This window comes from Balearica regulorum, chromosome W, assembly GCF_011004875.1.
Source record: "Balearica regulorum gibbericeps isolate bBalReg1 chromosome W, bBalReg1.pri, whole genome shotgun sequence".
NCBI classification, from domain to species: Eukaryota; Metazoa; Chordata; class Aves; order Gruiformes; family Gruidae; genus Balearica; species Balearica regulorum.
This window is the reverse complement of record NC_046219.1, coordinates 10,889,269-11,033,447: the sequence shown is the minus strand read 5'-3', so window position 1 is coordinate 11,033,447 and position 144,179 is coordinate 10,889,269. Positions and strand designations below refer to the sequence as shown.

The 144,179-nt window shown below is 44.7% G+C and overlaps 1 protein-coding gene across 1 annotated transcript; it reads left to right on the top strand.

The window, feature by feature from the left end:
* Nucleotides 1-104,961: 104,961 nt before the first annotated feature.
* Nucleotides 104,962-143,403, top strand: LOC104643987 (LHFPL tetraspan subfamily member 2). The gene is made up of 2 exons (XM_010313471.2): nt 104,962-105,722; nt 143,147-143,403. Exons 1-2 carry the CDS (start codon nt 105,293-105,295, stop codon nt 143,401-143,403), a joined length of 687 nt encoding a protein of 228 aa, XP_010311773.2. The 5' UTR covers nt 104,962-105,292.
* The last annotated feature ends 776 nt before the right edge of the window (nt 143,404-144,179 follow it).

Here is a 144,179-nt window from a genome sequence, read left to right as displayed (position 1 = left end):
TGAATGCTTATAAACAAATTGTTTTAACATGCTCTTGTCAGATCTGTTGTTAACTCTTTGGGCCCCACGTTGGGTGTCTGTATTGGGTCTGGCTGAGATGGAGTTAATTTTCTCCCCTCCTTATTCCATACCACTTGCATCATGCTCAAGTCCCACATACTTTAATACATATATATAAAACTATTCCATTGTATTTAATTCTCATTAAGTACTCTCCCCAGTCAGTTAACAGATATATATTACTCTCCTGTTCCATGAGCTTCCTCTGCTCCTCCGGATGTTCATGAACAGGCTATGACTTGGGCCCAATCTATCAGGATGGGTGTTCAGGACAGGAGGAGCAGTATGTTCAATTGTTGGGCATCAACACCGGCTTGGTTTGGGTTGTTGTGGCACTTGTGTGGCTCCTTGCAAAACTCACTCTTTCTTGCATCAGGTCATTCCTGTTACATTACTTCCTACAACATGCAACTCACATTACAGATAATTTTTCCCCTAAGGTTAAATCTCCTTGACGTACACACCAGGTCTCCCCATCCTTCCACATTACCCACCAAGTACACCCAGGTCCTTGAGCGAAGACAATCCCAGGAATGGGTTTGCCTTTTCCCATGGGAGGAGCAATCCACACTGCCTTCCCCAGTCACTTCCCCATGTGCACTACAGGGACCTTACCTCCTCCCACAGTATGCAGGGGTTTTGTTTGGGCAGGACCAGCATGGTTAGCAGATCCTCTGGTATTAATCAGCCAAGTGGCTTCTGCTAAATTCATATCCCAGTGCTTCCATGCCACAATGCCCTCAACATAGTCTTTAAGAGTCCATTATATCTCTCCATCTTTCCAGAGGCTTGTGGGTGATAGGGGATGTGAGACACCCACTCAATGCCATGTTTCTTTGCCCAAGAGCTTATGAGGTTATTTCGAAAATGAGTTCTGTTTTCTGATTCAATTCTTTCTGGGGCACCATGTGGCCATAAAGTTTGTCTTTCAAGGCCTAGGATGGTGTTTCGGGCAGTGGCATGGTTTACAGGATATGTCTCTAGCCAACCAGTAGTTGCTTCCACCATGGTGAGTATGTAGCGCTTCCTTGGCGTGTTCGTGGCAGTGGCCCAATATAGTCAATCTGCCAGGCCTCGCCATATTGAAAACCCAGCCACCGCCCTCTATTGCAGGGACATTTTACTCGTGTTGCTCGCTTGATTGCAGCACATCGTGTTGGGTTTGCGTGGCAAGGTTTTGGTAGCAGGGGGGCTACAGGGGTGGCTTCTGTGAGAAGCTGCTAGAAGCTTCCCCTGTGTCTGATAGAGCCAATGCCAACCAGCTCCAAGATGGACCTGCCGCTGGCCAAGGCCAAGCCAATCAGCGCCTCTGTGATAACATATATAAGAAAGAAAAAACAGTTAGGGAGAGATTTTGCAGCCAGAAGGAGGAGGGAGAAGATGTAAGAAACTCTGCAGACACCAAGGTCAGTGAAGAAGGAGGGAGAGGAGGTGCTACAGGCGCCAGAGCAGAGATTCCCCTGCAGCCTGTGGAGAAGACCATGGTGAAGCAGGCTGTCCCCCTGCAGCCCATAGAGGAAGGATGAGGGAGTGTAGAGATTCCACCTGCAGCCCGTGGAGGACCCCACACCGGAGCAGGTGGAGACACCTGAAGGAGGCTGTGACCCCGTGGGAAGCCCACGCTGGAGCAAGCTCCTGGCAGGACCTGTGGACCCATGGAGAGAGGAGCCCACGCCAGAGCAGGTTTGCTGGAAGGACTTGTGACCCCATGGGGGACCTACGCTGGAGCAGTCTGCTCCTGAAGGTCTGCACCCCGTGGGAGAGATGCACACTGGAGCAGTTCGTGAAGGACTGTCTCCCGTGTGAGGGACCCCATGCTGGAGCAGGGGAAGCATGTGAGGAGTCCTCCCCCTGAGGATGAAGAAGCGGCAGAAACACCGCGTGATGAACTGACCGTAACCCCCATTCCCCGTCCCCCTGTGCTGCTGAGGGAGGGCGGAGGTTCAAGCCGGGAGTGAAGTTGAGCGTGGGAAGATGGGAGGGGTGGGGGGAGGTGTTTTAAGATTTGGTTTTATTTCTCATTGCTCTACTCTGTTTTGCTTAGTAATAAATTAGATGAAATTCCCTCTCTAAGTTAAGTCTGTTTTGCTCGTGATGACAAGTAGTGAGTGATGTCTCCCTGTCCTTATCTCGACCCACAAGCTTTTCGTTGTACTTTTTCTCACCTGTCTGGTGAATGAGGGGAGTGATAGAGCGGCTCTGGTGGGCACCTGGCCTCCAGCCAGGGTCAACCCACCACATACATATTTCGCATTGATGAGTGACTTGTGTGATGGCCTCCATGGTCAGGTCCAACCCTCGATCACGAGCCCATCTGTATGTTGCATCTCTCCCTAGATGTCTTGATGTTTCATGAGCCCATCGAGCTACAAATAGCTCACCCTTACACTCCCAGTCCAGGTCCACTTGAGCTACTTCAATTTTGGCAGCCTTGTCTACCTGTTCATTGTTTTGATGTTCTTCAGTGGCACGGCTTTTGGGTATGTGAGCATCTACATGATGTACCTTCACAGCCGTGTTTTCTACCCGGGCAGCGATGTCCTGCCACAATGCAGCAGCCCAGATGGGTTTACCCCTGCGCTGCCAATTGGTCTTCTTCCACTGCTGTAGCCACCCCCACAGGGCATTTGCCACCATCCAGGACTCAGTATAGAGATAGAGTACTGGCCACTTTTCTCATTCAGCAATCTCTAGGGCTAGTTGAATGGCTTTCACTTCTGCAAACTGACTTGACTCGCCTTCTCCTTCAGTGGCCTCAACGACTTGTCGTGTGGGACTCCATACAGCAGCTTTCCACTTCAGATGGTTTCCTACAACACGACAGGATCCATCAGTAAACAGAGCATAATGCCTTTCATCTTCTGATAACTCATTATATGGTGGTGCCTCTTGGGCACAAGCCACCTCCTTCAGGCAGTGCACCAAAATCTCTGCCTTCTGGCCAGTCCGTGATCTCTTCCAGGATTCCTGGGTGGTTAGGTTTCCCTAATCGTGCTTGTTGCATGATCAACCCTACCTACTCTACTCCATGTAGCGCTGGTTGTGTGATGTGTAGACGGGATGTTTCCTTTGAACATCCAGTGTAGCATGGGCAATTGAGGTGCCAAGAAGACAGATGTTTTTGTACCAACAACTTCTGAAGCAGCTCGAATCCCCTCATTGTCTGCTAGGATCTCTTTTTCTGTTGGGGTGTAGTGGGCTTCTGATCCTCGATACCCCCGGCTCCAAAACCCTAATGGTCGACATGGGGTTTCTCCTGCTGTTTTCTGCCAGAGGCTCCAGGTGAGACCATGCTCCCCAGCTGCAGTGTAGAGTACATTTTGTACAGCTGGTCCTGTCTGGACAGGTCCAAGAGCTACTGCATGAGCTATTTCCTGTTTGATCTGCTCAAAGGCTTGTTGTTGCTCAAGGCCCCATTCAATATAGTTCTTCTTTCGGGTTACTCGATAGAGAGGGCTCACAAGCTGACTATAACCTGGAATATGCATTCTCCAGAACCCTACAAGGCCCAGGAAGGCTTGTGTCTCCTTCTTGTTAGCTGGTGGAGACATAGCTGCTATCTTGTTGACCACATCCATAGGCACATGACAGCATCCATCATGCCATTTTATTCCCAAAAACTGGATCTCTTGTGCAGGTCCCTTGACCTTGCTTTTCTTTATGGCGAAACCAGCTTTCAGAAGAATCTGAATTACTCTTTTTCCCTTCTCGAATGCTTCTTCTGCCTTATTGCCCCACACAATGATGTCATCAATGTATTGCAGGTGCTCTGGGGCACCACCCTTTTCCAGTGCAGTTTGGATTAGTCCATGACAAATAGTAGGACTATGCTTCCACCCCTGGGGCAGTCGATTCCAGGTGTATTGAACACCTCTCCAAGTGAAAGCAAACTGCGGCCTGCATTCGGCTGCCAAAGGAATTGAGAAGAACTCATTGGCGATGTCATTTGTAGCATACCACTTGGCTGCTTTTGACTCCAGTTCATATTGGAGCTCTAACATGTCTGGTACAGCAGCACTCAGTGGCGGCGTCACTTCCTTCAGGCCACGATAGTCCACCGTTAACCTCCACCCTCCATCAGACTTTTGCACTGGCCATATGGGACTATGAAAAGGTGAGTGAGTCTTGCTGATGACTCCCTGGTTCTCCAGTTGATGAATCAGCTCATGGATGGGAGCCAGGGAGTCTCGATTTGTGTGATGTTGCCACTGGTGCACAGTCCTGGTAGGAATTGGCACCTGTTGTTCTTCAACTAGCAGCAGTCTTGCAATGAAGGGATCTTCTGAGAGACCAGACAGGGTAGATAACTGTTTGATCTTCTCTGCATTCACAGTGGCTACACCGAAAGCCCATCGGTACCACTTTGGGTCCTTGAAGTACCCTCTCCTGAGGTAGTCTATGCCAAGGATACAAGGGGCCTCTGGGCTGGTCAAAATGGGGTGCTTTTATCTCTTGTCCCCTGTTAAGCTCACCTCAGCCTCCAATATGGACAGTTCTTGGCATCCCCCTGTCACTCCAGAGATCCGGATGGGTTCTGTGCCCCTATACCCTGATGGCACCAGCGTACACTGTGCACCAGTGTCTACCAAAGCCTTATACTTCTGTGGGTCTGATGTGCCAGGCCATCGAATCCACACAGTCCAATATACCCGGTCATTCTTCTCCTCCTCCTGGCCAAAGGCAGGGACCCTCTATTCCTGTTCCTGGTCAGAGTATTCATTGTCTGATCCTTGCAGTGCCAGACCAGAAGTCCCCTCACCAGGATCAAGGGAGGTGATTTCGGTTCTTCTATGTCTGGGAGATCGCTGTTTGCCTTCTCGTGTCTCTGCAGCAACTACACTGACGGCCTTCTTGGGTGTCCCCTTCTTAACAGCTGTCTTCCCTCTTAGTTCATGAACACGGGCTTCCAACTTAAAGGTGGGTTCACCGTCCCACTTCCTCATGTCCTCCCCTTGGTCACGCAGGAAGAACCAGAGTGCACCATGTGGCATATGCCTGGGGCTCCCTTTCCCTCTGACCGGAGCAGGAGATGACTGATTTCTTGGGGTACCTCTGACAGCCAACGTGCTGGCCCATAGGGAGGAGGAGATACAGAGATTTTCTTCAAAGTTTTGGAGCCAAGAAGACACCTTCTCCACAGTTGGTGTGTCCATATCTGGGAAATACATTGCTGCCAAGCTATTAGAATATGATGCTGGGGCACTTTGAATCCCCTTCCTCCACGTGGCCCGTGTGCAGAGGACATCCTCTGGATTTTTGGAGACCTCCTCATCATCTAGATCACTGTAGATGACTTCCAGCACTGCTAGTTCTCTCAGGTACTGGATGCCTTCATCTGCAGTGGTCCACTTTCCTCTGGGGAGTTCACAAGATCTTCCTTGAATGGATATCTTGCCCTCACACTTGAGAGGAGCCATCTCCAGAGACTGCAAATTGTTGCCTCTTTTCCAATTCCTCTCTCAATTCCTCGGTTTCTAGCAAGGGATCCCAGCTGCTGGGCTTCCCTGCCTTCCAATTGCTGACTGTCAGCCCTGTTATCCCAGCATCGGAGCAGCCAGGCAGCAATCCGCTCACTTGGCTGGCAGCTGTAATCTTTCCGCATATCTCGAAGTTCGGATGAGGTCAGGGACCAGGTAGTTTCTGCTTCCTGTCTGATTTCTCTCACCCCTTCCTCCCACTTCTTTGCTGAAGGACCGGCTTCCTGATCAAACCTCTCCTCCTCTTCCTCCTCCCTTACTAATCAATGATATGGACCCATTTTTCTCCTTGTCCACTGTTCCTTTTTCATTACTGGGGCAATTACTGTAGCTGTTGTTGTGTGGGTCCCTATCTCAACCAGGGTGTCCTCAGATGTAGTTTGGGTCCCTTCCTCAACCACAGTCCTCTGAGAGTACTGCACTGTGGCTCAATAGGCACAAGCCAGGCCCCAGTACAGTGCTAGAAGCTGTTGGTTTTCATTGGGGTAGGCAAGGTACCATTCTATCAGGTGGCGTGTCAGTTTCCCAGGGTTGCTTGCCTGTTCAGGTGTAAAGTCCCAGATCATGGGAAGTGATAACCATCCTAGGAACCTACCCAAATCCTTCCACACACCCTGCCACCCAGGGACTGGTCTCCTCAGGGCACATTTCAGTGTTGCCTCACCCAAAAGATGCCTTCTCTTAAAACAAGACCAAATTCCTCAGAACCCATAATATGCCAACAGTATTAATTAGTAGTATTAAACAGCTCACATAAGGGTGAACAAGGACCTTGGGAGCCTGCAGAATCATAGAACAGTTTGGGTTGGAAGGGACCTCAAAGATCATCTAGTTCCAACAGACCCTGCCATGGGCAGGGACACCCTCCACTAGACCACGTTGCCCAAAGCCTCATCCAACCTGGCCTTAAACACTTCCAGAGATGGGGCCTCCACAACCTCTCTGGGCAACCTGTTCCAGTGCCTCACCACTCTAACAGTAAAGAATTTCTTTCTAACATCTCATCTAAATCGACCCTCCTTCAGCTTAAACCCATTACCCCTTGTCCTGTCACTACTTGCCCTTGTAAGCAGTCCCTCACCATCTTTCCTGGAGGCCCCATTCAGGTACTGGAAGGCCACAATTAGATCTCCCTGGAGCCTTCTTTTCTCCAGGCTGAACAACCCCAACTCTCTCAGCCTGTCCTCGTAGGAGATGTGCTCCAGCCCTCTGATCAGCTTTGTGACCCTCCTCTGGACTCCCTCCAACAGGTCCATGTCTATCTTGTACTGAGGCCCCCAGAGCTGGATGCAGTACTCCAGGTGGAGTCTCACAAGAGCGGAGTAGAGGGGCAGAATGACCTCCTTTGACCTGCTGGTCACATTTCTTTTGATGCAGCCCAGGACACGGTTGGCTTTCTGGGCTGCTAGCGCACATTCATGGCTCATGTTGAGCCCAGCCTGTAGTTGTGCTTGGGATTGCACCGACCCATGTGCAGGACCTTGCTCTTGGCCTTGTTGAAGTTCCACAATCAGTCCCGGGTAGGGAGAGAGCGATGTATTCCCCCATCCTCCCCACAAAATAGCTCCCCCAGCACAGTAAGATCATCAACACCAGGGCAAAGTACAGAGCCATATTTTGTATTAGCATGTTCCTAAACTTAGCAAAATAAAGAGATAAGCAGTGCAGCTAACAAACTCCATGACCCGCACAGGAGCTTGCCACTTAATAAATACTATAGCTGTATCACGCTTAATACAAAACTGCTGTTGTCGAGCCCCACTGCAGGGCTGCAGTATGCGTAGCGGTTGTTCTGGAAGATAAACGTAAAAAAATGAATGCCCCCACTTCCTTCCCCCTCTCTCTCAGCTTCTTATTGCTGAGTAGAAGTCATATGGTATGGAATATCCCTTTGGTCAGTTTGGGTCAGCTGTCCTGGCTGTGTATCCTCCCAAAATCTTGCCCACCCCCACCCTACTGCTGAGGGAGGGGGAGAAATGTTGGAGAGACAGCCTCGATGTGTGCCAGCCCTGCTCAGTAGCAGCCAAAACACTGGTGTGTTATCACCACCTTGCTAGCTACCAATACAAAGCACAGCACTATGAGGGCTGCTATAGGGAAAATTAACTTCATCTCAGCCAGACCCAATACATTGTCAAAAAGGACTATCATGGTTTTAACCAGAACTGGTAATTAAGCACCACGCAGCCGCTCGCTCACCCCTGCCCCCCTCAAGGTAATGGTGAGGAGAATAAAAAGAAAAAATGTTGGGTTGAGATAAGATAGTTTAATAGGATAACAAAGGAAGATAACAATAACAACAAACCAAATGATGCACAAATGCAATGGCTCAGCATATGCAGAAAGAAAAAAAAAAACAACCCCAACTCAATGCCCAGTCTGTTTCCAAGCAGAGAATCTGCCTCCCGGCTAGCTTTCCCAGTTATATACGGACCATGACGTTATATGGTAGGGAATATCCCCTTGGCCAGTCTGGGTCAGCTCTCCTGGCTATGTTCTCCCAGCTTCTTGTGCACCTGGCAGGGCGTGAGAAGCTGAAAAGTCCTTGACTTAGTGTAGACACTACAACTACCTAGCAACAGCTAAAACCATCTGTGTGTTATTGACAATATTCTCATTCTAAATCCAAAACACAGCACTATACCAGCTACTAGAGAGAGAATTAACTCTATCTCAGCTGAAACCAGGGCATTACTGGAAGTTAATTAATTTGATTTACAACCAACTCTTTTGTGGATGGGTTTAAAATCTGGAATATCTTGTAGACTGTTTTTGATTTATCCTGCATTAACTGAGAATTGTGATTCACTGTATTTAATGTGTAAGTAGTATAGTGGCCACATGAGGCTTTACTAAAACTATGAGCCCCATCAGATTTTCTCTGCAGCACCTGTAAGAGAAGTTTGACACAGAGAGAAGAGCTAGAAAGAAAAGAATTAGGTTAATTTGGCATCTGATCAGGAAAAGGAGCAGGTTTTTTCTTTCTTTCTAAGAAGGTGACTGGTTGTAGCCAGAAAAAAAAAAAAAAGAGAGAAACATTTTTCTGAGAAGGTAAGTCTTCTGTGGTTGGGTAGGAGCAAAGCAGTAGGGCTCTGCTAAAGGCACAAAGTTTGGCCTTTTCTTGAGTGCTTTTTCCCTTTTATTTGGGATGCTTGTCATCTCAAAGGAACATAGCTGAAGAATATCTTGTAACCCTGTGAACTAAAACATCCCTCTGTTTCCAATGGGATCCAATGCATTCAGGTTTTGGGAAGCTTGAAGTGGCCAAGAGTGCCACTGGACTGTTGCATGATGAGCTGTGGCCGGTGGTTCACTCATGGCATGTGCGCTGCTGGACTGAATGCTGTTATCTTACTTACACTGTTTTTGTTAAATGCCTGTTTTTCTGTGCAGTATGACTTCATACGTTTCTGTTGCTCCCAGAATTACAGGAATCTTTGTGTCATTATCTCATCTGTTACAAGAAATATTGTATTTATATTTCCAACTTTTGGTAAATTTTTGATAACTAGGTGCTGTGCTTGAAAGCTTGGAAAGTCTTTATAAAAGCGTGGGCGTTTTTGTTTGGTTTGTTTTTTGGTTTGTTTTTTGGTTTGTTTTTGTAAAATATGTGCAAGAGAAGAGAAGATCTTGCCAATGCTCTTTCTTGCGAAGAAGGATGCAAATGAAATCTTATCTGAAAAAAAATTTCTTTATCTAGATTGGGACAAGAGGTTCCTCAAGTGTCACAATTTACTTTTTTTATCACTTAAAAGGATAAAGTCCTGTTTTCCATAATGGCCAGCTCTTGATGTTTCTTAGCTTCAGAGGGTATTCACCCTTGCAGTACTGAAGCTTGGGTATCAAGTTTACCCTGATATCATCTTGGCACTCTCCTTTAAGTAGGAGTATTCAGATGGTATAAGGAAAAATTATATATTTTTTTTATTTGACCATTGAAGAACTGCTGATGTTCACAACAGTGGTAAATGGGCAGATTTTTTTAAGCGTTGTCCCTCTAGATTTAAAAATCACACAACATAAGTGCTTTATCACTTGGGGCGTACTTCAAGTAATCAGATATAAGTTCAGATATGATCAGATAAATTAGGTTGTTAACTGGTAGATAAGTTCAGGCTATTTAAATTCCTGTTCTTTAAGCCTGAAATTCTAAACTGCTATTTAAAATACATGTGGTATTCTAAGAGATCCTGGATGCTTGCATAGTGGAAGTGAAAGATGCAGGTTTATGTTTTGTTGTAACATTAAGTATTCTAAAGAAAGGTAGGTCAGTAAATTGTTAGCAGTTATTATCGCACACTTTAAACTTAGTTTTCTCAAACAAAAGAAGATAAATGGCAGGCACTAGGTTTAATATTCCATGGAAGCATCATATTTTCTAACTAAACCGTGAAACATACATTTGTCCCTGAAATGGGATATTTTTATGCACACATTTGTAAACCACATCCATTTGTTGGTTACTGCACAAAATACTGTGAATACATCTATGTTAAAATATTTAGAACATGTAATGCTAATATACCCTCATTACTTAATTTACAGATGTTTTATTTTAATGAAGTAGCGTGCTACAAACTTAACTGTGATAACTCGACAAGAAAGAGCATGGTTTTGTTAAACTGTTCTACTCTTCAGTCAGTTAAAACAAACAAGCAAGCTAATAAAAGTTTTAGGTAGATAACTCCTAAATCTGAATGAGTTTCTGTTTATCTTCTGCCGTAACTGCAGAAAGCCTTAGCATGAGCACTTACCAAGGCCATGTAGTTCATAGAATCGTAGAATGGTTTGGTTTGGAAGGGACCTCAAAGACTCGCTCCAACAGCTCAATGTCTGTCTTGTACTGAGGCCCCCAGAGCTGGACCTTGCACTTGGCCTTGTTGAACTGCATGCGGTTCGCACGGGCCCACCTCTCCAGCCTGTCAAGGTCCCTCTGGATGGCATCCCTTCCCTCCAGCGTGTCGACCACACCACACAGCTTGGTGTCGTTGGCAAACTTGCTGAGGGTGCACTCGATCCCACTGTCCATGTCGTCGACAAAGATGTTAGTGTTGGTCCCAGTACCAACCCCAGAGGAACGCCACTTGTCACTGATCTCCACTTGGACATTGAGCTGTTAACCACAACTGCTGCAGCAGTTGTTCACTACTGCAATCTTAATAGAAACAGAAAGCAGAGATGTCTAGAGTAATCAGAAAAAAATCAATGTGTGGGCCTGACTCCTGTCAAATGATACAAGAAAAAATATTACAGATGGGGCAAATTAGAGATGTTTTAAAATCCAGTAGATGAAGCAACCTTTTCAAATGGTACTTGAAGTGGGCAGTCTTGAGAGCAGCCCAGTGTATAGATCCCTTAGACCCAAGTGAGAGTGTAGCCCTGCTTGCAGGGGGAGTCTTGCCTCCCTGGCTCTGCTGCTGACCAGCCCTCATCTTCCTCTCTCCCAAACTAACTCAAGAGAAAAATATCCAAGCTTTTAAATGTAGTGTCTTATTAGGAGGGTCTGTCAACTGCTGGCGTAAGGGAAGGGAAAAGATGGGACTGAGTGGCCAGGCGCAGGGCAGTGGAAAAGGAGAGGAGGAGGGAGGAGGTCTCTTACATGTTCTCCTTTGGGTGGCAAGAAACATTCAAACTGTTTTGGCTGCTCCTGAAACCACATCCTTGGGGTTACTTGCAGGCCTCTTTCTTCTGCCAGATGCTTTCCTTTTGGGTGCAAAAGGTGCTACTCATCATTTTGATAAGAGGAGGTCAGTGGATACAGGAGACTATAAGATGTATGAGAGTTTTGGAAACAGATCTCAGTCTTGGCTGTCTGTAAAAGCCATGACATCACTGCAATCATGAAGTCAGCCTTGCTCTGCTTCAGATCAAAGCTTTGCAATCTGCTACCCATCTTATTTCTATTTCCAAATAATTGAGGAAAAGCAGAGCAGGAGACTGTTTGTCCAACATGTTTAAATAAATTATTAATGCAGAGATTCCTCTTCAAAGCATTCCCCTTTACCCTCCCCAGTGGTTGTGTTTTGCAGATGGAAGCAAGCCATTTTGTTTTCACAACATCTTTCGTTACCATTTGATTCTCCCCTGGGTATCTTTTTTTCCAGGATTACAGGAGCAGTAATGTTAGTTTTGGAAAGAGGAAAATATGCTTGTCTGTTCCTGGAAACTGCAGTAGTGCTTTATGCAACAAGGAAAACCAAGGAAAGCATGACGTGGTTTAACCCCAGCCGGCAGCTGAGTACCACGTGGCCGCTCGCTCACCCCTCCCCCGGCGGGATGGGGAGGACAATGGGAAAGACAAAGGCAAAACTCATGGGTTGGGATAAGGACAGTTTACTGGGACAGCAAAGGGAGAGGGAAAAAACAACAGGACTGATAACGGAATATTCACAATGGGTGAAAACAGAAAGCAATTTACTGATCCCAGGACAGACCAACCAGATGCTCATCCCACACTCAGACTGTCCCGGAGCTGTGCCGAACCCACCCCTCCCGGACTAGCCCCCTTTTATGGTGAGCATGATGTCACATGGTATGGAATAGCCCCCTGGCCAGCTTGGCTCACCTGTCCTGGCTCCTTGGGAAAATTAACTCTATCCTAGCCAGAACCAGGACATTATCCAGCCCTTATTCTATACCATCTACATCATGCCCATATCATAAACAGATATCATTCCATTACTCTATGGGCCATTGCTCTAAAATATCCATTGAGTTCATTTAGTCCATGGCTTTGGGTTCCATCTGCCATTACAGTACCTCAGGGCAGGAGCAATGGTGCATGCTGCTGGATTGTTGCACACTGCATCCAGAGTTTCACAACCAGAGTATCTGGCATGGTCCATGCTCGCAGTCTGGATGTCAAAGAAGTGATTTTTCAATAAAGTTTCTGGGCACCAGTTGAAGGCAGTTCTAGTTCCATCATCGTGGCACTTTGTTCAGTTTTATAAAAGTCCATCCTTCATTAATTTGGGTGATTCTTATGCTAATATCATTGATACAGTATACAGCTATTAACATCATACAATTGAATTTATTGGCTATTCGCACCCAAAATCAAATCCCCTTGAGGTACACATTGGACTTCCCCATCTTTTCTCATCACCCACCAAGTGCACCCTGGTCCCTGAGCAAAAGCAATCCCGCAGATGGGCTTGCCTTTGCCTGAAGCAGGGATAACTCAGACTGTCTTCCCCAACATATTCTTCCTGCACACTACAGGAACTTTATCCCCTTCTACTGGGCGTGGAAGTTATTATTGGGCAGGGCCAGCTCGATTGGCAGATCCCCTAGTGTTAACTAACCAGGTGGCCTTTGCTAAATGTGTGTCCCAATGTTGCTTCCACCACTGTAAGTACATGACGCTTGCCTTGGCGGGTTTGTGGGAGTGTGATGTAACGAATTTGCCATGCCTCCCCATATTTATATTTCAACCATCATCCTCCATATCACAGAGGCTTTACCCGCTTGGCCTGCTTGATTGCAGTGCATGTTTCACATTGATGGATGATCTGTGAGATGGCATCCATGCTCAAGTCCACCCCTCGATCACGAGCCCATCTATATGTCGCATCTCTTCCTTGATGACCTGAGGTGTCATGGGCCCAACGAGCTATAAATAATTCACCCTTACACTGCCAGTCCAAATACACCTGAGCCACTTGAACCTGAGCAGCCTGATCCACCTGCTGGTTGTTCTGATGTTCCTCAGTGGCCCGACTCTTGGGTACATGGGCATCTACATGACGTACCTTTACAACCAGCTTCCCTAGCTGGGCAGCAATATCTTGCCACAATGGGGCAGCCCAGATGGGTTTGCCTCTGCGTTGCCAGTTGCTCTGCTTCCACTGCTGTAACCACCCCCACAGGGCATTTCCCACCATCCATGAGTCAGTACAGAGGTAGAGCATTGGCCACTTTTCTCGTTCAGCAATATCTAAAGCCAGCTGGATGGTTTTCACCTCTGCAAACTGGCTCGATTCACCTTCTCCTTCAGCAGCTTCTGCGACTCGCCTTGTAGGACGCCATACAGCGGCCTTCCACCTCCGATGTTTTCTCACAATGCGGCAGGACCCATCAGTGAAGAGGGCGTATGGCTTCTCGTCTTCTTTTAGTTTATTATGGAATGGGGCTTCTTCAGCACGTGTCACCTCCTCCTCAGGCGATATTTGGAAATCTTTCCCTTCTGGCAAGTCCATGATCACTTCCAGAATTCCTGGGCCATTGAGGTTTCCTATTCTAGCCCATTGTGTGATCAGTGCAACCCACTTACTCCATGTAGCATCGGTCGCATGATGTGTAGAGGGGACCCTCCCTTTGAACATCCAGCCCAGCACTGGCAGTCAGGGTGCCAGGAGGAGCTCTGCTTGAGTACAAATCACTTCTGAAGCAGCTTGAACCCCTTCATAGGCTGCCAATATCTCATTTTCCGTTGGAGTGTAGCGGGCCTCGGATCCTCTGTATCCCCGACTCCAAAACCCCAGGGGTCGACCTCGAGTCTCCCCTGGTGCTTTCTGCCAGAGACTCCAGGTAGGGCCATTCTCCCCGGCTGCGGTGTACAGCACATTTTTCACATCTGGTCCTGCCCGGACTTTCCCAAGAGCTACGGCATGAACTATTTCTTGTTTAATTTGTTCAAAGGCTTGCCATTGCTCAGGGCCCCATTTGAAATCGTTCTTCTTCTGCGTTACCTGTTAGAGAGGGCTTATAAACAGACTGTAATTCGGAATGTGCATTCACCAGAAACCAACAATGCCTAAGAAGGCCTGTGTCTCCTTTTTTTGGTCGGTGGAGACATGGCTCCTATCTTGATGATAATATCCATTGGGATCTCACGACACCCATCTCGCCATCTTATTCCTAAAAACTGAATCTCCTGTGCAGGTTCCTTGACCTTACTTCGTTTTATGGTGAAACCAGCTTTCAGCAGGATTTGGATTATTTTCTTCCCTTTCTCAGAAACTTCCTCTGCTGAGTTGCCCCATACAATGATGTCATCCATGTATTGCAGGTGCTCTGGGGCTTCACCCTTTTCCAGTGCAGTCTGGATCAGTCCATGGCAGATGGTGGGGCTGTGTTTCCACCCCTGGGGCAGTCGATTCCAGGTGTACTGGACGCCCCTCCAAGTGAAGGCAAACTGTGGCCTGCACTCTGCCGCCAAAGGGATCGAGAAAAATGCATTAGCAATATCAATTGTGGCATACCACTTGGCTGCCTTTGACTCCTAGTTCATATTGAAGTTCCAGCATGTCTGGCACAGCAGCACTCATGGGCGGTGTGACTTCCTTCAGGCCACGATAGCCTACCGTCAGCCTCCACTCTCCATTGGACTTCCGCACTGGCCATATGGGACTGTTAAAGGGTGAGTGGGTTCTGCTGATCACTCCTTAACCCTCCAGCTGACAAATCATCTTCTGGATGCATACCAGGGAGTCTCGGTTGGTGCGGTATTACCGCCAGTGCACTTTTTGTGGTAGCAATTGGCACCTGTTGCTCTTCAACCCTCAGCAACCCTACAACAGAAGGGTCCTCCGAGAGACCAGGTAGAGTAGATAACGGTTCAGTTTCCTCCGTCTCCAAGGCAGCTATTCCAAAAGCCCACCGGTACCCTTCTGGGTCTTTCAGCCTCCAACAGAGTCAACTGTTGGGATCTCCTTGTCACTCCAGAAATAGAGATGGGTTCCACCCCTTCATAGCTGGATGGCATTAAAGTACACTGTGCACCAGTGTCCACTAGAGCTTTGTACTCCTGTGGATCTGACATGCCAGGCCATTGGATCCGCACAGTCCAATACACCCTATTGTCCCTCTCCTCCACCTGGCTGGAGGCAGGGCCCCTCTAATCCTGCTCATCATATTCGCTACTCACTTCTTGCAAAAAGGACTTAGAAGTCCCTTCAAGACCATCGTAATTGCCATCAGGCTTTCACTTGGTCTGGGGGGCTGCCTGGTGGAAACTGGAGCAGCGTTGTTCCTGGAAGAATCTCTTTATGACTGTCTTGCCTTGCAGCTCACGTACTCATGCCCATAGGGTTGAGGCAGGCTTCCCATCCCATTTCCTCATGTCCTCTCTATGGTGTCTTGCGTTTGCATGGCAAGGTTTTGGTGGGGGGGGTGTCTACAGGGGTGGCTTCTGTGAGAAGCTGCTAGAAGCTTCCCCTGTGTCTGATAGAGCCAATGCCAGCCAGCTCCAAGACAGACCTGCCGCTGGCCAAGGCCAAGCCAATCAGCACCTCTGTGATAACGTATTTAAGAAGGAAAAAAAAAACAGAAGGAAAAAAACCGAACCTAGAGGGAGCTTTTGCAGCCAGAGAGAGGAGTGAGAAGATGCAAGAAACTTCACAGACACCAAGGTCAGTGCAGAAGGAAGGAGAGGAGGTGCTCCAGGCGCCGGAGGTCTGCACCTCGTGGGAGAGACCCATGCTGGAGCAGTTCATGAAGGACTGTAGCCCGTGGGAAGGACTCACGTTGGAGAAGTTCATGAAGGACTGTCTCCCATGAGAGGGATTCCATGCTGGAGCAGGGGAACGATGAGAGAAGTCCTCCCCCTGAGGATGAAGAAGCGGCAGAAACAACGTGTGATGAACTGACCGTAACCCCCATTCCCCGTCCCCCTGTGCCGCTGAAGGGGGGCAGAGGTTGAAGCCGGGAGTGAAGTTGAGCCTGGGAACATGGGAGGGGTGTGGGGGAGGTGTTTTAAGATTTGGTTTTCTTTCTCATTCCTCTACTCTGTTTTGCTTAGTAATAAATCAGATGAATTCCCTCTCTAAGTTCAGTCTGTTTTGCTCGTGACGATAATTAGTGAGTGATCTCTCCCTGTCCTTATCTCGACCCATAAGCTTTTCGTTGTACTTTTTCTCTCCTGTCTGGTGAATGAGGGGAGTGATAGAGCGGCTCTGGTGGGCACCTGGGCCCCAGCCAGGGCCAACCCACCACACATGGTCACGCAGGAAAAACCACAGGATACCTCATGGTGTGTATGCTCTGTATCCCCTCTCCGGAGCAGAGGAACACTTATTCCTAACAGCTGAAATACTGGTCTGTACAGGTGGGGAGTAAGGTATATCCTCTTTGAATTGTTGGACCTCCCGGGACAGTTTCTCCACAGCCGAGATGAGGGAGGAAGAGAGATTGTGTTCATGTTGCCAGTTGGCCAGCCACTTCATCCACTGTTGGTTCCTCTTCGCTTTTCCAGTCTATTACTGCCAGTGAGTTGGTGTACGATGATGGCGCGCTCCGTACAAAATTCCACCACATGGGTCAGGTACATTGGACTCCATCAGGATCTGTGGGCAACTGCACATTGTCCGGATCATAATAAACCATCTCCCGCATGGCTAATTCCTTTAGGTACTGGATACCTCTCTCCATGGTGGTCCACTTGCCTGGCCGACATACGACATCTTCACTGAAAGGATACCTTTCCCTCACACTTGACAGGAGGCGCCTCCAGAGGCTAAGGGCCTGTGCCTTCTTCCCAATTGCCTTGTCAATGCCCCCTTCCCTAGACAAGGATCCTAGCTGCTTGGCCTCCCTGCCCTCCAGTTCCAGGCTACTGGCCCCGTTATCCCAGCAGCGGAGCAGCCAGGTAATAATATGCTCCCCTGGAAGGCGGCTGAAATCTTTCCGCATATCTCGCAGCTCACTCAGGGACAGGGATCGGGTGACTGCTTCTGGTTCTGGCTCTTCTTCTTGTTCTCGTGATGGCCCCAGTTCATCATCATCCTTCACTAAGCAAACCGATTTCCTTGTGTATTTCTTTTTGTGTATAGGGGCGACTGATACTGGTATGGGCTGGGCTTTTGGCTTGGCTGCAGTGTCTTTTGCAGAGGTTTGAATATCCGTAGTGCCTGTGGGTCTGTTCTCCCTCTCTTCCCCCTGATGGCACTGCCCAATATCGAGCAGCATTTGGTAGATAGTGGCCAGGGCCCAGCACAGTGCAGTAAGTTGTGCTTCCTTAGAATACTTGCAGCATTTTCCTTTCAAATATTCTACCACTTTATCAGGGTCCTGCAGTTGTTCGGGAGTGAAGCTCCAAGCCATTGGGGGTGAGAAGGTCTCTAGATACCCACCCATATTCTCCCACATGCCATGCCAGCCCTGACCATTCAGCCTTGGGGAAGATCCCTGGGTGGTATTCTTAAAACAATTTTTGCTAACCCTGAACAGGACTTGGAAAACATTCAGGAGACCCAGCAATAGGAATATACTGGCCTGAACATTCCAAGGGTATTCAAAATTCTCAAAAATTGTTGTAACCAACCAAAAGGGAAAAGGGGAGGTGAAAGAGTGGGAGAAGGTATCCCCCCCTGTCTTCCCCATAGATTGGGTCCAATTATTAATCAATTCTGAAAGACATTGACCGAGGTACGGGCATGACAGAAATGCTACACGCAAATACCAGCTTAGACTCATGACCGTCGATGTTATCATAAGTCGATATCACACAATACAACAACATGAGAACACGAACCCCTCTCCCAGAGGTGATAAACAGCGCCGCAGGGATTGCATAGAGTAAACACGGGTTTACAAACCAGAGCCATGTGACCAAACAGAACATCATTGTGACCAGTGACTGTTTCAGTAACATTATAAATGCTTTTAACAACTTTGTTTTAACACACTTGGGTCAGACTTGTCGTTATCACAACCCCTCGAGCCCCACGTTGGGCGCCAAAAAGGACTGACGTAGTTTAGCCCCAGCCGGCAGCTGAGCACCACGTGGCCCCTCACTCACCCCTCCCCCGGCAGGATGGGGAGGAGAATGGAAAGACAAAGGCAAAGCCTCATGGGTTGGGATAAGGACAGTTTACTGGGATGGCAAGGGAGAGGGAAACAACAACATTACTGATAATGGAATGTTCACAATGGGTGATAACAGAAAGCAATTTACCGATCCCACGACCGACCAACTGACCGGACGCTCAGCCTACACTCAGACCATCCCGGAGCCCACCGAACCTGCCCCTCCCGACTAGTCCCCTTTTATGGTGAGCATGATTTCACATGGTATGGAATAGCCCCCTGGCCAGCTTGGCTTACCTGTCCTGGCTCCTTGTGAATATTAACTCTATCCTAGCCACACCAGGACAGGTGTATATAGTACTCTGGATTGAGGAGTAACTGGAAGGCATTGCATTGGTCATCCTAAGATGAGTTCTTCTAGATAGAAGGCTATGCCCTAGAAAAACATTAATGGAAGACAGTTGTTAGCAGCAAAGAGTAAGTAATATCACAGAAACAAAGCCTAGCTCCTCCTGAGACCTATCAAAATATTTGCTGTCTTGCAGAGACATACTCAATGGTTGAGTTACTTATCCGGTGACTGTGGATGTCTCTCTTCCGTGTCCTCATCTGCTGTGGGGATCATCCACTTCATCTGTTGACAGCAGAGAGCAACTTGTGTTTGAAGGGATCTTCCTGATTTGCTTCAGGCAAAGGGCATTCAAGGGTCTGCTCCATTTACCTGCTACTCAATGAGGTGTCACACTGCTCTTGCCTACACGAATAGCAGGTGTACGATGCTGAGTATGTCAATACTTGTTACAAAAGCTGTAGTTATTCCTATCCTGCAGAGTGATTCCCCTGTACCAGGTGAATCAGTTTCCCATTTCTTCGTGAACTATCCACATACTTCTTGCATTTACGTGAAGGAAGACTGACTGGTGCTCATGTAAGGGCGCCAACGGGCAGAGCGGCTCTTGCAGTGGGGCAGAAGTACATAGCACATCATGAATCCTGCCAATGTGTTTGTGATAGATCTCTGCATCTGGAAACTGCAAATGATAATCCCATTCTGCCAGCCAGTGTGTAAGGACACACTGGGAACTGGTGGGGTATTTTTTGCCTGTTTGGGTAAGATTTTTTTTACTTCTACTCAACTTTTCAGTGGTCTCCCATAATGGAATAAAAGATAGGACTGAGAGAGTGGCCCTGATAGTGGTTATACCTTTCTGGCTGGAGAACTCATTGCTCTTTGGTTTGTTTAATGAAACACAGAGGCTTTGCAAATGCACCTTGGCAGAGGGAGTTTCCTGGTGAATAGCAGACTTCCATTTGGGTTCATGTGGATGTAAAAGGGGCGTTTGGACAATGTGGTACATTGCTGAGTGTGTTGGGTTTGCGTGGCAAAGTTTTGGAAGCGGGGGGGGGGGAGCTACAGGGGTGGCTTCTGTGAGAAGCTGCTAGAAGCTTCCCCTGTGTCTGATAGAGCCAATGCCAGCTGGCTCCAAGACGGACCTGCTGCTGGCCAAGGCCAAGCCAATCAGCACCTCTGTGATAACATATTTAAGAAGGAGAAAAAAAAAACCAGTTATAGAGACCTTTTGCAGCCGGAGAGAGGAGGGAGAAGATGTAAGAAACTCTGCAGACACCAAGGTCAGTGAAGAAGGAGGGGGAGGAGGTGCTCCAGGCACTGGAGCAGAGATTCCCCTGCAGCCCGTGGGGAAGATCATGGTGAAGCAGGCTGTCCCCCTGCAGCCCATGGAGGGAGGATGAGGGGGTGTAAAGATTCCACCTGCAGCCCGTGGAGGACCCCCATGCCGGAGCAGGTGGAGGCACCTGAAGGAGGCTGTGGCCCCGTGGGAAGCCCACGCTGGAGCAAGCTCCTGGCAGGACCTGTGGACCCATGGAGAGAGGAGCCCACGCCAGAGCAGGTTTGCTGACAGGACTTGTGACCCCATGGGGGACCCACGCTGGAGCAGTTTGCTCCTGAAGGTCTGCACCCCATGGGAGAGATGCACACTGGAGCAGTTCGTGAAGGACTGTCTCCCGTGTGAGGGACCCCATGCTGGAGCAGGGGAAGAATGAGAGGAGTCCTCCCCCTGAGGATGAAGAAGTGGCAGAAACAACGTGTGATGAACTGACCGTAACCCCCATTCCCCGTCCCCCTGTGCCGCTGAGGGAGGGCAGAGGTTGAAGCCAGGAGTGAAGTTGAGCCTGGGAAGATGGGAGGGGTGGGGGGAGGTGTTTTAAGATTTTATTTTATTTCTCATTCTTCTACTCTGTTTTGCTTAGTAATAAATTAGATGAATTTCCTCTCTAAGTTCAGTCTGTTTTGCTCGTGACGATAATTAGTGAGTGATCTCTCCCTGTCCTTATCTCGACTCACAAGCTTTTCGTTGTACTTTTTCTCCCCTGTCTGGTGAATGAGGGGAGTGATAGAGCAGCTCTGGTGGGCACCTGGCCCCCAGCCAGGGCCAACCCACCACACATGGTCACACAGGAAAAATCACAGGATACCTCGTGGTGTGTATGCTCTGTATCCCCTCTCCAGAGCAGAGGAACACTTACTCCTGGCCCCCAGCCAGGGTCAACCCACCACACTGAGCTAGCCTCCAGAAAGAAGTCAGCAAGTGGTGTACTGGTTTATGTAAAGTCCAGCAGTTAAATACCATGTTAAACATGTGAAGCATAATCTTAACGATTTTTTATGAGAGTTTTGGGCAAAAGTATGATAATATTAAGACACACAAGAAAAGTATTCTTTGCAAGGATCCCAGCATTAAATGTTTCCTTAAGGCACAAATTTTATTCCAGCCCTGCAGTTTATAGATTGTGTTTTCATTTCTCCCAACGCTATACTAAAATGTCTTGCTGTATTTTGAGATCTACCGCATCTCCACTGGGAGATTTTATTTGAATTTGAGGACTTTCCTAGGAAAAAATAATGTTTCTAAATCATAAACCATTCCTTGCAACTGTCATGCCCATTCACTCTCTTGTATTAATTTGAAAACTGTTCCTCCTTCATTTTAATATCAGTATTAATTCCTTTAGGAACTTTCTGCCTGGAAGAGTTGTACAACATTAGTAAGGATCTAGTTGTCAAGTGCTAGTTCAGTATTGTGTACTTTTCTTTTTCAGTCTTGGTCCCTTATTTACTGCAGATGTTATCAGTCTAATTTCTGGGGGAGCACATGAGAGGGAGAAAAATTGATGGGAAAAGAGCAGATGTAGGAGAATGCTTGTTTATCATGTGCTGTATTTCGACACCTGAAGACTAATTCTCTCCTCTGCTTCCCAGAGGCACAGGTCCCATTCTAATGGCTCTGTGGACCTTTATATAAGGAAAAAAGGAAAACTGTAATGTTTACCTGAAACTTTATTTTCTTTAAAGGATAAGTTTGCATAGATTCAGCTTACTTATCTTGCTAAAAAGCAGAAATTGACCTTTTAGAGTTTGAATTTGTTTTAGGTAGAACATAGCCTGTTTTGCAGAAAGAGAAATGAATTAAAGTATGCTTAAAATAACTTGCTGTTTAGGAAAGCACCTCTTATACTACATATAGCCTGTATTATCTAGTGATACAGCTTTTCCAAAAAGCGGTGAGGTACTAAGAAAATGACCAACCATATTAACAGATTAGGATACAAGTGACAAGCAGGCAATTCAGATTTAGTTTTCCTGTGTCGCAGGTTTAACTTGTTACATTGCTTAATGGTGAGGAATTGGATTCGCTGCTACCTTTTGACTTTTCCAGTTGCAATCTTATTCCTGCTCAATCTGTGCTATCTATCCATGGCTTCAGGCTATTCCAGGCTTCAATATAGATGACAAAGCAAACTTCTGCCATCCAAACACAAACTAAACCAAAGCTGCTCTAAAAGAGTTTATTATGCCTTTTTTTCCCCCCTGCTCTAACATACTCTGTCTTGGGATTTGAGATATTCTTTATTCAAGTTTATATACTGTCCCCACCCAGCAAACTTTAAAGAACTAACAATGCATGACTATTCATCTTTGCTTGTTAGGTGGGACTGAACTACATCTTTGTGGAATGTCAAAAGAAAATGAGTTTGCTTTATAGTTTCAAAAAGGAGGATGATTTTCGTAAGGAGAACTTTACATCCAGTGCTTAGAAAATTTCCAAAAATATTTGAGACACACAAATAAATTTTTGAAATGAAACCTTGGAATTCAAAGGTTGTGTGAAGTATACTTTCTATTAGTAATATGCATATACTTCCTTTCCATCTTTGTCTTTTGAACATTTTATTCTTGATCCTTCCCAGGGTTCCTTATTTTTGAGGAATTTGAAAATACAGTGTCCTGGTTTCAGCTAGGATATAGTTAATTTTCACCAGCAACTGGGATGGGACACAGCTAGGACAGGTGACCCAAACTAGCCAAAGAGGTATTCCATACCATATGATGTCATGCTTAGCATAAAAGGGGGCTAGCCAGGGAGGGGCAGCATGGTTCTGGGATGGTTGTGAATATGTGGTCATTGGGTTGTCAGATAAGAAAATTGCCTTGTGCTATCACCTGCTTTGTATGTTCTGTTACAAGTACTGCTGTTGTTATTTTCCTCTTTCTTTGCTGTCCCAGTAAACTGTCCTTATCCCAACCCATGAGTTTTACCTTTGTCTTCCGGTTCTCCTCCTCATCCAACCCAGGTTGGGGGGGAAGAGTGAATGAGTGGCTGGGGCCGAACCACGATAGGACTGCCCTCTCTTTTCCCACTGAAGCTGTGCCACCATGCAGCTGGCAATGCAGCCCTTTGTGCGGTGGGGAAAGGGAGATTGGCCCTGACCTCATTATTTAGCTTGTAGAGCTTAAGAAGGGTGTGGAGATCTCATCTCTGCTCTCTGGAGACTGTTCTTAAACAGTTAAAATGAGATCCACAGAGATGTTTTCAATTTAAATGTTGGTGGGGTTTTTTTTTATTGGGGGGGGAATAGCTGCAAGCTGACCTAGTATCACTAATTTAACCTGGTATGTGTGTGTCCCTGAAAAGGTATGCATTAGCTGCAAGTATTCTGGTTTTAAACCAGTTTTACTTTACTAGCCTAGTTTCTTAGGGCAAAGTGTACTTTTGAAATTGCTGAAGTGGGTGGTTGTGATTGGTTTTGGTGGCTGTGGTATAGGTTGTGAAAATACTAGGTGTGAGGTTAAACTGCATAGCCCATAAAACAAACCATATGCACATCAGAATGTCTCAGATGGATTTTTGTGGTTTGCAGGTCTGTGAATAGAGCTGCTGTTACTCACGTGGATGAGGGTCTGGCAAACATAACTCCTTAACAGCTTTTTACTTACCCAAAACATTTAAGAGCAGAAAGTGTGCCATTCTTTCTTTCCCTTAGGAATTAATGCTTTGCTTTAAATGGCAGTAATTTACAAAACCTATAAATGCAATAAGTAATATAAGCTATAAGGGACTAAAGTTTTAGGTTGTGTGTTTTTTGGGGTTTTTTTTCTTCTTCTTTTAAGGAGTCTTTCATCTCTTTACTGTACATAGCCTCAGTAGGAATGAGAGCTGTATTCCACTATATTCAAAAGCACTAGTAGGAATTTCATGTTTTCTTATACCTGGGCAATAGCCTTAAATATCAGTTCTTACTGTATTATTATTTATGTTAATACTGACTTTAAAGTCATACTTGATCACTGCATAAATATGACATTGAATGCTGCCTTGAAAGGTTTTTTGTTTGTTTACTTTGGTTTTGTTTTATAGGAATATTGAAAATGTATTTTTGCCTTATGGTTAGCTTCACAGCTTTGCTGCACAAATCATAGAATCATTTTGGTTGGAAAAGACCTTTAAGATCATCAAGTCCAACTGTTAAAATCTCAAAGGTTTTGGGGTTTTCTTCTGAAAGCATTAAGCATAATTATCATATTGTGCTGAGTTTTGTAACCAGAGCTTTTGTTTTTATAATGTAGACAAAAGCATTCAATGATGTGGTTTATACAGGCATTAACAAAACAGGGAATTAAAGAGAAGGATGGTTGTTCCTTTATGAGTAATTAAAGCATCTTCTCCCACCTCCATTGCTGTTTGCTTCCCACTTTATGTTTTTTAATAATTTGTCTAAATATTAACTTATGTTTCCACTTCAGATCATCTATGCCACAAAGTAAAAAATATTAGTCTAAAGGTAATGGTTAAAACAAGTTTTGAATAAGGTTGTCCAAAAATGGGAGTTGCATCACTAACAGTATAAGACAAGATTCCTGAAGGAATGGAGGTTTTTCAGAAAGCTGAAAGGAAAAAAAAATAATTGCTGTCTGTGGCCAGACTGCTGATGTGGGGGTGAGGAGCTGTTTGGCCACAGGCTCTTTAGTACTGCAACATAGATATTTAACTGCCTGAAAGGCCTTTTTTCCTTTGCCTCCAGCCAGCTCTTTGCTATCGAGAAGCTCTTTGGCTTCTGTCCTAGTCCATGTAGTGTTGGATCACTGTCCAGGTGTGAAGATCCAGAATAGCTTCCAGGTTAAATGTGTTCTGTGATTAGAGGATATGCTTTACCTTTATCTTTAAACAGTGCCTATTGGGCTGTTAATCTTTTTCACTCTTCAGCAGTTTCTTGTCTCAGCATTCAGCTCTTTGAATGTGAGAGGACGTTCAACAAAACTCTGAAATGTTCTCAGTAACCAGGACTTTGCCTTTCAACCAATAAGACCTTGGTGCTGGAATAAAGTTTTTGACCAAAAAAAGGCAGACCTGGAGTAGTAAGTTTCTTGAATGTTAGCAATTTAATTGTTCAGTGCTATGTAGTTGATAAGATTAGATAAGTTAAAGCTTTAAATGAACTAAAAGCAATTCACTAATAAGAATTTTGCTACTATAATGCTATGATAAACCTGAAAGTCATAAATACTAATTTTAATGAACTTTTTGTAGCATAACATTCAATTTTGGTTTTAAATAAATGTAAATTTCCCCAAAGCTCTACAGAACTTCTGATTTTGAAGATGCAGAAAAAGAAGCTTTCTATTTTCTTTGTTTGACAGCAGCAGCTGCCTCTGAATTTCACTCCTGCTAGCTGTTACTTGTAGGCAACACATTTTCACAAGGCAAATGTGATATGCATCTTAATATTACTCAATAAAAATGTGAAGAGAAAAAAACAATCAATCAAGTGTGACTAAAGGGTATGTGAAACTAAGTCCCTGGCCTCACAGGTTCCTGATCGCTGCTCTATGTAATCCTTAATATTGTCAAAAGGAATGATTGAGTATCCTGGTTTTCAGCCAGGATAGAGTTAATTTTCACAAGAAGGTGGAAGGGGACACAGCCAGGATAGCTCCGCCCACCGGGGGGATGGGGGGGTGAGTGAGCAGTGCTTAGCTGACCTGGGGCTAAACCACAACAGTCTTTTTTGGTACCCAAGTGGGGCACAAAGGGTTGAGATAATGACAGATCTGACCAGAGCATGTGTATAACAAATTTGTTATATTGCATTTATTATATATTACGTAGTCACTTGTCACAATGGCATTTTGTTTGGTTGTATTATATAAATGCTTACTTGCTGTATGTATTCCCTGTGGTGCTGTTTATCACCTCTGGGAGAGGGGTCAGGATTCTCATTTTGCTGTATTGTGTTGTGGTCGTTTAGCCCCAGCTGGCAGCTAAGCACCACAGGGCCCCTCTCTCAGTCCTCCTCCCTTCAGAAGACAAAAGTAAAACTCCTGGGTTGGGATAAGGACAGTTTACTGGGACAACAAAGGGAGAGGAAAATAACAACAGTACTTAGAATAAACAAAGTGGATGATACACAATGCAACTTGCTCATCTGAGGACCAGACACTCAGACCTGTCCAGGACCCTAGCCCCCCTTCCCAACTAGCCCCTTTTCTACTGAGCATGATGTCATAGGGTATGGAATACCCCTTTGGCTAGTTTGGGTCACCTGTCCTGGCTGTGTCCCATCCCAGTTGCTGGTGAAAATTAACTCTATCCTAGCTGAAAACCAGGACGTGTAATATCGACTTATGATATGATAACATCACTGGTCATGAGGTTAAGCTGGTATTTGTATGTGGCATTGCTGTCATGCCTGTACCTCAGATGACATCTCTTTGGATTGACATCTATGGGGAAGACAAGGAGGGATACCTTCTCCCACTCTTTCACCTCCCCTTGAAAGGAAAATGCTGTGGCTATTCCAGAGACATACCTTAAGGCACTGTGCTGGGCCTGGGCCATTATTTACCAAATACTGCTCCATAGTAGGCAGCACCCTCAGGGGGAAGAGAGGGAGAAGAGAGTGACAGGCACTGTGGATACTCCAACTCCTGTGACAGGCACTGTGGCTATTCAAACCCTCGTGACAGACATTGCAGCTGAACCAAAAAAACAGTCCGTTCTGGTATCAGTTGTCCCTATATACAAGAAGAAATACACAAAAAAATTAATCAGTTCGCTTAGTAAGGAATGATGATGAACCTGGACCATCACGAGAACAGGAGGAAGAGCCAGAACCAGAGGTAATCACCCAATCCCTATCCCTGAGGGAGCTGCGAGATATGCGAAAGGATTTCAGCCATCGTCCAGGCAAGCACATCAATAATTGGCTGCTCTGATCCTGGGATAATGGGGCCAGTAGCCTGGAATTAAAAGGTAGGGAGGCCAAGCAACTGGGATCTCTGTCTAGGGAAGGGGGCATTGACAAGGCGATGGGGAAAAAGACACAAGCCCTCCGCCTCTGGAGGTGACTCCTGTCAAGCATGAAGGAAAGGTATCCCTTCAGTGAAGATGTCGTATGTCGGCCAGGCAAGTGGCCCACCATGGAGAGAGGTATCCAGTACCTGAGGGAATTAGTCATGTGGGAGATGGTTTATTATGACCCAGAAAATGCACAGTTACCCACGTATCCTGACGAAGTCCAGTGCACATGACCCATGTGGCAGAAATCTGTACGGAGTGCACCATCGTTGTATGCCAACTCATTGGCAGTAATGGGCTGGAAAGGTGAAGAGGCACCAGTGGTGGATGAAGTGACTGACAAACTCTGGCAATATGAAGAGAGTCTCTCTTCCTCCCTCATCTCAACTGTGGAGAAACTGTCCCGGGAGTTGCAGCAATTCAGAGAGGATATGTCCTACTCCGCACCTGTACATACCAGTATCTCAGCTATTAGGAGTAAGCGTTCCTCTGCTCAAGAGAGAGGATATAGAGGGTACGCATCACGAGGCACCCTGTGGTTTTCCCTGCGTGACCACGGACAGGACATGAGGAAATGGGATGGAAAACCTACCTCGTTTCTACAGGCATGAGTACATGAGTTGCAAGGAAAAAACATCACAAAAGGGAATTCTTCCAGGAAAAATGCTGCTCCAGTTTCCAGTGGGCTCTGGGTTCCCCAGAGTGACTGGAAGGCCTGATTGTACTTATGATCCTCTTGAAGGGACTTCGAAGTCCTTTTTGCAAGAAGCGAGTAGCAAATACGATGACCACAGTGTATCTTAATTCCATCAAGCTATGAAGGGGCAGAACCCATCTGTATTTCTGGAGTGACAGGGGAATCCCAACAGCTTACTGGAGGCCGAAGTGAGTGTAACTGGGAATTAGTGGCAAAAGCACTCCACTGTGATTGGCTCAGAGGATCCATGCATCCTTGGCATAGACTACCTCAGGAGAAGAAATTTCAAGTACCCAAAAGGGTACCGGTGGACTTTTGGCATAGCTGTCTTTGAGATCAGGAAAGTAGACAGATGTTTCATTTCCTCCATCTCCTGGAGGACCCTTGTGTTGTGGGGTTGCTGAGGATCAAAGAACAACAGGTGCCAATTCCTACTGCAACAGTGGACAGGTGGAGATCCTGTTTTTAGGAATCAAATCCAAGATGGACATCATCAGATCCCGATGAATGTGATCAGTAAATAGCAGCTATGTCTCCACTGACTAGTAAAAATTACAAGCTTTCTTAGGCATTGTGGGTTTTTTGAGGATGCATATTCCAAATTACACTCTAATTGTATGCCCTCTCTATCTAGTGACCCGGAATAAGAATGATTTCAAATGGAGCAGGATAAGCTTTTAACAATGATGTGCTCTACACTGTAGCCAGTGAGAATGGCCCTACCTGCAGTCTCTGGGAGAAAGCACCAGGGGAGATTTGAGGTTGACCCCTGGGGTTTTGGAGTCAAGGATACAGAGGATCCAAGGTCTGCTATGCTCTAACTGAAAAAGAGATATTGGCAGCTGTCGCGTGAAAGGGTACAAGTCTGATATGTGGCTGAGGGAGGCCCTCCCGTTGAGTCACGAGGTTCAGAAAGGACCCCCTTGCTTTCTAAACTCCTTCTCAGAGAGGAGCCTAGGTGCGGCTAGGTCCAGTCTTAGTCCCAGACTTAGTCCCAGACTTGGTCAACGGTTTATGTCTAAAGGATTATGTGTGTAGCCACTTATCAGAGTCAACGTTTGCCTGTCAGAGCCCCACTAAGGACTTTCACTGAAACAGTTTCGCAAAGTTGAAAAGAAAAATAGGTAATTTATTGAGGCGACAGATATAAAAGTTCAGAATTGCCGTTGATAAATGCACTAACTGCAACAATTTTGAGCTCAAGTTAATAGTTCAGCGCTTTTGTTAATGATAGTTTTCCCAGGGTAACATCCGACATAATCGGCGGCGCAAGTCTTACCAAAGAGGCATCCCTGCTTGGGGAGGAGAGAGGTCCAGGCCCGTCGACCCGTCCAGATAGTTGGCGTTCTCATCCTCAAAAAAGAGGATTCTAAATGCCAGATTTATACTTTTGGCGAGGTGGGACTAAGTCAGGTATTGTGTGTCGATTGGCCCTTAACAAGGCTTGTTGTGCAGTTGATCGGGGCTGGTGGGGGGGAGTGGCAGAGAACAAAGGCGTTCAGTACAGAGGGGCGGTGGTCTGTTTAGTTTTACCAAAGTAAACATCAAGCTGTGAAGGCTCCCCCTCACCCCAGGCATCACTTAGTTGATTAAGGAGCAGACCCGTCAGGTGCCGCATCTTGTTAAGATGAACAAATTGCTCATCTCCTGCCCCTGTTTGGGTCCAGTGCTTATCAGTGCAAGATAAGCAAGTTGCTCAATCCCTGCTCTCGCCCAAGCTGGACTCCCCCAGGGCCCCTTCTGCTGGGTCATAATGGCCCTGTATTCGGCACCAGCAAGCCTGGAAAAGTCCGGCATCCCACAGCAGCATATGGAGTTCAAGCTGCTTCAGAAGTGGTTGGTACAAAGGCACAGCTCCTCCTGGTACCCCAACTGCTGGTGCTGGGTTTGATGTTCAAAGGGAGGGTCTCCTCTACACATCATGCAACTGATGCTACGTGGAGTAAGTGGATGACACTGATATTGCTGAATGAGAAAAGTAGCCAGTACTTTATCTCTATACTGACTCATGGATGGTGGCAAATGCCCTGTGGGAGTGGTTACAGCAATGGAAGCAGAGCAACTGGCAGCACAGAGGCAAATCCATCTGGGTTGCCAAATTATGGCAAGATATTGCTGCCCAGCTGGAGAATCTGGTTGTAAAAGTACGTCATGTAGATGCCCACGTACCCAAGAGTCGGGCCACTGAAGAACATCACAACAACCAGCAGGTGGATCAGGCTGCCAAGATTCAAGTGGCTCAGGTGGATCTGGACTGGCAACGTAAGGGTGAATTATTTATAGCTCATTGGGCCCATGACACCTCAGGCCATCAAGGAAGAGATGCAACATATAGATAGGTTCATGATCGAGGGGTGGATTTAACCATGGATGCTATCTCACAGGTCATCCATCAATGTGAAACATTCGCTGGGATGAAATAAGCCAAGCAGTTAAAACCTCTGTGATATGGAGGACGATGGCTGAAACATAAATATGGGGAGGCTTGGCAGATTAATTGCATCACACTCCCACAAACCTGCCAAAGCAAGCGCTACGTATTTACAATGGTGGAAGCAACCACTGGATGGCTGGAAACATATCCTGTGCCCCATGCCACTGCCCGGAACACTATTCTGGGTCTTGAAAAGCAAGTCCTGTGGTGACATGGCACCCCAGAAAGAACTGAGTCAGACAACGGGACTCATTTTCGGAACAACCTCATAGACAGCTGGGCCAAAGAACATGGCATTGAGTGGGTGTATCACATCCCCTACCATGCACCAGCCTCTGGGAAAACTGAACGATATAATGGACTGTTAAAGACTACCCTAAGAGCAATGGGTGTTGGGACCTTCAAACACTGGGACACACATTTGGCAAAGGCCACCTGGTTAGTTAACACTAGGTGATCTGCCAATCGAGCTGGCCCTGCCTAATCAAAACTTTTACATACAGTAGAAGGGGATAAAGTCCCTGTAGTGCACATGAAGAATATGTTAGGGAAGACAGTCTGGGTTAGCCCTGCTTCAGACAAAAGCAAACCCATCTGCGGGATTGCTTTTGCTCAAGGACCAGGGTGCACTTCGTGAGTAATGAGAAAGGATGGGGAAGTTTGGTCTGTACCTCAAGGGGATTTGATTTTGGGTGAGAATAGACAAAAAAAATAAATTGTATGATGTTAATTGCTAAATAACCCTGCCATTGTATGTCATCACTACTATAATTGCTGTATGCCTTATAAATGGTGTTAAAGTATCACCCAATTAATGAACTATGAACTTTGATGAAACCAAGCATCTTGCAGCAATGATGGAACTAGAACTGGCTTCAGCAACCGGCACCCATTGACTTCCTTGAAATCAGCATCTTCAGTCTGCACACCATGGGCATGGGCTGCGCCAGATACATGAGTCACAAACTCTGGATGCAGGACGCAACAATCCAACAGCAAACACTATCTCTCCTGCCCTGAGAGACTGTTATGACAGATGGAGCCCAAAGTCATGGATTAAATGAACTCAGCAGACATTTTAGAGGGATGGCTCATAGACTAAGGGAATAATATATGCATATATATATCAAAGACAGGAAAAGTTGTTGTGATTAGTTGGAAAGTGTAGGATCTGGGCATGATATAGTTGGTATAGAATAAGGGTGGATAATGTCCTAGTTTTTGGCTGGGATAGAGTTAATTTTCACAAGAAGCTAGGAGGTGACACAGCCAGGACAGGTGACCCAAACTAGCTAAAGGGATATTCCGTACCATATGACATCATGCTCAGTATATAATGCGGAGAGCTTGCCAGGGAGGAGGAATCGCTACTCAGGGATGGGCTGGGCATCAGGTTCCAGGTAGTGAGCAAGTTGCATTGTGTATCAGCCGCTTTCTATATTCTTTTATTAGTATTGTTATTTTCCTCTTTCTTTGCTGTCCTATTAAACTGTCCTTATCCCAGCCCACAAGTTTTACCTTTTCCTTCCGATTCTCTTCCCCACCGGGGAGGGGAGGAGTGAGCGAGCAGCCGCATGGTACTTAATTTCCAGCTGAGAATAAACCATGACATTGAGGCAACCAACTGTCAAGGAAAAAGCTTCCCTGATCAGGCTTTTAAAACCACATAGTAGTATTTTTGGAGTTTGGTTGTAGTGTTGTCATGGAAACCTTAAATGTTATTTAGGAAGAAAATAATGTTGATGATTAGAGAAATTTAAGTAGTGTTTAGTTAATTGATATATGATTCTAGTCATTAGAAAAATATTTGTTTTGGGAGCAAGATGCTTATAATTGACTCAGTGGGAAGCCATTATGTTAGGCACGAAGCTTTGAGAGCCAAGCTTAATAGCCACATATGCCATCATGCAAACCTGTTTGTCTTTCAGGTTGGTAATAAGTACTTAGAAAACATATGGATAATTTTGCTAAGATTTTGTCCTTACAAATGAGTCTGGAAAGATTTTTCCAGTACTGAGTGTCCTGGTTTTGGCTGAGATAGAGTTAATTCTCTTCCTAGTAGCTGGTATAGTGCTGTGTTTTGAATTTAATATGAGAATGATGTTGATAACACACTGATGGTTTTAGTTGTTACTAGGTAGTTGTTGTGTCTACACTAAGTCAATGACTTTTCAGCTTCCTCATGCTCTGCCAGATGTACAAGAAGCTGGGAGAGCATAGCCAGGAGAGCTGACCTAGAGTGGCTAAGGGGACATTCCCTACCATATAATGTCATGCTCCATATATAACTGAGTAAACTTGCTGGGAGATGGGATCACTGCTTGGAATGGTGTGGTCGACACACTGGAGGGAAGGGATGCCATCCAGAGGGACCTTGACAGGCTGGAGAGGTGGGCCCGTGCGAACTGCATGAAGTTCAACAAGGCCAAGTGCAAGGTCCTGCACGTGGGTCGGCGCAGTCCCAAGCACGACTATAGGCTGGGTGAGGAATGGATTGAAAGCAGCCCTGAGGAGAAGGACTTGGGGGTATTGATTGATGAGAAGCTCAATATGAACTGGCAGTGTGCACTTGCACCCCAGAAAGCCAACCGTGTCCTGGGCTGCATCAAAAGAGGTGTGACCAGCAGGTCAAGGGAGGTGATCCTGCCCCTCTACTCTGCTCTGGTGAGACCCCACTTGGAGTACTGCATCCAGCTCTGGGGGCCCCAGTATACGAAAGACATGGAGCTGTTGGAGTGAGTCCAGAGGAGGGCCACAAAGATGATCAGAGGGCTGGAGCACCTCTCCTATGAGGACAGGCTGAGAGAGTTGGGATTGTTCAGCCTGGAGAAAAGAACGCTCCGGGGAGATCTAATTGCAGCTTACCAGTTTCTGAAGGGAGCCTCCAGGAAAGCTGGTGAGGGACTGTTTATCAGGGAATGTAGTGACAGGACAAGGGGTAATGGGTTCAAGCTGAAGGATGGTCGATTTAGATTAGATGTTAGGAAGAAATTCTTTACTGTGAGAGTGGTGAGGCACTGGAACAGGTTGCCCAGGGAGGTTGTGGAGGCCCCCTCCCTGGAAGTGTTTAAGGCCAGGTTGGATGAGGCTTTGGGCAACGTGGTCTAGTGGAGGGTGTCCCTGCCCATGGCAGGGAGCTTAGAACTAGATGATCTTTAAGGTCCCTTCCCACCCAAACCATTCTATGATTCCATGATTCTAAACAAGCTGGGCATCAGGTTGTTTTTTTTCCACAGGTACTGAGCAATTGCATTTGTCCATCACTTTTTTTTTATGTTATTATTATTCTCTTCCTTTGTCATCCTATTAAATGTCTTTATCTCAACCCATGAGGTTTTTTTCCATTCTTCTCCACATTCCCTTGTCTAGGGGAGGGGTGAGTGAGCAGCTGCATGGTGCTTATTTGTCAGCTCGGCTTAAACCATGACAACCAGTTAAATATTAAATGACCAAATACTTGAAAACAAGGTGAAGGAAAGGTCTAAAACACATACTTGTTCAGCACATTAGGTTCTGGAAAGGGGAATCTCTGCATTCGTGACTTAGGCAAGACAGTGTTTAAACTTTCATAGCTTGTTTAATGTCTGAGCTGTTTTTGAATAGCAGTAAAAAAATGCTAAAATAAGTAGGATCTATATAACAGATTAGTCCTGGAGTCTCTGCAGCACTGTTAAGTGTGATTTAGAGAAAACATTAGCCATTTCATATAGCATCTAACTGTGCATGAGATTAGGACCCATTCTCTCAAAGGTATCTTGCCTATCAATTTGTACGGATGGTTTGTTACCAACCTGCTTATGTGAGGAAGTATGGGGGAGCTCAGTGAGTCCCCACCCTGAGCCCTGAGGGCAGTGGTCTCTGACTGCTGGTGGCTGTTTTTACCAGGTGGTCTGTTCTAGCTGTGCATTCATTGTGTACACGGTGTTAATAAATACAAAAGAAAAATAGTTAGAAGTTAGCATTTTTACTATTAGGTAACTAAATTCCTCTGTATATGTGATAAAATAGGATTTCCTTCTGTATTAAGTACGTCTTGTTGTTTAGTTATGAAAAGGGAGACCTGTTCAACTTTGCACGTGAATGCTCCTTTGATCCGAAGCCTCCTTTCATTTTTTTTCCTTGTTATCCAGGGTATTGGTGTGGAGTAAGATTTGTTTCCAAGCCACTTTCCTCATGTAAAGTAAAAACCAGGCACTCTTCATGTTTCTTGATTTTCCTTTTGTTTTATTTCCTGCTTAATTTGCTGTCTGTTGCTTGGTGTTCATCCTTCCTTGTTTCATAGGAGGCATTAAATAGCTGCTGTGATATTTTAAAGGTATGAAGGGACTCTAATAGGGATTTCTTTTCTGTCTCAGCATGTTAAAATCAATTCAGTGGCTGCATGTTACAGTGCTCTTCCTCCCTCCCCCACTGCTGGAAATGTGGGTGGATTAATCTAGCACCAAATTGCTGTAAGGAAACCCTATGCTCTTCAGTAAAAAAAAAAAAAAAAAAAATCATTGCAAGTCTGTGAATCATTTTATAAAAATACTGGATTGAGTTTCAGGCATCAAGTCCCTGCTGATGCATTAAATTCTTCATGATATTGGCAGGGGAGAAGCAAGGGACCTTTCTTTAGCTGGATAAATAGAAGTGTCAACTCCAGATGCCTTGAGAGAGAGACTCCAGACAAACTTTTAGTACAATTACAGAAGGAGAAAGCAGAAGAGACCCGTGGGACTCCTATGTGTATTGAATTTCGTTTAGCCTTTTGGTCACACTAACAGAAAAAAAAACCTATAGGAGTCTTTAAAGTGTATATGTTTGTAGTCTTTTGGGTATAAACATGGGGGTGTTGCTTTTTTTTAATATGTATATATGTGCATATGCATGCTGTATTTTTTTTTAGGAAATGGTATTGGCAGAGGATACTCAAACTAAAAAAAAAATAGAAGTACATCTCTTCCAGTGCTCATAGCACATGGAAGAAAAGTCAGGGCTCTTCCTTGGGGCACTTCTCAACATTCAAAGGATATGGACTCGCATGGGACTGGCACATAACTCGTCAGTGTGGACGCTTAGCTTCGGTGCTGTCCTGGCATCAGCGGGGTTGGAGGTGTGAGAAGGAATTTTGTTCATTCACCTAATCTTTCTCTGCAGACAGTTAATGACTCTCTAGTCTTCCCTTACCAGCAGGGAGCCTTCAGTGATTATTTACATTAAATCATTTTAAATGAAAGAATAAAACTCAAAGTCATCAGTTTACAGTTTGTTGATGGGTATGATATAGTTTCTTTTTAAATAAATTATAAGCATTCTGATAGTTGAATTTGATTTCTTCTACACCTTTTTTCCTTTTTCCTTTAAGGAAGTCTCTCTGGTTCTCATTCATGTTCTTCATCTATTTCATCTGAGGTGACGCAGTGTTTCAGCACTGGCCACGTATGGGAATTCTCAGGTTTAACCTGTTGACAGTACCAGTTGGAGCGGGAAACAGAACCAAACATAATGACTCTTTTTACAAATAAAGTTGGGATTTTTTTGTTGGGTTTGGGGTTTTTTTTGGTTGAGCTTCTGTTGTCATCCATGTTTCTAGTCCTTATGACTGTATAGAAAAGTTTGAAAACATCTTTTATAATGTGAGGTATCACTATCTCTGGCAACTGCAGTTTTAAGAAAACACCAAGTATTAGGAAGTTCACAATAACATTGTAGGAGTTGGCAGCAGTATCTGGTTTCTTTGAGTCATCATTTTTCTGTGACTGAACTGAAATTTTGGCCTTTCTTTGACATGTTCTTATAGATGACTAATTATTACTTTAAGATCAGCATTAAGTAAAATAAAGTTTTTTAAAAAGTGTCTTTCATCTATCCTGAGACCTTCCTTTGAATTTCTTCCTCAATTACTGCAGATAATATCACTCTTGCACTTGTTATATGTATAGGTCAAACAAAGGTCCAAGGTAATGTCATAAGGCCATAAATAAAATGGTAGACCAGAGGTTCATTTAGCCCAGTATCTGATGATAGCCAGTGGCCTAGAGTACAGAGCAAATTTACATTGATGCTTTCATAGTCTCTATTGCTCTGCATCTTGAGACAGTTGTTCTGTTTAATGTCTTTCAGTGGATCTTTCATTCATTAACTTGTCCAGTTATTTCTTGAGCAAATGTGGAATTTAGCATCCTCAGCTAACTACGGCAGATTTCCTCAGCATAACTGCATCTTGCGTGGAAAATGTGCTTTCTTGAACCTTACATTCCCCAGTATACTATGATGCTGTCAACACTTGGATTAGCAGATACAGTGAAGAGTTGTTCTCTCTTCTTCCTTTCTGTGCTTATAACCATTTTATAGAGATCTAAAGAAAATACATCCTTATCTCTTAAATGTGTGATCCGTACAAAAGATGCTGACTCTCATACTGTAATAGCCTGGAAAGTTGTCTCTCAAATGCAGAGCTCCGTGAAGAAACCATGTATTTTCTGTGTTGTAGTTCTGTGGGCTTTTGCCACTTCTGCATAATTTTTAAAAGTTACCCGACAGACCATAAAATGGATTTTGGCTCACAGGGTAAACTACTGGGACATGAAACAATGACTTTAAGAAGAAAAGCTGGATTTTGATAAGTTTTTTAAATTTATTTTATTTTAGCTATAGTGGGTGGCTTCTCAAGCATTTGTTTGTGATATCAACCTGAGAGCATCTTATTTTTTTAATCTTACTTAGAAAAGAAACAAAAACATTCAGGAAAAAAAACTGCTTAGACTCATTGTGTCTTCCTCTTGTGCTTTGGGATACTATTACACATGCTTGTGATTATCCACTCTGCAAACAGTTATCAAAAAAATTAATCTGTTTTCCAAGTCCCACAGAAGAACAGATGTGGAATTAAGTTTCAAACAATGTACTCTTAAACACTTACATCTGGACATATGTCACAATAATTTCACAACTGGCCCGTGCCGACTGAGGAGAGAGGCTAGGATGCTGTGGTGGGTTGACCTTGGCTGGAGGCCAGGTGCCCGCCAGAACTGCTCTATCACTCCCCCTCCTTAACTAGACAGGGGAGAAAAGGTATAACGAAAGGCTTGTGGGTCGAGATAAGAACAGGGAGAGATCACTCATTAATTATTGCCATGGGCAAAACAGACTGAACTTAAAGAAAAATTCATCTAATTTATTACCAAGCAAAACAGAACAGAGGAATGAGAAAGAAAACCAAATCTTAAAACACCTCCCCCCACCCCTCCCATCTTCCCAGGCTCAAATTTACTCCCGGTTTCAACCTACTTCCCCCTCAGCGGCACAGGGGGATGGGGAATGAGGGTTATGGTCAGTTGATCACACGTTGGTTCTGCCGTTCCTTCCCCCTCAGGGGGAGGAGTCCTCTCATTCTTCCCCTGCTCCAGCGTGGGGTCCCTCTCACGGGAGACAGTCCTTCACGAACTTCTCCAACGTGAGTCCTTCCCACAGGCTGCAGTTCTTCGCGAACTGCTCCAGCATGGGTGTCTCCCACGAGGTGCAGACCTTCAGGAGCAAAGTGCTCCAGCGTGGGTCCCCCACGGGGTCACAAGTCCTGCCAGCAAACCTGCTCTGGCATGGGCTCCTCTCTCTCTATGGGTCCACAGGTCCTGCCAGGAGCTTGCTCCAGCGCGGGCTTCCCATGGGGCCACAGCCTCCTTCAGGTGCCTCCACCTGCTCCGGCATGGGGGTCCTCCATGGGCTGCAGGTGGAATCTCTACACCCCCTCATCCTCCCTCCATGGGCTACAGGGGGACAGCCTGCTTCACCATGGTCTTCACCACAGGCTGCAGGGAGATCTCTGCTCCGGCACCTGGAGCACCTCCTCCCCCTCCTTCTTCACTGACCTTGGTGTCTGCAGAGTTTCTTGCATCTTCTCACTCCTCTCTCTGGCTGCAAAAGCTCCCTCTAACTGTTTTTTTTCCCCTTTCTTAAATATGTTATCACAGAGGTGCTGATTGGCTTGGCCTTGACCAGCGGCGGGTCCGTCTTGGATCTGGCTGGCATTGGCTCTATCAGACACAGGGGAAGCTTCTAGCAGCTTCTCGCGGAAGCCACCCCTGTAGCCCCCCCGCTACCAAAACCTTGCCACGCAAACCCATTACAGATGCAAAGCATAGAATTACAAGAGTAATACTTTATTCATGCGCGTGAAGTGTCCCATTCATATTTGGGCACCCTGAATGCAGTTTTACACATGGTTCTTGTACCTTTCAAGCATTCAGGTACAACACGATTTGACCAATCACTACTTAACGCATGCACTTAATGCAGTGGGAACTGATTGGATGCTTTGTTAGTTGAGCATGGAGTGCAGAATTTGCATTTTTCTTGGGCTTCATTCTCTGAACAGTCCTTTGAAAACAGTGCTAATAAATGAACAAGAAAAGGGGCTGTTTCAGATATTTAACTCTTTCTAGAGAGCCAAAACCTCAGGGGACCACCTGAATTGATCTGGGATATATTATGTGAAAGAGAGATTGTGTATATATGTATAATTTTCTTCCTTTATTTAAGAGCTCTTATGATGCTGTACAGGATATTGGGGAGTAAAGTAGCTGTATATCATCTGTGTGCTTTCAAAAGCAATGATTTAAACCAGCCAGCTCTGCCTGTAACAGATTTCGAGACAACATTCATTTGCTGGAACACCATAAGAAAGCAATTATGCCAGAAAACTTATTCATGTTCTGTTCTAAACCTCAGACTTCACTAGAAAATTCCCTTAAAAAGATAGTTGTCTTGGTTCTGGCAAGGATAGAGTTAATTTCCCAAGGAGCCAGGACAGGTGAGCCAAGCTGGCCGGGGGCTATTCCATACCATGTGACATCATGCTCACCATAAAAGGGGGCTAGTCAGGCAGGGGCGGGTTCGGCATGTCGGCTTGACTCCGGGACGGGTCGAGCGTCTGGTCGGTCGGTCGGTCGTCGGATCGGTAAAATCGTTCTCTGTTATCACCCATTGTTACTATCTGTTACCAGTACTGTTGTTGATTGTTTTCCCTCTCCCTTGCTGTCCCAGTAAACTGCCCTTATCCCAACCCTCGAGGCTTTGCCGTTGTTTTTTTTCGTTCTCCTCCACATCCCGCCGGGGGAGGAGTGAGCGAGCAGTGCGTGGCACTTAGCTACCGGCTGGGGCTAAACCACGTCAGTCCTTTTTGGCGCCCAACGTGGGGCCCGAGGGGTTGTGATAACGACAAGTCTGACCCAAGTGTGTTAAAACAAAGTTGTTATAAGCATTTAAAATGTTACTGAAACAGTCACTGGTCACAATGATGTTCTGTTTGGTCACATGGCTCTGGTTTGTAAACCCATGTTTACTCTATGTAATCCCTGCAGTGCTGTTTATCACCTCTGGGAGAGGGGTTTGTGTTCTCATATTGTTGTATTGTGTGATAATGACTTATGATAAGATATCATTGACAGTGATGAGTCTGAGCTGGTATGTGTATGTAGCATTTCTGTCATGCCCGTACCTCGATCAATATCTTTCAGAATTGATTAATAATTGGACCCAATCTATGGGGAAGACGGGGGGGATACCTTCTCCCACTCTTTCACCTCCCCTTTTCCCTTTTGGTTGGTTACAACAATTTTTGAGAATTTTGAATACCCTTGGAATGTTCAGGCCAGTATATTCCTATTGCTAGGTCTCCTGAATGCTTTCCCACTCCTGTTCAGGGTTAGCAAAAAGCTTTTCAAGAGTACCACCCAGGGATCTTCCCCAAGGCTGAATGGTCAGGGCTGGCATGGCATGTGGGAGAGTATGGGCGGGTATCTAGAGACCCTTTCACCCCCAATGGTTTGGAGCTTCACTCCCGAACAACTGCAAGACCATCATAAAATGGTGGAATATTTGAAAGGGAAATGCTGTGGGGATTCTAAGGAGACACAACTTACTGTGCTGTGCTGGGCCCTGGCCACAATCTATCAAACACTGCTTGATAGTAGACAGCACCATCCAGAGGGAGAGAGCGGACCCACAAGCACTGCAGCTGCCCAGGCCCCTGCAACAGGCACTGCAGCTACCCAAACCCCCGCAACAGGCACTGTAGCCAAGACAAAAGATCAACCCACACCAGTATCAGTCGCCTCTATACACAAAAAGAAATACACAAGGAAATTGGTTCGCTTAGTGAAAGATGATGATGAACCGGGGCCATCACGAGAACAAGAAGAAGAGCCAGAACCAGAAGTGATCACTCGATCCCTGTCCCTGAGTGAGCTGCGAGATATGCGGAAAGATTTCAGCCGCCTTCCAGGGGAGCATATTATTACCTGGCTGCTCCGCTGCTGGGATAACGGGGCCAGTAGCCTGGAACTGGAGGGCAGGGAGGCCAAGCAGCTAGGATCCTTGTCTAGGGAAGGGGGCATTGACAAAGCAATTGGGAAGAAGGCACAGGCCCTTAGCCTCTGGAGGCGCCTCCTGTCAAGTGTGAGGGAAAGGTATCCTTTCAGTGAAGATGTCGTATGTCAGCCAGGCAAGTGGACCACCATGGAGAGAGGTATCCAATATCTGAGGGAATTAGCTGTGCGGGAGATGGTTTATTATGATCCGGACAATGCACAGTTGCCCACAGACCCCGATGAAGTCCACTGTACCCGACCCATGTGGTGAAAATTTGTGCGAAGTGCACCATCATCGTACACCAATTCACTGGCAGTAAGTGACTGGAAGAGTGAAGAGGCACCCACGGTGGACAAAGTGGCTGGCCGACTCCAGCAGTATGAAGAGAGCCTTTCCTCCTCCCTAATCTCGGCTGTGGAGAAACTGTCCCAGGACGTCCGGCAACTCAAAGAGGATATGTCTTACTCCCCACCTGTACAGACCAGTATTTCAGCTGTGAGGAGTAAGTGTTTTTCTGCTCCAGAGAGGGGATATAGAGCATACACACCACGAGGTATCCTGTGGTTTTTCCTGCGTGACCACGGAGAAGACATGAGGAAATGGGATGGGAAGCCCACCTCAACCCTGCGGGCACGCGTACATGAGCTACAAGGCAAGACAGCTGTAAAAAGGGACTCCTCCAGAAAGAATGCTGCTCCAGTTTCCACCGGGCAGCCCCCCAGACCAAGTGAAAGGCCAGATCGCGCTTCTGATCCTCTTGAAGGGACTTCTAAGTCCTTTTTGCAAGGAGTGAGTAGTGACTATGATGAGCAGGATTAGAGGGGCCCTGCCTCCAGCCGGGTGGAGGAAAGGGACAATCGGGATTATTGGACTGTGTGGATCCGATGGCCTGGCACATCGAACCCACAAGAGTACAAGGCCCTAGTGGACACGGGTGTACAGTGTACCCTAATGCCATCGAGCTATGAAGGGGTGGAACCAATATCTATTTCTGGTGTGATGGGGGGATCCCAACAGTTGACTCTGTTGGAGGCTGAAGTAAGTCTAACTGGGAATGAGTGGGAAAAGCACCCCATTGTGACTGGCCCAGAGGCTCCATGCATCCTAGGCATAGACTACCTCCGGAAAGGGTATTTCAAAGACCCAAAAGGTTACAGGTGGGCTTTTGGAATAGCTGCCTTAGAAGCGGAGGAAATGGAACCATTGTCTAGTTTGCTTGGTCTCTCGGAGGACCCTTCTGTTGTAGGGTTGCTGAGGGTTGAAGAGCAACAGGTGCCGATTGCTACCACAACTGTGCACCGGCGGCAATACTGCACCAACAGAGACTCCCTGGTTCCCATCCACAAGCTAATTTGTGAACTGGAGAGTCAGGGAGTGATCAGCAGAACCCACTCACCCTTTAACAGTCCCATATGGCCAGTGCGGAAGTCCAATGGAGAGTGGAGGCTGACGGTAGACTGTCGTGGCCTGAATGAAGTCACACCGCCCATGAGTGCTGCCGTGCCAGACATGCTGGAACTTCAATATGAACTAGGAGTCAAAGGCAGCCAAGTGGTATGCCACAATTGATATTGCTAATGCATTTTTCTCGATTCCTTTGGCAGCAGAGTGCAGGCCACAGTTTGCCTTCACTTGGAGGGGCGTCCAGTACACCTGGAATCGACTGCCCCAGAGGTGGAAACACAGCCCCACCATCTGCCATGGACTGATCCAGACTGCACTGGAAAAGGGTGAAGCCCCAGAGCACCTGCAATACATTGATGACATCATTGTATGGGGCAACTCAGCAGAGGAAGTTTCTGAGAAAGGGAAGAAAATAATCCAAATCCTGCTGCAGGCTGGCTTTGCCATAAAGCAAAGTAAGGTGAAGGGGCCTGCGCAGGAAATCCAGTTTTTAGGAATAAGGTGGCATGATGGGCGGCGTCAGATCCCTATGGATATTATCAACAAAATAGCAGCCATGTCCCCACCAACCAACAAAAAGGAGACACAGGCCTTCTTAGGCGTTGTGGGTTTCTGGAGAATGCACATTCCGAATTACAGTTTGATAGTAAGCCCTCTCTACCATGTAACCCAGAAGAAGAATGATTTCAAATGGGGCCCTGAGCAATGACAAGCTTTCGAACAAATTAAACAAGAAATAGTTCATGCCGTAGCTCTTGGGCCAGTCCGGGCAGGGCCAGATGTAAAAAATGTGCTGTACACCGCAGCCGGGGAGAATGGCCCTACCTGGAGACTCTGGCAGAAAGCACCAGGGGAGACTCGAGGTCGACCCCTGGGGTTTTGGAGTCAGGGATACAGAGGATCCGAGGCCCGCTACACTCCAACAGAAAAGGAGATATTGGCAGCCTACGAAGGGGTTCGAGCTTCTTCAGAGGTGATTGGCACTGAAGCACAGCTCCTCCTGGCACCCCGACTGCCAGTGCTGGGCTGCATGTTCAAAGAGAGGGCTCCTTCTACACATCATGCAACCGATGCTACGTGGAGTAAGTGGGTTGCACTGATCACACAATGGGCTAGAATAGGAAGCCCCAATCGTCCAGGGATTCTGGAAGTGATCACAGACTGGCCAGAAGGGAAAGATTTCGGAATGTCGCCAGAGGAGGAGGTGACACGTGCTGAAGAAGCCCCACCGTATAATAAACTAACAGAAGATGAGAAACCATATGCCCTGTTCACTGATGGGTCCTGTTGCATCGTGGGAAAGCATCGAAGGTGGAAGGCCGCTGTATGGAGTCCTACACGACGAGTTGCAGAAGCTGCTGAAGGACAAGGTGAATTGAGCCAGTTTGCAGAGGTGAAAGCATTCCAGCTGGCTTTAGATATTGCTGAAAGAGAAAAGTGGCCAACGCTGTACCTCTACACTGACTCATGGATGGTGACCAATGCCCTGTGGGGGTGGTTACAGCAGTGGAAGCAGAGCAACTGGCAACGCAGAGGCAAACCCATCTGGGCTGCCCCATTGTGGCAAGATATTGCTGCCCGGCTAGAGAAGCTGGTTGTAAAGGTAGGTCATGTAGATGCCCACGTACCCAAGAGTCGGGCCACTGAGGAACATCAGAACAACCAGCAGGTAGATCAGGCTGCTCAGATTGAGGTGGCTCAGGTGGATTTGGACTGGCAGTGTAAGGGTGAATTATTTATAGCTCGTTGGGCCCATGACACCTCAGGTCATCAAGGAAGAGATGTGACATATAGATGGGCCCGTGATCGAGGGGTGGACTTGAGCATGGATGCCATCTCACAGGTCATCCATCAATGTGAAACGTGCGCCGCAATCAAGCAAGCCAAGCGGGTAAAGCCTCTGTGGTATGGAGGCTGATGGTTGAAATATAAATATGGGGAAGCATGGCAAATCGACTACATCACGCTCCCACAAACCCACCACGGCAAGCGTTATGTTCTTACAATGGTGGAAGGAACCACTGAATGGCTGGAAACATATCCTGTGCCCCATGCCACTGCCCGGAACACTATTCTGGGTCTTGAAAAGCAAGTCCTGTGGTGACATGGCACCCCAGAGAGAATTGAGTCAGACAATGGGACTCATTTTCGGAACAACCTCATAGACACCTGGGTCAAAGGGCATGGTATTGAGTGGGTGTATCACATCCCCTATCATGCGCCAGCCTCTGGGAAAGTTGAAAGGTGCAATGGGCTGCTAAAAACCACCCTGAGGGCAATGGGTGGTGGGACCCTCAGACACTGGGACACACATTTGGCAAAGGCCACCTGGTTAGTTAACACTAGGGGATCTGCCAATCGAGCTGGCCCTGCCCAATCAAAATTCCCACGCCCAGTAGAAGGGGATAAAGTTCCTGTAGTGCGCATGAAAAATATGTTGGGTAAACCAGTTTGGGTTATCCCTGCTTCAGGCAAAGGCAAGCCCATCTGCGGGATTGCTTTTGCTCAGGGACCAGGGTGCACTTGGTGGGTGATGAGAAAGGATGGGGAAGTCCGGTGTGTACCCCAAGGGGATTTGATTTTGGGTGAAAATAGCCAATAAATTAAATTGCATGATGTTAATAGCGATATACTGTATCAATGGTATGACCATAAGAATCACCCAAAACTAATGAAGGATGGACTTTGAAACTGAACAAAGTGCCACGATGATGGAACTAGAACTGCCTTCAACTGGTGCCCAGAAACTTTATCAAAAAATCACATCTTTGACATCCAGACTGTGAGCATGGACCATACCAGATACACCGGCTGTTAAGACTCCGGATGCAGCGTGCAACAATCCAGCAGCACGCACCATTGCTCCTGCTCTGAGAGACTGTAATGGCAGATGGAACCCAAAGCCATGGACTAAATGAACTCGACAGACATTTTAGAGCGATAGCCCATAGAGTAAGGCAATGAGATCTGTAAAATAATCTGGGCATGACGTAGATGGTATGGAATAAGGGCTGGATAATGTCCTGGTTCTGGCAAGGATGGAGTTAATTTCCCAAGGAGCCAGGACAGGTGAGCCAAGCTGGCCAGGGGGCTATTCCATAGCATGTGACATCATGCTCACCATAAAAGGGGGCTAGTTGGGCAGGGGCGGGTTCGGTGTGTCGGTGTGGCTCCGGAGCATCCGGTCCGTTGGTCCTGGGATCGGTAAATCGTTCTCTGTTATCACCCATTGTTACTATCTGTTATCAGTACTGTTGTTGATTGTTTTCCCTCTCCCTTGCTGTCCCAGTAAACTGCCCTTATCCCAACCCTTGAGGCTTTGCCGTTGTTTTTCCGTTCTCCTCCACATCCCGCCGGGGGAGGAGTGAGGAAGCGTCGCGTGGCACTTAGCTACCGGCTGGGGCTAAACCACGTCAATAGTCCATACAAACACTTAAGCAAGCTAGTTTTGAGGGAGAAAAGGTTAGTATTTAGGGACTCTGGAACTTACAGCTTCAAACTTTACAGTATTATAATTTTGAATCAGTGCATTGGACAGTCACTGAGACTTAAGCTATTGTTGGATTCTTGGTCTTGGGATGAATTTCATAATTGATAAGAAAGCTCATGGAAACTGGACTATTGATCATTTTTCCCATTATGATTACCCTCTCTCATATACATATAGGTCTTGAAAAATAGTGCCTACTAGTATGAATCTGCATTTTCAGTTGCTGCAGAATTGAAACCAGTGTTAAAATGTGTAGCTTATACGTATAAGATTATTTTCAGTTATTTGATCAAAGGTAGCCTGGAAATAATTTGCCTTCCTGAATCTGCAAAAAAGGGTAAAAAAATCCTAACAAATTTCTTGCTTCTTAAATTTTGACAGACGTGATTAAACAGACAAGAATATGTCTTGTTTCATGGATTGATAGCGGTTCCTTGCAAGCTTTTAAACCTCATTTGAAGTTTTAAAATTAGCCTTATCATATTATGTTGAAGGGTTAAGAGAGCTATGAACTCAGCTACAAATAGTTTTTCTTGGGAAAACAATGGAGTCGGCTGCCAAACCTGAAGTGGGGTGTGAGATTAGTAGTGATGCATTTTCCTGACTTCCAAGGAGTAGGAATGGAAATCTTCTATCTCACTGACTTATTGGCTGTTCCTTAACTTCTTACCTTGCACGTTCATCATTATGTTTATTCTGGTAGCAAGCAAATGGACAATGAAAATGAAAATGTTCATTGCTAATAAAACAGCAAAATAGAATGTTTTGAGAGACTGAGAGAACAGAAGGAACTTTCAGAAATGTTTGTTATGTTCCAGGAAAATGGTGTCTCTTAGCTTGACTGCTGGAGAGATCTATGAAGGTTATAGCAGAGTTTATGTATTCTTAAAAATCTTTCATATGGATTTTCTGAGGCTGTTTTGCTTGTGCTCTGTGAAGTCTTCCTTTTTTTTTGGGGGGGGGGAGGTCTGCTTGACCTTAATTTTTCAAGTTTTGTTTCAAAATAACTGTATTTCATGGTTATTGCATTGTTTATACACTTTGCAAAAGAAAAAGGAGATAATAACATTCAAAATAAACATCTTTATACCCACATGTCTTGGTTTTTATCCTTTGTCTAGAATGACATAAATGGCTAAGTATTTTATATTCTTTAAACATGACAAAATGGTGGGCACTCACCTCAGAGCTAAAACCAGTGTTCCTACACAGAACATCTCCCCTGAGATGTCTGATGCATCCACCCAGACAGAACTAGTAAGGAAGGAGACTTCAGTACAGGCAGTAGGTTGCAATGAGTGCCCAGACCCTTCTCCTGGTGAAAAGGTAAGTACCTGCACAAGGTGTGCACAGGTTCTGTTACGTCAGGTGGCCAAGTTGCAGGAAACAGTTAAAAGACTGTGCAGTATTAGAGGAGCCGAGACAGAGATAGATAGGTGGTTTCATAACCAAGTACCTGTAGTGGGCACCACAGAGAATGAGGCACCTTGGACCCTGGTGACCCACAAAAGCAGGACTCTGCTTCAGCCTCCGCCCTCCAGCTTCACAATCAAAACCAGATATGAAGCTTTAACAGCTATAGACACTCACGAGCAAGGTCTGCAAGGAGAAACCGTACCAACAGCACACAGTGGATACTGTAAAAAGAAACGATGAGTGCTCGTAGTGGGAGACTTTCTGTTAAGGGGCACCAAGGTCCCCATCTGCCAACCTGACAGGGAGTCACGAGAGATATGCTGCCTTCTGGGAGCTAAGATCTGAGACATTGTCAAGAGGGTGCCACAACTTGTCAAGAGCACAGACTACTATCCACTGCTACTCTTTCATGTGGGCATGAAGGACACCGCAAGTCAGAACCTGGGCAGAATCAAGGAAGACTATAAAGCCCTGGGGGTGCAAGTGAAAAGCATTGGTGCCCAAGCTATCTTTTCCTCCATTCTATCAGTTGGAGGAAAGGGGGCAGCCAGAAATAGACGTATAACACATATCAATTTCTGGCTTCATGACTGGTGCCATTGTGAGGGTTTTGGCTTTTATGAAAATGGGACATTCTTTGATGACCATAACCTGTTAGAGAGGGATGGGATCCACTTGTCTAGAAGAGGCAAGGGAATCTTTGGCAGCAGGCTGGCCAACTTGGTGAAGCAGGCTTTAAACTGAAGGACTCAAGGGGCAGGGTCCAAAGTGGCAATGCTCATGCCATTGCATCCAACTAGGGAATAAGCCAGACCAACCAGAGCAGCAACAAATGTTCCTTAGCTGCCTCTCAAGATGAGAACCAGAAGGCCAACCACCTCAAGGGTGTGTATGCCTATGGTGGACCCTCTTGCACCCCTCCAGGGAAACCTGCATGTTTGATTACCCCTCTGAAATGCCTGTACACCAACACACGCAGCATGGGAAATAAACAGGAAGAACCAGAGGTCTGTGTGCAGGGCAATTACAGAGACATGGTGGGATAGCTTGCATGACTGGAATGCTGTCATGGATAGCTATGTACTTTTTAGGACAGGCCAGTAAGTTGAAGGTGGTGGAGTTGTTCTTTATGTGAGAGCAACTGGAATGTATCAAGCTCTGCCTAGGGATGGATGAAGAACGAGTTGAGAGCTTATGGGTAAGGATTAAGGGGCAGGCTAATATGGGTGACACTGTTGTGGGTGTTTACTACAGGCCACCTGATCAGGAAGAGGAAGTTGATGAGGCCTTCTGCAGACAGCTGGAAGTAGCCTCACAATCGCAGGCCCTGGTTCTCATGGGGGACCTCAACCACCCTGATATTTGCTGGAAAGGCAACAGGGCCAAGCATGCACAGTCCAGGAGGTTCCTGCAGACCACTGATGAAAACTTTTTGACACAGGTGGTGGAGGAGCCCACGAGGAGAGGGATGCTGCTGGACCTTGTACTCACAAACAAAGAAGGACTGGTTGGGGATGTGAAGGATGGGGGCAGCCTTGGCTGCAGTGACCATGAGATGGTGGAGTTCGGGATCCTGCGTGGAAGGAGCAGGGCAATAACTAGGATTACAACCCTGGACTTCAGGAGAGCTAACTTTGGCCTCTTCAGAGACCTGCTTGGGAGAATCCCATGGGTTAGGGCTCCAGAAGGTAGGGGGGCCCAAGAGAGCTGGTCAATATTCGAGCACCACTTCCTCTGAGCTCAAGATCGGTGCATCCCGAAGAGTAGGAAATCAAGCAAAGGAGGCAGGAGACCTGCATGGATGAGCAAGGAGCTTCTGGAAAAACTCAAAGGGAAGAAGGAAGCTTACAGAATGTGGAAAAAGGGACTGACCACTTGGGAGGAATATAGGGATGTAGTCAGGGAATGTAGGGACGCAACAAGGAAGGCTAAGGCCCACTTGCATATAAATCTGGCAAGGGAAGTCAAGGACAACAAGGAGGGCTTTTTCAAGTATATCAATAGCAAAAGGATGACTAGGGAATATGTGGGCCTGCTGCTGAATAAGATGGGTGCCTTGGTGATGGAGGATACAGAGAAGGCGGAGTTACTGAATGCCTTCTTTGCTTCAGTCTTGACTGCTAAGGCTGGCCCTCAGGAATCCCAGACCCTGGAGGTAGGAGGGAAAGTCTGGAGAAAGGAAGACTTTTCCTTGGTCGAGGAGGATCATGTTAGAGAACATCTAGGCAAACTCAACATCCACAAATCCATGGGCCCTGATGGGATGCACCCACGAGTGCTCAGGGAGCTGGCAGATGTTATTACTAGGCCACCCTCCATCATCTTTGAAAGGTCATGGAGAACAGGAGAGGTGCCTGAGGACTGGAGGAAAGCCAATGTCACTCTGATCTTCAAAAAGGGCAAGAAGGAGGACCCAGCTAACTACAGGCCAGTCAGCCTCACCTCCATCCCTGGAAAGGTGATGGAACAGCTCATTCTGGGGGTTATCAATAAACATGCAGAGGAAAAGAAGGTTATCGGGATTGGTCAACATGGATTCACCAATAGGGAAATCATGCCTGACCAATCTGATAGCCTTCTATGATGGCATGACTGGCTGGGTGGATGAAGGGAGAGCAGTGGATGTTGTCTACCTTGACTTCAGCAAGGCTTTTGGCACTGTCTCCTGTAACATCCTCATAGGCAAGCTTAGGAAGTGTGGGTTAGATGAGTGGACAGTGAGGTGGGCTGAGAACCAGCTGAATGGCAGGGCCCAGAGGGTTGTGATAAGTGATGCAGAGTCTAGTTGGAGGCTTGTATCTAGCAGTGTGCCCCAGGGGTCAGTACTGGGTCCTGTCTTATTCAACATATTCATCAAAGACCTGGATGAAGGGACAGAGTGTACCCTCAGCAAGTTTGCTGACAATACAAGACTGGGAGGAGTGGCTGATACACCAGAAGGCTGTGCTGCCATTCAGCGAGATCTGGACAGGCTAGAGAGTTGGGCAGAGAGGAACCAAATGAAATTCAACAAGGGCAAGTGTAGGGTCCTCCACCTCGGGAGGAATAACCCCATGCACCGGTACAGGTTAGGGGTTGACCTGCTGGGAAGCAGCTCTGCAGAGGAGGACCTGAGGAGTCCTGGTGGACAACAAGCTCTCCATGAGCCAGCAGTGTGCCCTCATGGCCAGGAAGGCCAATGGTATCCTGGGGCGCATTAAGAAGAGCATGGCCAGCAGGTCGAGGGAGGTTATCCTTCCCCTCTACTCTGCCCTGGTGAGGCCACATCTGGAGTACTGTGTCCATTTCTGGGCTCCCCAGTTCAAGAAAGATAGGGAGGGCTACGAGGATGATTAGGGGACTGTAGCATCTCTCCTATGAGGAAAGGCTGAGAGAGCTGGGTTTGTTTAGCCTGGAGAAGACCAGACTGGGAGGGGATCTCATCAATGCTTATAAATATCTAAAAGGTGGATGTCAAGAGGATGGGGGCAGATTCTTTTCAGTGGTGCCCAGTGACAGGACAAGGGGCAATGGGCACAAACTGTAACACAGGAAGTTCCACCTGAATATGAGGAAAAACTTCTTCACTTTGAGAGTGACCGAGCACTGGAACAGGCTTCCCAGAGAGGTTGTGGAGTCTCCTTCTCTGGAGATATTCAAAACCCTCCTGGATACAATCCTGTGCAACCTGCTCTAGGTGATCCTGCTCTAGTAGGGGGGTTGGACTAGATGATCTCTAGCGGTCCCTTCCAACCCGTACCATTCTGTGATTCTGTGACTTCGTGAATATAGTTGATGTAGATATCTTGTGCATGATCAAGACTTTTAGTAAATGCAGTTTTCTGCTGCCTTTAATAATCAAGACCATGGGATACAGCCAGTTGTTCCATAAACTTATGGGGCTGGTAAGGTTCAAATAAGAAACTGCATTTGTGATGTTTAATACTTAAGAGTATTTTAAATGGACTTACAATGCATGTCTTTATTTTAACAGTGGGGCTTGGGGTGGCTTTAAGGTATTAAATACATATTTTCTTAGCGGTGATTGAAGGGTACACTAACATATTCTAAAAATGTACAGAACTTTCCATGAGAAGGGCCTTGTAAGGGAGTTTGTTCCCTTGGTATTGCAGGCAGATTGTATGCAATTCCTTTCCTTGTGTCATTGGGCTCTGACTTAAAACTGGGTAGGTTAAAACTAGGTTTCTTGCCTCCGCTTTTGTTGTTCAAAGGCTGTTGCAGAATCTTACTCTTTGAGATTGTTTAGAAATCATCTCTTAACCTGCATCTTAAATGTATTCACAGTCAGTTTACAGTTATTTTGTTCCCACTCCAATGTTGACTTTTAATTTAAATATCTCTTCTTTCTCCTTGCTATTTAGCCACCTACAGTAATTGTAGGAAGCAATAATACTTCATTTTTGTTACCTTCATTTTGTTAGGCTAAAGGCGGCAAGACCTCATATCTTTTCTCAGCTTTCCTTTCCCTTGATCAGTACAGTGGTCCTTCTTTGTTCCTAATCCAACTTGGATGTCTTCCCCCTGCCCCTCGCTTATGGATAATAAGAACTGTATGTAGTGTTCAAGGTAAGACCTTGCAGGAGTCTTCAGCAACTGATAATACTCCTTCTGGGCTGATGATAACTTTTCTGATATATTCTAAGATTATACTGGAATTCTTCACCCCCATATCTTGTCAGAGGTATTTCCCAGCAGTCTCAAGATCAGTCATGAGATGCTTCTGAATGTCTTCCTCTTCTCAAAATGATATATGCATATTAAACCATTCTCTCTGAGTTCAAGCTATCAGGAAACTTTAGAACTGTGTGAATATGGTGGAAAATGCCACCTGAACTGTAAGTAATATTTTTTCTAATTCATTGCTTTAATTTAGAAAATCATTTTTCAATAAGAAAATGCAGTGGGGGTTTTTTTAAGTTATGAAACGAGTCCAAGTGAACTGATTCATATTACCATCTCAGTTTCTCAATTAGAGACATTAGGAAAGCAAGGAAACTTCCTTCACTCCTGCAGTTGTTGATAAAAGTTAAAGGAGAAGACATCAAATAATTAAAAAAGTTTTTGCATCAAACTGAAAAGTTTGGGTCAGGTGAATACCCTCTCATGTGTTTCATTAAAGAATTTTAGGAGGTGATCTTATGGTTACCATAAACTTTCTTGCACATTGAATACCTACCTTTGGGAATGTAAAGTTTAAACAGTGCTAGAAGATATACAAGTAGGAAGCCCAAGGATGAATATTCGAAGACAACATGTCTGACCAAAATTTATATTCAATTATTTGTAGTTAGAATCATACAGGTTGGAAGGGACCACTGAAGACAACGGTCAACTTTACCCTCAGCTGGGAAAGAGGAGTAAAAAAAAGTTGGGTAGCCTTCTGCCCCTCACAGCCATTCTTATTTGAATTGAATCCTTCTTGGAGTATTTTGCAAGCCTGTGATTTGAGTCTGAAATTGGCTTATGACACTCCAGTTCAACCTTGCAAGTACCTTTATATAGGAAATGGTAAAGTTAATAAACAATATGTCATTTTAAAGAATTAATTTATAACAATTTTGAAAGGGAAAAGCAGAGACTGAGATCTATTTTATTTTTTATTGAATCAGGAGACCTTTTTAGATGTGATTCTCCTCTTTGTGTGCATGTCTGTATGTGGAGACAGTCTTTCACAATAGAGTATCTCCTTTTAGGTAATAAAAAGAATAGTAGAAATATAGGGAAAATAAAATGTCATCACTAGGAGTTCATAACTTGTCAAGAAGTTCTTTCTCAGTTATACTGAGAAATGCATTTTAAAGAATAATTTAAAGAATTTTTAGAGGAATTTAAAGAATATTTAGAACTTCTTACAAATTGTGTGCTATGACAGTCTTCAAAGACGATATTATTGGCTTCAGGAAAAGCTAAACCCAGAGGTTTTATTTCTTGTATTACCAGGACATTTTCTGAAACGAAGATCAATTCTAGTAGTGTTTAAGAAAATGGGCTCCAGTGAAAGCTGAATATGACAAAAATTAAAAAGGCAAAGAAAAGCTTCTTTGTGGTGAACAAAACCACAGTTGCTGTTCAGTTCCTACCATCCCCAGGGCTAGCTATTTCTTCCATCTGCAAACCGAGTATAATTTTTAACTCTTACCAAGCAGTGGCTAGCTCATTTCCCCTTCCTTGAGTTAGCATCAAATGCATGCCTCTTTGTGGGTTTGTAAGCTCCCATTGGAAAAGCAAACTGCATGGAGATGGCTCAGGACTTTTTAGAGATCTGTAGAAACTGCAGGATGTTCTCCAGGGTGGGAAAACTGGACAGATAAGACTTGAGTATGGATTTTCATTTCCATAACATGATTTTGCTGAAATACTCAAGAAAGGCACATGGAATTTTGCTCAGGGTCTCTTCTTTATTTATTTTTTCTTTATGTTGGATTTGATTTTTGGGGTTTTATGTTTTTACAAGACTAAAAATTGGTTCTGACATGAGCTGGAGAATAGCTGAAAATAAACATGTTGATGTGCTCTAAGCAGTATTTTTAGCTTTGAATTAAGGTCTTGAGTCCACGATAGACCTACTGGTTGGATAATGTTCAGATAGACTAGTTTTGGTAGAAGGAACTTTGCTTTGAGGTCAAATTGAATGGCTCTAGATTTTGTGACTTAGCGAAATCATTACATGAATCACTGAAGTGCTTTGTGATTAAAAAGCAGCTTTTCACTGGTGGAAGGTCACAGGTAGTACCTGTAGGTGCTTTAATTTTATAAGCTACTTTTTATGAGTATTTTTTATTGCATCTGTGAAAATGAAAGTTGTGAGGAAGGCATGGAAATTAGTCCAATATAGAATATATGCTTAAGGTAAACAATGTTATTTTCCTGACACCATACAGGAGTTTAAAACTGTATTTTGAGGACTCTTAACAGCTTGTTCGTGTCTTAGTAAGTCAGTCCCTAGTTCTATGCTTCATTGCTTTGTTAGATGTCTTGTCTTAAATGTAAAGGAAGTCGAATGGTAAAATGAGTCTGCTTTTCTTGGGCGGGGGGGGGGAGGATTGTGCTTTAAGCATTTTATTTCGGTTGAAATCACAAAACAGGTTCTTAATTAGATTGTGGTGCAGTACTGGAAAACACAGGAACTTTATATGTCAATTTGGACGTTTTAATGATTGATTGATTTGTAATAGTCACAGCTTGGATCACTAGGATGATACTCTGAATATAACATTGGCCTGAGAAGATGTTGGATTGAAAACCAAACCCCGCAGCTGTTTGTTAGTTTAAAGAATGTGTGTGAGCATGTGTGAGATAACGTGTCTGGTTTTGTTTTTTTTCTTCCAGGCTATCACGATAGGATAGCCATGCAGCATTCTGTGACAAGCTCATGCTGTCTACCAATTAAATAAAAGTGTGTTATTTGCTTGTGTCTTAACAAATCTCCACAGTTGCCATCTCCAGGCCTTCAGGAGAAGATAACTGAGCTGTCTCCCTTGGAGTCATTCTGTTCCACTTCTGCCAGCAGACTGTTTTATTTGTAAATTTAGTGTTTTGCAGGCCACTGTGTGTGGTAATCTGAAGGCAGTAATTCGGATGCTAATAATACTCTTCAGAAGTTGTTATTTATTAAGCCAGCTGACATTTAGAAAGAAGAATAGCCTGAGCCTGCCAAGTGATTCTAGCTCATTGCTGAGGAACATGCTACTGGTTAGAGCATTTAATTAGCAACCAACCATCAGGGCCCTGAGGGCACTAAGGGGCCTCGGCCTCCCCTGGTGGAATATGTGCCAGGAATTCAGAGGCCTTGCTTGACTTTCCAGTGCTCCCAATATGTTTTCCTCTGTCCTCAGCAACATGCTTTGTTTGGAATTCTGCACTGTTTTTTCATTGTTAAACCATCTTCTCAAAAGCCAAATTATCTCTCTTTGTTAGAGTCTACTGATCTTCTGCCTCACTTTGTTCTTCTAGATAAGAGGAGGTTCTTCATATATCATGTTCTGATATATGTATAAAAATGCAAATTTGTTTGTTATTGTGGGAAATCCTGTAGTTCGGCATCACTGAATCAACCTTTATCACCTTTATCACCTTATTTTATTATTTTTTTGGTACTGGAGATCAAAAACTGGACATGGTATTCCAGATGTGTATTCCAGGAGTGCTAGGTAAAGGCAAATAACCACTTATTAATGAGAGCTTAGCCTGTAGATATATCCCAGGATATCCTTGGCCTTCCTTGCTGCCAGGGCTAACTGCTGGCTCATGTTTAGCCCACTGTCCACCTGGAACCCCAGCTCCATTTCAGCAGAGCTGCTCCCCAGGTAGTCAGTGTCCAGTCTGTCCAAGGGATTAGCCTATCCCAGGTACAGGACTTCACATTTGTCCTTGCAGAATTTCATGAAATATATGTGTATGGGGTGGCGGAAGGAGTTTGGAGGTGTGTTTCATAAATGGGGTGAACATGCTATGTAGTTTAAGTTTTTATTCCAGTGGTTTAGGAAGTTTTGTAGTTCTTCTGAAGTCACACCTGATTTTAACACTTTAGAATCATAGAATCATTAAGGTTGGAAAAGACCTCTAAGATCATCAAGTCCAACCATCAATCCAATGCCTACTAAACCATGTCCCAAAGTGTCATGTCTACATATTTTTTTAACACCTCCAGGGATGGTGACTCCACCACCTCTCTGGGCAGCCTGTTCCAATGCCTGACCACTCTTTCAGGTCAAATTTTTCCTAATATCCAATCTAAACTTCCCCTGGTGCAACTTGAGGCCATTTCCTCTCATCCTGTTGCAAGTTACTTGGGAGAAGAGACCAACACCCACCTCACTACAACCTCCTTTCAGGTAGTTGTAGAGAGTGATGAGGTCTCCCCTCAGCCTCCTCTTCTCCAGGCTGAACAACCCCAGTTCCCTCAGCAGCTCCTCATAAGACTTGTGCTCCAGTCCCTTGACCAGCTCTGTTGCCCTTCTCTGGACAGGCTCCAGCACCTCAATGTCCTTCTTGTAGTGAGGGGCCCAAACCTGAACACAGTACTCGAGGTGCAGCCTCACCAGAGCTGAGTACAGGGGCACGATCACTTCCCTAGTCCTGCTGGCCACACTATTCCTGATAGAAGCCAGGATGCTGTTGGCCGCCTTGGCCACCTGGGCACACTGCTGGTTCGTGTTCAGCCGGCTGTCAACCAGCACCCCCAGGTCCTTTTCCAGCAGGCAGCTTTCCAGCCACTCGTCCCCAAGCCTGTAGCATTGCATGGAGTTGTTGTGACCCAAGTGCAGGACCCAGCACTTAGCCTTGTTGAATCTCATATAGTTGGCCTTGGCCCATCGATCCAGCCTGTCCAGATCCCTCTGCAAAGCCTTCCTGCCCAACTTGGTGTCATCTGCAAACTTACTGAGAGTCCACTCAATCCCCTCGTCCAGATCGTTGATAAAGATATTAAACAAGACTGGCCCCAAGACTGAGCCCTGGGGAACACTGCTTGTGACTGGCCGCCAACTGGATTTAACTCTGTTCACCACTACTCTCTGGGCTCAGCCTTCCAGCCAGTTTTTTACCCAGCAAAGAGTGCACCTGTCTAAGCCATGAACTGCCAGCTTCTCCAGGAGAATGCTGTGGGAGACAGTATCGAAGGCTTTACTAAAGTCCAGGTAGATATCATCCACAGCCTTTCCCTCATCCACTAGGCAGGTCACCTGGTCATAGAAGGAGATCAGGTTGGTCAGCAGGACCTGCCTTTCATGAACCCATGCTGGCTGGGCCTGATCCCCTGGTTGTCCTGCACATGCCTGATGAGCACACTTTCTTATAAATCAGAATAGAATATACAAATAATTTTAAATTTGTTTTCAAATCTTGGCATACATTATTAGTAAAACAGAGGAAGACAAAAATATGCAATTTTGAGCATGCTTATTGGTTTATGTGTTACTCCTTCACACGTGCATATTTTTTTAGCTCCTTGATGGTTTGGAGTAATGTCCAGAATGCTGCATTTCTAGCAAAGTATTCTGGTACTGAAATGTTACCAATGCGTGTAAAATCTCTTACAAGTGTGTAACCGTAGGATAGGGGCCGTGAAACAGAAACTATAGAATCAGGTTGAGATAATTAGTTTGTAACCAAGGTAATACGTAATGAAGCTAACTGACCATGGCAAGGTACAATGCTGCTATGTTCCATGTACAGTCCCTACCAAACTGAACAATAGGTTTGGAGATATTAATCTTATGAAGTCGTTATGGACAGGTGCATCCACAGCAACAGTACTGCACATGCCCACAAGAAGAGGGTCATCCAGCGGACACGGGGGCACGACCACTGATGACCACCAGAGACCCTTGAGGACCACCGACTCAAATCACTGAGCATGCATGATGGGGAGGAGAATAAGAAATTATTATCATAGGACTGCCTTTTCTGAGAAAGATGATGAATATGTATGTTTTGATCCTACATAACCTGTGTGTTGGTGATCACCTGGCATGCACATTGGGTGGAGCTATCCCCCGTGCATCCAGCGCTGCAATAAAGAATGCCTGCCTTTTAACACTACATTGGTGTTACGAGGTTTATTCCCGGATTTCGGTGACAAGTGGAGTTGTACCATTCCAGCTACCAATACTAATGGTAAATATTGTTTTAATGTTTTTGGTTCTGTACCTTTCTTACATTTTACATCAATTATTTGTCTAGGTGTTGCCAGATGTCTGAAGTGGTTGACCAAGACCTAAGGACTTGGAACAGTGGTGAGTAAATAAAATTAAGATTATATTATCTGATATTTTCACATGCTGTCTGACTGAAGTTTGACTGCTGTTTGAGGGATGGAAGATGTGCAGTAGGTTATTCTTTTTGAATATTTTCTTCTGAGCACCAAGTTCCTGTTCAGAGCATTCATCTGACTTTTTAAGCAGAGATTTTAAGGCGGCGAAGAGGAGGTAGTCTCAGTGACTGCTTTTGACTTAGAAAATACTGAACTTGAAGTATTTCAAGCAGAATAGTTTAATGTATACTTGTTGAAGCAGTAACATACACTGTAATCCATTGTATCAAATGAGTGATGCCTGAATCCAGACTTCTCAGAATCATGTTAGTGTATACATTAAGCAATTATAAAATCAGATATCATTCTAGAATACATGGAAACCTAAGGTAAGTTAATAAATTACTGCAAGCTGATTTTTTTCTTTCTTTAAACCCCCAAGCTTATGTCTGTGCTTCTGTGGTGGGTTGACCCTGGCTGAGGGCCAGGTGCCCACCAGAGCCACTCTATCACTCCCCTCATTCACTAGACAGGGGAGAAAAAGTATAATGAAAGGCTTGTGGGTCGAGATAAGGACAGGGAGAGATCACTCACTAATTGTCGTCACGAGCAAAACAGACTGAACTGAGAGAGAAAATTCATCTAATTTATTACCAAGCAAAACAGAGTAGAGGAATGAGAAATAAAATCAAATCTTAAAACACCTCCCCCCACCCCTCCCATCTTCCCGGGCTCAACTTCACTCTTGGCTTCAACCTCCTCCCCACTCAGTGGCACAGGGGGATGGGGAATGATAGTTACGGTCAGTTGATAACACATTACTTCATCCTCAGGGGGAGGACTCCTCTTAATCGTTCCCCTGCTCCAGCATGGGGTCCCTCACACGGGCTACAGTCCTTCATGAACTGCTCCAACGTGGGTCTCTCCCATGGGGTGCAGACCTTCAGGAGCAAACTGCTCCAGCATGGATCCCCCACGGGGTCACAAGTCCTGCCAGCAAACCTGCTCTGGCATGGGCTCCTCTCTCCATGGGTCCACAGGTCCTGCCAGGAGCTTGCTCCAGCATGGGCTTCCCACGGGGTCACAGCCTCCTTCAGGTGCCTCCACCTGCTCCGGCATGGGGTCCTCCATGGGCTGCAGGTGGAATCTCTACACCCCCTCATCCTTCCTCCATGGACTACAGGGGGACAGCCTGCTTCACCATGGTCTTCACCATGGGCTGCAGGGGGATCTCTGCTCTGGCGCCTGGAGCACCTCCTCCCCCTCCTTCTTCACTGACCTTGGTGTCTGCAGAGTTTCTTATATCTTCTCACTCCTCTCTCTGGCTGCAAAAGCTCTCTCTCACTGGTTTTTTCCCCTTTCTTAAATATGTTATCACAGAGGCGCTGATTGGCTTGGCCTTGGCCAGCAGTGGGTCCATCTTGGAGCCGGCTGGCATTGGCTCTATCAGACACAGGGGAAGCTTCTAGCAGCTTCTCGCAGAAGCCACCCCTGTAGCCCCCCCCCCCCGCTACCAAAACCTTGCCACGCAAACCCAACACAGCTTCTTAATTCCCCCTCTGCAAACTGTGGTGTCCTTTGTAAAGATTGTTTTGTCAATCCCCTATGCCCTGCTCATTGCTGATCCTTTGCATCCTGTGTGCCAATTATGTGCCTGTTGTGACTAGAGAAGAACACAGGGAGGGTCTAAGGAAGAACTTTAAAAATTTCAAATACTTTTTCAAGTGAATTTTGTTTAGTAAAGTGTTTATAAATGTCTTATTTGCACTTCCCTGGCTGTAGTTGTAGGCTGACAGAGCATGCCTTACAAATGCAGAGATAAACTCACCAACCGTTAATTGTACTTAAAAATAATAACAAATAATCTTTAAAAAACCAACTGTGTTTTCTTGCCAAGTGATAGTTATTTGGAATAACGTAATATTTCTATTTCTCTGGTTTCCATAGCTGAGACAGTTTATGTGAAATATTTTGTATTTATGGGATCTTCTTTGCTTTCAGTGCCATTGGCAGCAAATATAAGTTTTTAGCATTCATTCATTTGATTGTGCATGTTATTGACTCTGGTGACCAAAAACAGAGAAAATGCAATACAGTAAGAAACTCTTGCCTTGTTTTTGTCTTCTTTTTTGCTTTTATGACCTCCGAGAATTATGTTTGTATAGTTCTTAATTTTTAGAAATACCATTTAGTTCAAACTTTTATGAGTGTAGAACATCATTTACCTTCAGGTAATTCTATCTTTACTATCTCTTTTCTATTTCTGCCTGTATTTTATCAGAAGCAAATAAGTGAATTTTAAGTGAATATGTCAGTTAATTTTTGATTGTTCCTTTTTGTCTACTGTTTTAATATCTACCCCCATGCCCCACCCCTCACCCCCCACCAATTCTCAGGACTAAACTGCTGTATTCATGGTGTCATCAGTGCACAAGTGGAATGAATTGATAGTTCCTGTGCACTTTCCATCCACCTTATCCCTCCTCCTTAGTAAGAATGAAACTTATTCTTTCCTACTTCTGTTTGCGAGGGCATTCAGGAGTCCTCAAAAATAAGCAGTACATTTTCTGATATTGACATTAGTTCATTTAGTACTCTAGAATAAATGTTACAGGTCTATGCCCACTTTGAATGTATTCAGTTATGTAGGATATTTTTGGTCACAGTGAATATCAGAAAGACCCAAACAACATTCTAGTTCCCATAGAAAAATCCATGTTTTGCCCTTGGCCTTAAGTGTAGACTTAATAGGAGCAACATTAAATTTCAGGATTGTGAAGAACTGTGCAAGAAGGAATTCATACTACATTGAACCTCATCAATCAGTCTTGTCCTCACTGAGCTACCTACATGTATATGGATTTATGTGGCTTCCTTTACCTATGTGCCAGTGTGACACATTTATTCATGCTCTGTGTAAGCGTTCCACAACACACAAGCATGCCACTATGCTGAAATAGATGTGTTAACTCAACAGGTACCACTCCAGTGTACGTATTATGTGATCCTACAAAAAGCTGAAACTATTATAAAGTTTCTTTACGAGTGTACAAGGGACAATTCTGGTCTGTGCCTCTTCATGTGTAGGATCTGATAAAACCATATGCTCGGTGTTCAGAAGTCACTTGTCCCAAACATTCTGAAAATAAAAACTATCTTTCTGTCAAGCTAAACATACCTATAGTTTAAGGGAAACTTAAAGAAAATATACCCAGTGTTTTTAAAAGTAACTCTAAAACTTGCTTAGGACTGCTACTTGTTGGTGACTCAAGTGTGTTTAAAAGTAGTCTTATAAACAACTTAATACATGTGAAGCAACTTCTAATTTTTTACTGACATTTAATTGCGTGACTTCAAACTGAAACAATTTCCTTCTTTACCGAGTGCTGATAGTGGTTATTTTATTATTAGTAAGGTGGCCATTCTGGTGGGATGCTCTGATATGGGGCCCTGATTCATCAGAGAATCAGAGGATATGTTTAAGGGCCATTGAAATAGTTAAAATGGTATTTGTTTAGAAACTAATGAGATGTTAAACTGGAACCTTGCTCAGATTACAGATTATAGTGAGATATCATACCAAACTTTCACAGCAGTTGCTAGGAATGAAAACTGAACTGTGTACTGTATGGTACATTGTAGGCAGTTTATATGGCTTTATTTAACAATGAATATAGGTATTCATTCTTTCAAGTTTGATGCTCTTTAAGAATCTACTAGTTAAGAATTAAAGAGACTTCTTGTTAATTTAAAATTGCTTCTTGGATACTATTACAGATAATATGACTTATAGTAATGTGCCTCAGATCAGTTAAGAACCCTAGAATGCTTAACAAAACAAAAACACTAGCACATGCATTAAGAACATGAAGCTAACTTAAACAGTAGCAGTAGGTGGGAAGCCAATGTAGAGGGTTAAGTGTAGTGGTGATGGTAAAATTGCAAAGGTCAGATGCTGGACATCTCTGGAAGGCAACAGGTGTTAATGTGGTTGAGGAATGTTAGCTGAGGCACTCTGATGGTTGATAATGAGACTAGCCCTGAAAATTTGGAGGTTTGATCCCCCTTTTAATAGCTGAAGTTTCACCAGCCAATTGTCAGTATTTTTGCCACAGGTTAGGTTGATACATGGGTGTAGTTCTTAGACCATGGTCTTCTGGCATCCCAGCTACTCTGGAACCTGTCAGTCAATGTGACATATATTCTGCTATGTTACATGTAAAGATAACTGAAAATAAATGTTTTGACCAGACAGTCCGGTTCCTCTTCAGGTAATAATACTTACTTAGCTTTCCTGCTTAGGGTCCCACTTGGCACTGGAGGGTGAGGATTGTGCTTCTGGCCTTGAGAAGAACTGGGAGAAACCAAGGTGAAGGAAAGCAAGCAGAGTGCCTTTCTGAAGGTCTTTCCTCATGTCCTGATAACCTGCAGAGAAAGAAAAGCTGTGGTAAAACAAGGGCTACAATGGTAAAACCAGTGTTGCTGGTTTTGTTTTTGTTAACAGCCAGAGTAAATAGGAAGTTATATATTTGTACTGCTTTTCCTTTATGAGCAACCTCTTTTGTGTCTGTGCTTTGCCTTTTTCTTTTCTATTTCATATAACTTATCTTTGTATGTATGCTCCTTCTTCAGAGAACTTTAAGGTGATTTTAAAGCACTAACCCAAAATTGCACCCCAGTTCCATTTAATAGAAACAGAAGTAGCAGTGGACCTTTTTTCACTTTCTTTCCTTTTGTCTATCATCAGAGGGGAGAGATGACAAGTTACTGAGTCAGGAAAATATTAAGATTTGCAGTTCTTTCCCTGGGAAGGCACTAGGAACTTTCAGATGCTGCAAACCATGCTGAACTGATAATTTGTTTATGGAGCAACAAATGCAATGGCTAATTTTAATTTTGTTATTTCTGGAATCTAGTGCAGTTCTTGACGTGGAGACGCCATGCCACAAACAGTGAGTAAATAGCAATTTGAGCCACAGGAAATAGTGTCGCATAGTGGATAGGGCTGCCTGTCGTGACTCTTGCATTCGATTTCTGCCTCTGTTATTAACCTGCTAAGTGATACTAGGAAAGTTAATTCATTTCTTACTCTTTTTGTTTGTTTAGATTGCAAGGCCTTTGTTCCAAATATTACGCCTCAGTGCATCTCACTGTGCTTTGGTGCCTGTGGATTCCTTCAGTTGCTATTGTATTACCTGTCAGACTTCAAGGAGCATCTGGACAATGCTCTTAGTCTTATGGTTTAGTTTTATGTAGTCCTGCGAGGAGCAGAGATTTGGACTTGATGATCCTTATGGGTCCCTTCCAACTTGAGATATTCTATGATTCTATTTTTACTCGCAGAGTTTCTCTCATGCTGTGACATTAAATCTCAGGGACTCACTGTGTGACGTGGAATCCTGAAGACACTTGAATATTCATTCTGCAAGAAGAAAGCTAGTAATACTGAGCATGGTTTAATGTGTCATCTGATCTTGCGCAACCGCAGGCTGATGCCAAAAGGGGCAGTACCGCTTCAGCCTGTTCTTCCCCTCTCTTGCATCAGCCCCATCCCAAAGGTGAGTTCAAGGTAAGCAGTTGATTCAATAAAAAATCCCTAACTGCCTGGAGAGGAAAACTACATCAGATAACTACATTGGCCTGGCTTATCCTGCGGCTGTGAAATTACTAGATGTAACACAAGGGAAAAATAGTGAATAAGCAGCTGGAAGTAGGTGGGGAGAGCAGTACTGTTTCTTTCAGCAACAGGTAATAAATACAACAGATGAGAAATAGCATGAAAAAGTAGGCTTACTAAGTGTGGCGTTTTACAACCAGATTTTGAACATAGCAGAAGAATAGCTTGCAATGGATGTGACAGCCCAACTTCATTTCTGCTGATGTTAGTTGCTGCTGTTACATATTCTTCACTGGAAGTATTTTTTTCTAATATTGATTTATAATTGGTTTTACTGAAGTAGCAATCATCTTTGTGATCCACACTGTGTTTTCAAGGCATATTTCTGATGCCTAAATATAACTTTCATTTAATTTTAATTTAAATTGAAGTATACTTAATCTTGCAAATTGAACTGACAGAAACTGTGCTTTATGTGATATATTCTACAGATCTTGTATTAACAATTTCCCCTTTAAACTCTATCAAGAAACCTCATTCTTCTTTGAAAATGACGTCTGTAATTGGAGTTGACTCTTTGAAGAGCATTTTGCACCCACCGTCCTTGCTCTTAAAAATGTATACACCAGATTAGATTGGTTTCTTTGATCTTATTTTCTTTGTGAGCCTCATGTAATAAGATCTTGTGTTGAAGGACCTGTCTTTTCTTCCCAGCTCGCCCTAGGTGTCCATGAAATAAAGAGGGATGAGCGGGAAGGAGGAAAGGAGAAGTGAAATGTTAAAATGGTTTTGGAAAATGTAGTTACTAAATTTAATCAAAGAGCCTTTACACACAGCACACACATGTTTGCAAGGACATGAATATTTCCTGTTGATTACTGTATTGGGTTTGCATGGCAAGGTTTTGGTAGCGAGGGGGTTACAGGGGTGGCTTCTGTGAGAAGCTGCTAGAAGCTTCCCCTATGTCAGATAGAGCCAATGCCAGCCGGCTCCAAGATGGACCCACTGCTGGCCAAGGCCAAGCCAATCAGCGACGGTGGTAGCACCTCTGGGAGAACATATTTAAGAAGGGGAAAAACCTGCTGCACAACAGCAGCCAGAAGAGAGGAGTGAGAATATGTGAGAGGAACAACCCTGCAGACACCAAGGTCAGTGAAGAAGGAGGGGGAGGAGGTGCTTCAGGCGCCAGAGCAAAGATTCCCCTGCAGCCTGTGGTGAAGACCATGGTGAAGCAGGCTGTCCCCCTGCAGCCCATGGAGGTTGATGGTGGAGCAGATATCCACCTGCAGCCCGTGGAGGACCCCCACACCAGAGCAGGTGGAGGCACCTGAAGGAGGCTGTGGCCCTGTTGGAAGCCCACGCCAGAGCAGGTTTGCTGGCAGGACTTGTGACCCTGTAGGGGACCTACGCTGGAGCAGTCTGGTCCTGAAGGATTGCACGCTGTGAATGGGACCCACGCTGGAGCAGTTTGTGAAGAACTGCAGCCCGTGGGAAGGAATCATGTTGGACAAGTTCATGGAGGACTGTCTGCTGTGGGAGGGACTCCATGCTGGAGCAGGGGAACGATGAGAGGAGTCCTCCCCCTGAAGAGGAAGGAGCGACAGAGACAACTTGTGATGAGCTGACCGCAACCTCCATTTCCTGTCCCCTTGTGCCACTTGGAGGGAGTAAGTAGAGTCTTCAGGAGTAAAGTTAAGCCAAGGAAGAAGAGAGGGGTGGCTGTGATTAGGGTTACCTTATGCAGAAAGTAGAGCAGTGCACAGAGCACAACAGTGGAGCCAAGTACTTCATGTCCAAGTAGAACTGAACTGCTTGAAAGAAATAGTTCCTTTTTTATTTTTTGAGACTGACTTACCCTTTTTCTCTGTCCCATGGATGAATTCTTTTCTTATATCCTTCTGATCCTCTCTAGCTTAAGCTATTAGAGCTGTTAGATTACTTTCCAAAGCTATTAAAAGGAGGAAGGCATTAGGGCTTCTAAGCAAGCTTCCAAGTAACCTGTTGATGGCTGTTCAAACCTGTGTGTCTAAATACATTGTGGAATTGAAGCATATGAAAATGATATGGGGTTTTTTTTCAATAATTTGTGCAGGCAGATCATGGATAAAAGTATTCAATGAGAGTTATGAATTGAGTTATCCCTGCAGATTATTTGTGTGTGTGTGTGTATTGGAAAAGTTGAGGCTGAGAAGAACAAAAAGGAATTCTGTACTAGGGAGGTTAAAAACATCCATTGAAATCCAACTATTTTTCCAGATTGTGCTGAGCATATTTCTCTCTGGAAATCAGATACAGTTCATATCCCTTCCTGAAACTGTCAAATCCTTTAGGAGTATGATAATAAAGTAGTCTTGCATGCACATATATTGAGACTACATTATATTTAATGCAATTAAAGCATTTTCTAGGTCTGCCTCCCTGGCATTCTCACCAGTCCATCCTCTGATGGCTGGTTATTCAGCTGGTTTTGTTTGTTACTGAATTTTTTTTTTTGATGACTGTTTTCCTGGCAGCTGGAGGGACTCCACCTCAGAGGTACTGCTAGCATACTAATGCCTGTGAAATATAAAGGGGATGCTGCTTAGCATACAGATGTGATATCTAGGTGAACCAAAAGAATTGACCAAATGCCATGACTCTCACTTGGAAAGTCCTTATCCCATTTATTTTTCCTTCTTTCAATCACCAGTCTGTGTATACACTTTTCTTATTAAAGGAAATCAGTGAACAGTAATAGCACACTTTAATTTGTGTTACATTTCAGCAAATTATTTCAAAAATTCATTGCTTCTGGTTTAGGATCTAACAAAACAACTAACAATGATTTTTTTAATAACTTTTTCTTGGATCTGGAATTAACTGTGAAATGCAGTCTGTGATAAACAGCAGTTTCCTGATCACAAGTCTTGCATGTAGGGTACAGGAACATCAATGGAAAGGAAGAAAAAGCATACCAAAGATGAAAGAAACAAATCTACATGACACATCAGCTGTGGCAGTAACTCCTTTGTATTAAAAAGAAAGTTTGTCTTTATATTCTCAATCTGTTTTCTTAATTATATACTGACAGGTTTTGCGCAGACATATGTAGAGTACAGACCTGACTAGAGTTTGACCTATGATCTCCTTTAATAACATGTTTTAATCTTTCTCTAAAGATTGTTGTCTGCTTGTAGTAGTTTCTCTTGTCAGTACTTGTGTAATGTTAGAACCTTACAATTTGATGTAAGATCTAACAATACTATAATTTTAGTAATGTACATCATCTATATTCTGTTCCTACCTGAAGGTCTTTTGCACGGCTGCTAGAAGGAGACATGTTTGAGGGTGAAGAGGAGTTGCAAAGGCTGGAAGGAATTTCCCCTTCCCCTATTTGAGATTTTCTGCTTTATATATCACTTTCAACAGTGATACATTACTATGTTGCTCTAGGTGTGAGTGTAGCTTGTTTTCATTCATGCCTGTCCTATATTCTGATGGTCTTGTAGTGGTCGGTGTTCACTGCTGTGCCTGTTGCAGCTCACCTGTCACTTATTAATGAACCATTGCATACATATATACTGTGCGAGTGGGGAAGAAGGTATTCATGGTGAATTGAGATCTTTTTCTGTTCCACCTTGGCTATGCTATGGAAGAGTTCACTCTAGGCAGAGCAGAAATGAAAATGAGATAAGTAATAAAAGCTCAGAGGAAATAAAGTAACTTCTTAAAAAAGCATTGGAGGTACTTGAGATGATTTGCTTTATTAACCTGAAATAATATGAAATGACATTTCATTAGATGACCGTCTAGCAAGGCTAGAACTTAAAAGCTATTTATGAGCCCAAAGATGCATATAGATCCTTAGTGCTGTTTTCAAATGTGCCTGGAGGCACAGCTCAGAATTTCATACCTACAGAAAGCCTGTCAGGAGTCTTGGGGATTTCCAGATATTTGGATAGCCTTAAAAGAAAATCTGGTTACATTTGAGCACTTCCAATAATTTTACCTGTTAAAGCATCAAATAGCTCTACATACCAGTAGCAATCTTCTAATGCTGACTGAGATTGATTGATTATAAAGTGTAATTAAGATATGTTTGAAGTGTTTTTCAGTCATTGGAGAAAAGGAATTATTTGACTGATAAATTCTTGGCTGACGTTATGGAATGTAATAATAGGTGTTCATAATTGTGATGGTCTAAGGAAACATGCAGAAAAAAAAAAGGGAATTTCAGATACATATGCCTTTTTCAATGATAATCTGGAAAAGGGAAGAGTTTCTGCATTCACAAAGGCGCACAACCTTTGCTTTTCCTTTATTAAACTGCCTTTATCTTGACCCACGAGTTTTTTTCCCATCTTATTTTCTCCCCCTGCTCTCCTGCTGAGGAGGGGAGTGATAGAACGGCTTGGTAGGCACCTGGCATCCAGCCAAGGTCAACCCATAGTCCTTTTTGGTGCCCAATGTGGGGCACAAGACAATGGCAGTTTTGTATTAAGCGTGCTATAGCTATAGTAGTTATTCAGTGGCAAGCTTCTGTGCGGATCATGGAGTTTGTTGGCTGCACTGCTTATCTCTTTATTTTGCTGAGCTTGGGAACATGTTATTACAAACAATGCTATGTGCTTTGCCCTGGCATGGATGGCCTTACTGTGCGGGGGAAGATATCGGGTGGAGAGGATGAGGGAATACATCACCCTCTTCCTACTCAGGACTGATATGGGTGGTTTTATTATGCAGGCTCCTGAGGTCCCTGTTCACCCTTATATGAGCTGTTTAATACTACTAATTAATAATGTTTGCATATGTCCTGGTTTCAGCTAGGATAGAGTTAATTTTCACAAGGAGCTGGGACAGGACACACCCAGGTCAGATGACTCAAACTAGCCAAAGGGGTATTCAGTAAGTCATGCTCAGCATAAAAGGGGGCTAGTTAGGGAGAGGTGGGGAAGCTCCAGGACCATTGTGAGTGTAAGGTCCTTTTAGTCATCAGGTGAGCAAATTGCACTGTGTATCACCTGCTTTGTATATTCTAAGTACTGTTGTTATTTTCCTCTTCCCTTGCTGTTCTAGTAACCTTAACCCAACCCACAAGTTTTACCTTTGTCTTCCAATTCTCCTCCCCATCCCAACAGGGGCGTAGGAGTAAGCAAGTGGCTGCGTGGTGCTCAGCTGCCGGCTGGAGATAAACCATGACAGTCCTTTTTAGCGCCCAACGTGAGGCACAAAGGGTTGAGATAACAACAGTTCTGACAGGAGTGTGTTAAAAAAAAGTTGTTATAAGTATTTATAATATTATTTAAATGGTCACTGGTCACACTGGTGTTTTGTTTGTTCACATGATTGTGGCATGTAAACCCTTACTTGCTCTATGTATTCCCTGCAGCGCTGTTTATCACCTCTGGGAGAGGGGTCAGGATTCTCATTTTGTTGTACTGTGTGATATCGACTTATGATATGATAACATCAATGGTCATGAGGTTAAGCTGGTATTTGTATGTGGCATTGCTGTCATGCCTGTACCTCGGATGACATGTCTTTGAATTGATTAATAATTGCACCCAATCTATGGGGAAGACGGGGGGGATACTTTCTCCCACTCTTTCACCTCCTCTTTTCCCTTTTGGCTGGTTACAATAGCTTTTGAGAATTTTGAATACACTCGAGACATTCAAGCCAGCATGGTCCTATTGCTAGGTCTCCTGAATGTGTTTCAAGTCCTGTTCAGGATTACAAAAAAGTGTTTTAAGAATACCACCCAGAGATCTGATATCCATAAAGTAGAATTTTCCACTTTACAGGGACAGAAATGTGTTTGGGTTAGTGCTTAGACACTGTTTAATTTAGGGTTAAATGCACTACCTTGCTTTGCTGACGACTATATCTTTGAAGAAGAGCCAAAAGACTGATAAAAAGCATGCTTTGCTAAAGAGTATCCTTGAAGGAGAGCTGGAAAACTGATAAAGAGGAAACATCCTGCCCCAGAAGGCATCCAGAGCTGGGTGATTGCCAGAGAGGCCCCAGGTCAACAAGAATCACCAGTAACCAGGGGAAGGGAAAGGTGGCTGGGGGGGGGGCAGGTTTGCCAATTAAAGGACTATGCAAGTTACACCCCCCACACCCTCAAGGAGCATGCCTGCTAATTTAAAGATGCTTGACCAATAGTAGATGGTGCAGTAATTAATAACCAATTAGCATAAACTTAGGAGGGTTTTTCTAATCCTGTAACAAGATAAATATGTGGTAGATTCTGTGTGTAGTGTGCTAGCTTTGTGGAATTACCACCTAGCACCCATCTCTGCACAGACATGAAATAAATAAAATACCTCTGCTCTGTGTGTATATTGGTGTACTGCACACTGGGTAAATGATCCCACTTTTGAGACAACAATCTGCCCTGAGTCTGAATAGTCATGGGTGACATGGCATGTGGGAGAATATGGGCAGGTATCTAGAGGCCTTCTCACCCCCAATGGTTTGGAACTTCACTCCCCAACAAGTACAGGACTCTAATAAAATGATAGAATATTTGAAAGGAAGATGTTGTGGTTATTCTAAGGAGGCACAATTTACTGCACTGTGCTGGGCCCTTGCCAGTATCTACCAAATGCTGCTCGATAGTAGGCATCGCCATCAGGGGGAAGAGAGGGAAAACAGAGCGACAGGCACTGCATCTACCCCAACCCTGGCAACAGGCACTGTGGCTACTCAAACCTCAGTGAAAGGAAGTGTAGGGGAAGCAAAAAAACAACCTGTGCTGGTACCGATTGCCCCTATACACAAGAAGAAATACACAAAAAAATCAGTTCGCTTTGTAAGGGATGACGATGAACCTGGACCATCATGAGGAGGAAGAGGCAGAAGCAGAGGTAATCACCCAATCCCTGTTCCTGAGTGAGCCGCAAGATATGCGAAATGATTTCAGCTGCCTTCCAGGGAAGCACATCATTACCTGGCTGGTCCGCTGCTGGGATAATGGGGCCAGTAGCCTGGAATTAGAGGGCAGGGAGGCCAAGCAGCTGGGATCTCTGTCTAGGGAAGGGGGCATTCACAAGGCTATTGGGAAAAAGACACAAGCCCTCAGCCTCTTGAGGCAACTTCTTTCAAGCATGACTTCTTTCAGGTCCGGCAATATGAAGAAAAATCTCTGTTCCTCCCTACGGGCCTGTGTCTCAGCTGTGGAAAGACTGTCTGAAAAAAATCAGAAAACTTGTTTGAGGAAACTCTCCCGGGACTGTAGCAACTCAAAGAGGATAAGCATGCCTGTCCTCAAGAGAGAGAACATAGACCGTACACACCATGAGGCACCCTGTGATTTTACCTGCATGATGGAGAAGACATAAGTGGGACAGAAAAAACTACCTGGATCCTAGAGGCACGGTGTATTGGGTTTGCGTGGCAAGCTTTTGGTAGTGGGGGGGGGGGGGGGTGCTACAGGGGTGGCTTCTGTGAGAAGCTGCTAGAAGCTTCCCCTGTGTCTGATAGAGCCAATGCCAGCTGGCTCCAAGACAGGCCCGCCGCTGGCCAAGGCCAAGCCAATCAGCGCCTCTGTGATAACATATTTAAGAAGGAAAAAACCAGCTAGAGAGAGAGCTTTTTCAGCCGGAGAGAGGAGGGAGAAGATGTAAGAACATCTGCAGACACCAAGGTCAGTGCAGAAGGAGGGGGAGGGGGTGCTCCAGGCGCCGGAGCAAGATTCCCCTGCAGCCCATGGTAAAGACCATGGTGAAGCAGGCTGTCCCCCCTGCAGCCCAAGGAGGAAGGATGAGGGGGTGTAGAGATTCCACCTGCAGCCTGTGGAAGACCCCACGCCAGAGCAGGTGGAGGCACCCAAAGGAGGCTGTGGCCCCATGGGAAGCCCAGGCTGGAGCAAGCTCCTGGCAGGACCTGTGGATCCGTGGAGAGAGGAGCCCACGCCAGAGCAGGTTTGCTGGCAGGACTTGTGACCCCGTGGGGGACCCACGCTGGAGCAGTCTGCTCCTGAAGGTCTGCACCCCGTGGGAGAGACTCATGTTGGAGAAGTTCGTGAAGGACTGTCTCCCGTGAGAGGGACCCCATGCTGGAGCAGGGGAATGATGAGAGGAGTCCTCCCCCTGAGGATGAAGAAGCGGCAGAAGTAATGTGTTATCAACTGACCGTAACCATCATTCCCTATCCCCCTGTGCCCCTGAAGGGGGGAGGAGGTTGAAGCCAAGAGTGAAGTTGAGCCCGGGAAGATGGGAGGGGCGGGGGGAGGTGTTTTAAGATTTGGTTTTATTTCTCATTCCTCTACTCTGTTTTGCTTGGTAATAAATTAGATGAATTTCCTCTCTAAGTTCAGTCTGTTTTGCTCGTGACGATAATTGGTGAGTGATCTCTCCCTGTCCTTATCTCAACCCACAAGCTTTTTGTTATACTTTTTCTCCCCTGTCTAGTGAAGGAGGGGGAGTGATAGAGCGGCTCTGGTGGGCACCTGGCCTCCAGCCAGGGTCGACCCACCACACACGGGTACGTGAATTGCAATGAAAAACACTTTTAAATCAGGGTTCTACCAGGAAAATTGCTTCTCCACTCTCCAGTGGGCAGTTCCCCAGACAGAGTAGGAGGACTGATCTTACTTCTGATCTTATGGAAGGAGTTTCTGATTTGTATTTACAAGAAATGAATAACAAGGATGAGATTCAAACGTACATGCACCACATATAACCTATTTATTGGTAAAGAATACGATGATCAGTACTAGAAGCACCCTGCCTCCAGCCAGGTGGAGGAAAGGGACAACCAGGTTTACTGGACTGTGTGGATTCAATGGCCTCACACATCAGACCCCAGGAGTATAAGGCTATGGTGGACACCAGTGCACAGTGTACTTTAATGCCATCAAACTGTAAAGAAGCAGAACCCATCTGTATTTCTGGAGTGACAGGGGGATCCCAACACTTTACTGTATTGGAAGCTGAAGTAAGCCTAACTGGGAATGAGTGGCAAAAGCACCCCATTGTGACTGGCCCAGAGGCTCCATGCATCCTGGGCATAGACTACCTCTGGAGAGGGTATTTCAAGGACCCAAAAGGGTACCGGTGGGCTTTTGGTATAGATGCTTAGGAGATGGAGGAAATTAAACAGCTGTCTACGTTGCCTGGTCTCTCAGAGGACCCTTCTGTTGTGGGATTGCTCAGGGTCAAAGAACAACAGGTGCCAATCTCTACCACAATTGTGCACCGATGGTAGGATCGCACCAACTGAGACTCCTTGCTTCCCATCCACAAGATGATTTGTCGACTGGAGGGTCAGGGAGTGATCAGCAGAACTCACTCACTGTTTAACAGTCCCATATGGCCAGTGCAAAATTCTAATGGAGAGTGGAGGCTGACAGTGGACTATCATGTCCTGAATGAGGTCACACTGCCACTGAGTGCTGCCATACTGGACATGCTAGAACTTCAATATGAACTGGAGTCAAAGGCATCCAAGTGGTATGCCACAATTGATATTGTGAATGTATTTTTCTCGATCCCTTTGGCAGCAGAGTGCAGGTCACCGTTTGCTTTCACTTGGAGGGGCATACACTACAGCTGGAATCGACTGCCCCAGGGGTGGAAACAGCCCCACAATTTGCCATGGATTGATCCAGACTGCACTGCAACAGGGTGAGGCTCCAGAACATCTGCAATACATTGATGACATCATCGTATGGGGCAACACAGCACAAGAAGTCTCTGAGAAAGGAAAGAAAATAATCCAAATTCTTCTGAAAGCTGGTTTCACCATAAAACGAAGTAAGGTCAAGGGACCTGCACAGGAGATCTAGCTTTAAGGAATAAAATGGCATGATGGGCGTCGTCAGATCTCAATGGATGTGATTAACAAAATAACAGCTATGTCTCCACCAACTAAAAAAATGGAAACACAAGCTTTCTTATGTGTTTTTGGTATTTGGAGGATGCATATTCCAAAATACAGTCTGATCATAAGCCCTCTCTACCAGGTGACTATCACGTAAAATGGTATGAGTATGACGCATGGCTGAGGGAGGCTCTGCCGTTGAGTCACGAGGTTCAGAAAGGACCCCCTTGCTTTCTAAACTCCCTCTCAGAGAGGAGCCTAGGTGCGGCTAGGTCCAGTCTTAGTCCCAGACTTGGTCAACAGTTTATGTCTAAAGGAATATATATGTAGCCACTTAGCAGAGTCAATGTTTGCCTGCCAGAATCCTCTCAAGGACTTTCACTGAGACAGTTTTGCAAAGTTGGAAAAGATAGGGGATTTCTTAAGGTGACATATATAAACAGTTTGGAATTGCGGTTGATAAATACACATACTGCAAAAATTGAGCTCGAGTTAATAGTTCAGTGCTTTTTTTAATGATACTTTCCTGAGGTAACATCTGATGTAGTCGGAGACGCAAATCTTTACCAAAGAGGTGTCCCTGCTTGGGGAGGTCCTGCTTGAGTGAGTTCCAACCCCCCACGCTGCGGGCAGGGACACCCTCCACTAGACCACGTTGCCCAAAGCCTCATCCAACCTGGCCTTAAACACTTCCAGGGAGGGGGCCTCCACAACCTCTCTGGGCAACCCGTTCCAGTGCCTCACCACTCTCACAGTAAAGAATTTCTTTCTCACAGTAAAGAATTTCTTCCTAACATCTAGTCTAAATCGACCCTCTTTCAGCTTAAACCCATTACCCCTTGTCCTGTCACTACACTCCCTGATAAACAGTCCCTCTCCAGCTTTCCTGTAGGCCCCCTTCAGGTACTGGAAGGCTGCTATAAGGTCTCCCCAGAGCCTTCTTTTTCTCCAGGCTGAACAACCCCAACTCTCTCAGCCTGTCCTCATGGGAGAGGTGCTCCAGCCCTCTGATCAGCTTCGTGGCCCTCCTCTGGACTCGCTCTAACAGATCTATGTCTTTCTTGTACTGGGGCCCCCAGAGCTGGATGCAGTACTCCAGGTGGGGTCTCACAAGAGCGGAGTAGAGGGGCAGGATCACCTCCCTCGTCCTGCTGGTCATGCTGATTTTGATGCAGCCCAGGACACGGTTGGCTTTCTGGGCTGCTAGCACACATTGCCAGCTCATGTTGAACTTTTTGTGAATCTGATATTATCCCCCTCCCTCTCTGAGCCTAGTTTAAAACTCTGTCAGTGAGCCCTGCTAGCTCCTGGGCAAAGACCCTTTTTCCCTTTTGAGAAAGGTGAATCAAGCTTGGTGCTGCGTAGCCCATCCCATTGTCAAAAACCCCAAAACTGTGGCGGTGACACCAGCCACGGAGCCACGTGCTTATGGACATTGTCCATCTATTCCTCCCAACGTCGCTGCCCGCAACTGGAAGGAGGGTGGAAAAAATAACCTGCGCTCCAGATTCCTTTAGTGACTGTCCCAAGACCCTGAAGTCTCTTTTGATTGCTTTTGCATTATACGTCGCAGCTTCGTCCCCACCCACATGGAGGAGCAGTAGTGGGTAGCAGTCAGAGGGCCGTACATGGCTGGGGAATTTCCTCGTAATGTCTTTAACGCAGGCCCCAGGGAGGCAGCAGACTTCTCTGAGAGGAGGGTCTGCCCTGCATATTGGACCCTCTGTACCCCTCAGAAGGGAGTCACCTACGACTATAACCCACCTTTTCTTCTTTGTGGAGGTGGTCACGATACGGGGTGTCCAAATGCCAGATTCTGCACCTGGGACAGAGTAACGCTGCACACAAGTATAGATTGGGAGAGGAGTGGCTGGAGAGAAGTCTTGCAGAAAGGGATCTGGGGGTGCTGGTTGACAGCAGGATCACTATGAGTCAGCAATGTGCCCTGGCAGCCAAGAGGGCAAACCGCATCCTGGGGTGCATCACAGTATAACCAGCCAGTCAAAAGAGGCGATTATCCTACTGTATTCAACGGTAGTGTGGCCTCACCTTGAGTACTCTTTGCAGTTCTGGGCCCCACAATTTAAGAAGGATGTGAAGGTCCTTGAATGTGTCCAGAGGAGGGCAACAAAGCTGGTGAAAGGGCTGGAAGGAATGCCCTATGAGGAGGAGCGGCTAAGGACTGTTGGTTTGTCTAGTTTGGAGAAAAGGAGGCTCAGAGGTGATCTCATTGCTGTCTACAGCTTCCTGAGGAGGGGAAGTAGAAAGGGAGGCGCTGATCTCTTCTCCCTGATATCCAGTGACAGGACGCATGGGAATGGTTCAAAGCTGCGCCAGGGGAGGTTCAGACTGGACATTAGGAAGCATTTCTTTACCAAGTGGGTGGTCAAACACTGGAACAGGCTTCCTAGAGAGGTAGTTGATGCCCCAAGCCTGTCAGTGTTTAAGAGGCTGTCCTGGTTCTGGCTAGGATAGAGTTAATTTTCACAAGGAGCCAGGATAGGTAAGCCAAGCTGGCCAGGGGGCTATTCCATACCATGTGACGTCATGCTCACCATAAAAGGGGGCTAGTCGGGGAGGGGCGGGTTCAGCGTGGCTCCAGGACGGTCTGAGTGTGGGATGATCATCCGGTCAGTTGTCAGATGGGTAAATCACCTTGTGTTATCAACCATTGTGTATATTCGGTTATAAGTACTGTCGGTGGGTCGGTCCTGGGATCGGTAAATTGCTTTCTGTTATCACCCATTGTGAATATTCCGTTATCAGTACTGTTGTTGATTGTTTCCCTCTCCCTTGCCATCCCAGTAAACTGTCCTTATCCCAACCCACGAGGCTTTGCCTTTGTTTTTTCCCATTCTCCTCCCCATCCTGCCGGGGGGGGAGGGGTGAGCAAGCGGCCGCGTGGTGCTCAGCTGCCGGCTGGGGCTAAACCACGTCAGAGGCATTTGGATAATGCCTTTAATAACATGCTTTAACTTTTGGTCAGCCCTGAATTGGTGAGGCAGTTGGAATAGATGATCGTTGTAGGTCCCTTCTAACTGAACTATTCTATTCTATTCTTATTAAAGAGAACGAAGCTATAGGACAATAGCGGATATTCAACTGGTCTGACAAGGTTCTAGGTAGTGGACTTTTACTTCAGGACAGTCTTTTTATGTATTGGGTTGGTGAGTGTTCTTTTGAAGACTTTCACTGGCATTAATCCTTTTGAAAGCAAATACAGTCTACAAACTAGTGTAAACATAAATCTGATTGTACTATTGCCAAAAGGTGTAAAGTTCTTGATTATGACTTCCCCTTGGGAAAGGCAAATAAATGCATAGATAGACATCTATTATTTAGAAAAAGTCCCTGCATACTGCCAACTTTAAGAAAAATATGTCTGGTCTGTAAGTTTCAAACATTAATTGGATTATGAAAATTATATTTAAATATAAGATTACCTATTAGATCTCCCCGTTGCATTTCAAGCTTTATATAAATATAGAACTTCAGTGCAAAATTAAAAGTATAGTGTAGCTACACAGTACAAGACACAGTTTTATTAACTGTCCATCATGCAGCTTGCTGTTTCAAAACAATTCTGAACAGTGCACTGCATTTTGTGGAATGATAATGGCAATTATTAGCATTAGTTGGTTCTTTAAAGTACATAGTTACAAATTATAAATTTTATCTTCCATTTCTTAATGAATGCCCTCCTAGAAATCCAACTCGTTTCATCATGGACAAAATTAAGCAGATCTGAATAAATCATTAACAGCATTCGTAAAATGAAAAGAAAATAAGGTCATGCAGAACAGACGTTTATCTAAACATTTATCAGAATTTTACTCAGAATCTTTTCTCACAAATCCACAAAGGTCTTTCAGTGTCACAGCTTAAGCTGTGTACAGTGCCACCATTTGCATATATTCCTACTCACAATATTTTACTCAGTACATATCTCATTTATGTTCTGGAACAGACTTCCTAGTTCATGTAGCTGCACATTTATATCTTTGTCTCAGGTGGGCAGAACATGCTCTTCTGCGAGTCTTTGCCTATTTGGTTATGTCAGGACTGTAGAATTAATAGTTCAGATAAAGCAATCAAATAATCAAAACCATTTGAGCCTAAAATGGAATATACTGAGCTAATCAATATTTTCTGTAGTTTTTTCTTTTTCTTTTTTTCAAGATGCTTTGCCCTATGTTCTCTCAGTTGAGTAATCAAGTTATGAGATCAGTCCAAAGCATCAAGCGAGAAAAAAAAAAAATCAAAATAGACTAAGTAAACATGGAGTGGACGAAAATGTGCAGGTAGAGAGCAAAAAGCCAACACTATCATCTCTGCAGACAGTTTCCTTTGTCAGCAGGGTTTTGTTTGTTTTTTGCTTTTAATGAAGCACTGTGTAATATACTGAAATGCTTTCCAATGACTGCTATCCATTACTGAACTTCAGATCTCTGATAATACATAAAATCTTGCTATTTGCCACAGTTAAAATTTTACCTTATATATAGTACAAAAAGCTTGGAAACATTCTCTCCTTACAAAATAACTTTGTATTCTTCCTGCATAAAAGTTGAATCAGAAGATTTATCTATTTTTCATTATAGCAGAGAAAAGATTAGGGGACACTGAAGTTCTTATTTTATTTAGAGTTAACCAGTAAAAATACCTATATAAAAAGTTGAACTTCAACAATGACCATCATCTCACAGCACTAAGGAAATCTGTTACAAATTCAACCATCCACTCAATAAATCCAAATGGAAACAAAGCAGCTTGCATGCACATCCAGCACCCTGCCAGTCTCCAAGCACTATTGGATGAGTAGTGTCTCCAGCACACACAGGAGAGCATCAATTTGGCACCTCTTGCGCCAAAATGGCACAGCAGGCTCCTCTTATCTATGTGACAGGGGATTCATTTCTACATGACATTGGACATAAAATTAATTAATCTGTGTTCAGTGAATGCCATCTTTTAAAAAGGGATTATTTGTTTGGGGTTTGTTTATTTTTCTTTTCCTTTAAACTTTAATTCATTGTCTACAACAAGACTTGACAGATCATTTTGGTGTTTTGCATAGGATAAATTCAAAAAATACACTGGTTGGTGTACACTACGCTTTCTGCACTAGGGTAAGACAGAACTTTCAAAGTTAAAAAATAGAACACAAACAGGTTGAACTGACCATTTGAGTCCTTAATCCTGGAATCACTTGTGTGTGTGTGTGTGTGCGCGTGTGTGCTCTGAGCTGTCAAGATGGCACAGGAGTAACAGAAGAGAAGCTCTCCAAGCTTTTCTGTGGAGCCTGATCCATTTGCAGAACAGCCAGAACATGCCATAAGATTTAAATGGTCTGATTCGTCATTTGGATAATAATCTCATCTGAACTGAAGCCGTGAAAATACCGAGTGACTTGAGATGATATAATTGCTGTTGCAAAATCTAGATTCTTCTGCAGCTCTCCTAGAAAGAGGGCTTTGTTGGAAAACAGATGACTCTTAAAGTAGACACTCCTGGGGATGTGCCCAGAGGCCGGTTGGCACACACGCACAGCCAGGTCAGAGCTGCCGACAGTGCTGCAGGAGCCTCTCAGCAGCAGGCTGTCCTCTCCCAGCTGCTCCTCATGCCCTTGTAGGGCTGAGATCCACCTCAACTGATTGCCTTTGTTTCTGGAAAAATTTTCCACGTACCAGACTTTGGTAGCAGAGCTGTTGCCGCTGGCTTCATAGCTGATGGCATCTGCACTGTTGATGATACCTGCTTGAGTACTGAGTATTGAGCAATATTTTAAAATGCTGCCTGAGCAGGTCTGGATAGAGCACTAGAGAACACAGCTTATCTTTTACCAAAATTGACAGGCTTATCTTCTCAGGACTGGAAGAAACATTCACAGATTGCCGCAGGAGATGAATGGCAATTGTGCTCCTCCATGTTCAAGGTGTGTGTCACTGACTACAAGAACACTCACATTTCTATACTCCATGTATTTTTCCCAAGAAGGGAAAGAAACTACTTTATTCCTTTTTCACTACAATCAAAATCTGCTATCCTATTCAGGGAAGGGCATATAATAGGCAGAAGGTATTAGATGGAGAAGTCATCCTTGTTTTTCTCAGTATTGTGCTGCTAAACAGTCATTTTTGAACTGTTTCAAAACCAAGTCTTCTAAGCAATATTCATATTTGCTCATAATCATCATAAGGGCATGACTCTGCAGTGTGAGGTAAAACAACTATGAATCCTAGCAGCTGTACTGAACTCTTGAATTTCTTTAAAATACATAGTTACAAAGGAAGAACATCAGTATTCACTCCAGGGGGGGATTAACATAAAATTATCAGAAAAGTTTTAAATCATTTTAATGAGTTTGTGAAGAGTCTGCTTTTCTAGGAATTGCACAACATCATGTCTCCCAACTACGGGTTAAAATAAGAAACTGCGGGAGCTGTGCAGCAACGCTGCCGTATGCTAGAGCCAGATACTGCTTGCAACACGTGTGCAGCCCTGATTCTCTTTGCTATTCCACAGATGCTGTCTCATACATGTGAGATCTTAAAAGCAGTTGAAACTGCAATGAAATATGCTGAAAGAAGAACAAGAATGCATATAGCTCCTTTCCCCAAATGTAGAAAAACTTTGTGTAACAGATTTTGGTTTCTTTACGAGCTGTTACAATAAAGTTGTATAAAAAGGTATTTGGGAATTTGGTTTGTTGATGTGGTGGGTTGACCCTGCCTGGATGACAGATGCCCACCAAAGACGCTCTGTCACATCACTCCTCAGCTGGACAGGGGAGAGAAAATATAACAAAAGGCTCGTGGGTTGAGAAAAGGACAGGGAGAGATCATTCACCAATTACCATCATGGGAAAAACACACTCAACTCGGGAAAATTAATTTAATTTATTAACAATCAAATCAGAGTGGAGTAATGAGAAATAAAACCAAATCTTAAAAGCACCTTCCTCCCACCCCTCCATTCTTCCTGGGCTTAACTTTACTCCCAGTTTTCTCCACATCCTCCCCCTGAGCAACACAGGGGGACGGGGAATGGGGGTTGCGGTCGGTTCATCACACATTGTCTCTGCCACTCCTTCCTCCTCAGGGGGAGGACTCCTCACACTCTTCCCCTGTTCCAGCATGGGGTCTCTCCCACACAAGACAGTCCTTCACGAACTTCTCCAATGTGAGTCCTTCCCACAGGCTGCAGTTCTTCGCGAACTGCTCCAGTGTGGGTCCATTCCACAGGGTGCAGTCCTTCAGGACCACACTGCTGCAGTGTGGGTCCCCCACGGGGTCACAAGTCCTGCCAGCAAACCTGCTCCGGCATGGGCTCCTCTCTCCACGGGTCCACAGGTCGTGCCAGGAGCCTGCTCCAGCGCCGGCTTCCCATGGGGTCACAGCCTTCTTCGAGTGCATCCATCTGCTTCAGCATGGGGTCCTCCACAGGCTGCAGAGTGGATATATTCTCCACCATGGACCTCCATGGGCTGCAGGGGGACAGCCTGCCTCACCGTGGTCTTCTCCATGGGCTGCAGGGGAATCTCTGCTCCAGTGCCTGGAGCACCTCCTCCCCCTCCTTCTGCACTGACCTTGGTGTCTGCAGAGTCGTTCCTCTCACATATTCTCACTCCTCTCAGTAGCTGCAATTGCTCCTGTTGTTAGTTTTTTAGGGTTTTTTTTTCCCCCTTCTTAAATATATTAGCACAGAGGCACTACCACCATCACTGACTGGCACGGCCTTGGCCAGCGGCGGGTCCATCTTGGAGCTGGTTGGCATTGGCTCTATCGGACATGGGGGAAGTTTCTAGCAACTTCTCACAGAAACCACCCCTGTAGCCCCCCCCCCCGCTACCAAAACCTTGCCACGCAAATCCAATACAGTTGGTTTGTAGAAAAAAAACAATAAACATGTCAGGGTAGTTTAGATTAGGCATGTGAGTCTGTAATGTAAAACTAAGATGTTGGTCACAGTTGTACCTAGTAAATCAATCCTCTCCTTTGTTTCCAAACCAATATTTATGTCCCGTGAGAGGGACCCCACGCTGGAGCAGGGGAAGAATGAGAGGAGTCCTCCCCCTGAGGATGAAGAAGCGGCAGAAACAACGTGTGATGAACTGACCGTAACCCCCATTCCCTGTCCCCCTGTGCCACTGAGGGGGGGCGGAGGCTGAAGCCGGGAGTGAAGTTGAGCCCGGGAAGATGGGAGGGGTGGGGGGAGGTGTTTTAAGATTTGGTTTTATTTCTCATTCCTCTACTCTGTTTTGCCTAGTAATAAATTAGATGAATTCCCTCTTGTCGTGGTTTTACCCCAGCCGGCAGCTGAGCACCACGCAGCCGCTCGTTCACTCCCTCCCCATCAGGATGGGGGAGGGAATTGGAAGAGTTAAAGTGAGAAAACTCGTGGGTTGAGATAAAGACAGTTTAATAGGTAAAGCAAAAGCCGCGCGCACAAGCAAAGCAAAGCAAGGAATTCATTCACCACTTCCCATGGGCAGGCAGGTGTTCAGCCATCTCCAGGAAAGCAGGGCTCCGTCACGCGTAACGGTTACTTGGGAAGACAAACGCCATCGCTGCAAACGCTGCCGCCCCCCCCCTCCCTCTTCCCCCAAGCTCCTTATAAACTGAGCATGACATCATATAGTATGGAATATCCCTTTGGTCAGTTTGGGTCACCTGTCCTGTCTGTGTCTCCTCCCAACTTCTTGTCCACCCCCAGCCATCCCGCTGGCAGGGCAGTGCAAGAAGCAGAAAAGGCCTTGGCCCCGTGTAAACACTGCTCAACAACAGGTCCATAGAACAAAAACATCTCTATATTATCAATGCTGTCTCCAGCACAAATCCAAAACATATCCCCACACTAGCTACTATGAAGAAAATCAATCCTCTCAGCTGAAACCAGGACACCTCTTTAAGTTCAGCCTGTTTTGCTCGTGACGATAATTAGTGAATGATCTCTCCCTGTCCTTATCTCGACCCGTAAGCTTTTCGTTGTACTTTTTCTCCCCCGTCTAAAGAAGGAGGGGAGTGATAGAGCGGCTCTGGTGGGCACCTGGCCCTCAGCCAGGGTCAACCCACCACAAAGAGATAAGGTGAAATACTAAAAATAAATCTGGAGCAGCTGTGAGTTGGTGAGGAAGGAAAGTAATAGTAAAACATCCACGTCTTTATGCAAATACATTAAAAAAGAAAATAAAGAAATAGGAATCAGCTGGTGAGAGGAAGAGCGCAGTGGAACAAAGCACACTATGGAAATGCAAACACAGACTGTTACAATAACCTGCACAGGAAAGCTGCCTGCATAGGAAAAGTTCAAAGCACTACTACTGTACTCAAAGATGATGAAAGTTTGATAAAATATGAAAAGGAATGATAGAAATGATGGACATTCAGTTGCACCTGTGTGGAGACTGATGCATTTGTTCATGCTCCTAGAGCCTTGTTGCTGAAGATCAACTCCGAAAGCCTGCACCATTCTTCAAGGACAATCTAGCAGGGCAGCTCAGCAGCACCACTGCTTCTCAACAACAGCAGAGAAAAAAAACAAGCTCTGCCTGACCCAGGGCAGGTTTGACGTGAGCAGGTGTCCTCACTCCAGGGGCCTCAGAGCTGTGGATGCTTTAGAGCACTCACCAGTACAAAAAATTACATAACCAGAGGTTTTATAATACAAATGTTAAATGATGACCTAGGAAATGTGATATTGGATTTTATAAGAAGTTGTAGAAGAACAGCAGATAATTGAAATGTATGCAAAAGAATGGTCAGTGATGGCTTTTAAGTTTAATACAGATTACTGGAATTTATCAAACATAGCTGTAACCTTTCAACATTTAAGAATGTAGTGTTAGGGGAAAAAATAAATATATTCAACCCAGCCTAAACTAAGACCAAGAAACAGTACACCTATGAACTCTTGTAAGCAATTCCCTTAAACCCATGAAGAACAGGGATTATGGAAATAAGTCTAACCTTTTCATGGTGTGTTCCTTTAGAATGACAGGCTAAAATCCAAAGCTTAAACTATTATTTCTTTGGGAGGAAAAGATCAAGAAGGGTCTTGGGACAAGCAGGCAGTTATCCCTCCATGCATTTTAAACTACATTTTGTCTCCTGAAAATACTAGGAAGACATACACAGAAGAATACTGCTAAAGACAATTTGAGTTAGGCTAAAACTGACTACATCCCTTTCTCAGACCCCAAACAACCCAGTTTCCTAAGGGCAGACTACCATTGAAACTCTTATAACTGAGGGAATAAAGCATTCAAGAGTTTATACAGCTGCTAGGATTTTTACCGCACACTGCAGAGTCATGCCTTTATGATGATTATGAGCAAATACGAATATTGCTTAGAAGGCAGGAATTATCCTAAGCTTGGTTTTGAAACAGTTCAAAAATAACTGCTTAGCAGCACAATACTGAGAAAAACAAGGGTGACTTGCCCATTTTCTCTTCTGCTTTCTGAGACAGCAGAGAAAAAAGCATTCATTTAGGTTTGTTGGTACTGTACTTAAGTGGTAGTTAATCACTCAAGAACAAGTGATGTCTTTGTAAGACAAATGAGGCATGGAAACAATTAACACAGAAAACCTCTGTTTACCTTTTTTTCCTCCCTGCCTTGATAGACATAAGCCATATTTGCATCGATACTGGGAAAAAAGGGGATAATGTAACACTTCCACTACTGTACTTTTCTTAAAAGCTGATTTAAAAAATATACTATAACCTCAGTTCATTATGTAAGGCAGTATATAAAGAACATATCTTTCAAAAAGATCTATATTTAGCTTGGGAAAATAAAGCATTAGCATAGAGTAAATTTTTAAGTCTGACAATAATACTACATGTACATCTAAATTAATTCAAAGTTGTGTTCCGACATAGTATCTCAGGGAGGTAAGTGTTATTCCAGTTCTGATTGATAAACTGTGATGTATGCAGTCAAACAGATGCACTGTAAAAATCAGACAGAGAGAAAATAGAGAACAACCCCACACACTTTCCTTCCCCCAGCCATGATGGCAAGAAATTGAAGCCCATTTGATTCCAACAACAAAATCTAGCCAATGCTCACTGGGGAGAAGTGGTGGTGGGGTGTCTTTTGTTTTGTTTTATTTTGAAAAGATTTTCTAGATATAGTCTGCAGTAACTTGTCCTGCATAATATTATTTAGCTCCCAGTTAAAATAAAATTGTGGCTTAAAGCACAAAACAAATACAGACTATGACACTGATGTTTCACCTGGCAAAATTCTTTCATGTACCCACCAGAATATTAAGACAAAAATCCCTTTAGTTAGTGACATTGTTTGAATTTGTTTCCCAGAAGAAATTAATACACGACATCAAGGCTGTAAATATATCAGGCTTCTCAACTATAGCAAAACTTTTGACACAGTAAATATGTCTGCATAGATTGTTTTTTTCCTGGGCAGAAAGATTTCATTGGATATACTTAGAAATTATCAGTATCATTTAAAAATTCTAACTTCATCACCAACAGTTTATGAACTCATCATTTCCATAAGGCTTGCCTTGCTATTTGATCACAGAAATACAAGCTTCTTTTGAGCATTAACATGCATCTACAAATGCATTCTTAGAAACAAAACAACAAACTGACTCAGTTACTATGTTTTCACTTAGATCATCTGGTATTCAGGAAGCAAGACTCTGATTACTAATCATCTGAGAGAGCTCTTGAAATGATGAGTGACCTTTTAAAAGTTCAGAAGAATAAAAATGTATCATGAAATCACTGGGAAACAGCTTAAAGAAAACAGGTAATGGAGAAACTTTGTTGAGGGTGAATGTATCACTCTGTGTCCATCACATCCTGACTTCAATGTTTTGAACACAACAAAAGACTGAGCACCAGCCCTCTCCACAAAACAGGGATGCTTGTTTTTCCTCTTCACAATAAAAAACAATGCTTACATTATATTCACATTGCCCATATATGCTGTAACACTAGAAGACTATCTATGTCAAAAAATTCTTGTGCTGTGTTCAGATATTGTGAGCTGAGACAGTGGTTTCCACTAAGTCCACCAAGCAGCTATCAGAAGTCACAAACATTTAGGAGCTGTCCAAGACCGCATTTCAAAGAAACAGACACATCGGAAAAGACAATGAAAAAATACAGTAAGCTACAACTGATTAAATCAAAGGTAGCCCTTACAACTTCTCACTGTAAGGCAGACATGATCTTAAGTAGAAGAATTCAAGAGACATCCTCACTGAAATAGAAGTCAGTAATTGGACCTGCCTATAGGAATTACATATCATAAACGCAATGAACTTGAAGCCTTGGTACATAACAAGAACTATGAATTAACTGACACCAATGAGATTAAATGAGGGAAAGGAAAAGTGCAATGATAGAATATTGATGCATTTCGGAACAGCTTTGCTGCTTTCTCAGCCAGAAATGGTACATGAAAAGGAGATAGTCTTTTGTTGTATCTCGAGAATGTATGTATTTGCTCAGATGTCCAGAAAATTGCAGACAGACAGATTTGGAATGTCTCTGGTGGAAGAAAAAAAAGGAGTGACCAGAACAACACCTACTTCAAAAACTGTCCCATTCTCCCATTCTCAGCCAGAAGAGGGTGATGAATGAGGTTTTTGGGACCCAAAATGGCCAAAGGGATATTCTGTCGTGGTTTTGCCCAAGCTGGCAGCCTAAGCACCATGCAGCTGCTCACTCACTCCTCCCCCCACAAGAGGATGGGGAAGAGAGGAAAAAACAAACTCATGGGTTGAGATAAAGACAGTTTAATATAATAAAAAAAGAAGATAACAACAACAACAACAACAAAAATGAAATAATGACAATAATACTAAAAACAACAAAAACAACAAACAACTCACTCCCTGTCCTTATCTCGACCCATAAGCTTTTCATTGTACTTTTTCTCCCCTGTCTAGTGAATGAGGGGAGTGATAGAGTGGCTCTGGTGGGCACCTGGCCCCCAGCCAGGGTCAACCCACCACAGGCATGCTCCGTATATAACTGGGGAGGCTAGCCGGGAGGCAGATTCCCTTCTCGGATAACAGTCTGATTGTCGGATTGTTTCATTTTCCTTTCGTATGTGGTGAGCAATTGCATTTGTTCATCACTTGTATTATTATTATTGTTGTTGTTTTTGTTGTTTTTAGTATTATTGTCATTATTTCATTTTTGTTGTTGTTGTTGTTGTTATCTTCTTTTTTTATTATATTAAACTGTCTTTATCTCAACCCATGAGTTTGTTTTTTCCTCTCTTCCCCATCCTCTTGTGGGGGGAGGAGTGAGTGAGCAGCTGCATGGTGCTTAGGCTGCCAGCTTGGGCAAAACCACGACAGAATATCCCTTTGGCCATTTTGGGTCCCAAAAACCTCATTCATCACCCTCTTCTGGCTGAGAATGGGAGAATGGGACAGTTTTTGAAGTAGGTGTTGTTCTGGTCACTCCTTTTTTTTCTTCCACCAGAGACATTCCAAATCTGTCTGTCTGCAATTTTCTGGACATCTGAGCAAATACATACATTCTCGAGATACAACAAAAGACTATCTCCTTTTCATGTACCATTTCTGGCTGAGAAAGCAGCAAAGCTGTTCCGAAATGCATCAATATTCTATCATTGCACTTTTCCTTTCCCTCATTTAATCTCATTGGTGTCAGTTAATTCATAGTTCTTGTTATGTACCAAGGCTTCAAGTTCATTGCGTTTATGATATGTAATTCCTATAGGCAGGTCCAATTACTGACTTCTATTTCAGTGAGGATGTCTCTTGAATTCTTCTACTTAAGATCATGTCTGCCTTACAGTGAGAAGTTGTAAGGGCTACCTTTGATTTAATCAGTTGTAGCTTACTGTATTTTTTCATTGTCTTTTCCGATGTGTCTGTTTCTTTGAAATGCGGTCTTGGACAGCTCCTAAATGTTTGTGACTTCTGATAGCTGCTTGGTGGACTTAGTGGAAACCACTGTCTCAGCTCACAATATCTGAACACAGCACAAGAATTTTTTGACATAGATAGTCTTCTAGTGTTACAGCATATATGGGCAATGTGAATATAATGTAAGCATTGTTTTTTATTGTGAAGAGGAAAAACAAGCATCCCTGTTTTGTGGAGAGGGCTGGTGCTCAGTCTTTTGTTGTGTTCAAAACATTGAAGTCAGGATGTGATGGACACAGAGTGATACATTCACCCTCAACAAAGTTTCTCCATTACCTGTTTTCTTTAAGCTGTTTCCCAGTGATTTCATGATACATTTTTATTCTTCTGAACTTTTAAAAGGTCACTCATCATTTCAAGAGCTCTCTCAGATGATTAGTAATCAGAGTCTTGCTTCCTGAATACCAGATGATCTAAGTGAAAACATAGTAACTGAGTCAGTTTGTTGTTTTGTTTCTAAGAATGCATTTGTAGATGCATGTTAATGCTCAAAAGAAGCTTGTATTTCTGTGATCAAATAGCAAGGCAAGCCTTATGGAAATGATGAGTTCATAAACTGTTGGTGATGAAGTTAGAATTTTTAAATGATACTGATAATTTCTAAGTATATCCAATGAAATCTTTCTGCCCAGGAAAAAAACAATCTATGCAGACATATTTACTGTGTCAAAAGTTTTGCTATAGTTGAGAAGCCTGATATATTTACAGCCTTGATGTCGTGTATTAATTTCTTCTGGGAAACAAATTCAAACAATGTCACTAACTAAAGGGATTTTTGTCTTAATATTCTGGTGGGTACATGAAAGAATTTTGCCAGGTGAAACATCAGTGTCATAGTCTGTATTTGTTTTGTGCTTTAAGCCACAATTTTATTTTAACTGGGAGCTAAATAATATTATGCAGGACAAGTTACTGCAGACTATATCTAGAAAATCTTTTCAAAATAAAACAAAACAAAAGACACCCCACCACCACTTCTCCCCAGTGAGCATTGGCTAGATTTTGTTGTTGGAATCAAATGGGCTTCAATTTCTTGCCATCATGGCTGGGGGAAGGAAAGTGTGTGGGGTTGTTCTCTATTTTCTCTCTGTCTGATTTTTACAGTGCATCTGTTTGACTGCATACATCACAGTTTATCAATCAGAACTGGAATAACACTTACCTCCCTGAGATACTATGTCGGAACACAACTTTGAATTAATTTAGATGTACATGTAGTATTATTGTCAGACTTAAAAATTTACTCTATGCTAATGCTTTATTTTCCCAAGCTAAATATAGATCTTTTTGAAAGATATGTTCTTTATATACTGCCTTACATAATGAACTGAGGTTATAGTATATTTTTTAAATCAGCTTTTAAGAAAAGTACAGTAGTGGAAGTGTTACATTATCCCCTTTTTTCCCAGTATCGATGCAAATATGGCTTATGTCTATCAAGGCAGGGAGGAAAAAAAGGTAAACAGAGGTTTTCTGTGTTAATTGTTTCCATGCCTCATTTGTCTTACAAAGACATCACTTGTTCTTGAGTGATTAACTACCACTTAAGTACAGTACCAACAAACCTAAATGAATGCTTTTTTCTCTGCTGTCTCAGAAAGCAGAAGAGAAAATGGGCAAGTCACCCTTGTTTTTCTCAGTATTGTGCTGCTAAGCAGTTATTTTTGAACTGTTTCAAAACCAAGCTTAGGATAATTCCTGCCTTCTAAGCAATATTCGTATTTGCTCATAATCATCATAAAGGCATGACTCTGCAGTGTGCGGTAAAAATCCTAGCAGCTGTATAAACTCTTGAATGCTTTATTCCCTCAGTTATAAGAGTTTCAATGGTAGTCTGCCCTTAGGAAACTGGGTTGTTTGGGGTCTGAGAAAGGGATGTAGTCAGTTTTAGCCTAACTCAAATTGTCTTTAGCAGTATTCTTCTGTGTATGTCTTCCTAGTATTTTCAGGAGACAAAATGTAGTTTAAAATGCATGGAGGGATAACTGCCTGCTTGTCCCAAGACCCTTCTTGATCTTTTCCTCCCAAAGAAATAATAGTTTAAGCTTTGGATTTTAGCCTGTCATTCTAAAGGAACACACCATGAAAAGGTTAGACTTATTTCCATAATCCCTGTTCTTCATGGGTTTAAGGGAATTGCTTACAAGAGTTCATAGGTGTACTGTTTCTTGGTCTTAGTTTAGGCTGGGTTGAATATATTTATTTTTTCCCCTAACACTACATTCTTAAATGTTGAAAGGTTACAGCTATGTTTGATAAATTCCAGTAATCTGTATTAAACTTAAAAGCCATCACTGACCATTCTTTTGCATACATTTCAATTATCTGCTGTTCTTCTACAACTTCTTATAAAATCCAATATCACATTTCCTAGGTCATCATTTAACATTTGTATTATAAAACCTCTGGTTATGTAATTTTTTGTACTGGTGAGTGCTCTAAAGCATCCACAGCTCTGAGGCCCCTGGAGTGAGGACACCTGCTCACGTCAAACCTGCCCTGGGTCAGGCAGAGCTTGTTTTTTTTCTCTGCTGTTGTTGAGAAGCAGTGGTGCTGCTGAGCTGCCCTGCTAGATTGTCCTTGAAGAATGGTGCAGGCTTTCGGAGTTGATCTTCAGCAACAAGGCTCTAGGAGCATGAACAAATGCATCAGTCTCCACACAGGTGCAACTGAATGTCCATCATTTCTATCATTCCTTTTCATATTTTATCAAACTTTCATCATCTTTGAGTACAGTAGTAGTGCTTTGAACTTTTCCTATGCAGGCAGCTTTCCTGTGCAGGTTATTGTAACAGTCTGTGTTTGCATTTCCATAGTGTGCTTTGTTCCACTGCGCTCTTCCTCTCACCAGCTGATTCCTATTTCTTTATTTTCTTTTTTAATGTATTTGCATAAAGACGTGGATGTTTTACTATTACTTTCCTTCCTCACCAACTCACAGCTGCTCCAGATTTATTTTTAGTATTTCACCTTATCTCTTTGTGGTGGGTTGACCCTGGCTGAGGGCCAGGTGCCCACCAGAGCCGCTCTATCACTCCCCTCCTTCTTTAGACGGGGGAGAAAAAGTACAACGAAAAGCTTACGGGTCGAGATAAGGACAGGGAGAGATCATTCACTAATTATCGTCACGAGCAAAACAGGCTGAACTTAAAGAGGTGTCCTGGTTTCAGCTGAGAGGATTGATTTTCTTCATAGTAGCTAGTGTGGGGATATGTTTTGGATTTGTGCTGGAGACAGCATTGATAATATAGAGATGTTTTTGTTCTATGGACCTGTTGTTGAGCAGTGTTTACACGGGGCCAAGGCCTTTTCTGCTTCTTGCACTGCCCTGCCAGCGGGATGGCTGGGGGTGGACAAGAAGTTGGGAGGAGACACAGACAGGACAGGTGACCCAAACTGACCAAAGGGATATTCCATACTATATGATGTCATGCTCAGTTTATAAGGAGCTTGGGGGAAGAGGGAGGGGGGGGGCGGCAGCGTTTGCAGCGATGGCGTTTGTCTTCCCAAGTAACCGTTACGCGTGACGGAGCCCTGCTTTCCTGGAGATGGCTGAACACCTGCCTGCCCATGGGAAGTGGTGAATGAATTCCTTGCTTTGCTTTGCTTGTGCGCGCGGCTTTTGCTTTACCTATTAAACTGTCTTTATCTCAACCCACGAGTTTTCTCACTTTAACTCTTCCAATTCCCTCCCCCATCCTGATGGGGAGGGAGTGAACGAGCGGCTGCGTGGTGCTCAGCTGCCGGCTGGGGTAAAACCACGACAAGAGGGAATTCATCTAATTTATTACTAGGCAAAACAGAGTAGAGGAATGAGAAATAAAACCAAATCTTAAAACACCTCCCCCCACCCCTCCCATCTTCCCGGGCTCAACTTCACTCCCGGCTTCAGCCTCCGCCCCCCCTCAGTGGCACAGGGGGACAGGGAATGGGGGTTACGGTCAGTTCATCACACGTTGTTTCTGCCGCTTCTTCATCCTCAGGGGGAGGACTCCTCTCATTCTTCCCCTGCTCCAGCGTGGGGTCCCTCTCACGGGACATAAATATTGGTTTGGAAACAAAGGAGAGGATTGATTTACTAGGTACAACTGTGACCAACATCTTAGTTTTACATTACAGACTCACATGCCTAATCTAAACTACCCTGACATGTTTATTGTTTTTTTTCTACAAACCAACTGTATTGGATTTGCGTGGCAAGGTTTTGGTAGCGGGGGGGGGGGCTACAGGGGTGGTTTCTGTGAGAAGTTGCTAGAAACTTCCCCCATGTCCGATAGAGCCAATGCCAACCAGCTCCAAGATGGACCCGCCGCTGGCCAAGGCCGTGCCAGTCAGTGATGGTGGTAGTGCCTCTGTGCTAATATATTTAAGAAGGGGGAAAAAAAAACCCTAAAAAACTAACAACAGGAGCAATTGCAGCTACTGAGAGGAGTGAGAATATGTGAGAGGAACGACTCTGCAGACACCAAGGTCAGTGCAGAAGGAGGGGGAGGAGGTGCTCCAGGCACTGGAGCAGAGATTCCCCTGCAGCCCATGGAGAAGACCACGGTGAGGCAGGCTGTCCCCCTGCAGCCCATGGAGGTCCATGGTGGAGAATATATCCACTCTGCAGCCTGTGGAGGACCCCATGCTGAAGCAGATGGATGCACTCGAAGAAGGCTGTGACCCCATGGGAAGCCGGCGCTGGAGCAGGCTCCTGGCACGACCTGTGGACCCGTGGAGAGAGGAGCCCATGCCGGAGCAGGTTTGCTGGCAGGACTTGTGACCCCGTGGGGGACCCACACTGCAGCAGTGTGGTCCTGAAGGACTGCACCCTGTGGAATGGACCCACACTGGAGCAGTTCGCGAAGAACTGCAGCCTGTGGGAAGGACTCACATTGGAGAAGTTCGTGAAGGACTGTCTTGTGTGGGAGAGACCCCATGCTGGAACAGGGGAAGAGTGTGAGGAGTCCTCCCCCTGAGGAGGAAGGAGTGGCAGAGACAATGTGTGATGAACCGACCGCAACCCCCATTCCCCGTCCCCCTGTGTTGCTCAGGGGGAGGATGTGGAGAAAACTGGGAGTAAAGTTAAGCCCAGGAAGAATGGAGGGGTGGGAGGAAGGTGCTTTTAAGATTTGGTTTTATTTCTCATTACTCCACTCTGATTTGATTGTTAATAAATTAAATTAATTTTCCCGAGTTGAGTGTGTTTTTCCCATGATGGTAATTGGTGAATGATCTCTCCCTGTCCTTTTCTCAACCCACGAGCCTTTTGTTATATTTTCTCTCCCCTGTCCAGCTGAGGAGTGATGTGACAGAGCGTCTTTGGTGGGCATCTGTCATCCAGGCAGGGTCAACCCACCACATCAACAAACCAAATTCCCAAATACCTTTTTATACAACTTTATTGTAACAGCTCGTAAAGAAACCAAAATCTGTTACACAAAGTTTTTCTACATTTGGGGAAAGGAGCTATATGCATTCTTGTTCTTCTTTCAGCATATTTCATTGCAGTTTCAACTGCTTTTAAGATCTCACATGTATGAGACAGCATCTGTGGAATAGCAAAGAGAATCAGGGCTGCACACGTGTTGCAAGCAGTATCTGGCTCTAGCATACGGCAGCGTTGCTGCACAGCTCCCGCAGTTTCTTATTTTAACCCGTAGTTGGGAGACATGATGTTGTGCAATTCCTAGAAAAGCAGACTCTTCACAAACTCATTAAAATGATTTAAAACTTTTCTGATAATTTTATGTTAATCCCCCCCTGGAGTGAATACTGATGTTCTTCCTTTGTAACTATGTATTTTAAAGAAATTCAAGAGTTCAGTACAGCTGCTAGGATTCATAGTTGTTTTACCTCACACTGCAGAGTCATGCCCTTATGATGATTATGAGCAAATATGAATATTGCTTAGAAGACTTGGTTTTGAAACAGTTCAAAAATGACTGTTTAGCAGCACAATACTGAGAAAAACAAGGATGACTTCTCCATCTAATACCTTCTGCCTATTATATGCCCTTCCCTGAATAGGATAGCAGATTTTGATTGTAGTGAAAAAGGAATAAAGTAGTTTCTTTCCCTTCTTGGGAAAAATACATGGAGTATAGAAATGTGAGTGTTCTTGTAGTCAGTGACACACACCTTGAACATGGAGGAGCACAATTGCCATTCATCTCCTGCGGCAATCTGTGAATGTTTCTTCCAGTCCTGAGAAGATAAGCCTGTCAATTTTGGTAAAAGATAAGCTGTGTTCTCTAGTGCTCTATCCAGACCTGCTCAGGCAGCATTTTAAAATATTGCTCAATACTCAGTACTCAAGCAGGTATCATCAACAGTGCAGATGCCATCAGCTATGAAGCCAGCGGCAACAGCTCTGCTACCAAAGTCTGGTACGTGGAAAATTTTTCCAGAAACAAAGGCAATCAGTTGAGGTGGATCTCAGCCCTACAAGGGCATGAGGAGCAGCTGGGAGAGGACAGCCTGCTGCTGAGAGGCTCCTGCAGCACTGTCGGCAGCTCTGACCTGGCTGTGCGTGTGTGCCAACCGGCCTCTGGGCACATCCCCAGGAGTGTCTACTTTAAGAGTCATCTGTTTTCCAACAAAGCCCTCTTTCTAGGAGAGCTGCAGAAGAATCTAGATTTTGCAACAGCAATTATATCATCTCAAGTCACTCGGTATTTTCACGGCTTCAGTTCAGATGAGATTATTATCCAAATGACGAATCAGACCATTTAAATCTTATGGCATGTTCTGGCTGTTCTGCAAATGGATCAGGCTCCACAGAAAAGCTTGGAGAGCTTCTCTTCTGTTACTCCTGTGCCATCTTGACAGCTCAGAGCACACACGCGCACACACACACACACACAAGTGATTCCAGGATTAAGGACTCAAATGGTCAGTTCAACCTGTTTGTGTTCTATTTTTTAACTTTGAAAGTTCTGTCTTACCCTAGTGCAGAAAGCGTAGTGTACACCAACCAGTGTATTTTTTGAATTTATCCTATGCAAAACACCAAAATGATCTGTCAAGTCTTGTTGTAGACAATGAATTAAAGTTTAAAGGAAAAGAAAAATAAACAAACCCCAAACAAATAATCCCTTTTTAAAAGATGGCATTCACTGAACACAGATTAATTAATTTTATGTCCAATGTCATGTAGAAATGAATCCCCTGTCACATAGATAAGAGGAGCCTGCTGTGCCATTTTGGCGCAAGAGGTGCCAAATTGATGCTCTCCTGTGTGTGCTGGAGACACTACTCATCCAATAGTGCTTGGAGACTGGCAGGGTGCTGGATGTGCATGCAAGCTGCTTTGTTTCCATTTGGATTTATTGAGTGGATGGTTGAATTTGTAACAGATTTCCTTAGTGCTGTGAGATGATGGTCATTGTTGAAGTTCAACTTTTTATATAGGTATTTTTACTGGTTAACTCTAAATAAAATAAGAACTTCAGTGTCCCCTAATCTTTTCTCTGCTATAATGAAAAATAGATAAATCTTCTGATTCAACTTTTATGCAGGAAGAATACAAAGTTATTTTGTAAGGAGAGAATGTTTCCAAGCTTTTTGTACTATATATAAGGTAAAATTTTAACTGTGGCAAATAGCAAGATTTTATGTATTATCAGAGATCTGAAGTTCAGTAATGGATAGCAGTCATTGGAAAGCATTTCAGTATATTACACAGTGCTTCATTAAAAGCAAAAAACAAACAAAACCCTGCTGACAAAGGAAACTGTCTGCAGAGATGATAGTGTTGGCTTTTTGCTCTCTACCTGCACATTTTCGTCCACTCCATGTTTACTTAGTCTATTTTGATTTTTTTTTTTTCTCGCTTGATGCTTTGGACTGATCTCATAACTTGATTACTCAACTGAGAGAACATAGGGCAAAGCATCTTGAAAAAAAGAAAAAGAAAAAACTACAGAAAATATTGATTAGCTCAGTATATTCCATTTTAGGCTCAAATGGTTTTGATTATTTGATTGCTTTATCTGAACTATTAATTCTACAGTCCTGACATAACCAAATAGGCAAAGACTCGCAGAAGAGCATGTTCTGCCCACCTGAGACAAAGATATAAATGTGCAGCTACATGAACTAGGAAGTCTGTTCCAGAACATAAATGAGATATGTACTGAGTAAAATATTGTGAGTAGGAATATATGCAAATGGTGGCACTGTACACAGCTTAAGCTGTGACACTGAAAGACCTTTGTGGATTTGTGAGAAAAGATTCTGAGTAAAATTCTGATAAATGTTTAGATAAACGTCTGTTCTGCATGACCTTATTTTCTTTTCATTTTACGAATGCTGTTAATGATTTATTCAGATCTGCTTAATTTTGTCCATGATGAAACGAGTTGGATTTCTAGGAGGGCATTCATTAAGAAATGGAAGATAAAATTTATAATTTGTAACTATGTACTTTAAAGAACCAACTAATGCTAATAATTGCCATTATCATTCCACAAAATGCAGTGCACTGTTCAGAATTGTTTTGAAACAGCAAGCTGCATGATGGACAGTTAATAAAACTGTGTCTTGTACTGTGTAGCTACACTATACTTTTAATTTTGCACTGAAGTTCTATATTTATATAAAGCTTGAAATGCAACGGGGAGATCTAATAGGTAATCTTATATTTAAATATAATTTTCATAATCCAATTAATGTTTGAAACTTACAGACCAGACATATTTTTCTTAAAGTTGGCAGTATGCAGGGACTTTTTCTAAATAATAGATGTCTATCTATGCATTTATTTGCCTTTCCCAAGGGGAAGTCATAATCAAGAACTTTACACCTTTTGGCAATAGTACAATCAGATTTATGTTTACACTAGTTTGTAGACTGTATTTGCTTTCAAAAGGATTAATGCCAGTGAAAGTCTTCAAAAGAACACTCACCAACCCAATACATAAAAAGACTGTCCTGAAGTAAAAGTCCACTACCTAGAACCTTGTCAGACCAGTTGAATATCCGCTATTGTCCTATAGCTTCGTTCTCTTTAATAAGAATAGAATAGAATAGTTCAGTTAGAAGGGACCTACAACGATCATCTATTCCAACTGCCTCACCAATTCAGGGCTGACCAAAAGTTAAAGCATGTTATTAAAGGCATTATCCAAATGCCTCTGACGTGGTTTAGCCCCAGCCGGCAGCTGAGCACCACGCGGCCGCTTGCTCACCCCTCCCCCCCCGGCAGGATGGGGAGGAGAATGGGAAAAAACAAAGGCAAAGCCTCGTGGGTTGGGATAAGGACAGTTTACTGGGATGGCAAGGGAGAGGGAAACAATCAACAACAGTACTGATAACGGAATATTCACAATGGGTGATAACAGAAAGCAATTTACCGATCCCAGGACCGACCCACCGACAGTACTTATAACCGAATATACACAATGGTTGATAACACAAGGTGATTTACCCATCTGACAACTGACCGGATGATCATCCCACACTCAGACCGTCCTGGAGCCACGCTGAACCCGCCCCTCCCCGACTAGCCCCCTTTTATGGTGAGCATGACGTCACATGGTATGGAATAGCCCCCTGGCCAGCTTGGCTTACCTATCCTGGCTCCTTGTGAAAATTAACTCTATCCTAGCCAGAACCAGGACAGCCTCTTAAACACTGACAGGCTTGGGGCATCAACTACCTCTCTAGGAAGCCTGTTCCAGTGTTTGACCACCCACTTGGTAAAGAAATGCTTCCTAATGTCCAGTCTGAACCTCCCCTGGCGCAGCTTTGAACCATTCCCATGCGTCCTGTCACTGGATATCAGGGAGAAGAGATCAGCGCCTCCCTTTCTACTTCCCCTCCTCAGGAAGCTGTAGACAGCAATGAGATCACCTCTGAGCCTCCTTTTCTCCAAACTAGACAAACCAACAGTCCTTAGCCGCTCCTCCTCATAGGGCATTCCTTCCAGCCCTTTCACCAGCTTTGTTGCCCTCCTCTGGACACATTCAAGGACCTTCACATCCTTCTTAAATTGTGGGGCCCAGAACTGCAAAGAGTACTCAAGGTGAGGCCACACTACCGTTGAATACAGTAGGATAATCGCCTCTTTTGACTGGCTGGTTATACTGTGATGCACCCCAGGATGCGGTTTGCCCTCTTGGCTGCCAGGGCACATTGCTGACTCATAGTGATCCTGCTGTCAACCAGCACCCCCAGATCCCTTTCTGCAAGACTTCTCTCCAGCCACTCCTCTCCCAATCTATACTTGTGTGCAGCGTTACTCTGTCCCAGGTGCAGAATCTGGCATTTGGACACCCCGTATCGTGACCACCTCCACAAAGAAGAAAAGGTGGGTTATAGTCGTAGGTGACTCCCTTCTGAGGGGTACAGAGGGTCCAATATGCAGGGCAGACCCTCCTCTCAGAGAAGTCTGCTGCCTCCCTGGGGCCTGCGTTAAAGACATTACGAGGAAATTCCCCAGCCATGTACGGCCCTCTGACTGCTACCCACTACTGCTCCTCCATGTGGGTGGGGACGAAGCTGCGACGTATAATGCAAAAGCAATCAAAAGAGACTTCAGGGTCTTGGGACAGTCACTAAAGGAATCTGGAGCGCAGGTTATTTTTTCCACCCTCCTTCCAGTTGCGGGCAGCGACGTTGGGAGGAATAGATGGACAATGTCCATAAGCACGTGGCTCCGTGGCTGGTGTCACCGCCACAGTTTTGGGGTTTTTGACAATGGGATGGGCTACGCAGCACCAAGCTTGATTCACCTTTCTCAAAAGGGAAAAAGGGTCTTTGCCCAGGAGCTAGCAGGGCTCACTGACAGAGTTTTAAACTAGGCTCAGAGAGGGAGGGGGATAATATCAGATTCACAAAAAGTTCAACATGAGCTGGCAATGTGTGCTAGCAGCCCAGAAAGCCAACCGTGTCCTGGGCTGCATCAAAATCAGCATGACCAGCAGGACGAGGGAGGTGATCCTGCCCCTCTACTCCGCTCTTGTGAGACCCCACCTGGAGTACTGCATCCAGCTCTGGGGGCCCCAGTACAAGAAAGACATAGATCTGTTAGAGCGAGTCCAGAGGAGGGCCACGAAGCTGATCAGAGGGCTGGAGCACCTCTCCCATGAGGACAGGCTGAGAGAGTTGGGGTTGTTCAGCCTGGAGAAAAAGAAGGCTCTGGGGAGACCTTATAGCAGCCTTCCAGTACCTGAAGGGGGCCTACAGGAAAGCTGGAGAGGGACTGTTTATCAGGGAGTGTAGTGACAGGACAAGGGGTAATGGGTTTAAGCTGAAAGAGGGTCGATTTAGACTAGATGTTAGGAAGAAATTCTTTACTGTGAGAAAGAAATTCTTTACTGTGAGAGTGGTGAGGCACTGGAACGGGTTGCCCAGAGAGGTTGTGGAGGCCCCCTCCCTGGAAGTGTTTAAGGCCAGGTTGGATGAGGCTTTGGGCAACGTGGTCTAGTGGAGGGTGTCCCTGCCCGCAGCGTGGGGGGTTGGAACTAGATGATCTTTGAGGTCCCTTTCAATCCGAACTATTCTATAATTGTATGACTTGTTAAATTTCATGCCACTGATGGTTGCCCAGTGCTCCAACCTATCTGTATCCCTCTGCAAGGCCTCTTGTCCCTCAAGAGAGTCAATAGCACCTCCCAGTTTAGTATCATCAGCAGACTTACTAATGGTGCATTCAACTCCTGCATCCAAATCTCTGATAAAAAGGTATGCATGCGGGCAGAAGCATCCCTTATAGGTATTATGACTGAAGTTATATTCTACTCTGAAGTACAAGTAGAGAAGGCTAGTTGTAGATGTAAGTTTGTTTCTTTGCAGGTGAATTTGTATTTTCTGATACGATGGACGAGCTGTTGTGGCATGTTGCTTTGGGAATCATCTGTTTCAACAGTGAATAATGTAGAAAAAAGAAGTTTAATAAAAAAACTGTTTCTCAGTGACCAGGAAGATTAAAATTACTGTTGAAGATATGATAATTTCATTTGCTATCATTCGTCCACGGTCATTATTGGTGGAGAATGAGGAGTACCTTTGCAGGCAGCAAGTCAGGGCTAGAGATTCAAAGTGAGAGAGTAATAGCTGAGGAGTGTGTTTGAAAGACGGCAAGAAAAGCTTTCAGCACAGTGCATGACACTGAGGAGTATTTCAAACTCCCAAATATTTAGAGTTTGTAATGGCAGCATTTGGGTTCAGTTCCCAGTGTTCATAGAATCATAGAATCATAGAATAGTTTGGGTTGGAAGGGACCTCAAAGATCATCTAGTTCCAACCCCCCCTGCTGCGGGCCGGGACACCCTCCACTAGACCACATTGCCCAAAGCCTCATCCAACCTGGCCTTAAACACTTCCAGGGAGGGGCCTCTCTGGGCAACCTGTTCCAGTGCCTCACCATTCTAACAGTAAAGACTTTCTTTCTAATATCTAATCTAAATCGACCCTCCTTCAGCTTGAACCCATTACCCCTTGTGTTGCTACAGACTTCAGTATATGTCTGCGGAACATCTCATCTGGAAAACTGGGAAGATAATAATGCCTTCTTCCTTTCATTTTTTCTGTGTATCTAGATGGCAGGAAGGTGTAGCACCACCGTATGTATGTGCATATCCCCATGTGGGTCCATGTGTTGGTTTTGCCTGGCAAGGTTTTGGTAGTGGGGGGGCTACAGGGGTGGCTTCTGTGAGAAGCTGCTAGAAGCTTCCCCTGTGTCTGATAGAGCCAATGCCAGCCAGCTCCAAGACGGACCCGCCGCTGGCCAAGGCCAAGCCAATCAGCGCCTCTGTGATAACATATTTAAGAAAAAAAAAAAACCAGTTAGAGAGCGCTTTTTCAGCCAGAGAGACGAGTGAGAAGATGTAAGAACATCTGCAGACACCAAGGTCAGTGCAGAAGGAGGGGGAGGAGGTGCTCCAGGCGCCGGAGCAAGATTCCCCTGCAGCCCGTGGTGAAGACCATGGTGAAGCAGGCTGTCCCCCTGCAGCCCATGGAGGAAGGATGAAGGGGTGTAGCGATTCCACCTGCAGCCCGTGGAGGACCCCACGCCGGAGCAGGTGGAGGCACCTGAAGGAGGCTGTGACCCCGTGGGAAGCCCGCGCTGGAGCAAGCTCCTGGCAGGACCTGTGGCCCCGTGGGGGACCCACGCTGGAGCAGTTTGCTCCTGAAGGTCTGCACCCCATGGAAGAGACCCACGCTGGAGCAGTTCATGAAGGACTGTAGCCTGTGGGAAGGACTCACGTTGGAGAAGGTCGTGAAGGACTGTCTCCCATGAGAGGGACCCCATGCTGGAGCAGGGGAATGATTAAGAGGAGTCCTCCCCCTGAGGATGAAGAAGCAGCAGAAACACCGCGTGATGAACTGACCGTAACCCCCATTCCCCGTCCCCCTGTGCCGCTGAGGGGAGCAGAGGTTTAAAGCCGGGAGTGAAGTTGAGCCCGGGAAGATGGGAGGGGTGGGGGGAGGTGTTTTAAGATTTGGTTTTATTTCTCATTCCTCTACTCTGTTTTGCTTAGTAATAAATAAGATGAATTCCCTCTCTAAGTTTGGTCTGTTTTGCTCTTGATGATAATTAGAGAATGATCTCTCCCTGTCCTTATCTTGACCCCTAAGTTTTTTTTTTTTTTCATTGTACTTTTTCTCCCCTGTCTAATGAAAGAGGGGAGTGACAGAGCGGCTCTGGTGGGCACCTGGCCCTCAGCCAGGGTCAACCCACCACAGTCCAGTTTTAGTTTGCTCCATTAAATGCCACTGTGACACAAACAGCAGGACATCAGTGTCAGAACAGTGATAGAGCATTTTCAGAGAAAGTGAAGCTGAGAAAGATGCAGATGTTTGGGTTTTTTTTCCTCTAGCTCTTTTCAGCTTTAAAATTTTTTATTAGTTATTAATTTTCACAGTCACATACATTTTAAGGACAGAAAAGGACTGTTGCAATTACGTAGTCTAACAACTCAAAATACATAAAACAAACCAGAATTTTGTACATGGCTCAGGTTTTTGAAGTATGTCCATTCTTGGCTTTAGAATTTATTCCAGTTGCTAAAATAAATCATCTGTTTCTTTTCATTTCTTGCTCTAAAATGGGTTTTCCAGAATTTAAATTATTAGTCTAGATTTTTCCAAGCTCTTTGCAGCGAGCTTCCATTTTAAAGTTTAGAGATTCCAACTGAACATAGCATTCTTGTAATTATTAATTAATGAAATATGCAGTATCAGAAATATCTCATTTCAGTTCTCTCTTGGCTGTGATTAAATGGTTAGCCATTAACAACAATTAAAGCTCATGTTCAGTAGATGTTCACAGAGATATCATATGTCTCTGTTTCTCTGAGTACATTGCCTTTTTCCAGACTAGATAAAAGGATTTACATGCACTTTTTTCAGGTTTACTGTTGTACGTGGTGCCCAGATATTTCAGATGTCTACACGCCTTTTTGGTATGGAAACATGGCAGCTCTGATACATCACAACTCCTTTCAGTTACTTTGAGACACTATTGGTTCTCCTCAGCTCCAGTACAACAAAAAGTCATTGTTTGCTCAAGAAAGGTGTTCCTGTCATATACACCAGTTTGTACATGTAACTGTTCTTAGCTGCTCATCTCTATTGATTATTTTTGAAGGATGTTTCACTTTCAATTTGCATTAAGAGGAAAATAAATGGAATACATATATTTTAAAATGTGATAGGTTCTTCATCTTATCTGTTACTGGGTATCTTAGCCGGGTAGTTTGCTGAACTGTATCACCTGGATCCAAAGTGCATCCTGTTCTGCCAAAAGTGCGTCCTTTCCACGCTGTGGGAACATTATGGATTGTGAAGCTAGGACATATGCAGTGAGTAACAGTGAAAACATCTCAGAGTTCTTCCTGCTTGCAAAGGGCAGCCCTCAGGTCTACAGCCTCAGGTCTTGTCTCAGCAAAAGAATGACTCACCCCAGGGTATTCAGACAGGCTGGAGATCCATAACCTTTGTAGTCACTCTGCTAATGCAGCTACAACTGTGAAAGGAGCAAGTTTCCTTTTGAGAATTAACTGAAGTGGTGTTTCCTTCATATAAGGAAACCAAGGCTGTTTTCAGGGGTGTCTGTTTTGCCTAAAGGCAAATGAGGGGCCCAATATGGTGTCCCATGTTGGCCTAACTTCAACAGGAACCTCCAATAGGTGCCTTTTTCTTAAGCTTGTTTGTCCAAAATAGCTTCTCTTCTCTTCGGATTGAGAGACTGTTCCATCCTAAACAGTCCTCGTGTCTTTGATCTGCTGTGTTCATGAGGCTTTTCCTGTCTTAGTATTTTCTTTTTAGTAAGCAGTTCTCCAGTTTACTGAGAAGTGGAATACTTGAGTCATTCTTTCCTTTCCTGCCACATTTTCTCACCAGCCTCGTATTAAACAATAACCAATATTTTGTATAATAAATATCTTAATACAATATTTGTAAATTAAGAACAGTTCTAAATCTGTCACAATGAACTCATGGGAGTGAATTGCTTTGTACAACAAGCACAGATTCAAAGTTTTTTTGGGCTGATGCTCCAGCTCATTGTTGTGGTTTAACCCCAGCTGGTAACTAAGCACCACAAGGGGATGGGGAGGAGAATGGAAAAAACCAACCGCGTGGGTTCAAATAAAGACAGTTTAATAGAATAACAAAGGAAGAGAATAATAACAGCAACAGCAATAATGACAACAACAACAATAATACAAGTGATGTATAAATGCAATTGCTCACAACATGCGAAAGGAGACATAGCATATAGCCAATGTGCACTTGCAGCCCAGAAAACCAACCGTATCCTGGGCTGCATCAAAAGAAACGTGACAAGCAGCAAGTCAAGAGAGGTGGTTCTCCTCCTCTACTCCGCACTCGTGAGATCCTACCTGAAGTACTGTGTTGACATGGTTTAGTCCCAGCTGCAGCTGAGCACCACGTGGCCATTCGCTCACCCCTCCCCTGGCAGGATGGGGAGGAGAATGGGAAAACAAATGCAAAACCTCGTGGGTTGGGATAAGGACAGTTTACTGGGACAGCAAAGGGAGAGGGAAATAACAACAACAGTACTTATAACCGAATATACACAACAGTTGATAACACAAGGTGATTTACTGATCCAACAACCGACCGGATGCTCAGCCGACACTCACACAGTCCTGGAGCTGTGCCGACCTGCCCCTGCCCGACTAGCCCCCTTTTATGGTGAGCATGATGTCACATGGTATGGAATAGCCCCCTGACCAGGTTGGCTTACCTATCCTGGCTCCTTGTGAAAATTAACACTATCCTAGCTAAAACCAGGACGTGTGTTCAGCTCTGCAGCTCCCAACATAAGAGGGGACATGGAGATGTTGGAGCGAGTCCAGAGGAGGGCCATGAAGCTGATCAGAGGGATGGAGCACCTCTCCTATGAGGGCAGGCTGAGAGAGTTGGGATTGTTCAGCCTGGAGAAGAGAAGGCTCCGGGGACACCTTATTGCAGCCTATGTTTGTTATCAGTGCCATGTTTTTATGGCTGCCAGTGTTCATCTGGAATTTCCACTTGCTTAAGTAAACATGAACTTTTTTCTCATCTATGTTCAATAAACAGTATTTTATTATGTTCAGCAGGTACAGAGTAAGCAGCAACAGCTATGATGTGTGTTCAACTCTTATGTACCTTGCACCTTGATTAAAATCCTGGAATTACAAAGACAAGGAGTTTACATAGATGTGGTGCTTGCACAGAAATACAGATTCTAGAGCTTGTTGGAATTTCTCTTAAAAAATAAAAAACAGGGATGTCTGTCTTTCTGGCATTTGATGACCCCTTTGTGTTTGGCAGCAGTGTAGCAGTGAGGTCCAGATCTGGTTCTTGACTCTTTTGCCTCCAGTTGAATGTTGTTATCTTTTTTTGTGAGCAAAACTTGGAAGTGCTACATTCTCATCAGCGAAAGGGTAACATGAGGGCATTTCCTGCTCCCCCCCTGCTTTCACATGATATGGTTTCGGTTCAAGTGCAGAGGCATGTGCAATGACCTGTTTGTTATTTTAAGGCCAATATTTGGATATAAGTTAGAAGTATACTGATCTCTGATTGCCTCTTGTGCTAAAATAAGTGTAACTCTGGGAATGTCATCAGCTACTGTTCAAAGGCAGCATAAAAGCTTGGGAAAAGTCCTGGGGAATATTTTGCTGCAGTCCCAGCTTGCAGAGGGCTGTGGAAGGGGGAGATTGAGGGGAGTGAGGAAGCTCATGGATGACTGGCAACCCCTCTCACCGGGGCTCTTGGCTGCTTGGCAGCGATAGGGATGTTTTTCCACAGATTCCTATTTACAGTGCTGTAGGTCACCCAGAGGCTGCTAGTGTCAGCATCATCTCAAGACGAGGTGTGACATACCTGAAGGTGGATCACTTTTCTGAAATGCTGGCGTAAAGCTGGATACAGAACCCAGGGAAGCACTGGTTCTGCAAAACCCGGGGAAGCATCAGTTCTACAAAACCCAGGCTTCAAAGGGATGGGCTATGTCACCACGTTGTGGGGTGGGCTGTCACAAGCTGTAATCCTGTTTGCCTCCTCTTGAGGCTGGGGCTGGGTCAGCTGCAGTCAGGAGAAGCCCAGAAGGTTGCAGGAGCTCCTTGCATCACAGGTTGGAAGGTGGTTCCTTCATTGCCCCTTGCGCCCAGGTGCTTGTGGCGTATGGAGCAGTGCCCAGCTTCCTTTCCGAAGACGTGCCATGCTGCCTCCCTGAACTGAAGGCAGGGCAGCAAGCCCACTGAGCTGCACGTCTGTGAAACTGCTTAAACATTTTGCTGGGTAACTGCCAGCAACCTTGGTTATTTTGACCAGAGGAAAATGATGGGGGTGTGGTGATAGGTGTGGGTGGGATCACTGGGTGTTACTAAGACCTTTGCTTGCAAAGCGCTTGACAATCACCTGCAATGGGTTGGGGCAGAGCAGATATTGTAAGTACTGACAGGCAGAAGGAGATTAATCACTCCTTTGGGATGAACTTGGGAGGTTTCCAGCAGGCTCTGTTTGACAGGCCCTTAGAGCTTTTGCATGTTGATGTGGATTTGCACGAGATCTTGGTTCATTATGGGGATTGAAATGAAAACTTTTTTCTCACTGCTGATGTGTTGTCTCTTTTTTTTCTTGTAGGTGTGTGATGTCAAACAGTGGGCATTCCTTGTGGCCTCCCCTGCCAGTCTGCAGCATCATGTGCTAGTATGAATGTTAAGAAAGAAAAGCATACTTCAGACATCAGCATCCCAGAAAGAAAAAAGGAGGAACTAAACGGAGAGTACAAATTACTGTACTGCTTGCAAAACTTAGGGACATTCACTTTTTCTCCTGAGAAATTTTGTCTTGGCCATTGTGAGAGAGCTGAAAGAGCAAGCAGAGCAGCCACTGTGATTCTCTTAGGGTCCTTTTTTTCTTTCTTAATTTAATTTTTTCCCCTCATGCTTGGATTTTAAGACTGTCAGCTGCACTGATCACAAGCACTGGACATCAATATGTGTCATGTCATTGTAACATGTCGGTCAATGCTATGGACTCTCTTGAGTATCGTCGTGGCTTTCACAGAGTTCATTGCTTTCATGAGTGCAGACTGGCTGATTGGCAAAGCGAAGCCTTTGAGCTCCGAGGACATGGACAACAGAACGGGAGGGTCGCAGGAGCCTTACCACCCGACGCTGGGCATCTATGGGCGCTGCACCAGAATCTCCCACATGCGGCTTTCCAGACGAGACACACTTTGTGGTCCTTACACCGAAAACTTCAATGAGATTGCGAGTGGGTTCTGGCAGGCAACTGCTATTTTCCTAGCCTTGGGAATCATGATTCTCTGTGCCATGGCATTTGTGTCTGTCTTTACTATGTGTGTGCGGAGTATTATGAAGAAAAGCATTTTTAATGTCTGTGGGCTGCTACAAGGGATTGCAGGTACGTGTACTTTGAGAGCAACTACAGATTTTAATTTTTGTGCCATTCAGCTGAAGCGGCATAGTGATTCTGTCCTGTCTACAAACAGACTGTGTTAGGCAGACCCAAAGTGGTTCTATATGCTGGTGTTTATTCAAACACAACTGAAATTTATAGCTACGCAGCATGTAATACATTGACATTGGCACCAGGATTGCAGCCTGGTGTGTGCCAAAATGAACTGATCAGTGTTGCTTTTGTTTGCTGTTCAGTTTTTTCCCCCCTCTGTTTGAATTTCTTTCAGTAACAAAAATTTCTCGCCTTTGTTACCATCAGAGAGAAAAGTTAATACTCTTGTTAAGGCAGTCTATCTCCCTCTTGCTACTTTAGTGATTTTTCCATGGACTGAAGGCAGTTCCCAGTGTCTCAGACACTTCATGACTGTGGTGAGAGTAAATACCACCCCAGGAATAATAACAGCCTGCAGTGTCGCACACCCACAGTTTCATGCCAAGCAGCCTCCTTCAAGACTGTGAGCTTGACAAGCAATACCTTGCAATAAACCCTTCCTTTAGCCAGCTTATTGTTCAGCTGCAATTACACAGCCCAGAGAGCTTATCGCCTCACTGTCCGAGTCTCAGCTGTACTTTGCCTGAAAAGATGAATTGGTTCTAGAGATTTAGTGTTTCTGCTTAAACCCATGGATTTTACAGAGGTTAAGTGACTGTTATGTAAACCAACACTGGACAGCCCTAGTTAGAGCAGTATTTGGCTTTCTCTACTCACCAGCAAGCCATGGGGAGAACCTGTCCCGTATGCAGGTTTTCGTCTTTTGTGCTATGTGAGTGTGGTCATCTGGAGGAGGACGGTGGTCTTCTACCCTACTTCTGGCAGCCCTCAGAGACCTGTGAGGAGGGAAGGAATGAACAGGGCCACCTCCTCTTTCCCTCTTGGTGATACTCTTAAGCAGATGTTTTCAATTCATAAAATGGTTTCATTACAATAAAAATTAGGAGTTTTAACTTGTTTGCTCAAAATGAGAATCTGAATTCCTCCCTCCTCATCTCTACTGAGGTGGCCAAAGATGTCTGCGGTGGCCATACCTAGTCAGGAGGTGTAACGGTAGGTATTCAAACCTTTATGAAGCTGGTTGGTTTCATTTGCTTAGTTGAGGCCTAAATTAATCTTATTCTAAACACACGTGGGGAAGTAGGCAAAAACTGAACTTGTTGCCTGCTGCAGCCCTCCGGACCCAGCGGTATGGGCCAGGGACCAGCTGACGCAGGCTCCTAAAGCACTAGCACAGTGACTCTCACTATCCTCCATTTCATGCAATTTCAATATAAAAGCATACTGCTTATTTTGCATCACCCACAATGTAAGGTTTGTGCTTCTGGGGCAGAATTAGATCCCTAAACTGGCTCAAGATGCTTCTGTTCAGATGATGGCATACAATTAGTAGTTTATTTATCTGCTTTATCTGAATTATCCTTTAGATAAAAATTACAGGTTTTTCTGTAGTCACTCCTGTTTACAGGATTTGCCAGCACTAGTGTGACAAGTAAGCAGCTCTGCAGTGCAGATTAGAGCCAGGAGAAGGTTTTATCTCCTTGCTTTCTTATCCCATACTTCAGAAATAATCCGTGAAACCTGATTTTCAAGAGATGATATTACTTCTTTTCTGTTGGAAGTGTGTTTGTATGGAAGAGATTGGTTAGCAGCATAAGTAGATGTTTGACACATCAGACTTGGGTCTATTGAAAAGATAACCTTACTTACAACTCTGATACCATCTCAAAATATCTAGTTGAACATCAAGATTAGCAGGAAGTAGATTCTTGTATCTTAGAAAACTGTTCTGTAGACCATGTATTTGTGAGAAAATATGTGCAAAGGCAGTTTTATGTTTTATTATCATCGAATCATAGAACAGTTTGGGTTGGAAGGGACCTTTAAAGGTCATCTAGTCCAACCCCTATCAAACCAGATGTACCTGTAAAGAGACTCATGGCCTCAAGAATTGAACAATATGGCAGACAAAGCATTTCTTAAATGTTAGGGAATAGAGCAGTCCTTTTTTGAGCTGTACTGAGGATAGAAGCACTTACTTACCTTCTTATAATTCAGATAAATAATGACACAGCATGAAACTGGGTAATTGAAAGGTCACATTACTGAAGCCGTTGCAATGAGAAGTACGCCTGCCAATATTTGCAGCCAGACATCTTGTGGCTAGCAACTTGTTTCTTCGAGATTAATTTTATTGGGTCCACTGCTACTTTTGTGCCAGTAGCACTATAGCATCTGCTTACTTAGTTGAAAGTATTTCCCTTATGATTTATCACAGCTGTTCATTTCAACTTTCTCAGTTCTTGAGTTTTGGAAAAACGCTTAAGCAATTTGTTCAAGGACAGTTGTCAGCATGGCTAATCCATACAAGGATTATGATAGTTAGACTAATGTCCTGACCGGAGAACAAGATACAACACTACCTTAACCATCTTAAGCGTAAGATCATTCTTTCAAATGTGATCAATTATGGTTTTTAATCAGCGTAGGAGAAGAATTCACAAAATCATTTTGTTTATCAGCCTATATTAGTCCAATATTTGCAAGTATGTCAAACATCTCATTTTCAAAGGTGAGATGCAGCCATGGTAGAGTCATCTACAGGAACTCAGGATCTTGCAGACTTAATCTCATTTAAAATCTTTATATCTTTACTGTGGAGATTTAATAAAAACCCCACAGATAGATACAGGATATATCTTTTCAGTCTAGCAACATTGTTTGTGACCTGGATGATGCCTATGGTGAAATTACAGAACACAGAGCCACATCTCTTCTGTTACAGCCCTTGGAGAAACATGCAAACTCTCATTTAGGTCAATGGGAAGGAGTCATACACATATCTGGTCCACAGAAGGGTTTTTTGTGGCAGAAAATTAGAAATATAAAGCTATAAAGGAAGAAAATATGGTTCTTGTTTAAATTCCTGCAACTCCTTTGTTATAGAGCAAGACTTTCTACCAGACTGCAGGGTCTTTCATTCTGGAGCTGTAGAAATAGTAATCAGTGGCTCTGGTTTTGGAAATGATTGAGGATTGTTTCATCTGGAAAAGCATCTTTTCTCTGCAATAGAGAGTGCAAAGAATGGAGCCATGTAATGAAATAGATAATTACTACTCAGCAGCAAGGCCAGGCAGACTTTGACTTGAACGTCTTTTTGGGGAAAGTATTCTATTTTTACAGTCTGTGAATCACTTGAAATGCAGAGGCTAGAAGAGGCAATACGTTATTATACGGTAGCTGATAAGAACCAATTCAAAGTAAATTTTCACAGTAATCATCTAGTTATAGGAAGTAAATAATTGATGATCCCCTACTGACATACCTTGGTATGGATATAGGATAGTTGCATATATGTTTACAAGCCTTATTTGGGCTTTGGAACTTCACTGTAATATAATCTAAACATATCTTGGCCTCAAAAGGAGGGTAGGGGGGAGCTTAGGACAGAGCCTAAAATAGGTTCAGCCTTCTGTCTCTGACACAATTTCCTTTATGAAGTTCATCAATCAACAACTTTTCTTGGTTGTGTTTTGTGGTTTTTTTTAACCTCTAGGGGCACAGCTCAGCAGAGCTGGCCCTCAGTTTCATGTCTGGGCAGACACAGCCCCTTGCCCACAGCCGGCAGTGTGGCCAGCAGCTGACTGACATGCGGGTGAGCCATGACCTGCTGTGACATCCTGACTGCACGTCAAGAAGCAGAAGCTAAATTAGCAGCACATATATTATCTCGACCTCAAAACTTGAGCAGGCCCCTGTGTTTCCTTGTGGGGAACTACACCATCTTGTGCCTGAGAAAGCTTTGGAGAGAGCAAAGGGGAAGGGGTGCTGGTGTGTTAGGAAAGTGGCTCAGTTTTGGAATTCAGTTTCCATTATTCCTGCTTTTCTGTGCCAGACCAGGGCTGTATTGCCAGGCAGGTTTACCAAAAGGGGATAAAATAGCTCCTGTTATCTAAAGTCTTTCCAGTGTTGATGGCTTAATCTGGGAGGCCTCTCATTGGTCACCCCCATCTCACCACTTTCTCTATTCATCATCCACATTCTCCTAGTTCAAACAGGGGTTAAATAAAAGGGTTTCTGACAGAAGCATGAAAAAAAAAAAAAAAGTATGTAGAAATTGTGTTATGTCAGCCAGGAGACCAGCTGTGTGCCAGCCACATGTCGAGGGGTGTCTCTGGTTTGGTCAGGTGACTGCATGGCTGCATTTTGCTGTCATGTAGCATAGCAGACTGGGCCACTGGCAGTTACGCCTTTAACAGATGTATGTGCAGTCAGATAAGGCAGAGGCTTTTGTCTTCAAAGGCCACTGCAGGTGGGCTGGGAGTGTTAGGTTCCCCCAACCACTTCTGGCTTGGGCCAAATGCTGCAGGTTTGGGATTCCCTCCCTCACCCCAGCAGTTTCTCCTCCAGCATTGCTGAGGAGACGACTCAGCTTCTTCCCACAAGAAACCTTTGTCAGATTCCACTTTAGTATTCTCCTCTCATCTTCCAGCACTGAGGTTTCCTTAACATTTCACCCTACTTTATTCCTGCCCAGCATTTCCTCTTGTACCCCTCCTTTATTCTGTGAGGCTGTTTTTTTTTCCCCTGGTGCTTGTCCTGCTCAGCCCCAAGCAGTGAGGTCTCTTCTGTGGTACTTGTGGCATCCCAAGCACAACTACAGGCTGGGCAGAGAATGGATCGAGAGCAGTCCTGAGGAGAAGGACTTGGGGGTGTTGATTGATGAAAAGCTCAACATGAGCCGGCAGTGTGCACTTGCAGCCCAGAAAGCCAACCGTGTCCTGGGCTGCATCAAAAGAGGTGTGACCAGCAGGTTGAAGGAAGTCATTCTACTCCGCTCTTGTGAGACCCCACCTGGAGTACTGCATCCAGTTCTGGGGGCCCCAGTACAAGACAGACATGGACCTGTTGGAGCGAGTCTTTGAGGTCCCTTCCAACCCAAACCATTCTATGATTCTATGAAATACACGGCCTTGGTAAGTGCTCATGCTAAGGCTTTCTGCAGTTATGGCAGAAGATAAACAGAAACTCATTCAGATTTAGGAGTTATCTACCTAAAACTTTTATTAGCTTGCTTGTTTGTTTTAACTGACTGAAGAGTAGAACAGTTTAACATACATAAACAAAAACATGCTCTTTCTTGTTGAGTTATCACAGTTAAGTTTGTAGCACACTACTTCATTAAAATAATGTGACCAGCAGATTGAGGGAGGGGATCCTGCCCCTCTACTCCGCTCTTGTGAGACCCCACCTGGAGTACTGCATCCAGCTCTGGGGGCCCCAGTACAGGAGAGACATGGAGCTGTTGGAGCGAGTCCAGAGGAGGGCCACGAAGATCATCAGAGGGCTGGAGCACCTCTCCTATGAGGACAGGCTGAGAGAGTTGGGATTGTTCAGCCTGGAGAAAAGAAGGCTCCAGGGAGATCTAATTGTGGCCTTCCAGTACCTGAAGGGGGCCTCCAGGAAAGATGGAGAGGGACTGTTTATCAGGGAGTGTAGTGACAGGACAAGGGGTAATGGGTTTAAGCTGAAGGAGGGTGGATTTAGATTAGATGTTAGAAAGAAATTCTTTACTGTGAGAGTGGTGAGGCACTGGAACAGGTTGCCCAGAGAGGTTGTGGAGGCCCCCTCCCTGGAAGTGTTTAAGGCCAGGTTGGATGAGGCTTTGGGCAATGTGGTCTAGTGGAGGGTGTCCCTGCTCGTGGCAGGGTCTGTTGGAACTAGATGATCTTTGAGGTCCCTTCCAACCCAAACCATTCTATGATTCTATGATATGATATGGAATACCCCCTTTGGCTAGTTTGGGTCACCTGTCCTGGCTGTGTCCTACCAGCTTCTTGTGAAAATTAACTCTATCCTAGCCAAAAAAACAGCACAAGGATATTTGGTTGTTGGTAGCAGCACGCTGTAAAGATGCATTATTTTGTCTGAGAAAGGGCCAAGCTGGTGAGCAAGGAAGAAAGCACCTTGTGAGCTGATGTTACTGCCTATGGGCAACAGAAGCTGTTGCTCAGCTGGGGAGCCTGGGCAGTAGGAGAGCAGAGCAAGAGCAGTTTTGCCTTCGAAGGCAAGGAAGCTTCTTGTTTGTCTTTCTAAAATGCAGAGCATGCATTTTTCAAAAAACATCTTTCCTTTTGGATTCAGCTTAGAGTGTTTCTTTTCTGATGCTAGAATTCTGAATTCTTGGGGTGGGAACAAAGAAAAGGGGAGGGGGGGCTTTCTAGTGGAAATTCTGACAGTCTGAACCACTTTCTGTGGTATAATGCTTCCTGTAACCTATATGGCCAAATGCCAGTGCGACATCTAATACATACTTGGCTGCTGAAAGTTCAAGCTAAGGGAACTGCTGTGTTGGAATGTGCCAGGGAAGGAAAATGAGTTCAAGTGCTAAATTGCCATTGAGCCTGAGGGAGAGTATTAGTAACTTCAAAGAAATAAAGTTAAGGTTTCAGTGTTTGGTTAGATTTGGTGGTCAGCTCATGTCCTGCAGTACCAATATGGGCATGTGGGAACCAGTAGACACCCAGCAGATTGTAAATAGAATAGAAAAATAGACAAACATTCAGATTTTCACTGATCAAGTTTGGCAGCTGATGTTCTCAGCAAGCATAAATTTCTTCCATCAAACAGTGCTCAGTGTGAGACTCTCATGCTACCCACTGAGAAATGTTTTACTGTGGCATTTCTGCATGCCAAGGTCCCTTACCTCTACTGGCATAGGTGAGACGCTGTGAACTTCTTTACAGCCCCCCATCCTGATGATGCAGGATAAGAGAGTGCTGGCTTCCCCCCAAGAGGGTGGGGGTGATAGTGGGAGAGTAGTGGGGCTCCCTTTTGGTTTGTGACATGGTTTAGCCCCAGCCTGCAGCTGAGCACCACGTGGCTGCTCACTCACCCCTCCCCTGGCGGGATGGGGAGGAGAATGGGAAAAAACAAAGGCAAAGCCTCGTGGATCGGGATAAGGACAGTTTACTGGGATGGCAAGGGAGAGGGAAACAATCAACAACAGTACTGATAACGGAATATTCACAATGGGTGATAACAGAAAGCAATTTACCAATCCGATCTGACTACTGACCAGACGCTCAGATCGTCCTGGAGCCATGCCAATCCTGCCCCTCCCCGACTAGCCCCCTTTTATGGTGAGCATGACATCACATGGTATGGAATAGCCCCCTGGCCAGCTTGGCTCACCTGTCCTGGCTCCTTGTGAAAATTAACTCTATCCTAACCAGGACAGTTTGCTTTTTGCTTCCAGGCCTCAGAGCCAAGACTGATGCTAGTGTTATACATAGGTTGCAAACACTAGGAGAATATTTAAATTCAACGAAGACTGTGTTTTCACTCAAATGCAAGAAAAAAGATGAAAGTTGCTCTTTCAAGATGGGGGGGCTAACTGATGCTTAGCTCCTCTCTTTGGTGCACCTGGTGTGGTGGTGAAGGAAATTGGTGGGTTTGAGCTGTGCTTCCTTCCCCAACACAGGTGGCCTGCACTCTGCTGCTGTACAGCCCACCAAGCAACCCAAAATTCTCCCCTTCCCGTGTCCCGCTTCACCTTTTCCCTCTCGCTGAGCCTTAGCTCCTCCAAGGCCTGCCCCAAGGTCTTCTTTGCACTGCAGGATCAGGAATGTAATGCCATGGAAAAAAAATGGTCCACAGCCTTTTTACCGCTGTTTAAGTCAAGGCAGGCAGTTGCTTCAGCCTCCTTCATAGAACCATGGTCACAAGGTGGTGGTTTTCTTTCCATTTCTGTTGATTCAGCACAAGCAATTGATGGTTTGGAGGGCACTGATTCTCACTAGTCAGAGAACAGTGGAAAAGGTTATGGCAAGTGTTGTGAAATGTGCTGGGTCTTCTCCTCTGCTTCTTTTGGGGACGTAATAATTGACATGGCCTGGTATTTCCTTCCCTAACTCAGGAACCTCCCAAATTTACCATCCACAATTTAGTTACTTATTTAGCAGTTTCAAGCCTGTTATTGGGCTGTCCTAGATTAAAACAACTTGATGCTTCGTTGGCTTTTGAGGCCAAATGTGGGTGGTGACCAGCCCCCACGACTTTGCCTAAGTGGTAGCCCTGCAAGCAGAGAGGTCTTCAGTTACCTCTGCATTGCTGAAAACTCATAAGCATTTGGCTTTTCCCCTGTACAGTGCTTGATCTTGACTTAATTGCAGGGCTAGTACCTGCTGCATGGGAGCCCCTGTGAAGTGCAGTGATGGCCAGCAAAGGGGCTTCAGTGTCATTTCAGGGCTTGGGACTGGTCTTACTTTGGGTCTCCACATTTCCTTCCCTCCCAACTAATGGGGACTCTCACCACATATATAAAATTTGTTAAAAGCTAATGGGGAATTTGCCCTCCTCTCTCCTAAAAACAGGAGTCTACAGGCTCACGCTTTGTTAAAGAGAAGCCCAAGCAGTAAGATCACACCAATATAAAAAAAACCCAAATCATAAATCCCCCATATTCTGTCATTCTGCCAAAGCAACCCACATCAAGGCTTATAAACTTATTTTTGGCTTTTTCTGTGGGTAGCAAAATATACTTAATAATCTGAGTCTCCCATCAGTAGCCTTCCCTTCTACCTCCTGTCACACAGATCCCCCGCACTGTATCCTTGTTCCTATTTTCACCCCCTAACATCAGTAATGACATCAGAAGTATTATTTTTACATAGATTTGGTTATGAATAAGCATCTTTGATTTGCTTAATAAATGGGAAAAGATGCATGAGCAAATGGCATAGTTAATTTACTGTTGAAAAGAGTAGGGATCTTCTCCTGTTCCTCAGCTTGGGGTAGGCAGTGATAACCTCTTCTGGTAACTGCTTCCCCTTATACGACCCTAAGACAATTTTAAAGGAAAAAAAAAAATCTGTGCAGGTTTTGAGAGATCATCTGGTTATAATTTTAAACAATTAATTCTCCTGCCTCAGCTTAGGCTCTCCCAGGTACATCAAAATCTGCATATGGCTGTGGGCCTCTGCTGTGACTGCAAGTATGGAAATATGGACTTTGCCTTGGTGCATTGCCCATGAGCAACCCTTCCCATTGTCAACAGCCATGCTTCCAACTTATCCCAAATCCCCTCTGCTTGTGTGAACCTGCATCGAGTGCGGTGTCTGAGTAGGCTTTTTTAAACATTGATCTTATTGTTAGGAATTTTTCTTCTGTTTGTTTTGCAGCATTTCCAAGCAAGCCAGAGGTGATCTCCAAGGTACTCGGGCTTGCAGAGTCTCCCCTTTCTTTTTGTGCAAAAACCTTCTTGCCTCTGGTCAGCTGCTTGTGTTCGATGAGGCCTACAGTCATCCAGGTGGATGGAGAATGGCTGCAGAGGCAGGTCTTGGGCACCACACTGCAGGTACCATAACCGGCGCTGCCTTCAGCGCCTTGGCACTACCCTCACCCCTTTTTCTGTAGCCAGTGTGGAGTGCTGTGACCACCACGTCAGCTGGCCTGAGCCTGCCTTGTTAGCTCTGATCTGATTAAAATTGGATTAATGAATCAAGTCACAGGGCTGAAGACATCTGTTATACAGCTGCTGAGTAGGAGGCTGTCACTTTGGTTGTCTGTTGGTGGATGAAGCAGTCAAAAGCGCATGAATGGTGACCTGGTGGTATTCCTGCTGGGTAGGGGTTTGTCAGAGAAAGTTTGTGTATGGGAAAACCTCCTTGGGTTAAGCTAGCATAGTGACTTTGTACAAATATTTTAAGCATGAAATTATTCAGGGAGCATATTGACACATTTGGAAATATGAGCAATAAAGGCAGGTTTATTTTGCCTGGCTGGTGCAATGTCCTTGGGCTGAAGAGTTAATCTCCTGTGGTTGTGCAGAAGATGAGAATGATCAGGATAGCTACCACTGAGGAAGCGACCTGCCTGTGCTGCCTGCGTGGTGTTGGGCAAGTCTAATCCCTCCCCGCCTTTACCCTTTTTACTCTTCCTCTCTTAAAATGTTGTTGCTCAGTTGTGCTGCTCCATGGGAACCTGTTACATTGCTAACTCATTGATAACAGCTGCTTAATTTCTTGTTTCTTCAGCAGCATTTAAAAGCTTTTTTTGCTATTTTGCTAGGAAATGAGAACATACTTTCAGGCTTTGCAATGGGAATTGGCTTTGTTAGTATACACTGTTGTTTAATATGGCACAACAACAGCTGTACAGGAGACTGTCAAAACTAAATAGTATGCCTTCACTTAGCTAAACAAGTATCTGCTTAACCCCTGTCTCAAGGGTTGTTTCCAAGGATGGAATGAAAAAGCTCTTACTTGGATCTGACCCCAGCACTGACTAGCCTATAATGTGACATACAAACACCCATAATGATAGATCAGCCTCTTGGTTTTCCATGATGTTAGCCCAGCAGCGCTACTGCAGTCTATAAAAACAAGGAGGAGCAATTGCTTCCTGCAGTTCCAGGCCCTTAGAAGGGGAAAAATTTTTGGTGTACAAAAAGGATTTTCCTATACAAAAAGCATTACTGAACTGTCTTCAGAAACATCGTCACACAGCGGTGCATTCTGTCATATTCATATTTTTATTTCACAGTATGCTGCACTGTTTTGCTTTGGTGTTTTAGGAGAAAGGAGTTGCTTTTACATCATTTGAATATAGATGGGCTGATGTTTAATAGGTTGTCTATGTTGTAATCAGGAAGTCTAATTAATAATTTTATTCTAATATTCCAAATAAAATCTAAATGTCATCTAAATTTTCTATTTCTCTTTGAAAGCAGGCAATTAGGGATTAATAATAAAATGTTATGTGGGCAAATTGCCTTCAGTGAAGCATGGGAAAATACTCTCTGCTGACAGACTTATACCAAAGAGTTTTAGATGAGGTCTCTGGATAAAAAAAGTCATTTAAATAGTTTTCTGTTGTCATTCCTAGGCATCTGGCAGCATTGTGTAGCAGTCTTCAGACCTCTGTTTTAAGGAATCCTAAGAGAAAAGGTAATTGAGAGCTGGCAACAACTAACAAGAAGGAAAATGTAATTATGAAAAATTATCATACTGATTTAAAGAAATCGGATAGACCTAATTAAGAAATAGGACCAATAGCATGCATACAGCAGAAGCTGCACGCCTCCAGCAGTGCAGCTGTGCTCAGACAGGGGATTAAATCTAGAACAGAGAAAGCCCGAGCTCTGCGAGCCTGTAGAGAAGCACAGTGGAAAACAGCCTGTAATGTTTTTAAAATTAATTTGTTCCTCCCAGCAGGTGGAACAAACAGTAATTAATCCACAGGTAGATTGGCTGTGAATTAAAACTCTCATTTACTGTATGTTAGCATGAGGAACTGGAAGGATTCCTTGCAGAAAACTTTTCTTCAGACAGAGCACCAGATTTTTGTTCTCTGTTCTTTCTCTTGAAGATTGATTGTTCAAAGACACTGGGACGAGAGCAAAAATTGATTTATTAAGAAAACCAAACTCTGTATCATTAATCTTTACTGTCCTCCTGCCAGATCCATCTCAAGGAAAACTGTCAACAGGAGATAATTGTTGCTTCATCAGATTATGCTGACATAAAATTATACAACACAAAACTAAGCTTTGTACTTCTATGACTAACAAAAGCTTAAGTGCATTAATCTTATCTTACAGCATTAAATGGCTTAGAAAGCAGCACAACGTAGATTAAATACAGAAGTAATATTTGAATAAGTCAAGTGTAAGAATAACTGAGTCAAATTCAAGAAATCTGCGAGTTATAATAGTTAATTGATCCAGAAAGCAACTTTTATACACAAATTGGTAGATTGTGCTAGGAGCTGGTCTTGTGTTCCTGTGCACTGTGAGGATAAATGAATGGCAAGGATAAGGCGTTTGGCTCCCCTTTCCTGCCCCTTGTGAGCTCCAGGCCATGCTTTCTGATGTCTTTCATTCATTATCAGGATACTTTGCTCCTGGCTCTGTGCAGCCCATCCAGCATCCTCCTCCACCTTTTCCCTTGGGGACTCTTCAGAAAACAAAACCATGCTGCTTTGTGCTGTACACAAGCAACTGAAAACCCATTTCACTTACTTCAGCATTGTGGTGGGTTAACCTTGGCTGGACACCAGGTGCCCAACAAGCCACTCTATCACTCCCCCTCCTTAGTTGGACAGGAGGAGAAAAATATGATGAAAGGCTTGTGGGCTGAGATAAGGACAGGGAGAGATCACTAACCAATTACCGTCACAGGCAAAACAGATTTGACTTGGGGAAATTAATGTAATTTATTACCAATCAAATCAGAGCAGAGTAATGAGAAATAAAATCAAATCTTAAAACACCTTCCCCCCACCCCTCCCTTCTTCCCAGGCTCAACTTCACTCCTGATTTCTCTACCTACTCCCCGCCAGTGGCGCAGGGGGACAGGGAATGGGGGTTGCAGTCAGTTCATCACACATTGTTTCTGCCACTCCTTCCTCCTCAGGGGGAGGACTCCTCACACTCTTCCCCTGCTCCAACATGGAGTCCCTCTCATGGGAGACAGTCGTCCATGAACTTCTCCAACGTGAGTCCTTCCCATGGACTGCAGTTCTTTGAGAACTGCTCCAGCGTGGGTCCTTTCGCAGAATGCAGACCTTCAGGAGCAGACTGCTCCAGCATGGGTCCCCCACAGGGTCACAAGTCCTGCCAGCAAACCTGCTCCAGTGTGGGGTCCTCTCTCCACGGGGTCACAGCTTCCTTCAGGATACATCCACCTGCTCCGGCATGGGGTCCTCCACAGGCTGCAGGGTAGATATCTGCTCCATTGTTAACCTCCATGGGCTGCAGAGGGACAGCCTGCTTCACCATGGTCTTCACCATGGGCAGGGGGGATCTTTGCTCTGGCGCCTGGGGCACCTCCTCCCCCTCCTTCTTCAATGACCTTGGTGTCTGCAGGGTTGTTTCTCTCACATATTCTCACTCCTCTCTTCTGGCTGCTGTTGTGCAGCAGGTTTTTCCCCCCCTCTTCTTAAATATGTTATCACAGAGGCACTACCACCATCACTGATTGGCCCAGCCTTGGCCAGCAGCGGGTCTGTCTTGGAGCCGGCTGGCACTGACTCTATTGGACATAGGGGAAGCTTCTAGCAGCTTCTCACAGAAGCCACCCCTGTAGCCCCCCCGCTACCAAAACCTTGCCATGCAAACCCAATGCAGACATTTTTCTTGTAAAAGAAAAACTTGGTAATCGTCAGGCTATGGATGTGATGAAACTATTGCCGGTGTGCTTGTCACCGAAACCCGGGAATAAACCTTGTAACACCAATGTAATGTTAAAAGGCAGGCATTCTTTATTGCAGCGCTGGATGCACGGGGGATAGCTCCACCCAACGCGCATGCCAGGTGATCACCAACACACAGGTTATGTAGGATCAAAACACACATATTCATCATCTTCCTCAGAAAAGGCAGTCCTATGATAATCATTTCTTAGAATCCATTTCCATATTCTCCTCCCCGTCACGCATGCTCAGTGATTTGAGTTGGTGGTCCTCAAGGGTCTCTGGTGGTCGTCAGTGGTCTTGCACCCGTGTCCGCTGGGTGACCCTCTTCTTGTGGGCATGCGCAGTACTGTTGCTGTGGATGCACCTGTCCATAACGATTTCATAAGATTAATATCTCCAAACCTATTGTTCAGTTTGGTAGGGACTGTACATGGAACATAGCAGCATTGTACCTTGCCATGGTCAGTTAGCATCATTACGTATTACCTTGGTTACAAACTAATTATCTCAACCTAATTCTATAGTTTCTGTTTCACGGCCCCTATCCTACAGTTACATTTCCCCCCTTTGGAAGTTTTGAAATAATAACTTTTCAATACTTTGTCCTGGTTCTGGCAAGGATAGAGTTAATTTCCCAAGGAGCCAGGACAGGTGAGCCAAGCTGGCCGGGGGCTATTCCATACCATGTGACATCATGCTCACCATAAAAGGGGGCTAGTCAGGCAGGGGCGGGTTCGGCGTGTCGGCGTGGCTCCGGGACGGGTCGAGCATCCGGTCGGTCGTCGGATAGGTAAAATCGTTCTCTGTTATCACCCATTGTGAATATCTGTTATCAGTACTGTTGTTGATTGTTTCCCTCTCCCTTGCTGTCCCAGTAAACTGTCCTTATCCCAACCCTCGAGGCTTTGCCGTTGTTTTTCCGTTCTCCTCCACATCCCGCCGGGGGAGGAGTGAGCGAGCAGTGCGTGGCACTTAGCTACCTGCTGGGGCTAAACCACGTCAGTCCTTTTTGGCGCCCAACGTGGGGCCCGAGGGGGTGTGATAACAACAAGTCTGACCCAAGTGTGTTAAAACAAAGTTGTTAAAAGCATTTATAATGTTACTGAAACAGTCACTGGTCATAATGATGTTCTGTTTGGTCACATGGCTCTGTTTTGTAAACCCGTGTTTACTCTATGCAATCCCTGCAGCGCTGTTTATCACCTCTGGGAGAGGGGTTCGTGTTTTCATGTTGTTGTATTGTGTGATAATGACTTATGATAAGATATCATTGACAGTCATGGGTCTGAGCTGGTATGTGTATGTAGCATTTTGGTCAGGCCCGTACCTCGGTCAATATCTTTCAGAATTGATTAATAATTGGACCCAATCTATGGGGAAGACAGGGGGGGATACCTTCTCCCACTCTTTCACCTCCCCTTTTCCCTTTTGGTTGGTTACAACAATTTTTGAGAATTTTGAATACCCTTGGAATGTTCAGGCCAGTATATTCCTATTGCTAGGTCTCCTGAATGCTTTCCCACTCCTGTTCAGGGTTAGCAAAAATCTTTTCAAGAGTACCACCCAGGGATCTTCCCCAAGGCTGAATGGTCAGGGCTGGCATGGCATGTGGGAGAGTATGGGTGGGTATCTAGAGACCTTTTCACCCCCAATGGTTTGGAGCTTCACTCCCGAACAACTGCAAGACCCTCATAAAATGGTGGAATATTTGAAAGGAAAATGCTGTGGGGATTCTAAGGAGACACAACTTACTGTGCTGTGCTGGGCCCTGGCCACAATCTATCAAACACTGCTGGATAGTAGACAGCACCATCCAGAGGGAGAGAGCGGACCCACAGGCACTGCAGCTGCCCAGGCCCCTGCAACAGGCACTGCAGCTGCCCAAACCCCTGCGACAGGCACTGCAGCTGCCCAAACCCCTGCGACAGGCACTGCAGCTACCCAAACCCCTGCAACAGGCACTGCAGCTACCCAAACCCCTGCAACAGGCACTGTACTCGAGCCAAAAGATCAACCCACACCAGTATCAGTTGCCCCTATACACAAAAAGAAATACACAAGGAAATCGGTTCGCTTAGTGAAAGATGATGATGAACCGGGGCCATCACGAGAACAAGAAGAAGAGCCAGAACCAGAAGTGATTACTCGATCCCTGTCCCTGAGTGAGCTGCAAGATATGCAGAGAGATTTCAGCCGCCTTCCAGGGGAGCATATTATTACCTGGCTGCTCCGCTGCTGGGATAACGGGGCCAGTAGCCTGGAATTGGAGGGCAGGGAGGCCAAGCAGCTAGGATCCTTGTCTAGGGAAGGGGGCATTGACAAAGCAATTGGGAAGAAGGCACAGGCCCTCAGCCTCTGGAGGCGCCTCCTGTCAAGTGTGAGGGAAAGGTATCCTTTCAGCGAAGATGTCGTATGTCGGCCAGGCAAGTGGACCACTATGGAGAGAGGTATCCAATATCTGAGGGAATTAGCTGTGCGGGAGATGGTTTATTATGATCCGGACAACGCACAGTTGCCCACAGACCCCGATGAAGTCCACTGTACCCGACCCATGTGGCGAAAATTTGTGCGAAGTGCACCATCATCGTACGCCAACTCACTGGCAGTAATCGACTGGAAGAGTGAAGAGGCACCCACGGTGGACCAAGTGGCTGGCCGACTCCAGCAGTATGAAGAGAGCCTTTCTTCCTCCCTAGTCTCGGCTGTGGAGAAACTGTCTCAGGACGTCTGGCAACTCAAAGAGGATATATCTTACTCCCCACCTGTACAGACCCGCATTTCAGCTGTGAGGAGTAAGCGTTTTTCTGCTCCAGAGAGGGGATATAGAGCATACACACCACGAGGTATCCTGTGGTTTTGCCTGCGTGACCACGGAGAAGACATGAGGAAATGGGATGGGAAGCCCACCTCAACCCTGCGGGCACGCGTACATGAGCTACAAGGCAAGACAGCTGTAAAAAGGGACTCTTCCAGAAAGAATGCTGCTCCAGTTTCCACCGGGCAGCCCCCCAGACCAAGTGAAAGGCCAGATCGCACTTCTGATCCTCTTGAAGGGACTTCTAAGTCCTTTTTGCAAGGAGTGAGTAGTGACTATGACGAGCAGGACTAGAGGGGCCCTGCCTCCAGCCGGGTGGAGGAAAGGGACAATAGGGTTTATTGGACTGTGTGGATCCGATGGCCTGGCACATCGAACCCACAAGAGTACAAGGCCCTAGCGGACACGGGTGCACAGTGTACCCTAATGCCATCGAGCTATGAAGGGGTGGAACCAATATCTATTTCTGGTGTGATGGGGGGATCCCAACAGTTGACTCTGTTGGAGGCTGAAGTAAGTCTAACTGGGAATGAGTGGCAAAAGCACCCCATTGTGACTGGCCCAGAGCCTCCGTGCATCCTGGGCATAGACTACCTCCGGAAAGGGTATTTCAAAGACCCAAAAGACTACCAGTGGGCTTTTGGAATAGCTGCCTTAGAAGCGGAGGAAATTGAACCATTGTCTAGTTTGCCTGGTCTCTCGGAGGACCCTTCTGTTGTAGGGCTGCTGAAGGTTGAAGAGCAACAGGTGCCAATTGCTACTACAACTGTGCACCGGTGGCAATACCGCACCAACAGAGACTCCCTGGTTCCCATCCACAAACTAATTCATCAACTGGAGGGTCAGGGAGTGATCAGCAGAACCCACTCACCCTTTAACAGTCCCATATGGCCAGTGCGGAAGTCCAATGGCAAGTGGAGGCTGACGGTAGACTATCGTGGCCTGAAGGAAGTCACACCGCCCATGAGTGCTGCCGTGCCAGACATGCTGGAACTTCAATATGAACTGGAGTCAAAGGCAGCCAAATGCTATGCCACAATTGATATAGCTAATGCATTTTTCTCGATCCCTTTGGCAGCAGAGTGCAGGCCACAGTTTGCCTTCACTTGGAGGGGCGTCCAGTACACCTGGAATCGACTGCCCCAGGGGTGGAAACACAGCCCCACCATCTGCCATGGACTGATCCAGACTGCACTGGAAAAGGGTGAAGCCCCAGAGCACCTGCAATACATTGATGACATCATTGTATGGGGCAACTCAGCAGAGGAAGTTTCTGAGAAAGGGAAGAAAATAATCCAAATCCTGCTGCAGGCTGGCTTTGCCATAAAGCGAAGTAAGGTGAAGGGGCCTGCGCAGGAAATCCAGGTTTTAGGAATAAGATGGCATGATGGGCAGCGTCAAATCCCTATGGATATTATCAACAAAATAGCAGCCATGTCCCCACCAACCAACAAAAAGGAGACACAGGCCTTCTTAGGCGTTGTGGGTTTCTGGAGAATGCACATTCCAAATTACAGTTTGATAGTAAGCCCTCTCTACCATGTAACCCGGAAGAAGAATGATTTCAAATGGGGCCCAGAGCAACGACAAGCTTTTGAACAAATTAAACAAGAAATAGTTCATGCCGTAGCTCTTGGGGCAGTCCGGGCAGGACCAGATGTAAAAAATGTGCTGTACACCGCAGCCGGGAAGAATGGCCCTACCTGGAGTCTCTGGCAGAAAGCACCAGGGGAGACTCGAGGTCGACCCCTGGGGTTTTGGAGTCGGGGATACAGAGGATCCGAGGCTCGCTACACTCCAATGGAAAAGGAGATATTGGCAGCCTATGAAGGGGTTCGAGCTGCTTCAGAGGTGATTGGCACTGAAGCAGAGCTCCTCCTGGCACCCCGACTACCAGTACTGGGCTGGATGTTCAAAGAGAGGGCTCCTTCTACACATCATGCAACCGATGCTACGTGGAGTAAGTGGGTTGTGCTGATCACACAATGGGCTAGAATAGGAAGCCCCAGTCGTCCAGGGATTCTGGAAGTGATCACAGACTGGCCAGAAGGGAAAGATTTCGGAATGTCGCCAGAGGAGGAGGTGACACGTGCTGAAGAAGCCCCACTGTATAATAAACTAACAGAGGATGAGAAACCATATGCCCTCTTCACTGATGGGTCCTGTCGCATCGTGGGAAAGCATCGAAGGTGGAAGGCTGCTGTATGGAATCCTACAAGGCGAGTTGCAGAAGCTGCTGAAGGAGAAGGTGAATCGAGCCAGTTTGCAGAGGTGAAAGCCATCCAGCTGGCTTTAGATATTGCTGAAAGAGAAAAGCGGCCAGCACTCTACCTCTACACTGACTCATGGATGGTGGCCAATGCCCTGTGGGAATGGTTACAGCAGTGGAAGCAGAGCAACTGGCAGTGCAGAGGCAAACCCATCTGGGCTGCCCCATTGTGGCAAGATATTGCTGCCCGGCTAGAGAAGCTGGTTGTAAAGGTATGTCATGTAGATGCCCACGTACCCAAGAGTCGGGCCGCTGAGGAACATCAGAACAACCAGCAGGTAGATCAGGCTGCCAAGATTGAAGTGGCTCAGGTGGATTTGGACTGGCAGCGTAAGGGTGAATTATTTCTAGCTCGGTGGGCCCATGACACTTCAGGTCATCAAGGAAGAGATGCGACACATAGATGGGCCCGTGATCGAGGGGTGGACTTGAGCATGGACGCCATCTCACAGGTCATCCATGAATGTGAAATGTGCGCCGCAATCAAGCAAGCCAAGCGGGTAAAGCCTCTGTGGTATGGAGGCCGATGGTTGAAATATAAATATGGGGAAGCATGGCAAATCGACTACATCACGCTCCCACAAACCCGCCAAGGCAAGCGTTACATTCTTACAGTGGTGGAAGCAACCACTGGGTGGCTGGAAACATATCCTGTGCCCCATGCCACTGCCCGGAACACTATTCTGGGTCTTGAAAAGCAAGTCCTGTGGCGACATGGCACCCCAGAGAGAATTGAGTCAGACAACAGGACTCATTTTCAGAACACCCTCATAGGCAGCTGGGTCAAAGAGCATGGCATTGAGTGGGTGTATCACATCCCCTATCATGCGCCAGCCTCTGGGAAAGTTGAAAGGTACAATGGACTGCTAAAAACCACCCTGAGGGCAATGGGTGGTGGGACCTTCAAACACTGGGACACACATTTAGCAAAGGCCACCTGGTTAGTTAACACTCGGGGATCTGCCAATCGAGCTGGCCCTGCCCAGTCAAAATTCCCACCCCCAGTAGAAGGGGATAAAGTTCCTGTAGTGCACATGAAAAATATGTTGGGTAAACCAGTTTGGGTTATCCCTGCTTCAGGCAAAGGCAAGTCCATCTGCAGGATTGCTTTTTCTCAGGGACCAGGGTGCACTTGGTGGGTGATGAGAAAAGATGGGGAAGTCCGGTGTGTACCCCAAGGGGATTTGATTTTGGGTGAAAATAGCCAATAAATTAAATTGCATGATGTTAATAGCGATATACTGTATCAATGGTATGACCATAAGAATCACCCAAAACTAATGAAGGATGGACTTTGAAACTGAACAAAGTGCCACGATGATGGAACTAGAACTGACTTCAACTGGTGCCCAGAAACTTTATCAAAAAATCACATCTTTGACATCCAGACTGTGAGCATGGACCATACCAGATACACCGGCTGTGAAGACTCCGGATGCAGCGTGCAACAATCCAGCAGCACGCACCATTGCTCCTGCTCTGAGAGACTGTAATGGCAGATGGAACCCAAAACCATGGACTAAATGAACTCGACAGACATTTTAGAGTGATAGCCCATAGAGTAAGGCAATGAGATCTGTGCAATAATCTGGGCATGACGTAGATGGTATGGAATAAGGGGTGGATAATGTCCTGGTTCTGGCAAGGATAGAGTTAATTTCCCAAGGAGCCAGGACAGGTGAGCCAAGCTGGCCGGGGGCTATTCCATACCATGTGACATCATGCTCACCATAAAAGGGGGCTAGTCGGGCAGGGGCGGGTTCGGCGTGTCGGCGTGGCTCCGGGACGGGTAGAGCCTCTGGTCGGTGGGTCGTCGGATCGGTAAAATTGTTCTCTGTTATCACCCATTGTTACTATCTGTTATCAGTACTGTTGTTGATTGTTTTCCCTCTCCCTTGCTGTCCCAGTAAACTGCCCTTATCCCAACCCTCGAGGCTTTGCAGTTGTTTTTCCGTTCTCCTCCACATCCCGCCGGGGAAGGGGTGAGCGAGCGGCGCGTGGCACTTAGCTACCGGCTGAGGCTACACCACGTCAACTTCCACTCATATTTTCCTATCCTAGACACATTACAGATGTTCTTAAGCTTGTAACCATAGCATCTACACCTCAGTGTGTCTGCTCATGTTTCTCTTTTGCAAGTTCTAACATAACTTGTGGGGTCACTATTACCTGATTTTCTGGTGTTACCCACCATCCTTCCGTATTCTGAGATGCTTTTAAGTGCTCTGCCAATTGTTCATCTAGTTTGCTGCATCTTGCTTTTAAATTTGGGATTTTCATCTGTTTTACTGGTACTAGTGCAAGGATACCTTGTTCTGCAGCCTCCTTTGCAGTTTTATCCACCAATCGATTACCTATATTTATAGCCGTCTGACCAAATTGATGTGCCGTGCAATGCATTACGGCCACTTCCTTCGGTTCCTGCACATCTTGCAGGAGTTGAAGAACTTCCTCCTTATGCCTTATCGGTGATCCTTGGGCTGATAATAGTCCTCTCTCTTTCCAGAGGGCTCCATGAGCATGGATCACACCAAATGCATATTTGGAATCAGTCCATATGTTTACCCTTTTCCCTTCGGCCATCCATAAAGCCTGCTTTAGCACCACCAATTCTGCTTTCTGTGCTGATGTATTTGCAGGTACTGTCCCTGACTCCAATATCTTGTCGGTGGTGACAACAGCATACCCAGCTATTCGCCTTCCTTCTTGCACGAAACTGCTTCCATCCGCAAACAGCTCCAGATCAGGATCCTTCAAAGGTTCGTCCTTCAGGTCCGGTCTGCTGGAATAAACTTGTTCAATGGTTAGCAGGCAATCATGTTCCAATTTCTCGGTAGGATTTTCTGTTGACAGGAACATTGCTGGATTTACAATTGCTGTGGTTTTTAATTCCACATCATCTTGTTCCAATAGGACAACCTGGTATTTCAACATTCTGCTAGGGGATAACCAGTGACCCCCCTTTTGTTCTCAGACAGTTATTACCATATGCGGTACATATACCACTATCTTTTGGCCCATAGTCAATTTTCAAGCTTCCTGAATCAGCAGCACCGTTGCTGCCACAGCACGCAAACACCCCGGCCATCCCTTACTCACGTTGTCAAGTTGTTTGGAGAAGTACCCCACCGGTCGCTTCCAAGATCCCAGCTGTTGCGCCAGCACTCCAAGGGCCAGATGTTGCCTTTCATGCACAAACAGCTCAAAAGGTTTGGTTAGATCAGGTAAACCTAATGCAGGGGCCATCATTAGTGCCTTTTTGAGTTCTTTAAATGATTTGTGGCATTCAGGTGTCCAAATCAAGTATTGGTCTTTAGATTCCTTCAGGGCTTCATATAGGGGTTTCACATACAGTCCATAATTTAGAATCCAGAGTCAACACCACCCAATCATTCCCAGAAAGGCTCTCAGTTCCTTTGGACTGTTAGGCTAGGGGATCTGACAAATGGCTTCTTTTCTTTCTTTTCCCAATTGTCTCTGTCCTTGAGATATCTCAAATCCCAAATAAATCACTGCTTCTTTCCCTATCTGGGCCTTGTTTCTGGAGACTCTGTATCCTCCTTGGCCCAGGAAATTCAATAAACTGATGGTCATTTCAAAACATGTGTCTTTACTTTCTGCTGCTATCAGGATGTCATCCACATACTGTAAGAGCATACCTTCTCCTTGATTCTGTTTCTTCCACATTTCTAACTCTTTTGCCAATTGATTTCCAAATATTGTAGGGCTATTCTTAAATCCTTGTGGAAGCACAGTCCACGTTAGTTGCGTTTTTCGTCCTGTAGCAGGACTTTCCCATTCAAAAGCAAATATGCTTTGACTTTCTGTATCCAGAGGTACGCAGAAGAAGGCATCCTTTAAATCCAGTACAGTAAACCATTTATGTTCCTCCTTCAAAGATGTCAGTAAAGTGTATGGATTGGCCACTACTGGGTGTATATCTTGAACTATCATCTGATTTATGGCCCTTAGATCCTGAACTAATCGGTATTCCTTACCTCCTGATTTCCTTACTGGCAATATAGGGGTATTGTATTCTGATTCACATTCTGCTAACAGCCCATATTCTAAAAATTTTGTAATTATTTCCTCTAATCCCTTTTGAGCCTCCCACTTAATAGGATACTGTTTTTGTCTTACCGGCTTGGCTCCAGGTTTTAAAGTCACCTTTACCGGTTCTGCCAGTTTGGATCGTCCTGGAACTTCACTTGCCCATACCAAAGGGGTTACTGCATTGTCCACTGCTTCTGAAATCTGTTCCTCCTTGGAGGAATCCTGTAACATAAACACTCTCGCCTCTATGGCCTTTGATTCTGGTATTAGTAATCTGATTTCTCCATCTTTAAAAATTATTTGTGCATCTAATTCGCTTAATAAATCTCATCCCAATAAAGGCAACGGACATTCAGGCATGTACAAAAATTGATGTGTTACCCACTGTTTTCCCAGCTTAAATTGTAACAGTTTCAAGAAAGGCCAGTTCTCTTTTTTTTTTTTGCCCTGTCACACCAACAAGCTCTGCTGATTTATAGCTGAGTTTTGCTTTACATGTTTATTATTCTCAGTCAAGATTGCCAGAATTTTTCCATCCCTTTGCATTTGTCTGACTTCTTTTTCTTTTTCTCTGTTGTTATACACAGTCCAGGCTACTTCAAGCATTTTACCTAAGTCTCTGGACTCAGCCCCTTCCAGTTTCTGGAGTTTTTTTCTAGGGCTGATTGTCCCATAAATACAGAGGCCAATTGTATATCTTCTTCCGTGGTGGTTTTTGTTTGTTTGCTTGTGGTTTTGTTTGTGTGTTGTTTTTTTTCTCCTCTGGGTCCAAATTAGTATATTTTCTCACAGTCACCTTCAGTCTTTCCATAAAGGCTGAAGGGGACTCATTTAATTCTTGTCTCACTTCATAAAGTTTAGACCGATTATTTGCTTTTGGCATTGCATGTCTAACACCAAATAAAATCCACTTCTGATATCTAGTCAGCATCCCTCTGGGCCCCGGCTGATTAGGGTCCCACTCAGGATCTGTGGATGGAAAATTCTCATCCACTGTCCCTTGTATAATCCCATTAGCATGGGCTCCTTCCACTTGTTTTCTGGCCGTATTTAATAACATTTTCTTTTCAGTATCTTCCAACAAAGTATCCAATATTACTTGCAAATCCTCCCAATCGGGGTTTTGGGTTCTGATTATTGTTTCCACTACTTTGGCAACCCTTTCGGGATCATCCTGATAAGTGCCTGCAGTTTCTTTCCCTGGTCTTAAATCAGTTATTGAGAAGGGAACTTTCACCATTACCAGACCCTCATTACCAACAGCCTGTCGAAGAGGGGCCTGGAGGGGAGTTAATCCGTCTCCTCCCCCTCTTCCCCTTGTCCTCCCAGCAATCGGGCTGAATCCTTCTGCCTCCCCTTCCACAGGAGGGGCGGAAGCAATATTGGCCCCCAGATTTTGATCCCCTTGATCCAATGTCCCATTCTCCGGCCACTTTTCCCCACTCTCTAAAGCATACAGTGGCCACCAGTGATTACAATATTCAACCAATTGTTTCCGAGTCAAAGGATCAATTCTGCCCAGATCTTTCCAATGTTCCAAAATACATCCCAGTGGTGTTTTTCGTGGGATTGGTTTCTTACTCGGAAAAGTACCCATCTCCCAGGGACTCAGTGGTTGTGATTGTGCACTATCACAAGCACTAGTCAGAGGGACTCCAACCCGTGTTAGATCTCCCTCAGGGATTTCCCCTGCCACTGGAAATCCCAGGGATTTCTCCTGCCACCAGAAATCCCAACCTTGGAGGCTTCCCCTCCCGTGGGCCCTGCTCCACAGGCTTTCGCCTAGCAGAGACTTTTACCTGAGATGTCTCCCTAGCCCAACTCTGCGCAGCTTTCACCGCGCCTTACGAGCAGGCCTCCCGTGCTCTTGGTGCGGGCCTGTCCCAATCTGGGCCTGTCCCGGTGCGGGCCTGTCCCAATGTGGGCCTGTCCCGTCATGGTGGTGAGAGCCATGGGGCTCCTTGAATAGGGCCTTCAACTCATGCAAATATTCAGATCAAATAAGAATGCCTCTCCCAGGGGTCTTGCTCAGAGCTCTTCGGTCCGGGGATCGGAGGTTCTCCCCGAGAACTCCCCGGTGCCGGCTGGAGATCCTGCGATCCCACGGATCCGTCGAGGTTCAAAAGCAGCGTCCCATCTGGGTCGCCAAAAACTGTCACCGAAATCCGGGAATAAACCTCATAACACCAATATAGTGTTGTGGTGGGTTGACCCTGGCTGAGGGCCAGGTGCCCACCAGAGCCGCTCTATCACTTGCCTCCTCAGCAAGGCAGGGAGGGGAGAAAGGAAGTTGGAGAAAAACTTTCGGGTCAAGATAAGGACAGGGAGAGATCATTCTCTAATTATCATCACGAGCAAACCAGACCGAACTTAGAGAGGGAATTCATCTTATTTATTACTAAGCAAAACAGAGTAGAGGAATGAGAAATAAAACCAAATCTTAAAAACACCTCCCCCCACCCTCCCATCTTCCCGGGCTCAACTTCACTCCCGGCTTCAACCTCTGCCCCCTCCTCAGCGGCACAGGGGGACGGGGAATGGGGGTTACGGTCAGTTCATCACGCGGTGTTTCTGCCACTTCTTCATCCTCAGGGGGAGGACTCATCGTTCCCCCGCTCCAGCATGGAGTCCCTCTCACGGGAGACAGTCCTTCACGACCTTCTCCAACGTGAGTCCTTCCCACGGGGCTACAGTCCTTCATGAACTGCTCCAGTGTGGGTCTCTCCCATGGGGAGCAGACCTTCAGGAGCAGACTGCTCCAGCGTGGGTCCCCCACGGGGTCACAAGTCCTGCCAGCAAACCTGCTCTGGCGTGGGCTCCTCTCTCCACGGATCCACAGGTCCTGCCAGGAGCTTGCTCCAGCACGGGCTTCCCACGGGGCCACAGCCTCCTTCAGGTGCCTCCACCTGCTCTGGCGTGGGGTCCTCCACGGGCTGCAGGTGGAATCTCTACACCCCCTCATCCTCCCTCCATGGGCTGCAGGGGGACAGCCTGCTTCACCATGGTCTTCACCATGGGCTGCAGGGGGATCTCTGCTCTGGCGCCTGGAGCCCCTCCTCCCCCTCCTTCTGCACTGACCTTGGTGTCTGCAGATGTTCTTACATCTTCTCACTCCTCTCTCCAGCTGCAAAAGCTCTCCCTAACTGTTTTTCTCTTTCTTAAATATGTTATCACAGAGGCACTGATTGGCTTGGCCTTGGCCAGCGGTGGGTCCGTCTTGGAGCCGGCTGGCATTGGCTCTATCAGACACAGGGGAAGCTTCTAGCAGCTTCTCACAGAAGCCACCCCTGTAGCCCCCCCCGCCACCAAAACCTTGCCACGCAAAACCAACACAAGTGTTAAAAGGCAAGCATTCTTTATTGCAGCGCTGGATGCACAGGGGAAATAGCTCCACCCAACGCGCATGCCAGGTGATCACCAACACACAGGTTATGTAGGATCAAAACATACATATTCATCATCTTCCTCAGAAAAGGCAGTCCTATGATAATCATTTCTTAGAATCCATTTCCATATTCTCCTCCCCGTCATGCATGCTCAGTGATTTGAGTCGGTGGTCCTCAAGGGTCTCTGGTGGTCGTCAGTGGTCTTGCACCCGTGTCCGCTGGGTGACCCTCTTCTTGTGGGCATGCGCAGTACACTTGCTGTGGATGCACCTGTCCATAACGACTTCATAAGATTAATATCTCCAAACCTATTGTTCAGTTTGGTAGGGACTGTACAAGGAACATAGCAGCATTGTACCTTGCCATGGTCAGTTAGCATCATTACGTATTACCTTGGTTACAAACTAATTATCTCAACCTGATTCTATAGTTTTTGTTTCACGGCCCCTATCCTACGGTTACACGCTGGTTGGGGTTATCTAACTTCTGCCTTGAGCTCTGCCTCTGTGTGTGTCATCTGAAGTAGGTTGGCTATTGGAGGCAGAAACTGTGAGCAGAGATTGCAGGCTCTGCAGTAATGCAAATAAATAACCAAAATGAGTTATGCAGGCAAGGCAAGGCAAGCCCCAGGGACTGAGCAGTAGCTACAGAAAGGCAGGGATATAGTCAATTAAGCATAAACTTCTATCAAAGAAGCAGAGATGTAAGGGACCTGGCCAGGCTCTGTCCTGTGGATGCTGGTATGAGAAATCAGTGCTGAGGATTTACCATGGTTTTTCCTCTTGTGGATTGTCTAGCCATAGACTGGCCTGTAAGTGGTTTTTGCTCAACTGCAGCTGCTTGGGTGTGTGTTAGGTGTAGATCAAGGCTACAGTGTTAGCCATAGAAACAGCCCTCTGGCTTTTTCATGTTGCATAAAATGGTTGTGTGGTGCTCCTTAGGTCAAAGGTGGAAGAGCATAGAGACTGCCGAGCTATTCATATCACATTTAACCATTTTGCCTGTTTAAAAGCAGACCTTGCATTTCCAAGCAGCATCATAACCTCTCCTGCCCTTGCTACCCCTGCTATTTCTTACCTTGTTCTTTCCACATGGGCATTTTTCCTTCCCTCTGCATCTGTGTTCCCAGGAGCACAGAAGTGGTTCTTTTTTGGGGGTCTCTGGAAGCTGCTGCTCTGCTTACAAGTAGTTGGACAGTTAAGTGCTTTGGATTGCCAGCTTCTGCTTTAGCCCACAGTTTGCTCTGTTGGTGAGTGGTAAAGCATTTTATGTGTATTTTGTTGAAACTGCAAAAGTCATTGAAATGAGCTCTGTAGCCTGTGACTATCTCTTTTGTAGTTACTAGGAAGCAGGAGGCAAAGCTCCTCTTGATCTTTTTATACAAGCACCCCTGTTTGGGCAGGGAGGGATAGTCAGGAAGGGATCTTTGTACCCTGCACAGCTCAGCCATTGTGCTGGGTACTGGAGATTTGAGCTGAATATGTGGAATCTGTGCCTCTCCACTTGCTGTTACTCAGCATGAAATCCAAAGTGTCATTTCTGTTGTGGGTATGTTGAATTGGCTTAATTGAATCATCTTTATTCACTTTTCCTAGCAAGTAGGAACCAGGTATTAATGAAATGAGAAATGATAAATATTAGCGATAGTGAGAAGTGGTACATGTCTTGAGAAGCTTTCTGTCTGCACTGAAATTGAGTAGAAGGTAGATTCGGTAGTTAAAACATTACTTTTTTTTTTCTTTTATTATGCTAGGCCTGTATAGGATTCACAAAGTTAGCTATCTAAAGGAAAAATAAAACTCCAAATTTTTTCAGCTGTGAGAAAACAGCTGTAGTTTATGAAATTGTGGGCTGCAGTCAATATTTCTCCAGGAACTTTCTGTACTCTTAAAAAAATATTAATTCAGTAAAGTCCTGATGAATACATTTGACAGTGCTGCAGCCTTTTGGGGGAGCTGAGTTTTGGGTAATGGCTTTTCAGCTTGGGGCATACATACCACGAACCAGTAGCTTTCAGGAGTTGTTCAGTGCTGGTTTTGGTAAAAAGAGATGGATGTAACTTCTCAGTCCTGCTTGTGACTCAGCCATAAGCCAGGTTTGCAGTTAAACACAGGCTCTCTAGGTTTGTTAGTGATGGGGGGGTAAACTTTAAAAACTTCCTTGGTGGTAGCAGCTACATTGACATTTCGGATTCAGTTTCTTACTTCAGTAATGGTGATTTTTAACTACCAAAGGGCTTGTGATCATTAGAGAAAATGGACCATACCAATGGACAGTCAGAAAAATACATCATGTAGTCATGCTGGTTACGCAGAACAGGAAACTAGTGATGAATAGAGAAGGAACTGCTGGGTTTTAGTCTGAAACAGCTGCTGGGCTCAGCAGGATGAAAGCACAGCTTATCCAGGTCTCTCCAAGATAAAGCAATACTTTATACTTAATATAGTTTGGCCAATCAGCCAGGAAAAACTGCATAAAATTTGTCATTGTGTAACCGATGTGTTTAACTTTTTAACCATGGTGATGGGATCAAGATGAGATCATTAGCAGTAGTAGGGAATGAGAAAAATATTTTAGGAATGAGGACCTGAGAGCTTGGTGGTACCATGGAACTGATAAACTGTGTGGTCGGTATGTACCATGGAACTGATAAACTGCATTATTGGTACGTGAGCCAAATAATATTTCATTTTCTGTCAAAATCATGTCCTTTGAGTGAACTTTGTTCATTATAATCTCATTATAATACCAAAACACACCTCCATGCTAAAAACTACCCACCTCCAAGGTACGACCACCCCTCACTGGGCATGCTCTCTGAATTTCTTTAAGTATATAGCTTTAAAAGCAAAGCGAGAAAGTTTTACACCAATCATAACGAAGTAACTATGTAACTATGTGATGTAATTGTGACCATGTGTGTATTGAGAATATAAATATGTGCGTGTTCGTAGGCTAGGTATGCACGTTAGGTGGAACTATCCCCCGTGCATCCAGCGCTGCAATAAAGAATGCCTGCCTTTTAACACTACATTGGTGTTACGAGGTTTATTCCCGGATTTCGGTGACAGTTTCTGGCGACCCAGATGGGACCCTGCTTTTGAACCTCGACGGATCCGTGGGATCGCAGGATCTCCAGCCGGCACCGGGGAATTCTCGGGGAGAACCTCCGATCCCCGGACCGAAGAGCTCTGAGCAAGACCCCTGGGAGAGGTAAAGGCATTCTTATTTGATTTGAATATTGTTTTTTTGCTCTTACAAGTTGAAGGCCTTATTCAAGGAGCCCCGTGGCTCACCGGGACAGGCCCACATTGGGACAGGCCCGCACCGGGACAGGCCCGCATTGGGACAGGCCCACACTAGGTTCAAGGAGCCCGTGGCTCTCCGGGACAGGCCCGCATTGGGACAGGCCCGCACCGGGACAGGCCCGCATTGGGACAGGCCCACACTAGGAGCACGGGAGGCCTGCTCGTAAGGCGCGGTGAAAGCTGCGCAGAGTTGGGCTGAGGAGACGTTTCAGGTAAAAGTCTCTGCTAGGCGAAAGCCTGTGGAGCAGGGCCCACTGGGGAGGGGAAGCCTCCAAGGTTGGGATTTCTGGTGGCAGCAGAAATCCCTGGGATTTCCAGTGGCAGGGGAAATCCCTGAGGGAGCTATAACACGGGTTGGAGTCCCTCTGACTAGTGCTTGTGATAGTGCACAATCACAACCACTGAGTCCTTGAGAGATGGGTACTTTTCCGAGTAAGAAACCAATCCCACGAAAAACACCACTGGGATGTATTTTGGAACATTGGAAAGATCTGGGCAGAATTGATCCTTTGACTCGGAAACAGTTGATTGAATATTGTAATCACTGGTGGCCACTGTATATTTTAGAGAATGGGGAAAAGTGGCCGGAAAACGGGACGTTGCAGTATAACACAATTTTGCAACTAATGTTATTTTGTAAAGGGAAGGTAAATGAAATGAAATGGCATATGTGGATTTGTTTTTCACACTGCGAAATTATCCGGAATGGCAAAGGCAATGTGAATTGGTTCTATCTAGTTCTGCGATAATGGCATTAAAGGGGCAGGAACCCGGTAAAGATTTGAAAACAGGTTGCTCATCTTGTGATATTGGTAAACAATGTTTTAAATGTGAATTTTAAGATGATGATGTTGAATTATTGGTTGCACCTCGCAGGAGGTTAGGAAATGATCAAGGGGATCAAAATCTGGGGGCCAATAATGCTTCCGCCCCTCCTGTGGAAGGGGAGGCAGAAGGATTCAGCCCAATTGCTGGGAGAACAAGGGGAAGAGGGGGAGGAAACGGATTAACTCCCCTCCAGGCCCCTCTTCGACAGGCTGTTGGCAACGAGGGTCCGGTAATGGTGAAAGTCCCCTTCTCCATAACCGATTTAAGAGCATGGAAAGAAACTGCAGGCACCTATCAGGATGACCCAGAAAGAGTTGCCAAAGTAATGGAAACAATAATTAGAACCCAAAATCCTGATTGGGAAGATTTGCAAGTAATATTGGATACATTATTGGAAGACACTGAAAAGAAAATGGTATTAAACACAGCCCGAAAACAAGTAGAAAGTGTAAGGATCGGTGGACCAGAATTTTCCATCCACAAACCCTGAATGGGACCCTAATCAGCCGGGGCCCAGAAGAATGTTGACTAGGTACCAGAAGTGGATTTTGTTTGGTGTTAGACATGCAATGCCAAAAGCAATTAATTGGTCTAAATTATATGAAGTAAGACAAGAATTAAACGAATCCCCTTCGGCCTTTATGGAAAGACTGAAGGTGACTGCTAGAAAATATACTAATTTGGACCCAGAGAAAAAAACCAAACCAAAACAAAACAAAAAACCACCACGGAAGAAGCTATACAATTGGCCTGTATCCTAGGGAAAAAAAAAAAAAAACCAAAAAAAAAAAACCAAAAAAACCTCCAGAAACTGGAAGGGGCTGAGTCCAGAGACTTAGGTAAAATGCTTGAAGTAGCCTGGGCTGTGTATAACAACAGAGAAAAAGAAAAAGAAGTCAGACAAATGCAAAGGGATGGAAAATTCTGGCAATCTCGACTGAGAATAATAAACATGTAAAGCAAAACTCAGCTATAAATCAGCAGAGGGTGTTGGTGCGACAGGGCGAAAAGAGAACTGGCCTTTCTTGAAACTGTTAAAATTTAAGCTGGGAAAACAGTGGGTAACACATCAATTTTTATATATGCCCGAATGTCCATTGCCTTTATTGGGGCGGGATTTATTAAGCAAATTAGAGGCACAAATTATTTTTAAAGATGGAGAAATTAGATTACTAATACCAGAATCAAAAGCTATAGAGGCGAGAGTGTTTATGTTACAGGATTCCCCCAAGGAGGAACAGATTCCAGAAGTAGTGGACAACGCAGTTATCCCCCTGGTATGGGCAAGTGGAGTTCCGGGACGATCCAAACTGGCAGAACCGGTAAAGGTGACTTTAAAACCTGGAGCCAAGCCGGTAAGACAAAACCAGTACCCTCTCAAATGGGAAGCCCGAAAGGGGCTAGAGGAATTAATCACAAAATTTTTAGAATATGGGCTGTTAGTAGAATGTGAATCAGAATATAATACCCCTATATTACCAGTAAGGAAATCAGGAGGCAGGGAATATCGAATAGTTCAGGATTTAAGGGCCATAAATCAGATAGTTCAAGATATACACCCAGTAGTGGCCAATCCATATACCTTGCTGACATCTCTGAGGGAGGAACATAAATGGTTTACTGTACTGGATTTAAAGGATGCCTTCTTTTGCATACCTCTGGATACGAAAAGTCAAGGCATATTTGCCTTTGAATGGGAGAGTCCCACTACAGGAAGGAAAACGCAATTAACATGGACTGTACTTCCACAAGGATTTAAAAATAGCCCTACAATATTTGGAAACCAATTGGCAAAGGAATTAGAAATGTGGAAGAAACAGAATCAAAGAAAAGGCATATTACTACAATATGTGGATGACATCCTGATAGCAGCAGAAAGTAAAGACACATGTTTTGAAATGACCATCAGTTTATTGAATTTCCTGGGCCAGGGAGGATATAGAGTCTCCAGAAACAAGGCTCAGATAGGGAAAGAAGCAGTGATTTATTTGGGATTTGAGATATCACAAGGACAAAGACAATTGGGAAACGAAAGGAAAGAAGCCATTTGTCAGATTCCCGAACCTAACAGCCCAAAGGAACTGAGAGCCTTTCTGGGAATGATTGGGTGGTGCCGACTCTGGATTTTAAATTATGGACTGTATGTGAAACCCCTATATGAAGCCCTGAAAGAATCTAAAGATCAATACCTGACTTGGACACCTGAATGCCATAAATCATTTAAAGAACTCAAAAAGGCATTGATGACGGCCCCTGCACTGGGTCTACCTGATCTAACCAAACCTTTTGAGCTGTTTGTGCACGAAAGGTAACATCTGGCCCTTGGAGTGCTGGCGCAACGGCTGGGATCTTGGAAGCGACCGGTGGGGTACTTCTCCAAACAACTTGACACTGTGAGTAAAGGATGGCCGGGATGTTTGCGTGCCGTGGCAGCAACGGTGCTGCTGATTCAGGAAGCCCGAAAATTGACTATGGGCCAAAGAATAGTGGTATATGTACCGCATATGGTAATAACTGTCTTAGAACAAAAGGGGGGGGGTCACTGGTTATCCCCTAGCAGAATGTTGAAATATCAGGTTGTCCTATTGGAACAAGATGATGTGGAATTAAAAACCACAGCAATTGTAAATCCAGCAATGTTCCTGTCAACAGAAAATCCTACTGAGAAATTGGAACATGACTGTCTGTTAACCATTGAACAAGTTTATTCCAGCAGACCGGACCTGAAGGACGAACCCTTGGAGAATCCTGATCTGGAACTGTTCACGGATGGAAGCAGTTTTGTGCAAGAAGGAAGGCGAATGGCCGGGTATGCTGTTGTCACCACCGACAAGATATTGGAGTCAGGGACAGTACCTGCAAATACATCAGCGCAGAAAGCAGAATTGGTGGCGCTGAAGCAGGCCTTACGAATGGCTGAAGGGAAAAGGGTAAACATATGGACTGACTCCAAATATGCATTTGGTGTGATCCATGCTCATGGAGCCCTCTGGAAAGAAAGAGGGCTGTTATCAGCCCAAGGATCGCCTATAAGACATAAGGAGGAAATTCTTCAGCTCCTGCAAGATGTGCAAAAACCAAAGGAAGTGGCCATAATGCATTGCAAAGCTCATCAATTTGGTCAGACGGCTGTCAATATAGGTAATCGGTTGGCGAATAAAGCTGCAAAAGAGGCTGCAGAACGAGATATCCTTGCACTGGTACCAGTAAAACAGGTAAAAATTCCAAATGTAAAAGTAAGATATGGTAAATTAGACGAACAATTGGCAGAGCATTTAAAGGCATCCCAAAATGCAGAAGGATGGTGGGTAACACCAGAAAATCAGGTAATAGTGACCCCACAAATTATGTTGGAACTTGCAAAAGAGCAACATGAACAGACACATTGGGGTGTAGATGCCATGGTTACAAATTTGAAAACATTTGTAGTGTGCGTAGAAATGACAGGAATAATTAAGTCAATAATAGCTAAGTGCCCGATCTGTCTTAAAAATAATCCTTTAAACCAGAGGAAAGCACCTTTAGGAGTAACAAAGCAGGGTAATTCCCCAGGAGATTATTGGCAAATCGATTTTTCTGAATTACCCAGACAAAATGGGTATAGATATCTGCTGGTACTGATTGATACGTTTTCTGGATGGCCAGAGGCTTTTCCTTGTCGCACCAACAAAGCGAGAGAAGTGGTTAAAATATTGTTAAAAGAGATAATACCAAGGTTTGGGGTACCATTGGGCATGTCTTCTGATAGAGGACCACATTTTGTAGCAGAAATAGTCCAACAAGTAAGTAAAATTCTGGGGATAAAATGGGACTTACACACTCCCTGGAGACCGCAATCAAGCGGGAAGATTGAAAGAATGAATCAGACCTTGAAAAGACAAATGAGTAAAATTTGCCAAGAAGCATCTTTGAAATGGCCACAGGCCTTGCCATTAGCTCTGTTAAGAATAAGAATCCAACCAAGGTCTAAAGGCGGTGTAAGTCCATATGAAATATTATATGGCAAACCCTACCAAACTCCTTTAATCCCAGGCGACATGAGGGTAACAGGGGAAACAGATTTGAAAACATATCTGATTTCTTTAGGAAAGACCCTCGAAGCGCTCAGAAGATATATTGTGTTGACCAGACCGCTTGCTCTTGATACGCCTGTACATCCATACCAGCCGGGTGACTTTGTGTATATAAGAACATGGAGTTCTGAACCACTCCAAGAAAAGTGGAAGGGACCCTTCCAGGTACTGTTGACAACTTATACCGCAGTTAAGGTAGAAGGAGTGGAGCCGTGGATTCATTATACTCGAGTAAAGAAGGCACCGTCAGAGCAGTGGACATCTACGCAAAAAGGACCTTTAAAACTCAGACTGTGTAGAAAATTTGACAGGGAACTGGAAAGCTAAAAGAACTGGTTCTCAAAATGGAAAATTTATAAAAGGAACTAACCAGTGGCTGTTGTCAAATATATTACCCACATGGGAAAGAATAAATGTAAGGGACCACGAGTTAATTACGGACGCACTTGGGGTGATCCAAAATAACCTCTCCTTGGCTCTCAGTTGCATTCAGGCTCAATTATGGATGCAGTCGGTGGCTGCCTCAATTATAAGAGAAGGCGAAGAAGGCACTCTCCCTACTGAAATTAGGAAAATAATTTGGGACAGTGCTACTGATTTTGAGAAAGAACTCCAGTCCTGGTGGAGCCTGGTAAACTTTACTTATGATCCCGTTACAAACACAGCTACAACTTTTGTGCTCACTATATCCAATGCTACCAAATACTCAATTTACCCCATCATTGCATTAGGGATAAACCACAACAGAACTATACTCTATCCTTCCGAGCATAGAGTATGGGCCCGAAAGATGAATGAAAAATGGCAAACTGTTAATCTGGAATCTTGCATCGTACGAGAACAACAAGGATTTGTCTGTGAAGGTAATGCAATTGAGGCACAAGATATTTGTTTGGACACTGAACAAAATATTTGCCATTTTGAGGTTCATCCTAACGAAAACCCTGAAACCATACTTATATATATTGGCAAGGGCTGTGTATGCTTGAGAACTGTTTGTGATTTTTTATATGTAGATGAGGTAGTGGTAGAGATTAAAAATATCCCCATTGAAATAAATCTCACTTTAGTAAAACAGTTATTACGACACAAGGATTTGATTGAAATTCTGGAAAAAATTAAGGAAAACGGGCAGAAAACCCTAATAACTGTTCATCACAATGTGAAAGAAATACATCAAGTTTTTGAAAGAGTGCAGAGAGATGCAGAACTTAAATGGTGGGACACACTTTTCAGATGGTCGCCTACTGCTACAGGCATCCTAAACAAGTTGTGTCACCCCATCGTGATTCTTTTAACATTGGTTTTGATCAGTATGACCTTGTCAGTAATATTATATATCATAACTTGGAAAATGATGAATCGGTTAACACATCTGAAAAAAACAAATTACTCGTGAAACTTCTCTCACTCATATGATCATCCAAGCTGTTGTGAAACAGCAAAATAAACAAACAATCCCAGAGTTTCCTCCAACACATAGAAAATAGTTAGTATAGTGGAAGTATTGAAAAGGTGATTATTTCAAAACTTCCAAAGGGGGGATTGTAACCAATGTGTTTAACTTTTTAACCATGGTGATGGGATCAAGATGAGATCATTAGCAGTAGTAGGGAATGAGAAAAATATTTTAGGAATGAGGACCTGAGAGCTTGGTGGTACCATGGAACTGATTAACTGTGTGGTCGGTATGTACCATGGAACTGATAAACTGCATTATTGGTACGTGAGCCAAATAATATTTCATTTTCTGTCAAAATCATGTCCTTTGAGTGAACTTTGTTCATTATAATCTCATTATAATACCAAAACACACCTCCATGCTAAAAACTACCCACCTCCAAGGTACGACCACCCCTCACTGGGCATGCTCTCTGAATTTCTTTAAGTCTGTAGCTTTAAAAGCAAAGCGAGAAAGTTTTACACCAATCATAATGAAGTAACTATGTAACTATGTGATGTAATTGTGACCATGTGTGTATTGAGAATATAAATATGTGCGTGTTCGTAGGCTAGGTATGCACGTTAGGTGGAACTATCCCCCGTGCATCCAGCGCTGCAATAAAGAATGCCTGCCTTTTAACACTACATTGGTGTTACGAGGTTTATTCCCGGATTTCGGTGACAATTGGTTCTTAAATGTAAGCAGTGATGAAATCCCTTCACAGAGAATGGATATCACTCACTAATAGATTTTGCTGCCACAGATACTGACATTTAGTTCATTCATGCCCATGGTGTTGTGTCATTGTTAAAAAGAGAGTGGAGGAAGGACTTTCTTTTGTGAATTGTCTGGCATTCATAGACATTCATTTTAGACAGTCAGATGACAGGTTTTGCATTTTGTGTATATTAACTGCTTACTAGCTGACATAGTTTAGCCCCAACCGGCAGCTAAGTAAGTGCCACGCACCGCTCGCTCACCCCTCCCCCAGCAGGATGTGGAGGAGAACGGAAAAACAACGGCAAAGCCTCGAGGGTTGGGATAAGGGCAGTTTACTGGGACAGCAAGGGAGAGGGAAAACAATCAACAACAGTGCTGATAACAGATAGTAACAATGGGTGATAACAGAGAACGATTTACCAATCCAACCAGACACTCAGCCCTCCCAGAGCCACGCCGAGCCCACCCCTGCCCGACTAGCCCCCTTTTATGGTGAGCATGACGGTCACATGGTATGGAATAGCCCCCGGCCAGCTTGGCTCACCTGTCCTGGCTCCTTGTGAAATTAACTCTATCCTTGCCAGAACCAGGACACTAGCTTGGACCCAGTATTTCTTTCTCAACAAGGAAGATTTTTTTGCATCTGGCTGAATTACTTTAAACAATTAAGAAAACCTAACATACTGCAGAATGGGCTAGTCTAACTGAATTGAAGAAGATGCAAATAAGTCTTTACAGCTGTTCTTGGTAATCTGTTAGTATAGGGTAGAAAGAGATTTTATTTTTTCCAGGCAAGAAAATCAAGGTAGGAAAAATCCAGAGGAAAAAGGCAAAAATGTTTACTAAATAAAGCTGAAAGAGGGCTAGCTAAATACGAATTCAAAAGTGGATGCAAACATTCCTAAGTATTTGAAAAGTGCAAGTATAAACAGTAGGTAGAGATGCTTGAATGTTTTGCAAGCTCTGTATACCTAGCAATAATGTGTGAAAACAAAGGATTTAAAAGGAATACAGGGATTAAAATTAAGAATAAAGTCATTATCATATGAAATAAACCTTTCATAAGAAAAATCGTAGGATAACTCCAAGTTTAGATAAAACACCGCGTGGTATATACAAGGGAACAATCAGTAAAGGAAGGATGGATGGGGAAGTCATGTTCTCCCAATCCTGGTAGTTATGAGTGAGTAGTCACCATGATAACCATTACTACATGTGCTGTGTTTGGTGTTAAACTGATCATTTGTTAATCTTCTCTCTTTTCTTTCTGTTTTTATTTTTAGGCCTCTTCCTTATCTTAGGCTTGATACTTTACCCTGCAGGTTGGGGATGCCAGAAAGCAATAAGCTATTGTGGACCTTATGCTTCTGCTTACAAACTAGGAGACTGCTCCTTGGGCTGGGCTTTCTACACAGCTATTGGTGGCACTATTCTGACGTTCATCTGTGCAGTCTTCTCAGCGCAAGCTGAAATAGCCACATCCAGTGACAAAGTGCAAGAAGAAATAGAAGGAGGAAAAAAACTTATCTGCCTCCTTTAACTCCAGTGGGAAAAACAGCAGCACGTGGATCTTAATTTGCTTTCCATTGACTGGACAAGCAGATCCACTTACCCGTTTCCACCATTTATGATTGAGCACCATGCATTCCAGCCCTGAACTACTGAAATGGTCTTTGTTCCTTGCTGGGCAATGATGATCAAATGATCCCAAGAAAGCAGAATATAAATACTTGAGAATTTTTTTGTTTCATTCTATTATCAGGACACAGTGGAATTTATTAATCCAACTGGGGAGGTGCAGAATCATGTGTATATAGCAGGAATGTTGTTGTTATAACTGACAAATTCTGATTGATCGGATTACCTTACCTACTTTGGTCACTTTGAAGAATTTGGATTTAAAATAATAAAAGCCAGCACATTATTTTTCTTATACAAAGGAGAAGCTTATTTTAATTAGGCTTTGTTTCCAAGGGCTCCCCTCACCTGTGAATATTTCACCACCACCTGATTTGGTACAATACTTTTCATTGAGGTGCTTTTTGATACTTGTCCTGGTTCTGGCAAGGATAGAGTTAATTTCACAAGGAGCCAGGACAGGTGAGCCAAGCTGGCCAGGGGGGCTATTCCATACCATGTGACGTCGTGCTCACCATAAAAGGGGACTAGTTGGGCAGGGGTGGGCTCGGTGTGGCTCCGGGATAGGCTGAGCGTCAGGTTGTTGGATCGGTAAATCGTTCTTTGCTATCACCCATTGTGAATATCTGTTACCAGTACTGTTGTTGATTGTTTTCCCTCTCCCTTGCTGTCCCAGTA

Bases quoted from the DNA above. Each gene is read 5' to 3' on its own strand.
- LOC104643987 (XM_010313471.2), top strand. From the start codon at position 105,293: ATGTGTCATGTCATTGTAACATGTCGGTCAATGCTATGGACTCTCTTG. The intron at 105,723-143,146 runs GTACGTGTACTT...TTTTATTTTTAG, and splicing joins GCTGCTACAAGGGATTGCAG to GCCTCTTCCTTATCTTAGGC.